Source organism: Dendrobates tinctorius, unplaced genomic scaffold (assembly GCF_039654945.1).
Source record: "Dendrobates tinctorius isolate UK_male_01 unplaced genomic scaffold, ASM3965494v1 ptg000151l, whole genome shotgun sequence".
In the NCBI taxonomy this organism is placed as follows: domain Eukaryota; kingdom Metazoa; phylum Chordata; class Amphibia; order Anura; family Dendrobatidae; genus Dendrobates; species Dendrobates tinctorius.
Window position 1 is genome coordinate 24,263,089 of NW_027361818.1, and position 144,179 is coordinate 24,407,267.

Below are 144,179 nucleotides of genomic sequence, written 5' to 3' on the forward strand. Positions count from 1 at the left end.
CTGTGTGTGGTTCCACCATTACTCCCCAGCAACATGCCTGCTGTCTTGGGGTCATACTTGATCCCGAACTTTCATTCACCCCCACATTCGATCACTGGCTCGCTCTTGTTGTCTGCACCTCAAAAACATTTCTAGAATTCAACCTTATCTTACTTTTGACTCTGCAAAAACTCTTATTGTTTCTCTTATTCATTCTCATCTGGACTATTGTACTAATCGGTCTCCCTCTTACCAAACTCTCCCCTCTCCAATCTGTCCTGAATGCTGCAACTAGGATCATATTCCTCACCAATCGTTATACCAATGCCTCTACCTTGTGCCAGTCCTTACACTGGTTACCCATCCACTCCAGAATCCAGTACAAACTTATTACCCTCACCCACAAAGCCCTCCATGTCTCAGCACCACCCTGCATCTCCTCCCTCATCTCAGCCTACCACCCAACCCCTGCCCTCCATTCTGCTAATGATCTGAGGATAACATCTTCATTAATCAGAACCTCCCACTCCCGTCTCCAAGAGTTTTCACGTGCTGCACCATTTCTTTGGAAAGCACTACCAAGGTTATTACGATTACTCCCCAATCCCCACAGATTTAAGCGTGCCCTAAAAATGCATTTGCTTAGACTAGCCCATCGCCTCAACGCATTAACCTAAATATCCCTGTGTGGCTCATTCAAATTATTTTTACCATCACCAGGTTCCTCGCATCATGTTCTCACATGCTTTATGCATTTAATAGTCCTATGTGTCTGTACTGTTGCATAATTAGACTGGTAACTGGTTCATGCAGCAACAGGAACACCCGACTCCTACACTATGGCTGGTCCGTACAATGAAAGCAATTGTTACCATCCACCTTTCGTGTCTCACTTTTTCCTTATAGATTGCAAGCAAGGCCCTCATTCCTCTTGGTATCTGTTTTGATCTATGTGTTTATAGCTATGCTGTAATGTCTATTGTCTGTAAAAGTCCCCTCTAATGTAAAGTGCTGTGGAATATGTCGGCGCTATAGAAATAAAATTATTATAATACTCTCAATGGATTTCATTTGCATTATTTGCCACATCTTGCATAACTGGAAAATTTTTAATTGCTTGAAAAAAGAATGAAAGTAAGTGTTAGCATCGAGTTTCCCCCACTGCACAGGGGAAATCTCAAGCCATGTCCTCTGAGGTTTCCCATTCCTCTGCGGCCACAGAGATTCCTGCTCAGCAGAGACGTTGTTCCTGGCGTCTTGCCCAGGGTAATGCTAGGCATCTGCTTGCTCCTTCAGGCTCTGCTATTTCACCATGCTTTTGTCAGCAGCGAGCAGATGCTCCAGGGACTAAGTCCTGTATTTTGCCTATTGAGCATGCCCGTGGGATGACCTCTCATTGGAGGTCAGAGGTCATATGTGCAGGTCCCGTTCCTGCTCTGATTGGTCCACTGGGAAGGTCCCGGAAGTACGCCGCTATAAAAGAGTCACATGGCTGCTCGGCCATGCGCTAGTATAGACTCTTATGGGTAGTTGTGGGTGAAGATGGATGCATGAGACTGGTGACTGACTCATTATGATCCCCTCCCTTTGGTTGTTTATGGCACAGAGGTTACAGAGTTAAAGTCAGAGCCAGTAGTGGCATAGTCTATGTGCCACAGAGCATCCCGCTCTCCACACGAGTGTTAGCGCCATATAGTGCCATCCATCACAAGGCACCTCTGCACAGCACGAGCAGCAGCGTTCCTTACAGCGGCGCGGTGCGCTAGTTAAGCTCTTTCCTCCCTACTCTAGGTGGTCATTGGCATCCGCCGGAGCGGTGCAGTGCACACTTGGTGCAATTAATTTTTATCTGTTCTCTTGCTGGCACCGCAGCTGCGGCGCTGAGCGCTAGTGTTCTAGAGAGACTCTAGCCCTGAGTCTCTGGGGCAGAGTTCTATGACCATTAGCTAGTGCTCACTCAGTCGAGTCCTGTGAGTATTGACAGGCTCCAGTTGTTTCAGAGGCTCTGTGAGGTAACACAGTTCGCTCCTGTGCACGCCGGGACAGCGGATATCCCGCCCGTGTGCACTTAGTTCTCTGCCATTACCGAGCAGCAGTTTACCATCCCTGCACAGTGGCCCCCGGGCTGCGAACGCACCTTATTCCATCTTTATTATTTGGTGCATTCCGCAAGCCCATGAAAGAAAGAAAGAAAGTAAGAAAGAAAGAAAGAAATGGAATCCAAATCTGCTGAACAAACTGTGAAACCTACGATCGGCTTGGCTCTACTGGGACTTTTTGATCTCTGATAACTAAAGCAATAGTCACCAACATACAGTACATGATATGATAATCGGCTCAACGAACTGGGACAGACCATGCAATGTCTTGATGATGTACTGATGGCTGCACAAAGCATGAGTAGCCAACTCTGGTGCTTCATTAGTGTGGGAAATAGGAAAAACAACAAAAGGATATGGTGCACTACATAGTCAATAGCAATATTATAAATCAGGGTGCTACATAATGCATTGTGGAGTGTATAACAAGTAAGTCAGGGAGTATAATAAAGCCCTATAGGGCTGACTGAGTAAAAGTAACAAAAAGGGAGATGGTATTGAAGCACAATAATGCCACTCGAGGGCGACAAGGAAGAGAACACTGTGTACTGTGGTATAAAAATAAATGTGCACAGCAAATTAATAATATATAATGCTGACTAATAGGTCCAAGTAACAAGCTGAAAGTGTTCTGTCCCCACTTAATGGCGATTAAAGGTATGCAGACATGTAAGTGAGAGAAGTTCCTACCTTTGTGTATCCAATAAGCGAGGCAGACATGACCCTTAGCAGCTTCTCAGATAAGCATACACCCGTTGTGATGAAGAACAATGTTGGTTTATTCCGTAGATAACGATTCAAACATTACACTGAGTCTCTTGCATGGAGCTTGTCTCTGGAGTCGCTACTTGCGGGTCAAAAGACTTTGCTTCCTCAGCTCATGAGGGAGAACAGTTCTCTCAGGTAAGATGTCTGCCGATGACTGAGCAAACAGGAAGAGAAGAGGCTGAAGAGAAGCCCCTCCCCATAGGCTGAACAAGGAAAGACCGAGGAACTAAATGGTCTGGCCAGTAGATGGCAGCAGAGACAAGCGAAAAAACATAAATACATTTCTTTAACTAGAAACATGCATGGAACAGCACACTCCCCGTCTGGAATTCACTATGGGGATTCCACTATTGTCCATAATAATAATAAACCTAAAAGAAAGGGCATGTTAAATGCAACAATTAAAGTTCAAAAAATCAGAAAAATGGCCAAACTTCGGGTGCAGAACGCTCATCCCGTAGTGGCGCTCTCGATAGGCAGTAAGAGGACGAGTTCATGGATTGGCCTCGCAAAGATCTTCGTCTCACCCTTCCTAAAGACCCTCAGCTCCACCTTCCGCACGTTGCCGTCCTGGCTAGGCAGTGTCCTGGTAACAAGTCCCAGAGGCCAGTCAGTCCTTTCAGTGGTCTGGTCTTTCATGAGGACCAGATCTCCTTCCTTGATATTCGGCTTGGGATGTCGCCACTTCCTTCTCCCTTGAAGAATGGTAAGGTATTCCTTCCTCCATCGGTTCCAGAAGTAGTCGGCCAAATATTGGACTCGTTTCCAGTGTCTTTGGTAGGTGTTGGCATGAGTGAAATCTCCGCTGGGAATTACCGCGTTGTCGATCTTCTGAGTAAGAAGGATGTTGGGAGTCAACATGGTTGGTACCTCTGGATCCATTGACACCGGCACAAGGGGTCTCGAGTTGATGATGGCTGAGACTTCGGCTAAAAGAGTCACTAGAGTCTCGTGCGTGAGTCTCGAGGAGTTGACGTCCTTTAGCATGGAGTTCAGGATGTTGCGTGAGATTCCGATCATCCTCTCCCAGGAGCCTCCCATGTGAGAACTGTGAGGAGAATTGAAGATCCAGGTGCAACCCTTGTCTGCCAGCTGGTCTTGGATTGGCTTGGTGTCGATGTTCAGCTCTCTACATGCACCGACGAAGTTGCTGCCGCGGTCGGACCTCAGCTGCTTTACTGGTCCTCTGATGGCGAGGAATCTTCTCAAGGCGTTAATCAGGCAGGAGGTATCCATGGACTCTAACACCTCGATGTGAACGGCTCGGATGCTCAAGCAGGTGAATAGCACAGCCCACCGCTTACTGTCCGCACGGCTGCTACGAGTTCTGCGTGTGGATACCATCCATGGTCCGAAAACGTCTAGGCCCACATAGGTGAAAGGTGGTTCCATGGAAAGTCTATCTGTAGGTAGGTCGGCCATTTGTTGGCACAGTTGCTTTCCTCTCACTTTGCGACAGTGCACACAATCGTGAAGTATTTGTGCTACACGTCTCTTCATCCCGACAATCCAGAGGCCTGCAGACCGTAGAGTGCCCTCTGTAATTTGCCTGCCTTGGTGTTCAGCCCTTTCATGATGATGACGGATCAGTAAGACTGTAACGTGGTGTTTGTTGGGAATGATGAGAGGATTTTGCTCTGCGACACCGAAACGAGCCTGGCTTAAACGACCGCCAACCCTCAGTAAGCCGAAGCTGTCCATTACTGGGTTTAAATTGGCGAGGGGGCTTCTTAATGGAATCTGCTGTTTGTTATTTAAGCACTTCCATTCGGTGGCGAATTCGCTCTGTTGGAGGTGGCGTATAATGAGGGACTCACTACGGGAGATGTCCTCAGCAGAAAGAGGTCTGTGGCATACATGCCAGCGACGACAGTCCTTGTCTTTAAAGTCTGCACGATAACATCTGGCGATGTGCACTAACCTGGCAACAGTCCTGACGAGTCTTAACCAGCTGGAGAAACGTTCAAAACGTTGGCAGCCGAGGTAGGATGTTTTCTCAGCACTGGTGGTCAGGGTATGGACCTCAGTTCGGACATCTGGATCGTTGTCTGGATCTAGGATGCTGAAGTCTTCCTGGACACCTTCTTCTGACCGTCTCAGCAGGAACTCTGGACCTGTAAGCCAAGAAGAGTTAACGAAAGAAGATATAGACATGGGTCTGGTTGCAAGATCTGCTGGATTCAGCTCCGATGGTACGTAACGCCATTGTTCCGGTTTGGAGGATCTCCTGATCCTTTCGATGCGGTTACTGACATACACGTAGAATCGTCTCGATGTATTGTAGATGTAACCCAAAACGACCTTGCTGTCGGTGTAGAATTGGACCTCATCTATTTCGATACACAGTTCTTGTAGTATGAAGTCAGCAATTTCCACTGCCAAGACGGCTCCACAGAGTTCGAGTCTGGGGATGGTGTGGTCGGGCTTCGGGGCTAGCTTCGCCTTGCCGAACACCAATCCGACGTAGCTTTGCCCGCTGGCGTCCATCACCTTCAGGTATGCAACCGCTGCTATGACTTCTGTGGAGGCGTCTGAAAAGACGTGGAGTTCTTTCCTTCCGCTAGAGGCAAGGGAGATTTTGGTGTAGCATCTCGGGATGTGAATATTGTTCAATCCGCACAACGACTGTTTCCAAGTTTCCCATTTTTTCTCTTTGTTGGTGTCGTTGTCCTTGAACCACAGGAATCTGAGGAAGTTCCGGTGGTCCTCCCTGACTAGGAAACAGTGGAACATCTGTTCGATATCGGCAGTGATGGCGCGAGTTCTTTCCTGAACCTCAGCAACACTCCTACTAAGTTGTTCGTCAGGTTGGGACCTGTGAGGAGGACATCGTTGAGTGATACGCCTCCATGTTTGGCGCTGGAGTCAAAGACAACCCTGATTTGGTTCGGTTTCCGTGGGTGGTAGACACCAAATGAAGGCAGATACCAGCACTCTTCGTTCTTCTTCACGGGAGGAGCGGGTTCCGCGTGGTTGTTGCGAAATATTCTGTCCATAAAGGCGACAATGTGCTCCCTCATTTCAGGTTTGTGGTTCATTGAACGTTGAAGAGAGTTGAATCTGTTCTGAGCTTGGTCTCGGTTGTTTGGCAGTCTTACCCTGGTGGATCGGAAGGGTAATGGAGAGACCCAGTGGTCGGTTTTGTCCTTAGAGAACTCACGGTCCATTATGTCGATGAATTCTCTGTCCTCCACTGACAAGGCTACTTTATCGTCGTCCTTGGTGATGTGAAAGACTGATCTTCCCAAGTTGTCGGTACGCAGAGAAGAAGCGATGTCAGGCAGCTGTATTGAGTCTGGGGGCTTCTCTTTCACTTCATAGTGATGAGGACATGGCCTTAGGCAGGTTGTGCGTCCGTCTCCATGGACGTAGGTCCTGAAGGAGTCGATTTCTGATCGATCAACGCACACGTTTCCTATGACTACCCATCCGAGGTCCAGTCTCTGGGCGTATGGTGCGTAGTCAGGTCCGTTGCACTGTTGTCGCACCTTGTGTACCCTCAGGTTGTCTCTGCCGAGCAGGAGTAGAATCTCCGCGTTGTTGTCCATAGGTGGGATGATGCTTGCGAGGTGCTTCAGGTGCGGCTGATGAAGTACAGCTTCTGGGGTAGGAATTTCACTCCTATGGCTGGGTATTTGGTTACATTCAACTAGCGTTGGCAGAGGTATTTCAGTCTTCCCGTTGATAGGAGAAGCGATGAATCCCTGGGCTCTTCTGCCGCTAGTCTCTATGCGGCCTGAGCAGGTGTTCAAGGTGTAGGGCTCTGATGGTCCACTAATTCCGAAGGCTTCAAAGAATTTGGCTCCTGCCAGGGACCGGTTGCTTTGGTCGTCTATGATGGCATACACCTTCATTGCCTTTTCTGGATGTCCTTCGGGGTAAACCTTGATGAGGCATATTCGGGCGCAACATTTCTCCATGCGGCCCTCTCCACATACTTCTGAGCATGAGCAGGAGACAGTTGTGGCGGTGTCGGTCTGATTCTGTGGCTCCCCGCCATGACTTGGAGCGGGAGCAGTGGTGACTGCAGCCGGTGTGTCTCTAGCTATTCGGGTTGAGTGCATGGCTGAAACATGCTTTTCGCTGTGGCACTCCCCACACTTGACTGTTGATTTGCAGTCCTTGGCCATGTGCTCAAGTGATGCGCAGCATTTGAAGCAAACCCCGAGCTCTGTGAGGATCTCCTTGCGCTCCTGTAGGGTTTTGGATCTAAACCCTTTGCACTTGGTCAACGAGTGTGGCTTCTTGTGGATGGGACATTCACGATTAAAGGATTTATCTCGTGTTGAGACGATGTTCTGTTCGTCTGTGGGCGTTGCAGGTGACGGTAGCTCGGTCTTCCTAACGCTCACAGCTCTCTTAGTGTCTCTGCGTTTGTATGTGGTGTTTTCATACCTTGGCGCAGGAGTTGGTGCGGCTGTCGAAGCGTTGGACTCTAGGAAGTCGAGGCTGGGGTCATTCCTCATCTGGGCCTGTTCATCGATGAACCTGCAGAAGTGGATGAATGGAGGGAAGGTAACGTCGTTCACTCCTTTGTATCTTGATACTGACATTGCCCACTTTTCCTGCAGGCTGTATGGCAGCTTCACCACGATCGGGTTTACTCCATGGGCTGAATCCAGATAGCACAGCCCAGACAGACGAGGGTCTCTTTTGGCGAGCTCCAGCTCCATTAGCAGGTCACTTAGGTCTTGCAGCTTGTGGACGTCTTTAAGGTTGATCTTTTGGAAATCCTGCAGTCTCTTGAATAGGGCTTTCTCTATTGCCTCTGCGCTGCCAAAGGTGCGTTCCAGCCTTTGCCATGCGGCAGCGAGACCTGCTTCTGCTTGTCCCACGTGGACCGCTCTGAGGCTCCTGACGCGGGTTGAAGAGCTTGGACCTAACCACTTTATCAGGAGGTCAAGTTCCTGTTCTTCAGTTAGGTTGAGATTGGCGATGGCTGCCTTAAAGGTTGCTTTCCAGGCCCTGTAGCTCTCTGCACGATCATCAAACTTCGTAAGACTGGTGTTGATTAGCTCTCTGCTCACCATGAACCTGGCGAACTCGGACATATCCGACTTCTCACCACTCGTTGCCACGACGACTCGTGATGCCCCTGGGGCGTATGGGCCGCCTGGTGTGAATGGATGAGCTGTTCCCGGATAGAATGATGTTGCTGCAGGGTTGAGCTGTGGTTTAGCCCTTGAAGAATCTGACGAATACCGCTTGAGCTGTAAAGGTGGGTCAGGAAACACTTGGTTGCCATCTTGTGGTGACTGTGTTTGAGAAGGTATCTCTGGGAGTACGTTGGAGGTTTTGGTGTCGTCGACTTGGACGGTACTGTAGACCGGGGTTGCTACAGGTAGCTGGTTTAGTACATAGTCTTTCGTGCGATTGACTGGATCGTCTGATTCCAGTGGTGGCAAGTTAGCTGCATCAGGACCTTGGATCAACGCCTGCTCAAGTAGTCTCACTTTAGCTAGTGCGACCTCCTCTTCCATCTGTGACCGAAGAATCTTCAGCTGAGCCTCCGCTTCTGCTTCTGCTCTCTTGGCTTCCACTTCTGCCCTTTTTGCTTCCACTTCTGCCCTTTTTGCTTCCACTTCTGCCCTTTTTGCTTCCATGTCTGCTTCTGCCCTTTTTGCCTCTGCCTTAGCTTCTCTCTCAGTGAAAGAACGTCTCACTCTGGATTCCTCTGCCTTTATGCGGGCCTCTAGTATCCTGTCGCTCATGGTTGAACTTCTTGAGGACGATGCCCTGGATGACCGAGAGGAACGTTTAGATGAGGTCGATCGGTGTGACCTGGTTTCTTGCAGGTGAGAGATACGGTGTTCAGCCTTGTTTATGGCATGTTGGACCTTGGCGTCTCTCTCCTTGTCCATCTCTAGCGCCTCACTGAGGTCTGGAAGAGCTTCATCAGAATTAAAATCTTTTAGAAGAGCGATGTACTTTGCTGATAGTCTCTTGTACCTTTCACGGGCGGTGTTCAGCCGCTCCATGACGGATTGCAAGCTTGCGGCGTTGCCTGATGAGGATTCGAGTCTTGACATATAAGAGGTGACGCATTCCCACTGTTCTTCCAGGTGATCACATAGCTCATCTTTCATATTGTGATAGTTTTCAAGCACCTTTCTAGTTGGTTTGGCAGAACGTTTTGGTCGGGTGACTTGGTCTGCTTGAGATGTGGGGTCTGCCTCCTGGGCTTCATCGTGGACGGTATCAGGTTGTATTTGCACTGTTTCATCAGTAGGGACCTGTCCGAGGTCTTTTTCGGCCATTTTGAATAAAGGTGTACTGTCTCTTTAAAAAATTCAACTTTTGAATCGGGGTCCGAAAATCGCTGTGCGGCTCTGCGGGAGGTCCCGGATGAGATTCCCAGAGTGGCTTTGGCGAAACTTGGGGGTTCGCGGATCGATGATGCGCGGTAATGAGGTATGGAGTACTGCAGGCCTTTAGGAGCGATGTGGCCAGAAGGAAACAGCAGGTGCATAGACAGTCCTCATTAACAGTACGAGCAGAGTTATTGCAAGATGTGGCAGGTGGTGGAGCTACTTCTAGGCTTGTCCAGACGTGCACTGCTGCAGGCAGACTGGTGTGCGAGGCTTGTTGCTGGGCAGATTACACATAGGGAGACGGGGCAGATGGAGATCTGTAGCTGGGGTGCTGGGCTATAAGGAGGTTTTCTAGCTGCTTATGAGCTTTAAAAGTAGTCTTCTGACTTGTATGGGCCGAAAAGCTAGTCTTTTGACTGTTCTGTCCCCACTTAATGGCGATTAAAGGTATGCAGACATGTAAGTGAGAGAAGTTCCTACCTTTGTGTATCCAATAAGCGAGGCAGACATGACCCTTAGCAGCTTCTCAGATAAGCATACACGCGTTGTGATGAAGAACAATGTTGGTTTATTCCGTAGATAACGATTCAAACATTACACTGAGTCTCTTGCATGGAGCTTGTCTCTGGAGTCGCTACTTGCGGGTCAAAAGACTTTGCTTCCTCAGCTCATGAGGGAGAACAGTTCTCTCAGGTAAGATGTCTGCCGATGACTGAGCAAACAGGAAGAGAAGAGGCTGAAGAGAAGCCCCTCCCCATAGGCTGAACAAGGAAAGACCGAGGAACTAAATGGTCTGGCCAGTAGATGGCAGCAGAGACAAGCGAAAAAACATAAATACATTTCTTTAACTAGAAACATGCATGGAACAGCACAGAAAGCACATGGTATATCAACGTATGGAGCAGTCAGGCCGTGAGGCCAAATGACTTGACCTACTTTTGTGTCTAATGACCTTGCTTACCAACCTTGGGGACGTCCAATCTTGGTTATTTACATGCTGCTATATTCATGTTTAGCATATGCTTATTGGATGGAGCTCTGCCTTCTCTGTGTATTGCTTATGATAACTTATAGCTGTGCAAATTTCATATTTAAAAACACATGAGACATGCACAAAAGTGATCAGGTCGGTAGGACAGTGTTCACACCACCCAAAGACTGAAACACAAAGAAAACACAGTATAACAAACGTGCAAAAATACGCTGTTGTAAAAAATCTATGTAACAGTAAACAGGAAGTGATAGTAAAAAGATGATAACAAAAACAGGGTATTTAGTTGATACATTTTTTGTATGTCTCATGTGTTTTTAATCTATTAGTTTCTTGCTTATGCAAGTTTTGGAGAACGCCGCCCCTCTCTTGTGAGCCATGCACATAAAAAGCCATCTTGCACAGCATGTCCACATCGGGCAGCGCCTTTCTGAATCCTGCTCATATAGGTATTGTTCACATGATCAGGTTTTAAATACATTAGACAGGACTGCGCTGAGATGGGTATACCGTCACGTTGGTGGAGTGGCTTAGTATACATTTTTTGCAAAAAACATATCAACTAAATGCCCTGTTTTTGTTATCATCTTCTTACTAGCATTGGCTGTTTACTGTTATATATATTTTTTACAACAGAGTACTCTTGCACGTTTGTTATACTGTGTTTTTTCTGTGTTTCATATTTCATGTTTATAATTGTACAACCAATTTGAGTTTGGTTTGCACTACCAGAAATGTGGACTGTTATGGTACCTTGGTGTTGTATCATTGTCTTTTGATTTTATTGGTGTTTTATTCTTGTGTGTACTTTTTGGTTATTTAAGAAAATCATTTATATGCTTTTATGATATCCAGGTATGCGCATTGTGTATGCCATTGTCTTTGCTCCCTTTCTAGAGTGGGAAATAGTACAGGGCATTACTAACAGAAAAATAGGAAAATACATACTATACAATACATTGATCATATTACATGTGTGAGCAGAAATACAGAAAATAATACTTTAGATAGTTAAAAAAACTAAATAAAGACTAAGGCTGATATTGTCACCATACTTTGACCATATAGTGATATATATCAGTCCTGCAGAACTTATCAATACATTACAGTGCAGTTAGAAATAGGGATTTACAGCTGAATATTCAATTTCCACCTTTGAACCTGCCACAAATGAAGTTGCCCAGCTTTAAGCTTATTCTCACTCTCCAACCTACATCATTGACCCTATTTCTTCATATCTCCTTAAATTCCTCTCCCTATCTGTCACTTCATATCTAACTAAAATATTTTACCTTTCCCTTTGTTCTGGAATCTTTCGCTCTTTAATCAAACATCATACAACCATTATAAAAAATCATTGCTGGACCAGAACTGTCCTGTTAACTACAGACCAATTTCAAATCTACCCTTAATGCCTAAACGCGCCCTCCGTTCTGCTGATGATCTGAGGTTAGCATCCTCAATAGTCAGAACCTCCCACTCCCGTCTCCAAGACTATACACGTGCTGCGCCAATTCTTTGGAATGCACTTCCCAGGCCAATACGATTAGTCCCCAATCCCCACAATTTTAAGCGTGCCCTGAAAACTCATTTATTCAGACTGGCCTATCGCCTCAACACATTAACCTAATCTATCCCTGTGTGGCACAGCCAAAAGTTTTACCATAACCAGGTTCCCCGTATCATGTTCCCACATGCTTTATGCATCCACTAGCCCTCTGTGTCTGTACTGTTACACACTTAACATTATGGCTGATCCATACAATCAGGGTAACTGTTACCACCCACCTTTCGTGTCTCCCTCTTTCCTTATAGACTGTAAGCTTGTGAGCAGGGCCCTCATTCCTCTTGGTATCTGTTATGACCTATGTGATTATTGTTATGCTGTAATGTCTATTGTTTGTACAAATCCCCTCTGAAATGTAAAGTGCTGCGGAATATGTCGGCGCTATAGAAATAAAATTTATTATTATTAAACTCTCAGAATGTTTGTTTGATGCTCGTCTTATCTCCTAGCTTTCAGATAACACTCTTCTTGATACTTTATGATCTGATTTCTGCTTGGTTCACTTTACTGATTTTGACTGTAATAAAATTTCTAATGATTTACAGTGGATACAGAAAGTATTCAGACCCCTTTAAATTTTTCACTCTTTGTTTCATTGCAGCCATTTGGTAAATGCAAAAAAGTTCATTTTTTTGTCATTAATGTACACTCTGCACCCCATCTTGACTGAAAAAAACAGAAATGTAGAAATATTTGCAAATTTATTAAAAAAGAAATACTGAAATCTCACATGGTCGTAAGTATTCAGACCCTTTGCTCAGACACTCATATTTAAGTCACATGCTGTCCATTTCCTTGTGATCCTCCTTGAGATGGTTCTACTCCTTCTTTGGGGTCCAGCTGTGTTTAATTAAATGGATAGGACTTGATTTGGAAAGGCGCACACCTGTCTATATAAGACCTCACAGCTCACAGTGCATGTCAGACTAAATGAGGATCATGAGGTCAACGAACTGGCCAAGAAGCTCAGAGACAGAATTGTGGAAAGACACAGATCTGGTCAAGGTTATAAAAGAATTTCTGCAGTATTCAAGGTTCCTAAGAGCACATTGGCCTCCATAATTCTTAAATGGAAGAAGTTTGGGACCACCAGAAGTCTTCCTATACATGGCCATCTATCCAAACTGAGCAATCTTAGGAGAAGAGCCTTGGTGAGAAGTATTGAAGAACCCGAAGATCACTGTGGCGGAGCTCCACAGATGCAGTAGAGAGATGAGAGAAAGTTCCACAAAATCAACTATCACTGCAGCCCTCCACCAGTCTGGCCTTTATGGCATAGTGGCCTGATGGAAGCCTCTCCTCAGTGCCAGACATATGAAAGCTCGCATTGAGTTTGCTAAAACAAACCTCTTGATTGACTCCCAGACTATGAGAAATAAGATTCTGTGGTCTGATGAGATGAAGATAGATCTTTTTGATGATAATTCTAAGTAGTATGTGTGGAGAAAATCCAGGCACTGCTCATTACCTGCCCAATACAATACAAACAGTGAAACATGGTGGTGGTAGCATCATGCTATGGGGGTGTTTCTCTTCTCAGCTGCAGGGACAGGACTACTGGTTACAATTGAAGGAAACATGAATGCGGCCAAGTACAGAGATAGCCTGGATGAAAACTTCATCCAGAGTGCTCTGGAGTGGACTTCTGACTTGGCCGAAGTTTCACCTTCCAACAAGACATTGATCCTAAGCAAACAGCTAAAATAACAAAAGAGTGGCTTCAGAACAACTCTGTGACCGTTCTTGACTGGCCCAGCCAGAGCCCTGACCTAGACCCAACTGAGCATCTCTGGAGAGACCAGAAAATGGCTGTCCACCAGCATTCACCATTAACCCCTTCACCCCCAAGGGTGGTTTGCACGTTCATGACGGGCCAATTTTTACAATTCTGACCACTGTCCCTTTATGAGGTCATAACTCTGGAACGCTTCTATGGATCCCGGTGATTCTGACATTGTTTTCTCGTGACATATTGTACTTCATGTTAGTGGTAAAATTTCATTCAAATAACTTGCGTTTATTTGTGAAAAAAATGGAAATTTGGCAAAAATTTTGAAAATTTCGCAATTTTCCAACTTTGAATTTTTATGCCCTTAAATCACAGAGATACGGCACACAAAAAACTTGATAACTAACATTTCCCACATGTTTACTTTACATCAGCACAATTTTGGAACCAAAATTTTTTTTTGTTAGGAAGTTATAAGGGTTAAAAGTTGACCAGCGATTTCTCATTTTTACAACACCATTTTATTTTTAGGACCACATCACATTTGAAGCCACTTTGAGGGGTCTATATGATAGAAAATACCCAAAAGTGACACCATTCTAAAAACTGCACCCCTTAAGGTGCTCAAAACCACATTCAAGAAGTTTATTAACCCATTAGGTGCGTCACAGGAATTTTTTTGAATATTTTAAAAAAAATGAACATCTAACTTTTTTTCACAAAAAAAATACTTCAGGTTCAATTTTTTTTATTTTACCAAGGGTAACAGGAGAAATTGGACTGCAAAAGTTATTGTGCAATTTGTCCTGAGTACGCTGATACCTGATTTGTGGGGGGAACGACTGTTTCGGCGCATGGCAAACCTCAGAATGGAAGGAGCGCCGTTTGACTTTTTCAATGCAAAATTGGCTGGAATTCAGATCGGACGCCATGTCACGTTTGGAGAGTCCCTGATGTACCTAAACAGTGGAACTTATCTAGATATGTGGTGAGAACTTTGAACCCACAAGGGCTTTACAGAAGTTTATAACATAAAGCCGTACAATTAAAAAATCATATTTTTTCCACAAAAATGATCTTTTCACCCCAATTTTTATTTTCCCAAGGGTAACAGGACCCTAAAAGTTATTGTGCAATTTGTCCTGAGTATGCTGATACCCCACATGTGGGGTTAAACCACTATTTGGGCGCATGGCAGAGCTCGGAAGGGAAGCAGCGCCATTTGACGTTTTTGGCTGGAATTGAGATCGGACACCATGTCGCGATTGGAAAACCCCTGATGTACCTAAACAGTGGAAACCCCCCACAAATGACACCATTTTGTAAACTAGGCCCCCCAAGGAACTTATCTAGATGTGTGGTGAGAACTTTGAACCCCCAAGGACTTCACAGAAGTTTATAACATAAAGCCGTACAATTAAAAAATCATATTTTTTCCACAAAAATGATCTTTTCACCCTCAATTCTTATTTTTCCAAGGGTAACAGCACCCTAAAAGTTATTGTGCAATTTGTCCTGAGTACGCAGATACCACACATGTGGGGGTAAACCACTATTTGGGCGCATGGCAGAGCTCGGAAGGGAAGCAGCGCCATTTGACGTTTTTGGCTGGAATTGAGATCGGACACCCCCCAGTGCTTCACAGAAGTTTATATCGCCCGGGCGTGAAAATAAAAAATTCGGATTTTTTCCACAAACATGATCTTTTAGTCACCATTTTTTTATTTTCCCAAGGGTAACAGGAGAAATTGGACCCCAAAAGTTGTTGTCCAATTTGTCCTGAGTATGCTGATACCCCATATGTGGGAGAAAACTACTGTATGGGCACACGTCGGGGATCGGAAGGGAAGTAGTGACGTTTTGGAATGCAGACATTGATGGAATGGTCTGCAGGTGTCATGTTGCCTTTGGAGAGCCCCTAATGTACCTAAACAGTGGAAACACCCACAAATGACCCCATTTTGAAAACTAGACCCCCTAAGGAACTTATCTAGATGTGAGGTGAGCACTTTGAACCCCCAAGGGCTTCACAGAAGTTTATAATGCCAGGGCATGAAAATAAAAAAATCGTATTTTTTCCACAAACATGATCAATTATTCCCCAATTTTTTTATTTTCCCAAGGGTAACAGGAGAAATTGAACCCCAAAAGTTGTTGTCCAATTTGTCCTGAGTAAGCTGACACCCCATATGTGGGAGAAAACTACTGTATGGACACACGTCAGGGCTCGGAAGGGAAGTAGTGACGTTTTGGAATGCAGACATTAATGGAATGGTCTGCGGGTGTCATGTTGCCTTTGGAGAGCCCCTAATGTACCTAAACAGTGGAAACACCCACAAATGACCCCATTTTGGAAACGAGAACCCCTAAGAAACTTATCTAGATGTGTGGTGAGCACTTTGAACCCCCAAGGGCTTCACAGAAGTTTATAATGCCCGGGAACGAAAATAAAAAAAATCGTATTTTTTCCACAAACATGATCAATTAGTCCCCAATTTTTTCATTTTCCCAAGGGTAACAGGAGAAATTGGACCCCAAAAGTTGTTGTCCAATTTGTTATGAGTACGCTGACACCCCATATGTGGGAGAAAACTACTGTATGGACACACGTCGGGGCTCAGAAGGGAAGCAGTGCCATTTTGGAATGCAGACTTTGATGGAATGGTCTGTGGGTGTCATGTGCATTTGGAGAGCCCCTGATGTACCTAAACTATTGAAACTCCCAACAAGTGACCCCATTTTGGACACTAGACCCCCCACGGAACTTATCTAGATGTGTGGTGAGCACTTTGAACCCCCAAGTGCTTCACAGAAGTTTATAACGCTTGGACGTGAAAATAAAAAAATCATTTTTTTCCACAAAAATGATATTTTTGCCCCCAATTTTTTATTTTCCTAAGGGTAACAGGAGAAATTGGACCCCAAAAATTGTTTTGCAATTTGTCCTGAGTAGGCTGATACCCTACATGTGGGGGTAAAACACTGTTTGGGCGCATGGCAGAGCTTGGAAGGGAAGGAGCACCATATGACTTTTTCAACTCAGAATTGGCTGGAATTGAGATCAGACGCAATGTTGCATTTGGAGAGCCCCTGATGTGCGAAACAGTGGAAACCCCCAATTCTAACTCCAACCCGAACCCCAACACACCCCTAACCCTAATCTCAGCCATAACCCTAGCCCTAACCCAAGCCCTAACCCTAGCCCTAACCTTAACCCTAGCCCTAACCCTAGCCCTAACCCTAACCCTAACCCTTGCCCTAACCCTAGCCCTAATGGAAAAATGGAAATAAATACATTTGTTTTATTTTATTATTTTTCGCTAACTAAGGGGGTGATAACGGGGGGTTTGATTTACTATTTATGACGGTTTTTATTTTTGGCAGCTGTCGCATGCTAAAAGACGCTTTTTATTGTAAAAATAGTTTTTGCATCACCACATATTGAGAGCTATAATTTTTCCGTATTTTGACCCACCGAGTCATATGAGGTCTTATTTTTTGCGGGACGAGTTGACGTTTTTATTGGTAGCATTTTCGGGCACGTGACATTTTTTGATCGCTTTTTATTCCGATTTTTGGGACGCAGAATGAACAAAAACCAGCGTTTCATGAATTTCTTTTGGGGGAGTGCGTTTACACCGTTCCGCGTGCGGTAAAATTGATAAAGCGGTTTTATTCTTCGGGTCAGTATGGTTACAGCGATACCTCATTTAGGTGGTTTTTTTTTGTTTTGTCGGTTTTATGCAATGAAAACTATTTTATATAAAAAATAATTATTTTTGCATCGCTTTATTCTGCGAGCTATAACTTTTTTATTTTTTTGCTGATGATGCTGTGTGGTGGCTCGTTTTTTGCGGAACAAGATGACGTTTTCAGCGGTACCATGGATATTTATATGCGTCTTTTTGATCGCGCGTTATTACACTTTTTGTTTGGCGGTATGATAATAAATCATTATTTTTTGCTTCGTTTTTTATTTTTATTTTTTAAGGGGTTTGCTAAAGGGGTTAACTAATGGGACAATTTTATAGGGCGGGTCGTTACGGACGTGGCGATACCTAATATGTGTACTTTAATTGTTTTGTTTTTTTTTATTTTCAAAAAATGAATTTATTGGGGAATATTTTTTTTTTTTTTTACTAATTTATTTGGCAATTTTTTTTAAATTATTTTTACACTTTTTTTTTATTTTTTTTTTACTTTATTACATTGTCCCAGGTGGGACATCACTGTCCTGTGACAGATCGCTGATCTGTCACATCACAGATCACTGTGACAGATCAGCAATCTGTCACAGGCATTGAAGAAGACTTCCTCTTGCCTGCGCTTTGCAGGCACTGAGGAAGCCAGCTTCCTCCAGGCCCCCGAAGGCCCCCGTCGCCATCTTGGATTCGGGGGCCTGGAGGAAAGGATCCCCCCGCAGCAGCGCTGCACATTGCGCTGCCGTGGGGGGCTCAGGGAAGCACGGAGGGAGCCCCCTCTCTGCCGATGCTTCCCTTTAACTCCCGGTACACCGCGATCATGTTTGATCGCGGTGTGCAAGGGGTTAACGTGTCGGGGGCGGTCCGTGACCGCCCCTGACACATAGTGCCGGGTGTCAGCTGTGATAATCAGCTGACACCCGGCCGCGATCAGCGGCGCTCACCACGTGGGTGCCGCTGATCGCGGTAGACGTACTATCCCGTCCATGGGCATAGGGGCCCGGGTCCCATGGACGGGATAGTACGTCGGATGTCAGGAAGGGGTTAAACCAGACGGAACTGGAGAGGATCTGTAAGGAAGAATGGCAGAGGATCCCCAAATCCAGGTATGAAAAACTTGTTGCACCATTCTCAAGAAGACTCATGGCTGTACTAACTCAAAAGGTGCTTCTCCTCAATACTGAGCAAAGGGTCTGAATACTTATGACCATGTGATATTTCAGTTTTTCTTTTTTAATAAATTTGCAAAAATGTCTACATTTCTGTTTTTTTCAGTCAAGATGGGGTGCAGAGTGCACATTAATGAGATATAAATGAACATTTGTGAATTTACTAAATGGCTGCAATGAAACAAAGAGTGAGAAATTTAAAAAGGTCTGAATACTTTCCGTACCCACTGTACTAACAGCTAAATCTTTTGGTAACTGCTCCCTGCTGATTTCCTGGATCTTTCCGCAGCATTCAACATTGTGGGTCACCAGCTGCTCCTCACTATGCTCCACTCTATAAGTCTTAAAGAAACTTCTCTCTTGAATCTTCTCCTACATTTTTGACCAATTCTTCACTGTATCATTTGCAAGTTGTTCTTCCTCTTACTACTGAGGTTCCACAAGAATCAGTACTGGGCTCCCTCCATTTCTCTCTGTTCACTGTCATTATTGTAGAAACCACCAAAAGATTTGGGTTCCATCATGATTCATATAGTGATGACAACCAAATTTGCACATCTTTTACTGACATCACCCCCACCATAATACAAATTACCAGCGATTGCCTTTCCCACCCTATAACCAATCACTCACTCGCTCATATCACCTGCACTTTAAAAAAGATTCCAGAATCCAACCTTTTCTCACCTTTAAAAATGCTAAATCTCTTGGTGTAGCTCTTATTCATTCTTGCCTGGACTCTTGAAACTATCTACTAATTGGTCATTCTCTTTCTCCTCTCCATTCCATCCTGAATACAGCCGCCATGGCCATATTTTATCTAACAACACCATTGCCTCCACCTTGTGCCAGTCATTATACTGGTAACCCATACAATACAGAGTACACTTTAAAATTATGTCTGTCTCCTACAAAGCTTTCCACAGTGCAGCACCGCCATACATCTCCACCCTCATCTCTATCTATGACCCTACACATGCTGTCTGCTCCACAACTAATCTAAGGGCTCATACTCACTTGCGAGATACTCGTACGATTCTCTTGCGAATCTCTCACATGAAAACCTGGGACTGCCGCCCGCACTCAGACTTGAGCATGCGGCTACATGTATTTCTATGCCGCTGCATGCTCCAGTCCTGGTGACGGTGGCAGTGCCGGATTTTCATGCGATAGACTTGCATGAAAATCGTGCGAGTCTCCCGCAAGTGAGTATGAGCCCAAAGACTAACATCCTCCATAATCCGAACCTTCCATCTCCAAGACTTTTCTTGTGCTGTGCCAGATTTTTGGAATGCTATACCTAAGATAATAAATTCAATATCTAGCCTCTACATTTTTAAGGGTACTTTAAAAGCACATCTGGTTAGACAGGACTATAACATAACTTATTTATCGCTTCCCTGTTGCACCTTTCTAAATTTTCTCCAGATTCTTGCCTACTCATCTGCTTCCACCTCATCCACACACCCAATAGCACAAATACTGGCTGATGATAAGTTCATGCAGATATATTTATATAAATTGTAAGCTTGCATGCAGGGCCCTAACTGTTTCCATAACTGTTGCACTGTGTGTTACTTAGTAATGTCTTTATTGAGTGTACGTATCCCATCTTAATGATAAAGCACTGCGGAATATTTTGATGCTTTCTAAATATATTATTATTATTCATTTTTCACATCTTTCCCACTTGGCCCAAACTTGTCTTGACTTCTCATTTTCCACCACAATCTCAGTCTATTCCCAACTTGCCCATATTACATACCATACTGAGTCCCCAATGTTGAGCTGTTTTCTGCCATAATTTTTTCTATTGCACCATCTGTAGTATGGCTTAGTAACAGTATTCCTCTTACTGCGCCACATAGTAATAATGCCCATCACTGTGCCTCTTACATAGTAAAATGCCCCCACTCAAAGTAGGATGTTTCCACAGTCACTTACACACAGAATGATAGACCACATAGTGCTCCATTCCGTAGAATTGACCACTCACCCACACAGAGTATAATGTTCCCATAGCACCCACACACAGTATGATGTCCCCGTAGCCCTCAAACAATATTATGTTGTCACATAACCAACAAAAAGTATGATTTTCCCTACAGAATGATGGCCCCATGGTAGCCTCTATGACACAGAATGATGTTATTACATCCCCTTACAAGTACTGACTCAAAATAAGAAACAAATATTTTTATAGTCACCTAACCCAGATCCTGGAGAGTCTGTTGGCACAGTTACAACATCAGAACAGGAGGAGTAGCAAGCACTGTAAATGTCATCAGGGCCTGTATAATCAGTATGTGTCACGGCAATGTTGTAGGATATGCCGGGGCTAGAGTCTCCTTCCTTATCACTAAAGCTGGGGTCGCCCTAGCTATTCCTGCTCCCTGACTTACTTCTGATGATGAACACGCTCAGGCCATGTGCCTTGCTAAGCTCCTAAATAAGCCCTTACCTGTCCCCTCTGCCACCCATAGAAGTGGGGAGTTGTAGTGTATAAGAATACACAAAGCAGATTAACAAGGGAAGACATACAGGGATAAATGAATATACCAATCATACACATATGCACTCACAATTAACATAGTGAAACACTGGGAAGTAAAGAATTCAAAATCCAAATAGGAGAGGATGAGCATAAGCATACAGACAAATCAACAAGCAATAGTATTTAGAACAACACTTCAAACGCCTCCTCAAACAACCAACACCACCAACTCCAGAACCAGGAAGTGTGAAACTAACACTGACAATCCATGAATTCCAGAAGGTAGTATATATAGAAGAGGGGAGTGGCCAACACTGAACAGCTGAAACCATCAAAGTAGGAAAGATCCAGAAACTCTCAACTGAACAAAGAACTGAATAACCCCAGCACAGCTTTCTTCCGGCCTCTCACTGTCATGGTAAACCTGTGACAGTATGAGTGTGAATTGTTTGGCTATGCTACACTTCAGTAACAGCACTTTAATTGTATTGGTTGTATTCTTCACATAATTCAAACAGGAATGGCAGTTTATAACCACTTTGTCCAAATTTTAGTTCTAAAGCAAATTCCCGAAACCAATATTTGCGTGTCAGATAATGTGTGCTTTACTTGGTCTTGAGTATACGGCATGATGGAAGGAACTGTTTTTTTCCAATAAGAATTGATCCGCAACTCTGTTTATAAATGCATTGATACAAACACGCATCATAAGAATACCTTAAAGACCCTAACCCTTTATGCTTCTTCTTATCACCCTTCTCGCAACACTAAAATCATACTGATATTACATCTAGAAATGAGATGATGATCATTTGAATCCAAATTCACCAAATTTTCAAAAAAGTATTATTTGCAGCAAATACATTTGCACAAATCTCATTGTTAAATTGTCTCAAAATGCCTCGGAAAGAATGTGTAGGACATTGTAAGTATAACTTAGGGCCAATTGAAGCGTTATTAAGCTTTGTTATGTTAACACAGTCGTTTTATTGTTAAAGCAACTTCTACTGTCTGGCTAGGGGAAAACAGATGGTAACTAGGGATCCACAGAATCGTGGAAGTTCGGGTTCGTCAGGTTCGACCGAGCTTTAGTTCAAAGTTTGGTTTGGGTAGCCGATCATGAACCTGAACCCGAACCACAAAGAAATCAATGGGGACCCGAACTTTGGAGCTGAAAAATCTCTCTTCCTCCTCCCCGAATTCAGGAAATTTAAAACACACTTTACAGTCCAGGTTCACTCATCTCTAATGGTAACCAGAACCAACAATGTATTTAACAACAAACTGCAGTGTCAAACTGTCTAAGGCTACTTTCTGATTTCTGGATTTTAAATCCGGCGGGCTGCGGCGAAGAGTTGTCAAACGTGATCCGGTAGAAGCCGCAGCCTGCCGGATCATCTGTTTTTGCTGGATACGGTGCAGGAGAGGGAGAGAGAGAAAGAGTCTTCGCGCATGCACTCTGCAAAAAAGCGGTCCGGCGCTGTCCAAAAACGTTGGATGGAACGTTTTTTTGCAGACGCCGGACAGGCATTTTTTGCCATTTCCGGCAAAAGCCGGACACACCGCATAGCCATCAGGCGCAATGCGGCGATAATGTAAGTCTATGGGAAAAAAGCCGGATCCGGTGGCAACAGGCGCCGATCTGGTTTTTACATTTTTCGCCGCACCGCGCCTGATGCTTCAAAACGGAAATCTGAAAGTAGCCTAAGGCTGCCTAAATTGTATTCACAACCTTAAGGCTATCCCTCTTGGCGGGGCAGATGCATTTCTGCTGTTTTAGTTGGGCAATGAATACAGAAGACGCCAAGGCTTTTTTTCACATGGTTGAGTGAAACAATTTTCCCTGTTTAGGGAATATAAAAAGCTTGCACTTTGCTAAATAAAGACGCCATAGCTTTTCATAAGCCATTTAAATATTATTCCTGCAATTAGGAAGAAAAAACATTTTTTTTTTATTTGTGGTAGAAAACAAGGTCATTTGGAAAAAAATAAATTTGTTTTTTGCCAATATTTTTCAAGACTCATAATGTTTTCAATTTTCAGGATACTGGTGTCATGAATCATTAATGGATTTGTGGCAGCTCTGTGTCTACTGGAAATTAAATGTAGTTTTTTTTTTCCTTTGGAAAAACAGGAGTTAATGCCAGTCTCTTGTTCGAAGCTGGGGGAGCTCAGGGAAAGGCACAGGTTGGTGTCTGGAGGTGTCCCATCCATCATTATAAAGTTTCTTCTATGCATACCAGCTAGCTCTTGTGTGACTGTGGTGTTCTCACTGCTGGAGTCCTGGGCACCTGGTCCTGTTTACGCTGCTGTTGAGCTTAGCAGCACATTCTGAGCTCTGTCAGGTGTTATATTACTTGCAGTAGAAATGCTAGCATCCTTACTGGCCAGTGTATTAGCCAGAGGAGAGAGCCAGGGACTAGGCACGTGACGGTGGCTGGGGGATCTTAGGGACAGGCACAGGTTGGTGTCAGGAGGCGTCCCATCCCCCTCTCCATTCCGTTAGGACCTTCCTCTCCATTTATCATCCTGTCTTACCTATATTTTGTGCCATACGCTGGACCTATTCGTGGGACATTATAACTGATCCATACCATTTTCCTGAGCCTCTATGGCTCAAGCTGAAGCTTTTGCTCTCCTGATTCAGGCCCTCACTGATGAGCTTACTGAGTTGCGGTCACAGGGGGTGCAGCAGTTTCAATATATATCTAGCATTTTAGTCTCGGCTCATGCCCAGACTCAACAGCAACCCAAAATATCTCAGATTCTCTGGAGGGAGCAATAAATTTATGATTTTCAGGGTAACCTGTAAATTATTTTTCAGGCATCATCCTTGTTCCTCCGAGCGTGAGGCACAAGTATGGATTGTAGTGTCCCTTCTTTATTTTATTTTAGTCACTTATAAAGCGCCATTAATTCCACAGCGCTTTACAGACATTATCAGAACTGTCCTCATTGTTGCTCACAATCTAGATTCCCTATCAATATGTCTTTTAGAGCATGGGAGGAAACCAGAGAACCCGGAGGACACCCATGCAAACACGGGAGAACATACAAACTCCTTGCAGATTTTGTCCTTGGTGGGATTTAGACCCAGGATCCCAGCACTGCAAAGCTGCAGTGTTAACCACTGAGCCACCATGCTGCCCTTATCTTAATGGTGATCCCTAGCCCTGGGCCTTTTTCCCTCCCACACCAACACTCCATTGTTGTGAACTTGTGATCAGTGGACAATTTTTTTGGGACTTTGGCCCTGGTGAATGGTAATCCTGATGGCATCTCCCTGGCTGATTCTAAACTCCATAAGATGAAGCTGGGGGCCTGGCCAGCTGAGGAGCACTGCTCAGAGTTCCAGCAATAGGCCACAGACACTCAGTGGAATGACCCTGTCCTTAGGATTTTCTTGTCATAGTCTGTCAGCTAAGTTTCATGATTCACTGGTTCAGTAAGTTACTCTAAGGTTGTTGGAAGCCACCATTGCATTTGCCAGGGAGAGACCTACACTGACTCTGCCCCCTGTTGTTCATCCTAGGGATGAGGTCACACAGGTGCTGTCTGATGAAGCCATGCTGTTGGGGGTATCTTCTTTCATATTAGGTTGCCTCTAATTCACCGTGGGATGGGGAAAGTTTTTACTGTGGTCTTACGGATCATTACATTAAAATCTGTCTATCTCATGCCAAACATGCTATTCCATCTCATTAGCCGCATTCCCCTGGTCATGTGGAGTGAGAAGACCAGGGTGTATACATTTATTCCATTTTTCATCTCCATTTACTATTTCTTCTGAAACATTGGTTGGTGGGAAAACTGAGACTATTACGGTTCTTGTGGATAGTGAAGCTGCAGTCATTTTGGTGGATTTTCGCTTTGCTCAGACCCATGGTATATAGTCTGAAGGCCATTCTGATTCTTGCTATTATTTCTGCTCCTTTCAGCCAGAAGAGTTTGGCCCAAGTCGTACATGATGTGAACTTGCACATAGGAACTCTTTATAAAGAGTTTGTGTCATGCTACATCTTGGAGAATCTGCCTTCTTCCATCATCTTAGGCCTTCCCTAGCTGAAGAAAAACAATTCAGTCATTGATTGATGGTCCAGAGAAGTAGTGATTTGGGGAAACTTTTGCAAAGACAGTTGCTTGGGTGCAATTATCTCTGCTGCTTTTGTTAAATTTACCCCTTTTTCTCTGGTGGAGGTAGCTAAGGTGCTACCAGAGAATAGGGGCAAGACTCTTTCCACACCCCAGATTAACCCTAGATCTTGAAGTCCTCCCAGAAAGACTGATCAGAGGAGGATAGTGGTTCCCACTGAGTATCCTGAGGGTAAGAATTTTTTGACACAGGGGGACGCCTCTGTTGTCTGTCCTTCCCAAGGAGTACCTTCCTATTCCAAATGTACGTGTGGTACTAAACATTCAGGTATAGACTTAGGTTTGAATGAGTATGTGAGGGTGTCCACTAAAAACATCAGGTGGAAGTACGCTTATGAGACACTGATTTCTAAGGTGATCAGTCCGTATCGGGGGCAGACGTCCTCAACCCTTTGATCTTCCAGTTGGAGCTGTCCCCAATGATGCATATCCATAAAGTGTTCCACAGGTCATCGCTCAGGAGAGTTGTCGCGCCTCCTGAGCTTTTGTTAATACCATCACCATCAGTCTACATTTGCTATGATGTTGAGGACCAGGTGACTACAGAGGTGAATGGAAGTGTTTTGATGCATCCCTGCCATACTTATTTTCTGGACAAGTCCGGTCTTAAGAGTTTTGAGGCCCCCGGTAGAAATGAGGTGTACTGTCACAAATCACTAAGGGACTTACGGCAGCTCTGACTCTCTGGAATTATAAATGTATTTTTCTTTTCTTTGGACCAGCAAGAGTCAATGTCAGTCTCTTGCTGGCCGCTTCTCTTTGGCTGGTCAGCTGATGTTGGTGGATTACTACTCCCATCTCCTTTTAAATAGTCACCTGACCCATCATCTGATCGTTGGTTATAATTTTTGTTCTACGTAGATCAGCTAGGTGTGTGAAGCCATTGTATGACTGTGGTATTCTCACTGTTGAAGTCCTGTGTACCTGATTCTGCTTACTCTGCTGCTGTAGAGCTTAGCAGCAGATTCTGAGCTGAGTTGTATCCTTTCTATCAGTATGTTGTTTGTCTCTTTTCCTGACTTATATCACCTGAAGTGGAAAGGCTAGCATCCTTACCGGCCAATGTACAAGCCAGGGTTAGCAGAAGGGCCAGCCAGGGACTAGGCAAGTGATGACGATGGGTGGAAGGACCCACATAGGGCGTTGAGGGGAGCTTATGTTAAGGCGTAGGTTGATATCAGGAGGTGTACCGTCCATCACTCCCTACCATTCGGGCCTTCCTGTTTCTTTATAATTCCTTTGTACGTATATGAGTGCCATCCGTCGGTCTTATCTATGTGCGGACATAACAATGTGACTGAGTAATGGCTTTTTTTTGTGCCTTAAGCTGACGTTTTTACTGATACAATGTTGGGATCAATGCCATGTTTTGATGTTTCATACCGCACTTTATTGAAAGTGTTTTTTTCTCATTACACTATTTAATGATTGATTAATTTACTTATATTTCGGTAGATTAGACTTTTACGAATTTAGTGATAACAACTCTGTGTATTTATTTATTGATTTATTTTTAATTTGGGCAAAATGGTGGTGATTTTAACTTTTTCATATTTTGTAAACTTTAATAGTTGCTTGCAATAGTATGGCTGTATATAGCAAAAATAATGGTCTCCTATGAAGCTCGGTCACAGGCTGGTTTTCAAAGGGGCACTGTAATGACAAGAATAGAGGTCTTAAGCAGACCCCCTGCTGTCATAGAAAACCATTGGCAAAAATTTAAATAAAAAACTTTTTACTGCATTTAATTGTCTCCTTGGGGGACTTGAAGCTTTGATCGTCTAATAGCTTGTGCGATATATAGCAGTGCATCAGCCCCGCTATGTACAGCAGAAATCACAGTATCCTATGAACGACAACTACAGGCCGGTGTTCACAGAAATATCATATTGACAGGCATGGGGTCATCAGCAGAACCACATATAACTAACAAATAAAGTTGCACTCTGTAGCACTCTAGCATGCAAACATGAAATATATGAAATTGGAATTGCATTTCTGCTCTAGAAATTAGGAAAATATTAAGACATTCAAGGAGGAAATTGGCCAATTCCTGTGTACCCAGCAGCTGCGATGTGGGGATTTTCATTGCTGGGAACCTGCCCAATGTGAATTCTCTCTTAGGCTAAAGCCTACATTTGAGTGGCTAGATAGGATCCTACTGTATTCAAAACCACATGAGGTTGATGGGTGAGTGCACAGTCAGAGCGCCTGCGTATACAAATGTCAAACACTGACCGTCACTTCCAAACAGAAAACTGGTGTGTACAGGTGCCTATTAAGAGTAGTCATGTCCATATATAACCAACAAATAAAATGGTGCTATTGCATGCAAACATGAAATATATAAAATTGGAATTACTGAGGCTGCTGTTAGGCTGGCGGAACGCACCAAATAATAAAGATGATAATGAGGTGCGTTGGCAGCCTGGGGTCCACAGTACAGAAATGTAGAACTGCTGCTCTGTAATGGTGGAGGTTATATGGCAAATAATAAATGAACACACATGGGTTAGCATCACCCGGTGTGTACAGGAGCGAGTTCTGTTGATTCACAGAACTGCGGTGCCGCACAATGTAAATGCTGAAGCCTGTTAAGGTCACAGGGCTCAGTCGGATGAGTGCTAGTATACATACACAGGACTCTGCCCCAAGGACATAGGTTAGAGTTCCTCTAGTCTACTAGTGCTCGGCACCACTGCAGTGGAGCCAGCAAGAGACAAACAGTAATAATGCACTAGTGTGCACTGCACCGCTCTGGCGGAAGTCACTAACCACCCAGACTAAGGAGGAAAGAGATAGACCTGCGCATGGCGCCACGCTGGTGGATGCAGCCACTTGGTGCCTTGTGTTGGATGGAAAAATATGGTGCTGAGAGAGGTGCTGTGACTTGGAAGCACTGTGGCGCTAGGCTTAGCCACTACAAGACGCTGACTCAAACTAAGATAACCCTACAACATGCGTATCAAAGGGAGGGTTTTCATAATGAGCCATTCACCAGCTTCATGCATCCATTATCACACACACAGGTTGTAATAACTGTCTATTCTATCGCACGGCCGCCCGGCCATGCAACTCTTTTATAGAGGCATCCTACCAGGACCTTCCCAGTGGACCAATCCGAGCAGGAACGGGACCTGTGATCTCTGACCTCCAATGAGAGGTCATCCCACGGGCATGCTCAGTAGGGGAAAAGCAGGACTTAGTCCCAGGAGCATCTGCTTGCTGCTGACCCACGCATGATGCAATAGCAGAGCCAGGAGGAGCAACCAGATGCCTAACATTAGCCTGGGCAAAGTTCTGGGACCGATGTCTCTGCTGAGCAGCCTCCTCCCTGGCTGGAGAGGTATGGGAGACTGCAGAAGGCAAGGCTCGAGTTCCCTCCTGCGCAGAGGCAGGAACCCGATGTCTAACATTACCCCCCAGGACCCCTCCCTCCTGAGCCTCGCTAGGCTCAAAGGCCTCAATGAGTAGTGGAGTGTGGATGTTCTCCACTGGCTCCCAGGTCCGATCCTCTGGGCCTTGACCCCTCCAATCCACCAGATAATACTCTTCTCCACATATCACCTTGCAGCCCACAATGGCGTTCACCTCAAACTTCTCCGAGGACAAACTTGATGTCCCAGCAGATGACTCGGAGAACTGGGACATGTGAATGGGCTTAAGGAGGGAAATGTGGAAGGTATTAGTGATACCCTGGTGTGGGGGAAGGGCCAGCCATTAGACTACAGGGTTGACCTGTTCGAGGACCTTGAAAGGACCAATGTAGCAAGGTGCGAACTTAGTGGACTCGACCAGCAGCCTGATGTTACAGGCGGAGAGCCACACTAAATCAACAGGGGAGAAGGTCAGAGGTGGGCTCCGTTGTGCATTGGCGGAGAACCTTATTCTCTCCTTGGAGACCCGGATGGCATCCTGAGTGTGGTCCCATATGTCATGTGCCTCCATCGCCCTGTCTGCCACCCTAGAATTAGTGGAAGACACGGCCATGGGAACAGGGATGCGAGGATGCTGGCCGTAATTGAGGAGGAATGGGGTCTGACCGGTGGAATCAGTCACAGCGTTGTTCAACGCAAACTCTGCCCATGATAGCAGGGATGCCCATTCATCCTGCCTTGCCGAGACAAAGTGTCATAGGTATGTGACCAGGGTCTGGTTGGCTCTCTCTACCAACCCATTCGTCTTGGGATGATAGGCCGAGAAGAGATTGCACTCAATGCTGAGTAGACTACAGAGTTCTCTCCAGAACCGAGATGCAAACTGGGGACCCCGGTCACTGACTACCTTGTCCGGCATACCATGTAGGTGAAAGATATGCTTAATAAATAGCGCTGCCAGGCCCTGTGCAGAAGGTAACCTTGAGAGAGGCACCAGATGCACCCTTTTGGGGAAATGGTCGGTGACAACCCAGATAACCGTGCTTCCCCTAGACTTGGGCAGACCCACCATGAAGTCCATGCCGACCATATCCCAGGGCCTGTCCACCCCCGGCAGGGGGTAAAGTAGCCCAGTGTGTAGTTGCCGGGGAAACCTGTTCTGGGCGCAGGAGACACATGCCCGAATGTAGTCTCCGACGTCTCAGGCCATATGCAGCCACCAGTACATTCTCGCCAGGAGCTCAGTTGTCCACTTCATCCCAAAGTGTCCAACTACCCTGGATGCATGAGCCCAAGAGAGGACCACCAAAGTCTTGCCTGGATGCACCAACTCTAGAGCGACCGGAGCCACGGTCCACAGGCTCTCGGATGGGGCGATCAGGAGAAGCTCTGTCTCCTCCTCCTCCGATGACACTACGGAGTGAGAGAGCGCATTGGCCCAGACGTTCTTCTCACTGGACAGAAAATGAAGGGTGAAGTGGAGCAGGGAGAAGAAAAGTGACCATCTAGCCTGGCGAGAATTTAGCCGCTGGGCCATCTGTAGGTACATCAGGTTTTTGTGGTCGGTATATACCAGGAAGGGAAATCGGGCCCCTTCCAGGAGATGTCTCCACTCTAAGAAGGTCAACTTCATTGCAAGCAACTCCCTGTCACCGATGGAATAGTTTCTCTCCGCCGGCGAAAAGGTCTTGGAGAAAAAGAAGCAGGGTTGCTTCCCACCTTGAGCGTCCTTCTGGAAGATGACCGCTCCAGCACCGACGGAAGAGGCATCCACTTCCAAGATAAAGGGTTTGTCCACATCGGGATGATGTAGAATGGGAGCACTGGCAAAATGAGTTTTGATGAAGGAGAAGGCCTTGGAGACCTGTTCCGACCACACCTTGGATTGGCTCCCTTTTTGATGAGGGCGACCAAGGGAGCCATCAAGGTGGAGAAGTACCCACTGTACTATTCTGTGAGCTCCGACCCCTTCATAAAGTCCATAAAATTTAGTACTGAATAAAAAAGACCATATGTCTGGAATAAAATGGAAGACTCAGTGGAGCAGAGGCAGTAAAATAAGTTAAAAAACTGTTTACTTTGTGACAGATCTTCTTTAAGCACCTAAAACAAATTAAAGGAATTTCAGTATAGTTTCCTGTGCAGCTTTCTTAATATCTTTGTTTCTAAAACTGTATATAATAGGATTTGCCAAGGGTGTAAAAACAGTATACAGCATTGATAGGATTTTATTCACATCTGATGTTTGTTCACTTTTTGGAAGAATATAAACGCCAAAAATTGTTAAGTAAAATATGGAGACCACAGTGAGGTGGGAGCTACAAGTGGAGAAGGCTTTTTGTCTGCTGATATTAGATGATATTAATAAGACTGCACGGACAATTTTAGCATAAGAAATAAGAATTATTAGGTTAGGAATAAATAGAAATGGAATACTTAGTAAATACATTTGAAATTTCATAGCAAAAGTATCAGAACAGGCAATGTACTGCAAGGGAACCAGATCACAGAACAGATGATCAATAATGTTTGGTCTACAGAACTTTAGTCGAGATATTATCATAATGTAAATTAATGAAGTGGAAAAGCTAAGGAACCAGATGATGACTACCAATATTAGGCAAAATGCACTTGTCATGACAGAGGGGTAATGCAGAGGGTTACAGATGGCCACATATCTGTCATAGGACATCACTGTGAGAAGGAGACATTCGGATCCTTCTGCTAAGCAAAAGAAATAAGTCTGAGTCATGCAGCCAAAAAAAGAAACTTTCCCTCCATTACTTAGCTGAATATAAAGTAAGTTAGGGACAATGTCTGTGGGTAACAAGATGTCACTGATGGACAGTTGTGAGATGAAGAAGTACATTGGAGTTTGGAGGTTCCTGCTGGTGGACACCAGGGTGATGATCAGGAGATTCCCACATATTGTCCCACAAAAAACCATGAAAAGCAAAGAGAAAAGGAAAATTCTCAAGTTCTGGCTGACTTGAAATCCCAACAGGAAAAAATCATTGACGAGAGTGACATTGTTCTCCTGTATTCAAAGCAAAACAAAATAAAAAATGAACATCTCTATTAACAGTTGTTTTTTTTCTTATTTACTTCTATTACAATGGCTAATTTAGCATCTCAGAGATTTTTTTTAGGTTGGGAGGAAAAGTAAAATAAAACAATAATTCCTTCTAAAATTGTAATACTGTGTCATAATCTCTTGGTGAATCATAAAATGCTGTTGTGGTTTCTTTTCAAATAATTTTATTGGTTTTCAGTAATTAAACAGGGTAAGGGAAGGAAGATGGGAATGGGAAGTAAAGAACCTTGTACAGGTACGGAAAAAAAATAAAACTAGAGAACCCACAAATAGGCATAGAATAACATATAGCAAATAACAACATAAAAGGAAAAGAAAATCGCCAATCCTTATTATGGGGTAACATTCTTGGAAGGAGATACAACATCCCGTTACTACAACGGCCATGTTTAGGCCTCAAAATATAATACCTCTTAATAGGTCTATTTGATATGGAATTTGTTGTTCCAAGTCTTCCATTTTTTTGTATATTTGTGGATGTGATTGTTGTTAATCGCAAATCTGAGTTCTAAATCACTATGTTGGCCTATTTTATCAAGTACATCCGAAAACTTAGGAACCTCGACTTTCTTCCACCATTGTGCTAACATGGTCTTAGTCACTAGGAGGATGTGGATGATAATATGTCTTACCGAATCATCAAATTGTTCCATGTCTAATGAAAGAAGTGCTCTTTCAGGCGTAATTGTGAAGTCCTTAGCAATGAGGTTAATGTGCTGTGTGACATGGAACCAGAGGTTTTTGATCTTTGAAGAACCCCAAAATATATGGTAGAGGTTCCCTTGATGTCAACAGCCTCTCTAGCACAAGGAAGATAATTCTGTGTTAAAATGTGATAACCTTGTCGGGGTATAGTACCACCTATTTAACAGTTTAAAATAACCCTCGTGAAGACCCATTGATATGTTGGAATTGTAAGTGAATTTGATGGCATCGTTCCAATTCTCGAGATGGATATCAGCTCCTAAATCGGACTCCCATCTCTTCATGTATATGTTTTTGTGGCTCGTTAGGTCCTTGACGACAGATCTATACAAATTACGCAGACTCCAGAGGTTTTTATTTTTAAGGTTGCACAACATTGAAGTTAGCATTTCATAATTTAAAGTCTTCCCTTTTATGATTTTCAAAATTCTGTCTTTCAACATGGTGTAAAAGACCAGCTCAGATGATGGTAGATTATATTTAGCCTTGATCTCACTGAATTTCAAGAACTCCACTCCACTAAAAACATCCCCCCCTTTTTGATTCCAGATTTCCCCCATACCTCCGGCATCGGGAGATCATCCATCAGTGCAAATGAAGGTAGGGGTAGTTTTAAGATTTGCTCTGCTTTTTTGATATTTTTAGTCGGCTTAATGAGATCCCTCCAGGCTGAGATTATCGACCGAAATATAGGATGCGATGAGTTCGCACTGGGCTTTTGCAGAAGGAAGTAAAAGAAAAGCTTTCACGTGGAACCTCTATCACTAGCATCTCTCTCCAAGCCATACCAAGCCTGATGCGTCATGTTTTCCGTAAACCAGTGCCAGCTCTGTTTAATAAGTGAGGCCTGATAATAAGCGTATATGTTGGGCAGTCCTGCGCCCCCATGTTTTTTATTTTTATAAAGTAAGTCTGCAGATATTCTTGCTTTCTTACCTTTCCAAATAAATAGTCGGATGAGCTCTTGAATTTTATCAATGGATTGGCGTGGAAAGCTAACTGGCAAAGTCCTAAATATGTATAACATTTTGGGAAGGATAAAGGCTTTGACTGCCAGTATCTTCCCAAAAATGGAAGTCTCTAACTGAGCCAAAAAGGATAGATTGCCTGTAATAGTCTTTATAATGCTGTCTACATTGGCCCTAACTGTGGCTTGGATTGATCCAGCTATTCTAATCCCTAGATAGACAATCTCTTTCTCCTCCCAAATGAACTGAGTTTGAGTCTTTAGTTCGTTAATTTCGGATTGTTTCATGTTTAGAGTTATAAATTTGGATTTGTGTGGGTTTATCTTAAAATAAGATGCTCTAGAGAATTTTTCTAGTTCATCTGAAAGGGCTTTAATGGAATTTGCGGGATCAAGAAGTGTGAGGAAGAGATCATCTGCGAATAACCAGATTTTAAAATTTTGTGATGGCATTTCAAAGCCTTTAATATCATTGTTTAATCTAATTTTTTCAGCTAGGGGCTCTATGGCAGGCACAAATAGGAGGGGAGACAGGGGGCACCCCTGTCTTGTGCCATTAGTAATGTCGAACGAGTCAGAAAGGAAGTTGTTTGCATAGATCCTGGCACTAGGACCCGAGTATAGGGCAAAGACTGTTGATAGAAACTTCTCATCAAAGCCAAATCTAGCGAGAGTTGTTTTTAAATATAGCCAGTTTAGTCTATCGAACGCATTCTCGGCGTCCAGTGCCAGAAAAGCTGTTTTGGTTCTCGATTTGTTAGCTAAATTTATCAGGTTCAACACCCTTCTAGTCCCATCTGAGGCCTGGCGGCCCTCTGTGAACCCTATTTGATCATCCACCAGCAGACGTGGAGGATGTTTTTTAGTCGGTTTGCAATCATCTTTGAGTAGATATTAATATTGCTGTTTATGAGCGAGATTGGCCTATAGTTCTGTATCCTCTCGGGGTCTCCCCTCTCCTTTGGAATCATGACAATTGTTGCCTCTAACATCTCCTTTGGGAAGGAACCCCGAGAGGATGCCAGACCAAAGACGGAAGCCAACTGTGGAGCCAGAATTTTTGAAAAGGATTTATAGTATTCCCCAGAGAAGCCATCCGGCCCTGGTGATTTTTGGGACTGCAGTTTCTTGATAACGTCAACTATTTCACTCTCTGTAAAAGGGCTATTGGCATAATTCAAGTCCAGCTCATCAACTCTTGGTAAATCGATACTGTGTAGAAAAGAATCCTCAAAATTCGAGTTAACCACCAGTGTTTGGGGGTCATCTTTCAGGTTATAAAGATTTTTAAAGAAATCTGCAAACAAGTTGACAATGTCCCTAGGGTGAATTTTGGGATCACCCGAGGGAGATACAATCTTAATTATCCTTTTTATGATTCTTTCTCTTTTTAATTTCCTCATCATAAACCTGGTAGGCTTGTTGAGAGATGTATACGATTTATAACTAGATGCTTTGATGGCTGCATCGTATTCCTGGTAGATTTCAGATCTCAGACTCTGTCTGAGTCTCAAAATCTCAGCCTGGATGGTATGGGAAGGAACTTTCAAGTTGGTTTGTTTTTTTTCTAGATCATTAATTTGGGCCTGTAGGTTTGTAATATTTTCCCTATTTCTCTTCTTATGTTTAGAGAGGATCTGCATAAGGCATCCCCTCAGGACCGCCTTATGGGCATTCCTGACCGTGAACTGATCTACTTCACCAGATACATTTTCCTTGAAGTAGTTTAAGAGAACATTTTCTATCTCTTGCTTGTACTCTGGTATATAATACAACGCTGGTTTAAGTCTCCGGGGGAATGGCTTGTCAGAGGGAGGACCCACGAGGAACTCAGCGAGAATCGGGGTATGATCCGAGATGGTCTTTTGCATGAACCGTATATCTTTAATTTTGGTTAAAGCAAATATATTAGTAAGTAGTAGATCGATTCTGGATGCTGTCTTATGTACATCTGAAAAGTGAGAATACTCACGAGACGAAGTGTTCAAGCAATGAAAAGCATCATAAAGCTTATTTTGAATTAACCAGTTTTTCAAAGCTGTAACCTTGTGGCGAACTAAAGAGGATGAATCAATGCTGCTATCTGGGACAATATTAAAATCGCCTAGTAAGATCAGATCACCTGTTTTGACTTTGTCTATTTTTTTGATTAGCTTGTTCAAGAAACAAATGTGTCCCTTGTTAGGTGCGTATACATTCATTATTGTGCATGGCCTTTCATGGAGTAAGCATATGAGTATATGAAACCTGCCCAACGAGTCTGGTATCTCTTTGATGAGCTGAAAAGGAACGGTGCCACCTACCAGTGTAATGACCCCAGCCTTTTTCTTTGTGGACAGTGACTTGTACATGTGTGGAAAGTTCTAGAGCTGGAAGATTGGGTGTTGATCGGAGGCCAGTTTAACCTCCTGGAGACATACCAATTCGGCCCAAGTTCGGTTGATCTCCTTCCATACCGCATACCTCTTGTTCAGACTGTTGAGCCCCCTAACATTGCATGATAAGATTTTCATCGTTAGAGTGCAATATCAAAACAGAAAAATGGAAACAAGCAAAACAGTGAAATACAGGAAAAAAAATTAGGAACTTGAGCGTTCTCCTGGAGGACTCCAAACCGGTTGGTGTCTCACCTTAGTATGGGGGAAAAGTGAGAAAAAATTAAGTGGCAAGTTCCCACAGTGACATCAATAAACCGTAAATACGGGTCATAAGTAGTGTTGAGCTTTCCGATACGGCAAGTATCGGGTATCGGCCGATATTAGCTGTATCGGAATTCCGATACTGACTTCCGATACTTTTTTCATATCGGATACCAGAATCGGAAGTTCCCATAATGCTATCAGCCTGCTCGCTTTGATTCAGCCAATGGGAATGCTCAGAAGTGTGGGCACATCCTGTTAGGCATGTAGGCATGTTAACTATTGGCATGGCTGTGATTGGCTGCTGAAATGATGTCATGATGCACTATAAAAGCCACTGCCGCCGCCATTTCTGGTCACTCTGCTGTGAATTCAGTTAGGGACAGGCTGCTGTTGAAGACTGTGAGGGACAGTTAGAAATAGCAATTCTCAAAACAATATTGTGCTTTACCCAGGCTACATAAACCACCACTGTAGCTTGCTTTTCCCTAGCAGCAGTGTTCACAGCTGTCTGCAAGGGCTGTGTGAGTGCAGCTCACGCTGTGGAGTGTGTCCTGCAGCCACGTCTGGTTGTAGGCCGCCCAGCGTGCCTCACTGCTGCCTCAAACATATTTTTCTTTTTGAGCTGCTTATTTTTAAAAAATTCTATCTAGTGTGCTTCCATCCGTATCCATATACGTTGGTTGCAAACACAAGTAGGAGACAGCGGAGCCTTTCTGCAGCCTTTCAGTGCTAGTGCCCACTTAGCTGCACTGTTCACGGCTGTCTGAGAGGTCTCTGACTGTGTGTGAGTGCAGCTCACGCTGAGTAGTGTGTCCTGCAGCTACGTCTGGTTGTAGGCTGCTCAGCGTGCGTCACTGCCTCACACATATTTTTCTTTAATTGCAGCTCATTTTTTCTTCTCCTAGTAGTGTGCATCCATCCATATCCATCTACATTGTTTGGTTGAAAACACTATATAGGAGTAGATAGAGGAGCCTATTTTCTGGCTTGTGCCCTTCAGCTGCAGGCAGATTAGTATTACCCAATTTTTTTGGAGCCTCATCTTTTGCATTGTAGGTTACCTGCCTGCATTATAATAGCTCCAGAAAGTTGGTGATACTCTGACTTTCAAATCTTTGGTCACATACTTTTAGTTTTTTTCCCCCCCAAAAAAACAACAAAGTTCACCAAACACTACATTTGAAAGTTGTGTAGGCCACATTAGCTTCCATTAAAGTGTAGTCGACACACACTTCATAAAATTAGTGTTTCTTATACCTGTAACCAGCTGTTCAGGAATAAGCACACTAAGGCCCCCCTTTGTACTTTTCTGCCTATCTTTCTCAGTCTAGCAAGATGAAGAAGGCAGGGAGTAAGGCACGTGGCCGTGGCCGTGGAGTTCCAGCAGGGAGAGGATGTGGGGATTCTGCAGGGAGAGGACGTGGGGATTCTGCAGGGAGAGGACGTGGGGATTCTGTGCCTGCTGTTGGCACCAGTGAGTCAGCATCCCCCAGTTTTAGCAGGCAACAGTCCTTTATGCGCAGCTTTGTAGGACCTCACCATACCCCACTGCTGCGGGAGGAACAAATTGAAGCCGTTGTCGGATGGATGGCAGCTAATGCATCGACTTCAATTACTTCCACATCCTCTCAGGGCCAGAGCACCGAAGAGCAACCATCTGTCTCTTCACCACCTGCCAAAGTGCCCAGGCAATCAGAGAGCCCTGGACAGGAGCCATCACAGTCTCTACTTCTGTTCTCGGAATCTGTTGGTTTGGAAAGAGGGGGCCAGCCAAGCAGCATTCCAGAATGTGAAGAAGAGGGAGTATGCAGTGATGCGCAACTTCTTTGCCCCTCTGAATCTGAAGAGGCGGGTGGGCCAGTGCCTATGGTCAGCACACCTCAGTATGCATCAGATGATGGCGAGACTCAGTTACCACTTTCTGGTGCATATGGTGCTGGCGAGACAACCCTGGAGAAGCAGGTATTTGAAGAGGGGAGTGTAGATGATGAGGTCCTTGACCCATCATGGCGTGAGGAACAGGAAGGTGGTGGGAGCAGCTCTGAGGAAGAGATTCCCCGAACGGCCAAAACCGGAGGGAGAGGGAGGGGGCAGACTTGGTTGCCTGTAGCCTCCACTTCGGCACCCGTTAGGAGCATTCCACTTTCAAAAGGCAAAAAGGCCGCTCCCAAGAGTTGCAGTGCGTGGTCCTTTTTTGACACAGTTGCAGATTACATTTGCTTTGTCAAATGCAAGCTGTGTCATCAGAGAGTCAAAAGAGGGAAAAATGTCAGCAACCTCAATACCACTAATATGTGGAAACATGTGCGGACCAAGCACGAGCTGGAGTTACACAGACACACTGAAGACGTAGGCCAATGTACAGCACCACCTACCACCTCTTCAGCCCGTGTTGGGGCCTCTTCCTCCAGCTCACACACAGCTGGTTCGGCTTCCTCACAGGATCACCAGGCACTGTTGTCCGGAGACCCTGTGACATTCCACCCACAGCACCACGTTCCAAGTCATCCTCACACTCCCAGGCCACTCGGCAGCCATCAGTAGCACAGGCATGGGAGAAAAGGCGGCCATACTCGGCAAACCATCCTCGAGCACAGGCTCTGAATGCTGGCATTGCCAAATTACTGGCCCTTGAAATGCTGTCATTCAGGCTGGTGGAGACTGACACCTTCCGGGACTTCATGGCATTGGCAGTCCCACAATACACTGTGCCCAGCCGCTTTTATTTCAGCAGGCGAGCCATCCCTGCCCTGCAGAAACATGTGGAGGCAAACATAAAACATGCGCTGCATCAGGCACGAACATGTCGCAATGTGCGCCGGTCACACTTCAGCACCACTGAGTGGGCCTCTATGAAGGACATCTGCTTCGTTTTGCGTGCCTTCGATGATTCCACGCGGATGGCGAGTGCAGATACACTAGTCAGCATGACTGTCCCCCTTATCTGCATGCTTCAAAAAACACTGCAAGCACTAAGGGATGAGGTTTTGGAAGAGGTGGAGGATGAGGAGTCCCAAATGCCATCTGGACAGTCTGCGCTACGTGCTTCCTCACAAAGGCCTAGGCAGGGGACACTTTGTGAGGAGGATGAGGAGGAGTCAATGGAGGAGGAAGACATCTCTCCACAGGAGGGAGGTACACAAAGCTCTAGTCAGTATGTACAGCGAGGGTGGGGTGATGCAGAGCAGGCAGAGATCACACCTCAAGCAGGGGACAGCGGTTCTTTGGCAGTTGGGAGTCTGCAGCACATGGTTGACTTCATGCTGCAGTGCCTGAGAAACGACCGCCGCATCGCCCACATTCTCTACACGGCTGAATATTGGGTGTACACCCTCCTAGATCCTCGCTGCCGGGACAACTTGCAAACCCTCATACCAACGTTGAACCGGGAGCGTAAACTGCGGGAGTACCAAGACACACTGGTGCAGGCCGTCATGTTTTCCATTCCACCCGACAGCAGTGGTGCTAGTGCTTTACAAAGCACCTCTGTGCGTCGACCCAGTGGAGGAAACTCGTCACAAAGAGGGAGCAGAGGCAATGCCTCAGCACAGGGCAAGACCACTATTGCCCAAATGTGGCAAAGTTTTGTGTGTCCGCCACAATTGTCTACACCATCACTGACGGCTCCAGCTGGTTTTATAGAGGTTGTAGACTACTACTGATTGTCACCGTGCTCCACTATGGCCTCCGGCTACACTGTCTCTAGTATTTCCCCTGGCCAACAACCACGCCAGTTACAGCTGTGAAGTGGCGCCTGCACAATCCACACTTGTTCCTGAGTTACTGTGGCTCATTCCCGTCAGTTGATCCCCTGATGTGTGTCCGGCAAGATCTCCTGCTCTGTCCACATTCACATTACTAGTAGTGTGAATGAGGACTGAGCAGGAGAGCTTGCCAGACACACATCAGGGGATCAACAGACGGGACTGAGCCACAGTTACACAGGAACAAGTGTGGATTGTGCAGACGCCACTTCACAGCTGTAACTGGCGGGGTTGTTGGCCAGGGGAAATACTAGAGACAGTGGAGCCGGAGGCCATAGTGGAGCACGGTGACAATCAGTAGTAGTCTACAACCTCTATAAAACCAGCTGCAAGTTGTCCTCCGCCTGCTGCATGCTTCATCCTGGGCTACAACACAGCCAGTTGTAGCTTGGAAGTGCCGTCCGCACAGATATAAACACTCGCTCCTGTGTTAGTGGGGTTCAGTAACGCCAGCTGTTCCCCTGCTGTGTGGACGGCAAAGTCTCCAGCTGCCTCAAAACTCACACTACCACGCTTTTTCTCCTTGCTCCAAGTAGGCCTCAGCCTGCTCGGAGCATTGATCCTGGGCTACAACACAGCCAGTTGTAGCCTGGAAGTGCCGTCCGCACAGATAGAAACACTCGCTCCTGTGTTAGTGGGGTTCAGTAACGCCAGTTGTTCCCCTGCTGTGTGGATGGCAAAGTCTCCAGCTGCCTCAAAACTCACACTACAACGCTTTTTCTCCTTGCTCCAAGTAGGCCTCAGCCTGCTCGGAGCATTGATCCTGGGCTACAACACAGCCAGTTGTAGCCTGGAAGTGCCGTCCGCACAGATAGAAACACTCGCTCCTGTGTTAGTGGGGTTCAGTAATGCCAGCTGTTCCCCTGCTGTGTGGATGGCAAAGTCTCCAGCTGCCTCAAAACTCACACTACAACGCTTTTTCTCCTTGCTCCAAGTAGGCCTCAGCCTGCTCGGAGCATTGATCCTGGACTACAACACAGCCAGTTGTAGCGTGGAAGTGCCGTCCGCACAGATAGAAACACTTGCTCCTGTGTTAGTGGGGTTCAGTAACGCCAGCTGTTCCCCTGCTGTGTGGACGGCAAAGTCTCCAGCTGCCTCCAAACTCACACTACAACGCTTTTTCTCCTTGCTCCAAGTAGGCCTCAGCCTGCTTGGAGCATTGATCCTGGGCTACAACACAGCCAGTTGTAGCCTGGAAGTGCCGTCCGCACAGATAGAAACACTCGCTCCTGTGTTAGTGGGGTTCATTAACGCCAGCTGTTCCCCTGCTGTTCCCCTGCTGTGTGGACGGCAAAGTCTCAAGCTGCCTCCAAACTCACACTACGCTTTTTCTCCTCGCTCCAAGTAGGCCTCAGTCTGCTCGGAGCATTGATCCTGGGCTTCAACACAGCCAGTTGTAGCTTGGAAGTGCCGTCCGCACAGATAGAAACACTCGCTCCTGTGTCTGTGGGGTTCAGTAACGCCAGCTGTTCCTCTGCTGTGCTGATGGCAAAGTCTCCTGCTGCCTCCAACATCACACTACTACTGACTCTTAACCGTGGTCCACTTAGGCCTCTGGCTGTACTGTCTCTAGTATTACCCCTGGCCTCCAACCCCGCCAGTCGCTGCTCTGATGTGCCGTCTGCACAATCCACACTTGTTCCTGTGTTACTGGGGCTCAGTCACGTCAGTTGATCCCCTGTGGTGTGTCCGGCAATGTCTCCTGCTCTGTCCCCATTCCCATTAATATTTGTGGGAATGTGGACAGAGCAGGACACCTTTCCGGACACACATCAGGGGATCAACTGACGTGACTGAGCCCCAGTAACTCAGGAACAAGTGTGGATTGTGCAGACAACTCTGCAGAGCAGCAACTGCCGTGGTTGGAGACCAGGGGAAATACTAGAGACAGTAGAGCCAGAGGCCAAAGTGGATCACGGTTACAATCAGTAGTTGTGTACAACCAATATAAAACTCACTCCAAGTTGGCCTCAGCCTGCTGCCTGATTGACCCCTGGGCTTCAACATCGCATGTTGCTGCTCAGAAGTGTGTTTGCCACGGGTACTCCCTCCTGCCCAGCCGGGTTCCAGCAACGTCAGCTGTTTCTCGCAGAGCCTTTGGCCTAGGTGCCTCCTTCATGGTATCCGTGTTCCAGCACCGTCAGCTGGTCCACAGTTGTGCCATTGGCTCTTGTTCCTTTTGCTGCCTCTCCGGGTTCCAGCACCTTCAGCTGGTTCTCGGCAGTATCTTTGGCATGGGTACTCCCTCCTGCCCAGCCTGGTTACAGCACGCCTGCTGTTTCCGGGTAGTGTCGACGTCACTTTGCCACTGATACGTTGTCCTGTCGTGTTGCGGTCGGGTTAGCCGAGTCTATGGTGCCTGCAGTTTCAGTGCTTCCTATGTGGGCTGCGGGTTCTGGTAACAAAGGCTGGTTCTATAGTGCCAATAGGACAAGCACTCACTGTAGGACTGTAGGTTTCGGTAACTGCGGCCGGCTCGCGGCCTTGCAACTTTGTTTTTCATGGGTACCTTCTGCTACCCATCCGGGTTCCAGCACCATCAGCTGGTTCTCGGCAGTGCCTTTGGCCTAGGTGCCTCCTTCTTGGTATCCAAGTTCCAGCAATGTCTGCTGGTCCTTGGTAGTGCTTTGTAGCACAGGTACCTCCTGCTTAGTAACCGTGTTCCAGCAACATCAGCTGGTCCACGGTTGTGCCATTGGCTCTTGTTCCTTTTGCTGCCCCTCCGGGTTCCAGCACCATCAGCTGGTTCTCGGCAGTGTCTTTGGCACGGGTACTCCCTCCTGCCCAGCCTGGTTACAGCAAGCCTGCTGTTTCCGGGTAGTGTCGACGTCACTTTGCCACTGATACGTTGTCCTGTCATGTTGCGGTCGGGTTAGCCGAATCTATGGTGCCTGCAGTTTCAGTGCTTCCTATGTGGGCTGCGGGTTCTGGTAACAAAGGCTGGTTCCATAGTGCCAATAGGACAAGCACTCCCTGTAGGACTGTGGGTTTCGGTAACTGCGGCCGGCTCGCGGCCTTGCAACTTTGTTTTTCATGGGTACCTTCTGCTACCCATCCGAGTTCCAGCACCGTCAGCTGGTTCTCGGCAGTGCCTTTGGCCTAGGTGCCTCCTTCTTGGTATCCGAGTTCCAGCAACGTCTGCTGGTCCTTGGTAGTGCTTTGTAGCACAGGTACCTCCTGCTTAGTAACCGTGTTCCAGTAACATCAGCTGCTCCACGGTTGTGCCATTGGCTCTTGTTCCTTTTGCTGCCCCTCCGGGTTCCAGCACCGTCAGCTGGTTCTCGGCAGTGTCTTTGGCACGGGTACTCCCTCCTTCCCAGCCGGGTTCCAGCAACGTCAGCTTTTTCTCGGCAGAGCCTTTGGCCTAGGTGCCTCCTTCATGGTATCCGAGTTCCAGTAACGTCTGCTGGTCCTTGGTAGTGCTTTGTAGCACAGGTACCTCCTGCTTAGTAACCGTGTTCCAGTAACGTCAGCTGCTCCACGGTTGTGCCATTGGCTCTTGTTCCTTTTGCTGCCCCTCCGGGTTCCAGCACCGTCAGCTGGTTCTCGGCAGTGTCTTTGGCACGGGTACTCCCTCCTTCCCAGCCGGGTTCCAGCAACGTCAGCTTTTTCTCGGCAGAGCCTTTGGCCTAGGTGCCTCCTTCATGGTATCCGAGTTCCAGCAACGTCTGCTGGTCCTTGGTAGTGCTTTGTAGCACAGGTACCTCCTGCTTAGTAACCGTGTTCCAGCAACGTCAGCTGGTCCACGGTTGTGCCATTGGCTCTTGTTCCTTTTGCTGCCCCTCCGGGTTCCAGCACCGTCAGCTGGCTCTCGGCAGTGTCTTTGGCATGAGTACTCCCTCCTGCCCAGCCTGGTAACAGCATGCCTGCTGTTTCCTGGTAGTGTCGACGTCACTTTGCCACTGATACGTTGTCCTGTCGTGTTGCGGTCGGGTTAGCTGAGTCTATGGTGCCTGCAGTTTCGGTGCTTCCTATGTGGGCTGCGGGTTCTGGTAATAAAGGCTGGTTCCGTAGTGCCAATAGGACAAGCACCCCCTGCAGGACTGTGGGTTTCGGTAACTGCGGCCGGCTCACGGCCTTGCAACTTTGTTTTTTTCCTGGGTACCTTCTGCTACTCATCCGGGTTCCAGCACCATCAGGTTTTTCTCGGCAGAGCCTTTGGCCTAGGTGCCTCCTTCTTTGTATTCGAGTTCCAGCAACGTCAGCTGGTCCTTGGTAGTGCTTTTTAGCTCAGGTACCTCCTGCTTAGAAACCGTGTTCTAGCACCGTCAGCTGGTCCACGGTTGTCCCATTGGCTCTTGTTCCTTCTGCTGCCCCATCGGGTTCCAGCACCGTCAGCTGGTCCTCGCTAGTGTCATTTGCTCTTGCAGCTTCTGCTACCCATACGGGTTCCAGCACCGTCAGCTGGTTCTCGGCAGTGCCTTTGGCCTAGGTGCCTCCTTCTTGGTATCCGAGTTCCAGCAACGTCTGCTAGTCCTTGGTAGTGCTTTGGAGCACTGGTACCTCCTGCTTAGTAACCATGTTCCAGCAACGTCAGCTGGTCCACGGTTGTGCCATTGGCTCTTGTTCATTCTGCTGCCCCTCCGGGTTCCAGTACCGTCAGCTGGTTCTCGGCAGTTCCTCAGCCTTCTAGTACCTTCTGCTACTTTTCCAAGTTCAAGCTTGTGGAAATGGTTTTTGATTCTCACTCTGGATCTCCCTGACAATGACCCTGAAGACGACGACCCTGAAGACCACACAGAAGAATACCTAAAAGAAGACCCTGAAGAAGATGATGAAGAGGACAAAGAACAGGAAGACAACCACCAAGATGCAGAACAACAAGAGACAGAAGACCAAGAAGCATAAAAACCAAAAGCAGAAGAACATGAAGCATAAGACTAACAATCAGAGCAAATTATATTATCTAATTTATAAGCAGAAGAAGACTAAGCAGTGTATGGGGGTGAGTCCGTTCCTCCTCGTGGTGCCCCTGGAAAAGGCCTGCTGCTGCAGGCCAAACTGTAGATTCAAAACACATGACACATGCACAAAAACTGAACGGGTCAATAAGACCCTGTTCACACCACCCAAGAACTAAGACAGAAACAGAACACAGTATGACAAACGTGCATAAATACTCTGTTGTAAAATATACGTAACTGTAAGTAGCAAGTGCTAGTAAAAGATGTTAACAAAACCAGGGTATTTTGTTGATACGTTTTCAACGTATCAACAATCCTGTTGTAAATCTTTTGTGACAGGCTGAACGGAAGGTGTAATCTTCAAACTTTTATAGATAACAACTACAGGAATGCCTGACACAAATAAGAATATGATGAAGAAGAATAGGAAGAAGAAGAATAGGAAGAAGAAGAAGAATAGGAAGAAGAAGAATAGGAAGAAGAAGAAGAATAGAAAGAAGAAGAATAGGAAGAAGAAGAATAGGAAGAAGAAGAAGAATAGGAAGAAGAAGAAGAAGAAGAAGATACTGCTGCTGCTGAAGATGATGAAGGAGAAAGTGAGGGAGAAGTAAAAAAGAAGGTGAAGAGCATGGAAATAGTGAAACATACATATCTGACAAAAAATTAAAGACTTTAACATAGTCAATATCTTTGTAACTACGAACGTCTGCTATTACATTTGATTGGGCTAAAGCTCTATGGCTTTAATGTCTCCTACACCTCCCACAATACATTCTACATTATTATTAGTTGTTTTTCTCCATGTAGAATTAACCAACAGGGAAAGAAAGGTTTTTTTTTTAATTCCGATATTTCTGTTCCATTGACTTGAATGGGACTTCCGGGATCGGAATCGGCAATACCCGATACTTTTTTAGATTGGCCGATCCATTCCGATACGATATTTTTCAGTATCGGGTGGTATCGCTCATCACTAGTCATAAGATATTCATATTCATGAAAAGGAAATTAATAGTATACACCATGTAAATTCGAACTTAAGATAAAAATCAGTCCTAATCCCTATTGCTAAATGTTGGGTCATCCATCAGAAATTTAAGGAACTTCTGACCCTCATGTGGAGTGTAGATGGGGTAGTTTTTGTCATTATACCAGACTAATAGCTTGGTAGGGAAACCCCATCTATGTGACACTCTGAGCTCTCTAAGTTTAGAGGTCAAATCTCTGAAGGAGCTTCTTGCGTCCATTGTCTCTTTGGAGAAGTCTTGGAAAATCTTTAAATCTTTATATGGCTCTGGAGGTGAACCTCTCTCTCTCAGAGATTTTAGAACCTTCTCCTTTGTTTCAAAAAAATGGACTCTGAGGATAGTGTCCCTGGGCTTTTCCTGTGGGACCCCTTTTGGACGTGGGAGGTGGTGTATACGATCAATATTTACTTCTAATTCTGTCAATTTTGGCGATAATTTTTTGAATAAATTTTTAGTGTAATCTGAAAGATTTGCCTCAGTGACTGACTCAGGAATACCTCGTATTTTTAAATTATTTCTCCTGCTTCGGTCCTCCAAATCCGTTAATTTGTTTTTAAGGGAAATAACCTCAGTTTTGAGGAGAGAATTTTCCTTTGAGAGGTAGACTATGTCCATCTCTGCCTGTACCATCTTTACCTCATATTTCCCAACCTTTTGGCTAAGATTCCTGCAAGTTTCCTGTAGGGCCATAGCCTGAGTCTCAAATCCTATTTTAAGGGCATCACTGAAGGACTGGAAGAGATCCGCCATGAATCCTTCGGTGGCTTGTTTATTGGACTCCTTGTATTCCCCCAGGTTGATGGATGGAGGGGGAACCTCAAATGAAGGAAATGGACCTCCAGTGTCCCTTCTAGGCCTCTGCCTTTCAGGGCTTGTGTTTGGGGTATAGACACTGTCTGAGTTCTCTCGGTGTTTTCCTGATCGTCTGGGCCCTTCCTTTTGTTTGATTTGGAAGTGTCCATTTCCTCCGTGAGGAGCTGATTTGGAGGAGGAGTTTTAATGTGTCCCCCAAAATTTTTCTTTTTTTGAAGTGTTTCAGGTTGTGTTTTAGGCAGTGCTTTGGTCATTGGGTTATTGATACCTGATCCCCCTTTTGCAGCTTTGATAGGTGCAGGGTTATGGGATTGTTTTATATAAGGCGTTTTGGGCTCACCTCTTTTCAAAGGTGACCTAGATTTTGTGGGGCTTAACACATTAGGGATATCCTCATAGGATTTTGAATATGCCCCAAATTGTGCCTCGTCACCCTGTGTGAGATATTATTAATTCTGCCCCTGCCTGACTGCATCTTAATTTGCCACATAGCCTTCCCTGGCCTCAGATCTATGACCCTTTTAGCTTGATCAATCAGACAAGTTAAGTAAAATGGTCTAAAAACAAGTTTCAGAAAAGGAGTCAACTGAGAAACCCTCAGTAAGAGTGCCAAAATTCATACAATTCCTCAATAATAATGCAAGCAGTCCACTGTAGCTCTGATCCTGCTTGAAGAGTGGATAATCCTCCATTATGGTGCACTGCACAGATGAGTATAGGGCACTGGGGCCACCAGCCAGAAACTGCAGTCACTATTGTGTTATAAGTCTGCTCTGCTGGTAAGTGCAGAATAGTCAGTATTCCTTTATTGTGTGGGGAGAGTGAGGGCGCTCCCCGCAATCTATATCCTTCTCCTCAGTACTCTTGGGGATGACTACCTGCTGCGCCACACAGTTCTGGGGTATATCTGAGTCTGTAGTATCGGGGGCCACTTGCTGCGTGCTGCAGGGCCTGTGATGTCAGGTTTCTGCAACGCTGACAGGCTGGACACAGCCGGAACTACTTCCCATTGATTCTATTGCGGCTGTGATCAGTGTGCATCGTCCAGTTCTAGTGACCAGATTTCAGTTGTGCCTCACCTCAGCAGTTTTTAGTGGCTCCCCCGGTGCTAGTCGCCTCTGATCCGGTCCTTTATGAGTCTATATAGTGCTGTTCTTGGCCGATTCCGGGGTCTGGTCCTAGAAGTTCGGTGGTATCCCTCCACCCTTCAGCTCCTTGGCAAAGAAAGAGTCCCCGCCGATGTCTTTGCTTTCCTCTTCAGCGTGCCACACTAGAATATGTCAAGGGAAGCTCCTCTGTCCCCGATAACCTCACCCTGATGTTACAGCAGTCAGAATTCAGCAGCACTCAGGTGTAATCTCAGGGATGAACATGGAGGAGTCTGTATCCCTCCACCCTTCAGCTCCTTGGCAAAGAAAGAGTCCCCGCTGGTGTCTTTGCTTTCCTCTTCAGCATGCCACGCTAGAATATGTCAAGGGAAGCTCCTCTGTCCCCGCTAACCTTTCCATGATGTTACAGCAGTCAGAATTCAGCAGCACTCAGGTGTAATCTCAGGGATGAACATGCAGGAGTCTGTATCCCTCCGCCACAGCCACACAGTTATCCTCCGCACACCACAGACAGAAAGCCGTGCAGACAGCTGGATCCACGTTGTGCCTTACTGGGGGGTCCATATAAAGTCCTCAGTACCCATAATGATCCTCCAGATCAATCCTGGCCTCAGTGAAGCCTGCGCTGGCCCTCCGGTCTCTTCACAGGAGGGCAGATGATGTGGGGTGATGTCCCTCAGCTTCTGCTGCACCGCAGCCATCCAGACTTGTAAAAGCTTATTTCTTCGGTCCTCTTTGGACCAGAGTCCTGCTTTTTGTCTCAAAATGGGCCCCCAAACTTCATAAATAAAATAGGGTCCAGCAAGGTTATTTTGGTTAACCCTATGCACGCTTATTTTGTAGCTTTAGAATGTGACCGTGGGAGCTTAGAGCTCTTCCTGCCTACATGCTCAGAGCCCAGGCCACGCCCCCCGCTGTTGTGGTTTCCAGCTTGGTGTACTAACTTCATTGATGCACAGTATGCAGTTTTGAGATGGGATAGAAAATCAAGGTTAGGTGTCTTTACGCTTGGTAATATTACCTGTACATCTTCCAGTGGAATGGCGCCATGATTAATGGAGCTTTCTACAGTTTGTAGGAACTGAATTTATCTGGATTTTACTTTAATAAAAAAAAAAATATTTTAGGCTTCATTAAAATTACTGATTAACTTTTATCATTTATTTTGGGAGAATGGAAAAAAAATAAATCTTTGTGACAAAAGACAAACTAGTACATTCTATCTCAGATGCTGGTATAGGGATCGGGCTCAGGAGCTGAACTCCCCTTGTACAAGGCAGATGACAGCTGGGTTATGGAGCTTTTTCCTGTTGCTTCTTTTGAACCATTTAAATGTATCTGTCAATTTCTGACAGTGCCAAGTTGATGAGTTTCCATTTCAGCGCCCATCACCTCCTCCACGTTGCTATGACAAGATGTCTATGGTTTTCCGACGGTTCACCGCCAGTTATGTACACCCATAAAGCCATTTTCGTGGCTGGGCTTCAAAGGAGTTTGACAATTTTTCAATATATTGCAATAACATAAGAAATAATACCTGGAGTTATTTGCAGATTCAAAGTGGACTAAAAAACAAGCGAAAAGATACAGAGAAAAGAGTTTACAAATACTGAAAAAAAAGTTTGACTGACTTCCTTTACTCAATCCAAAAATAGAGAAACAAAGCAGAATATTAGGTATTGGTTGCTCCATAGCAGTGTGACAAAAAGGTATTTAATGTCAAATTAATATGGTTAATGACAAAGAAAAAATATGAAATACCAAAATAGAGTTTCTTTTGTCAATGCACCTCCAGATAAAGACGCAATAAAAAGATATCAGGATATTCAGGATCCCAAACTAATAGCTGTAAAAGATGTGGGTTGGCAAAAAAATCTAAAAAATTACTTTAAAAAACACAGGAATTGGCACAAATGTTTTAATGTTCTACTGTAAGTGGTTTCAGGTTTTTTAATCACTCATGTTAAAAAGGAAATCCTACTGTAAACGATTTATTTACTTTAACTCCGCAACTTTTTACAGTTTACAAATGATCAAATATTGATTGTTAACAAATGTTTAAAAATATACTCTTGGCGTTCTTACAATTTCACATAACTTCTGATACATATTCTATCATGTAATTCATTCCCAGCTTTTGATGGAAATTAAAAAATTGTTTGAATACGCAAAGCTCAAAGAAGTTTCCTGTTAGCTACTAATATTGACTAGGAGTATCCTTTATAATATATAGATGGAAAATAAAGGTCCAAAGTTAAGAATGGCTTCCAGAATATTTGTTAAATATACACTGCTCAAAAAAATAAAGGGAACACTAAAATACCACATCCTAGATATCACTGAATGAAATATCGCAGCTGCAAATCTTAGAATAATAGAATCGTAGAGTTGGAAGGGACCTCCTGGGCCATCTGGTCCAACCCCCTGCTCAAAGCAGGATTCACTAAATCATCCCAGTCAGATGTCTGTCCAGCCTCTGTTTGAAGACTTCCATTGAAGGAGAACTCACCACTTCTCGTGGCAGCCTGTTCCACTCATTGATCACCCTAACTGTCAAAAAGTTTTTTCTAATATTTAATCTGTGTCTCCTCCTATTCAGTTTCATCCCATTGCTTCTAGTCTTTCCTTGTGCAAATGAGAATAAAGTTGATCCTTCTACAATGTGACAGCCCTTTAGATATTTGTAGACAGCTATTAAGTCTCCTCTCAGTCTTCTCTTTTGCAAACTAAACATTCCCAAATCCTGCAGCCTTTCCTCATAAGACAGGGTTTGCAGACCGGTCACCATTCTGGTCGCTCTTTTCTGAACTTGCTCCAGTTTGTTGATGTCTTTTTTAAAATGTGGTGCCCAAAACTGGACACAATATTCCAGCACCTGCACGGTGTTGGGCTATGAGCACAATCCCCATCTGTGAATGCCGGGTGCTCAGGCCATCCTCACGGAGTCTGTTTCTAACCATTTGTGCAGACACATGCACATTTGTGGCCTGCTGGAGGTCATTTTGCAGGGCTCTGGCAGTGTTCCTCCTGCTCCTCCTTGCACAAAGGCGGAGGTGGCTGTCCTGCTGCTGGGTTGTTGCCTTCCTATGGCCCCCTCCATGTCTCCTGGTGTACTGGGCTGTCTCCTGGTAGCGCCTCTGTACACTATGCTGACAGACACAGCAAACCTTCTTGCCACAGCTTGCATTGATGTGCCATCCTGGATGAGCTTCACTACCAGAGCCACTTGAGTGGGTTGTAAAGTCCATCTCATGCTACCACGAGTGTGAAAGCACAACCAACATTCAAAAGTGACCAAAACATCAGCCAGAAAGCATTGGTACTGAGATGTGGTCTGTGGTCCCCACCTGCAGAACCACTCCTTTATTGAGGGTGTCTGGATAATTGCCAATAATTTCCATCTGTTGTCTATTCCATTTGAACAGCAGCATGTGACATTGATTGTCAATCAGTGTTGCTTCCTGAGAGGACAGTTTGATTTCACAGAAGTTTGATTTACTTGGTGTTATATTCTGTTGCTTAAGTGTTCCCTTTATTTTTGAGCAGTGCATTTAAAAAATGTATTATAAATTGATGTACAGATTAAAATGGACTTGTCATCAGATACGAAGGCTTTAATATCATAGACAATGTATGTTGTCCAAAACATCAAAAATTAACCCCATCCACCAGTTTCCCTTCTCAGTTCCTCCCCTATCAGTTCTTGCATATTTAAAGCAATATGTACCTGGATGGCTAATAGTTTCTACAAATCTAATAAGTGCAGTCAAAAATAACTTTGTTCTTTGTGATATTTTGAATTCTTGTGTTATATAGTGCACACATATTTGACAACATGGGAGCTTGGGAGCTATTAAAGTTTGAATTGACTTTGAGGGTCCTATATATTGGCAACCCTTAAAAGTGATACCATTTTAAAAATGACACCCCTCAATGTGTTCAAAATTGCTAAATGTTTCTACCTTCTGAACAGGCCGCTACAGGCGGCAGACTCTGGCCATTATTTGTCCGTGTATTGCCATGGTGAACATCAGGACAACACAATCATGATCTCAGGGTGCCAATGGGTTAAAGAGGTAACCCCCACACTCTGTTAACCACCTAGATGCTGCAGTCATTATTGATAGAAGCATTTAAGGGGTTAAACTATTATAGTCGGTTCCAACACTGTTTGTGGCTGATGCATCAAGTTGTCAGCTTTAGCGTACAGCCGACAACTGTTGGATTGTCACCCGTCGGTGGATGCTTGACGCCAATGTCGCAGATCAGTAAAAAGACGTATCAGTGGTCACTACGGGGTTCATTTCAATATTCAACAACTAGCACGTGTATTTTTCAGCTTTGCCAGATGTGGCAGGGACCTTTTATATTGGTGGGGTTGCATACAACGTCTGTCAATTTGGGATGCCCTTACTTAGCACTGGATGGCTCCTCCTATCTAATAATACGGTCTGGTACAATGTGCTGTAAGCCGACATATTGCGCTATATTGTACCTATCTGTGTCTTTGGCTTCTTATCGAAGCTTTATCTGTGTGCACCAATAATCCTAAGCTAATCTCCAACCATGGAGCATCGGAATGTAAGTGTTTGTATTTTGTACGTGTACTACATGCCTCTTATCATGAAGTCTTTTGGAATTCAGCAATATCTGGCTTCGTTACACGATATTGGTGAGAGTATGGCCGCTTTTGATCCTTCGAGAATAAATATCTTAATAATAAAAATAAACAAATTATAGAAACCTATAGCTGTCCCTGTTTCTTCTCATTGTGATTACGTTAGAAGGCACCAGGATCATATCGAGATGTCTAGTGTGTCCTGATAAAAAGAGGCTCTCTTTCAGATATTCCTACTATTACAAGATGAGAAAATGTGAGTTACACTTAAGAAGTCAAAATAATCATTGGTTTCCAGTAAATACCTCAGTGAGTTTCATAGTCCTGAAATAAAATTTCTAAATTTTTCATTTCAGTCTCTTAGAAAAAATCTTCGGCGCGGGTTCAGGCTCTTCAACGTAACTGTATGTAGGGTGCGTCAGAAACGGCCAATACACATAGGATATATTGAGGACAGCACATGTATATATGCTCAATCAGTGTGATAGAATCTGAATCAAATCTCTGGGGATTCATTATTTTTTTGCTGTGTCTCATTTGCTCTTGGCCATTATAATTAGAAATATAAACAGTTGGCAATAATTGTTTCATGCTAAAATAGCAGACTCAATCACTCATATTAAATTAACCATTTCTAGAAGTCCCACTCCTATACCCCTTTACCACCTTTTGAGTTTCCAAGCATGTTTTTTTTTCAAGACCGCCAAAAATGACACAAATCATGTTATCTGCCAACTTTGTTAAAATTGACAGAGTATAGTTAAAAAAATGCAACAATTTGACTACTGCATGCATGAACTGGCACAAGTGAGATCAACATGCAATAATCTGGGAATCTCACTGTGCTAAAATTCAGACTAGTGGGCCTTGCCAACCACGGATTGTGTGCAGGAGGCATCAGCGCCTGCTTCCTGGACAGCAGATTGGGAATGACGTACCACATTAGAAGGGCCAGTGGTTTCGCTCTCAGAAACAGGTTTTGTACTATAGCAGAGTAATTTTTTTATCACCTTCATGACACACGCCAGCAGCAGATTCAGGGATATTACTGGTAAATAGTGACGTTTGTATATCTCAGCAGGCTTTGCGCCAGTCGCATGTTAGGGGCTTGCGAAACGCCTCAAACAATAAAGATGGCATAAGGTGCGTTCACAGCCCGGGGTCCATCATGCAGAGATGTTGCCTGCTGCTCGGTAATGGCAGATACAAGATGGCGGTAAAGCTAACACACATGGGTTAACCTCACCCGGTATGTAAATGGCGAATCCTGTTAATTCACAGGGCCACAATACCACAGGGAGAGCGTTAGTGTCTTGGTCACAGGACCCTGCCCCAGGGACACAGGGTTAGAGTCCCTCTAGACCCACTAATATTTGGCACCGCAGCTGCAGTGCCAGGAAAAGCAACAAAAAGGTTAATCGCTTGAAGTGCATACAGCGCTGCTCTCGCAGACGCCACTAACCAGCCAAAGCTTAAATCTGGAAAGAGCACTAATTACGTATGGCGCCGCGCTGACGGACACTGCTGTGAATGCGGTATGGTAGTGCCTTGTGCTGAATGACACAATCTGGTGCTAGCACTCGTGACGAGAACTGGGTGCACTGTGGTGCAAAGGCAATGCCACTACTAGGTGCTGACTCTAACTCTGATATCGTAATACATGCACAGCCAAGGGAGGGGATGTATCATGAGCCAGTTACCAGAAACATGCATCCATCATCGCACACACAACTACATAATTCTATACTAGCTCATGGCTGGGCGGCCATGCAAGGCTTTTATAGTTGCAGCCTTCCAGGACCTTCCTAGTGGTCCAATCGGAGCAGCAACAGGACCTGAGCACGTGAGATGTTGTCCCACGGGCATGCTCAGTGGACTGAAAGAAGAACTTAGTCCCAGGAGCTGCTCGCTGCTGGCTAGCATGGATTGCTATAGCTGGACCAGAGGTGGCAGCAGCAACCAAGCCAACAGTGCTAGCCTGAGCAAGATGCTCGGATCGACGACTCTGCTGAGCAGCCTCCTCTGCAGTCAGGGAAGAATGGGAAACCACAGAAGGCAAGGCTCGATATTCCTCCTGTGCAGGGGAAGAAACCCGATGCCTAACATTGCAAACTGCTATATATATATATATATATATACGCCACTTATTTAACCCCTTAAGCCCCAAGGGTGGTTTGCACGTTCATGACCGGGCCAATTTTTACAATTCTGACCACTGTCCCTTTATGAGATTATAACTCTGAAACGCTTCCATGGATCCCGATGATTCTGACCCTGTTTTCTCGTGACATATTGTACTTCATGTTAGTGGTAATATTTCATTCATATAACTTGCATTTATTTGTGAAAAAAACGGAAATTTGGAGAAAATTTTGAAAATTTTGCAATTTTCCAAATTTGAATTTTTATGCCCTTAAATCACAGAGATACGGCACACAAAAAACTTAATAAATAACATTTCCCACATATTTACTTTACATCAGCACAATTTTGGAACCAAAATTTTTTTTTGTTAGGAAGCTATAAGGGTTAAAATTGACCAGCGATTTCTCATTTTTGCAACACCATTTTATTTTTACGGACCACATCACATTTGAAGCCACTTTGAGGGGTCTATATGATAGAAAATACCCAAAAGTGACACCATTCTAAAAACTGCACCCCTTAAGGTGCTCAAAACCACATTCAAGAAGTTTATTAACCCTTTAGGTGCGTCACAGGAATTTTTTGAATATTTAAAAAAAAATGAACATTTAAATTTTTTTCGCAAAAAAATACTTCAGGTTCAATTTTTTTATTTTACCAAGGGTAACAGGAGAAATTGGACTGCAAAAGTTATTATGCAATTTATCCTGAGTACGCTGATACCTGATATGTGGGGGGGAACCACTGTTTCGGCGCATGGCAGACCTCAGAAGGGAAGGAGCGCCGTTTGACTTTTTCAATGCAAAATTGGCTGGAATTCAGACCGGACGCCATGTCGCGTTTGGAGAGCCCCTGATGTACCTAAACAGTGGAAACCCCCCACAAGTGACCCCATTTTGGAAACTAGACCCCCCAAGGAACTTATCTACATATGTGGTGAGAACTTTAAACCCACAAGGGCTTCACAGATGTTTATAACGTACAGCGGTACAATTAAAAAATCATATTTTTTCCACAAAAATGATCTTTTCACCCCCAATTTTTATTTTTCCAAGGGTAACAGGACCCTAAAAGTTATTGTGCAATTTGTCCTGAGTACGCTGATACCCCACATGTGGGGGTAAACCAATATTTGGGCACATGGCAGAGCTCGGAAGGGAAGAAGCGCCATTTGACGTTTTTGGTTGGAATTGTGATCTGACACCATGTCGCGTTTAGAAAGCCCCTGATGTACCAAAACAGTAGAAACCCCCACAAATGACACCATTTTGGAAACTAGACCCCCCAAGGAACTTATCTAGATGTGTGGTGAGCACAAAGAACCTCCCAGTGCTTCACAGAAGTTTATAACGCCGGGCGTGAAAATAAAAAAATCTTATTTTTTCCACATACATGATCAATTAGTCACCAATTTTTTTATTTTCCCAAGGGTACAAGGAGAAATTGGACCCCAAAAGCTGTTGTCCAATTTGTCATGAGTATGCTGATACCTCATATGTGGGAGAAAACTACTGTATGGGCATACGTCGGGGCTCGGAAGGGAAGTAGTGACATTTTGGAATGCAGACTTTGATGGAATGGTCTGCAGGTGTCATGTTGCTTTTGGAGAGCCCCTGATGTACCTAAACAGTGGAAACACCCCACAAGTGACCCCATTTTTGGAAACTAGCCCCCCTAAGGAACTTATCTAGATGTGTGGTGAGCACTTTGAACCCCCAAGGGCTTCACAGAAGTTTATAATGCCCTGGCATGAAAATAAAAAAATCGTATTTTTTCCACGAACATGATCAATTAGTCACCATTTTTTATATTTTTCCAAGGGTAACAGGAGAAATTGGACCCCAAAATTTGTTGTCCAATTTGTCCTGAGTACCCTGATACCTCACATGTGGGAGAAAACTACTGTATGGGCACACGTCGGTGCTCAGAAGGGAAGTAGTGACGCTTTGGAATGCAGACTTTGATGGAATGGTCTGCGGGTGTCATGTGCGTTTGGAGAGCCCCTGATGTACCTAAACTATTGAAACCCCCCACAAATGACACCATTTTGGAAACTAGACCCCCATGGAACTTATCTAGATGTGTGGTGAGCACTTTGAACCCCCAAGTGCTTCACAGAAGTTTATAACGCCCGGGCGTGAAAATAATGATATTTTTGCCCCCATTTTTTATTTTCCTAAGGGTAACAGGAGAAATTGGACCCCAAAAGTTGTTTTGCAATTTGTCCTGAGTATGCTGATACCCCATATGTGTGGGTAAAACACTGTTTGGGCGCATGGCAGAGCTTGGAAGAGAAGGAGCACCATTTGGCTTTTTCAACGCAGAATTGGCTGGAATTGAGATCAGACGCCATGTTGCATTTGGAGAGCCCCTGATGCGCCCAAACAGTGGAAACCCCCCAATTATAACTCCAACCCTAACCCTAATCTCAGCCCTAACCCTAGCCCTAGCCCTAACCCTACCCCAACACACCCCTAACCCTAGCCCTAACCCTAATGGGAAAATGGAAATAAATACTTTTTTTATTTTATTATTTTTCACTAACTAAGGGGGTGATAACGGGGGGGTTTGATTTACTATTTATGGCGGTTTTTATGTTTGGCAGCTGTCGCACGCTAAAAGACGCTTTTTATTGTAAAAGTAGTTTTTGCGTCACCACATATTGAGAGCTATAATTTTTCCGTATTTTTACCCACCGAGTCATGTGATGTCTTATTCTTTGCAGGGCGAGTTGACGTTTTTATTGGTACCATTTTCGGGCACGTGACATTTTTTGATCGCTTTTTATTCCGATTTTTGGGACACAGAATGAACAAAAACCAGCGTTTCATGAATTTCTTTTGGGGGGTGCGTTTACACCGTTCAGCGTGCGGTAAAATTGATAAAGCAGTTTTATTCTTCGGGTCAGTACGGTTACAGCGATACCTCATTTAGGTCTTTTTTTATGTTTTGGCGCTTTTATGCAATGAAAACTATTTTATATAAAAAATAATTATTTTTGCATCGCTTTATTCTGCGAGCTATAACTTTATTATTTTTTTGCGAATGATGATGTATCATGGCTCATTTTTTGTGGGACAAGATGACATTTTCAGCGGTACCATGCATATTTATATGCGTCTTTTTGATCGCGCGTTATTGCACTTTTTGTTCGGTGGTGTGATAATAAATCATTATTTTTTGCTTCATTTTTATTTTTTAAGGGGTTCGCTAAATGGGTTAACTAATGGGACAGCTTTATAGGGTGGGTCGTTACGGACGCGGCGATACCAAATATGTGTACTTTTATTGTTTTTTTTTTATTATCTAAAAATGAATTTATTGGGGAATATATATATTTTTTTTACTAATTTATTTAGCGATTTTTTTAAAATTATTTTTACACTTTTTTTTTTTAACTTTATTACATTGTCCCAGGTGGGACATCACTGTCCTGTGACAGTGATGTTGAGGAAGTCAGCTCCCTACAGGCCCCCGAAGGTTCCCGTCGCCATCTTGGATCCGGGGGCCTGTAGGGAAAGAGCCTCCCACAGCAGCGCTGCACATTTCGCTGCTGTGGGGGGCTCAGGGAAGCACGGAAGGAGCCCTCTCCCTGCCGATGCTTCCCTTTAACCCCTCGGTACACCGCGATCGTGTTTGATCGCGGTGTACAAGGGGTTAACGTGTCGGGGGTGGTCCGTGACCGCCCCTGGCACATTGTGCCGGGTGTCAGCTGTGATAATCAGCTGACACCCGGCCGCGACCAGCAGCACTCACCACGTGTGCACCGCTGATCGCTATGATGTACTATCCTGTCCCTGGGAATTAAGTACCAGGGCACATGGACGGGATAGTACGTCTCATGGCAGAAAGGGGTTAATCAATAGAAGAGAATTATTTTTTATAAATCACCTTTATGAGACAAGACAACAGCAGACTTAGGAAAATTACTTTTAAATAGTGACATTTTCATATCTCAGCAGGCTTTGCACCAGTTGCACAACTGCTAGATAAATATACGCTATTTATTTAGACAATAGCAGAGGAATTTTGTTTGTTATATCGCCTTTATGACACAAGGCAACAGTAGACTCAGGGAAATTACTGGCAAATAGTGAAATTTGCGTATCTCAGCAGACTTTGCGCCAGTCGCACAACTGCTAGATAAATACATGCTTTTTATTTAACCAATAGCAGAGCAATTTTTATATAGCCTTTATTAGACATGACAACAGCAGATTCAGGGAAATTACTGGTAAATAGTGACGTTTGCGTTTGTTAGCCGGTTTTGCTGCAGTCGCACAACTGCTAGATAAATATACGTTATTTCAAAAAAAGGCGAGGAATATTATTTTTCTCTTAAAAAAGATTTTTAATATATCCTGGTACTGAGTAATATTATTTAGCTTTAAAAAAGCGGTTCAGTATATGCTGGTACTGAGAAATAATATTTTGCTCTAAAGAGAGCTGTTTTGTGTGTTATGGCACTGGATATGAAACTCTGCCTCTCTCTTTACTCCTACAATCTGTTCCTACACTATACACAATGCAAACTAGCAGAGATGTACTTGCAATTCTAACTTCATGCCTGTCTTTCTCTTTCCCTCATATTAAATCTTTCCCGACGCTATCTCAACCTAACAGAGAACTAATCTTCACTCTCAGTAGCTCTTAAAATAGCTTTTTGGATTTGTGGGGAGGAGGACCCCCACATTGTCATTGGGCCGAAACCAAGGGGACCGCCATCAGAGTTATTGAAGGAATCACATCAGGAGGATTACAAAGGGAGACATGCAACTGAAGTTGTCAGGGCGACAGGGGGCGGGGCTAGGGTAAAAGGAGCAGGAGACGTGGCAGTTGGGGAAGAGAGAGAGTGAAGGCAGGACGCAGGGTGACTTGCAGGGGCACCGAGAGGAGCCTACGAGGAGAAAGCTGGACATTTACCGACAAGACAGATGTGAGAGACTGTTCCCAGAGACTGCTCCCCGCTCCCGTTTTGAGAGAATCATCCCCGCCACCCCCCCGCCTTGGTGAGAGAGGAACTTTACCTCAGGTTGTGGCCGTGAGTACCCGTAACCGGGCCACAGAGGCCTGGGCACTTCCCCCCAGCCTTCCCCCATCACGCCGACCCGGCCGTCACCGGCCTGAAGATACGCCACCTTGTCACAGGTAAGATAAAAGGCTCGCTACCCTGGCTTTGGGAGAGACTCCTTGATAAAGGACGGGTACAGGTCACCTGGGGAATTGCGTCATCACCGCGCACCACCTCCATCATTTTCTTCAGAGCCTGTTGCGCCCCAACGGCATCGCTTTCTTCAGGGCCTGTTGTGCCCCAACGGCATCGCTTTCTTCAGGGCCTGTTGCGCCCCAATGGCATCGCTTTCTTCAGGGCCTGTTGCTCCCCAGCGGCAGCGTTTTCTTCAGGGCCTGTTGCGCCCCAGCGGCAGCGCTTTCTTCATGGCCTGTTGTGCCCCAACGGCATCGCTTTCTTCAGGGCCTGTTGCGTCCCAGCGGCATTGTTTTCTTCAGGGCCTGTTGCGCCCCAACGGCCTCGCTTTCTTCAGGGCTTGTTGCGCCCCAACGGCATCGCTTTCTTCTGGGCCTGTTGCGCCCCAACGGTATTGCTTTCTTCAGGGCCTGTTGCGCCCCACCGTCATCACTTTCTTCAGGACCTGTTGAGCCACATTCCTTCCCGGGGAAGTGAGACTTCAGGACAGCCACCTCAGCAACCTCAATGCGGCCACGCTACAGAAACCAGCAGTCCCTGGAAGGCTAAGTGGCATTATATGTGGCTAAGATTGTTGAGTCCCTGCGTGGACTGTTTGTGTTGTTCTTAATTCTTGTTTTGTTCAGCCAAGCCCAGTGGCTAAAGTTATATAAAAGTAGTTTCGTAAACCACCATTCGTCTAGTGTCTCGTCACTGCATCCTGCGAACCTGCTCAACCCTACACTTGGTGTAGTCAGCAGGATGCAGTCTCCGAGCGTAGACAGTGGTGGCCCAGGTCAGGGGGAAGCTGTAAACTCCGTAGATAATGAGGGCCCCCGTACTAGCATTTCATTGGGGGCCATGCTGAACAACCTGCCTAGATTCTCCGGCTCCAATACTATGCTATGGAGCTGGACAGAGCGAATGCGGGGGCTCTTTCGGATGCACCTAATGACCCCTGACCTGGAAGCTGAAGTGGCACTCATGGCCCTAGACGGGGAGGTGCAGAGGTCAGTGATGTTGAAAACTCCGGGGCACCGCAACACTTTTGAAAAGGTGTTGCAGATAGTGGAACAGACCTACGGGGATCCCACTAATGTGGGAGAGTTAAGGACCCGTCTGTTTAGCCAGATGCAGGCAGAGGGGGAGACGATTACTCAGTATATGAATGTACTCCAAGAATTGCATACGGCTATTGAAAGAAAAGACAGGGTAGGGGTAGGACCTGTTGACATTACCCTACGTGACCTACTGGTGACTGGACTGCGAGATCCACTGATAAAGCAGGCATTACAGGAACAGATCAGAATGAATCCCCAAATAGACTTTTCAGAAGTGGGAAGTCAGGCACGGGTGCGGGAGCAAGAGCAGGGGATGGCGGTCCCCGTGGGGAAAGTCCGAGGTGTGGAGGCCTCCTCGAACACAGTTGAGGAACCTCAGTGGGTGGAGGAGATGAAGCGAAAATTGAAAAATATTAAGAGCGAGTTGGCTGAAGTAAAGAGAAGAACCGAACCGGAGACTGGACGACCCAGTGTTAATCCCGGTCCCTGGGGGTCACGCTCTCCACGGGGTGGTCAATCTATACCGGCCCGGTGTTATGAGTGTGGAGAACCAGGCCACTTCGCCCGAGAGTGTCCGCGGCGTGGGAGATACCCACCCCGGCGGCCATTAAACTAAAGGGCTCTGGGCTGGGGGGACGCCGCTTGGAGCCGAAAACCACAACTAGGGGTGGTGGAAGTCCTGAAGATTTGGTAGCAAAGTGTCCGGTAGTTTGGGCAGAAGTAGAGGGCCGGGCCGTCTGGTGTCTGGTGGACACGGGGTCACAAGTAACCACTATGCCCGCAGCGTACTTTCAACAAAACTTTCCGGAGGCAGCAAGGCCTCAGTGGGGGCCCATGATTAGACTAGTAGCCGCCAACCAACTGCCGGTCCCGGTTGCCGGGGTAGTGTGGGTGCAGGTGACGTTGTGCGGTAAACCCCTCGGCCGCAGAGGGGTGGTGCTGACTCAAGGAGAAGCTGATCAACGACACCCCGTCACCCTAGGCATGAATATTTTAAAAGAGTTTGGTAACCTGTTGCTTAATGATCCCACACAAAGGACACTGAAGCAGTGGGGTTCTCGCACAGCTCAGGGACAGGTATTCCAGCAGCTGGTGCAAGGTGCGTGGGTGCATCGGGACTGCCAGGAGGGTGAGGCCCTGGGCAAGGTCATCGCGACAGCGGCACCCCTGCTTCTCCTGGACAGACAGTGGTGGCCCTGCCAATTCGGGCCCCGATACCTTTGGAGGGCGTAGAGGTGCAGGTGGAGCCGTGTCACTCAGAGCACTTACCTCCTGGCATACTCGTGGCCCGTTCCCTCGCTACGGTGTGAAAAGGAACCGTCCTGGTCCGCTGCGTTAACCTTGAAGACCGAGATACCATTCTGAAAGCACGGACTGTACTGGCCAAACTAGTAAAGCCTTTAGAAGAAGTACTGCCCGCTCCTGCGGTTCAATTACAAGTACATCCCGAGGATCCTTGGGAGGTAACAATACGAACCTTACAGACCCACGAAGTCTCGACACAAGAGAAGGGCCCAAATATTTTGGAACAGATGCGGGCCGAGCTTTCTGGAGTAACTGCGGCCCAACTTTCACAAATAAAGGCATTGCTGGGACAGTACCATGAAGTATTTGCTAGCCTTGAGGACGACTTTGGGTGTACCACCGCCATCACTCATGAGATCCCCACAGCAGGAGCGGCCCCTATCTGAGAACGATATCGACAGATCCTGCCACAACTCTATCAAGAGGTGAAAACTTTGCTGGCTCAGATGCTGCAAAAAGGGGTGATACGGGAAAGTCAAAGCCCTTGGGCGGCCCCCATCGTGTTGGTCCAGAAGAAAAATGGTACACTACGATTCTGTGTGGATTATCGTAAATTGAATGCTTGCACTATTAAAAACTCATACCCACTGCCCCGCATAGAAGAATCTCTGTCTGCACTGGGCAAAGCAACATATTTTTCGACCCTGGACTTGGCCAGTGGGTACTGGCAGGTGCCCATGTCAGAAGAGGACAGAGCTAAGATGGCGTTCATAATGCCCATGGGACTGTTTGAGTTTAATCGAATGCCATTCGGGCTGGCCAACGCCCCCGGGACCTTTCAGCGATTGATGGAGCGATGTCTAGGGGATCTCAATTTTGAGGCCACGTTGATCTACCTGGACGACATCATTGTCTATGCCGCCTCCTTCGAGGACCACCTGAAGCGGTTGGGACAGGTACTCAGCCGGCTGCAAAAGTACGGGTTGAAGGTGAAGCCTCAGAAATGCCACCTATTTCGCTCTCAGATTGAGTATCTGGGTCATGTCGTTTCGGCAGAGGGTGTGAGGCCATCCCGGGAGAAGATTGCTGCTATCCAGGAATGGCCTACCCCCGAGACGGTGAAAGACGTGCGGGCTTTTCTGGGGTTAGCTGGATATTACCGTCGTTTCGTAAAGAATTTTGCATGTCGAGCTCGAGCCCTGCATGACCTGCTGAGGGGGGCTCCCGCTGGGGCCAATGGGTGAAAAATCCAGTGGCAACACCCTCAGGAAGAGGCCTTCCGAGATCTCAAGGCTGCACTCTCGGATGCCCCAGTGTTGGCTTATGCGGATTTCTCTCAGCCGTTCATCCTGCACACTGATGGGAGTCTTCACGGGCTAGGGGCTGTGTTGTCACAGGTTCAGGATGGCCGGGAGAGGGTGATCACATATGGAAGCCATTCACTCCATGACTCCGAGCGTAACCCTGACAATTACAGCTCTTTTAAGCTCGAGCTCCTCGCAATGGTGTGGGCTATGACGGAGAGATTCGCAGAGTACCTAGCAGGCTCCGAGGTGGTAGTGCGAACTGACAACAACCCACTGGCTCATTTGGAAAACGCCAAGTTGGGGGCTTTGGAGCAGCGATGGGTGGCCCGAATGGCGAAGTACAATTACAAGATTATTTACAAAAGAGGGGCCGAGAATGTTCATGCAGATGCTCTCTCCAGGATTCGACATACAACTCCTGGACAGAATCGAGACGAAGAATTAGAAGGAGAGGAAATACCGTTCGCTCTTACCGCTGCTGTGATCACCAATGTTGATGCAAAAGTATCTTCCCCAGAGGCCCACAGGGGCATCCTGGAACAATCTCGGGATAAGTGGGTACAACAGCAACAAGAAGATGAAGAAGTTGGACTTCTCCGGACATGGGTCGCCGCTGGTCAATTACCCACTGATACTCAACGACAAACTTTGACCCAAGACCTGTCGCTGATGCTGCGACAATGGGAGAGACTGATTATACGAAAGGGACTACTGTACCGTAAAATCACTTCGCAAACAACCTCAACGACTGTTTGGCAGGTGGTTACGCCTGGAGCTCAACTATACGAACTGGCTCGAGAGGCTCACGAAAAAGGGGCCCACTTTGGAGTCAAAAAAACTTTGCAATGGTTACAACAGAAAGTTTATCACCCACGCTTCTCGGCTGTTGTGGACGAAGTTTGCCGTACCTGCCGCTTATGTGAATTGGCCAAACCGCCTGCTCAGAGGGCCGCAACACAGACGATTGTGACTTCAGCACCCTTTGAGCTCCTGACGGTGGATTATCTGCACATTGGTCCTGCATTCCAGGGATACGAACACTGCATCGTCATGGTGGATCATTTCACCAAGTTCGCTGTGGTCACCCCTACTCGAGACCAGACCGCGGAGTCAGCCGCCTCCGCAATTTGCAGAAACTTTATACAAGTGTACGGCTGTCCTCAACGTATACATTCCGACCAGGGAGCATGTTTTTTGGGGAAAGTTATGGAGGAACTACATAATCTTTATGGGATTGATAAATCCCGGACCACACCATATCACCCGCAAGGGAATGGGGCTTGTGAGCGATTTAATCGGACATTGATTCAAATGCTACGCACTCTGGAGAGTGACAAGAAAGCTCGTTGGCCTGAATATGTTTCTGAATTAGTATGGGTTTATAATAATCGGGTATATCGAGTTATGAGCTATACTCCTTATGTCCTGCTGTTCGGACGAGAGGGTAAAGGGATCACGGAGGTAGAGTTGGACCCCGAAGAGCCTCGGCCCTGGACCGGAGCGTTGTCTTGGGTCCGAAATGATCACCACAGGCTGCAAACTCTTCACCGAATTGTACATACCAAACTTCAAGACTGGGAACACCCAGGGAAGTATCCAACCTCCCCTCCCCATCTCCAAAGCGGGGACCATGTGCTTGTACTAGATCAACGCCCCCAGAATAAACTGGAGTCACGTTGGGAAGAGAGTCCTTATCGGGTACTACGCCGTATCCATCCAGAAGGACCTGTGTACGAAATACGGCCCGAGCAGGATGAAACACTGCCCACCCGCATTGTGCATCGTAATATGTTACACCCGTGTATTTCCACTGACCCGAAGCAACTGGAACCCGTCCCGAAGACATCCGAACCGGAGTCCATATGCTGGGACTCGGACGACGAGGATTTCCCTCCAGTTCCCAAGGGCCCTCCACCCAATAATGAGCCAGTTGACACAATTAACCCACCGGCATCATGCAGCCCACCGATGTCGACCACCCCAGAAGATTCCACCCCAGTCGAACTTAGACGCTCCGAGCGGTCAACAGCCGGCAAACCCCCCGAACGGTATGAACAAGACCAGTTCGTATGGCAACGAATATTGACACCTTTACAGGCCAATCTCAATAGACTAACTCCCTCGCCCGAGAACTGGCAAGCTTACAGGGTGGAGGAATGTGGGGAGGAGGACCCGCACATAGTAATTGGGCCGGAACCAAGGGGACCGCCATCAGAGTTATTGAAGGAATCACATCAGGAGGGTTACAAAGGGAGACATGCAACTGAAGTTGTCAGGGCGACAGGGGGCGGGGCTAGGGTAAAAGGAGCAGGGGACGCGCTGAAGTGGCAGTTGGGGAAGAGAGAGAGTGAAGGCAGGATGCAGGGTGACTTGCAGGGGCACCGAGAGGAGCCTGCGAGGAGAAAGCTGGACATTTACCGACAAGAGAGACGTGAGAGACTGTTCCCAGAGACTGCTCCCCTCTCCCGTTCTGAGAGAATCATCCCCGCTACCCCCTGCCTTGGTGAGAGAGGAACTTTACCTCAGGTTGTGGCCGTGAGTACCCGTAACTGGGCCACAGAGGCCTGGGCACTTCCCCCCAGCCTTCCCCCATCACGCCGACCCGGCCATCACCGGCTTGAAGATACGCCACCTTGTCACAGGCAAGATAAAAGGCTCGCTACCCTGGCTTTGGGAGAGACTCCTTGATAAAGGACGGCTACAGGTCATCTGGGGAACTGCATCATCACCGCGCGCCACCTCCATCATTTTCTTCAGGGCCTGTTGCGCCCCAACGGCATCGCTTTCTTCAGGGCCTGTTGCGCCCCAACGGCATTGCTTTCTTCAGGGCCTGTTGCACCCCAACGGCATCGCTTTCTTCAGGGCCTGTTGCGCCCCAACGGCATCGCTTTCTTCAGGGCCTGTTGCGCCTCAGCGACATCATTTTCTTCAGGGCCTGTTGCGCCCCAACGGCCTCGCTTTCTTCAGGGCTTGTTGCGCCCCAACGGCATCGCTTTCTTCAGGGCCTGTTGCACCCCAACGGTATTGCTTTCTTCAGGGCCTGTTGCGCCCCACCGTCATCACTTTCTTCAGGACCTGTTGAGCCACATTCCTTCCCGGGGAAGCGAGACTTCAGGACAGCCACCTCAGCAACCTCAATGCGGCCACGCTACAGAAATCAGCAGTCCCTGGAAGGCTAAGTGGCATTATATGTGGCTAAGATTGTTGAGTCCCTGCGTGGACTGTTTGTGTTGTTCTTAATACTTGTTTTGTTCAGCCAAGCCCAGTGGCTAAAGTTATATAAAAGTAATTTCGTAAACCACCATTCGTCTAGTGTCTCGTCACTGCATCCTGCGAACCTGCTCAACCCTACAGATTCAGAAACTCTCCCTATACACTGCTTTCACCATACGCTGCATACACTCTCACTACACTCTCACTGTGCTGTCTACACATGTAATTTGAGCAAGATGGTGCCGGAAGGGCATAAATATCCCCTATGGCGCACAGTAGTGATACACCAAAGATGGTGACGGAATTACTGTGATTGACAAGCAAGCCCAGCATGTTCATTATCTGCTGCAAATAAAAAAAACAAACATGCTGTGCTGGCATATATATAATTACAGAGTCTGGCTATAGATACAAGTTCAAGGGTTGAAGCACCATCAGCCACCTCCTCTACAAGCATGACATCAAGCTGTATGCGAAAAACGAGCGAGACATCAATTCACTGATCCACCTGACAACAATCTACAGTGAAGACATCGGGATGTCCTTCGGACTGGAGAAGTGCAGCCGGTTGGTAATAAAGAGAGGCAAGGTAATCAAGACCGATGTAGTGGAATTGCCAGTAGGGCATATAGCAGATGTACAGACATGATACAAGTACCTCGGCATCCCACAGCAATATGGTAACCATGATGAGGAGGCAAGGAAAGCAGCAACATCCAACTACCATCAAATGGTAATACAGGTCCTGAAGAGCCAGCTCAATGGGAAGTATAAAAACCGTGCCATCAATGCATATGCCCTGCCAGTTATCAGATACTCTGCTGGCATAGTGTGCTGGCCACGAGAAGAGATGGAAGCTGCAGATGTGAATACACGAAAGGTCCTCACAATGCATGGAGGTCTCCACCCTATGTCTAGCACTCAAAGATTGTATACCAACAGAAAGGAGGGTGGTCGAGTCTTGATAAGCATCCAAGCCACCATCATGGATGAAACAAGGAGTATCCAGGAATACATCATAAGAAAGGCACCAGAAGATGAGTTGCTGAGAGAAAGCCTAAGGCAGCAACAACAAAAGATCTGGAAAGAAGAACAGGAATATGAAGTGCCATGGCAAGTCATGCTGCTGCATGGGATGTACCATCGACAGATAATGGAAGTGGCTGACATGGAGAAATCCTACCTATAGCTGGAGTAAGCTGGACTCCGAGACAGCACAGAGGCACTAATCATAGCGGCACAAGAGCAAGCACTAAGTACCAGATCCGTAGAAGCAGGAATCTACCACACAAGACAAGACCCAAGTTGCAGACTATGCAAAGAAACCTCAAAAACAGTCCAACATATAGTGTCAGGATGCAAAAATCAAGCAGGAACAGCGTATACTGAATGCCACAACCAAGTAGCGGGAATTTTAAACAGGAACATCTGTGCAGCATATGGGGTAAGCCCCCCTAAGTCAAGGTGGGAGACCCCAGAAAAAGTAGTGGAGAATGAAATGGCTACAATCCTGTGGTACTTCAAGTTCCAGACAGATAAGGAGGTGTTGGCTAACCAACCAGGCATTGTCACAGTAGACAAGGATCAGAAGACAGCAATGATAATAGATGTGTCAGTGCCAAGTGACAGCAACATCAGGAAGAAGGAATATGAGAAGCTGGGGAAATGCCATGACCTCAAAGGAGAACTGGAGAAGATGTGGAAGGTGAAGGCAACAGTGATTCCAGTGGCGATAGGAGCACTTGGAACAGTGACCCCTAAGTTGGAAGAATGACAACAACAGATCCCAGGAGCAACATCTGAGCTCTCTGTCCAGAAAAGCGCAATACTGGGAACAACTAAGATCCTGTGCAGAACCCTCAAACTCCCAGGCCTCTGGTAGAAGACCCGGGAATGAGAAAGGACAATAAAGACCACCCTTATTGAGGGTTGATAAGGAAGTTATTATATATATATATATATATATATATATATATATATATATATATATATATATAGTGAGAATCATGTGGGAATAGTGGATGAGGGCAGGTATATCTCGCCCAGATTCCTTTCCTATGTGGCCTAGTCTGGTCAGTATCGCACCTGCTTGCGAATGAATAATGGGAGGTGGATATAAAAGGATGTCAGGTGGTTGTGTGAGTGTCTCAGCCTGGGAACACAGAGAGCCTGTCTGTGTGAGAGACACACGTGAGTGGAAGCAGTGCCCACTGCAACTGTGGTTTGGCTGGATGGGAGAAGCCCGCCAGTTAGTAGTTAGGTTGTCCATTGTTTAGTTAGTGCCGGACAGGCAAGGATTTGTTTTATGTTTTATTTCCTTTTGCATTGCTTTCACCGTTAATAAACCTGACCCAGGGTCAGTTACACCCGAATCCCAGCTCTGCGCCTGAGTTTCATGCTGAATGCACGTGACCTTTGACCCCAGCAAAGGCGATACCGGAGTGTTTTATCACATTGTGGTGGAGAACGCGGGCATCACGTTGCAAGCATGAGCATGGAGGACGTGGTGAAAGCGCTGGTACAGTCCACCGCCGTCCAGCAAGAAGCTAATCGGGTGATGATGGCCCAGCTGAAGGAGTTGGTGGACATGACAACTACCGATCGATCGCTTCTCCAGCAGGTGGCGCAGCGCCTGGCAAGCTTACCTGAGGTTAACCTGGAAGCAGAGTCGAGAGTGATTCACGTGAGTCGGTACTGGCAGAAGATGACGACAGAAGATGACGTCGAGGCATACCTGACTACGTTTGAACGGACGGCGTTGCGAGAAAAATGGCCGAAGGCAAGATGGGCCAGCCTGATTGCCCCGTTTCTTTCCGGTGAGGCCCAAAAGGCTTATTATGACTTAGAGCCTGAAGCTGCACAGGACTTTGACAAACTGAAAGCCGAGATCTTGGCCCGGCTGGGAGTGACGACCGCTGTCCGTGCACAGAGAGTGCATCAATGGACTTATCAGCCGGATAAACCACCGCGGTCACAGATGTTCGACCTGATCCACATGACGAAGAAGTGGCTACAACCCGAGGTGCTGACAGCGCCAGAGATAATCCAGAGAGTCGTCATAGACAAGAGAGAGCTCTACCGCCAGCCCTGAGGAAGTGGGTAAGCCATGGAAATCCTACGACGGCAGATCAACTGGTGGATCTGGTTGAACGTTACTCCGTGGCGGAAGGACTACGAGACGATGCTACCCCACCTCATTCTTCATCATCTCCACGTGGAACCGGTAAGACTGTTCCAGGGAGTAGGGGAGATGGAAAAATCCCTAAGACAGTGGGGGAGGAAAACGGGACTGCCCGCACTGCGAGGCCGAGAGTAACGAACTATGGTCTAAGCAAGGGGCCCGTTAGGTGTTTCCGCTGCCAAGAGATGGGACATATTGCTGCGAACTGTCCGGTCACTACTGAACCCATGCAGTGCAACGTCACAGACTTTAAAAACTGCATGTCTATGGTTGCACGGGTAGTGAGTGTGAATGCCGGTCAAAAGGATGTGGAAAAACACTTGTGTGATTTAACTGTTGATGGCAAAAATGTGGCGGCATTGTTAGACTCGGGAAGTGTGGTGACTCTGGTGAAGGCCAGTCTGGTGTCAGCCCCGACTGGACCAGCAGACAAATTTTCTGTAACATGTGTGCATGGAGACACCTGTTCGTACCTCACCACGGTCATATGCATTACAACTTCCTATGGGTCTGTGCAACATAAAGTGGGACTCGTCCCGGCGTTATTGCATGATGTTATCCTGGGCCGGGATTTTCCCCACTTCTGGCAATTGTGGGAGAATCAGTTGATGCCTTCGGGTAATAGTGTACATGATTCTTCTCCCAGGGCGTGTGTGGGTCCCGAACCCCGGGAAGAGGTCTCCCCGGAAGACTCGGGGGAAGAGTCTGCGGGAAATGACCTGCAGTTCCCGTTTTCAGTCATGGCGGGTGATACGGAGGAGACCGGGGAAGAGGAGGAGGCTGACAGCCGTCCACCTCCCCGTTTGCCGGATTTAGAAGTTCAGAAAGATGACTTCCAAAGCGAGCAAATAAAGGATCCTACCCTTTCTCAGGCTAGGACAAATGTAAAAGTGATAAATGGGGTACCCGTAGAACCTGGCTCTAGGCTGGCATATCCTTACATGGTTCTGGAGAATGATTTACTCTATCAGATAGAGAAAAAGGAGGAAGATACGGTGCAACTATTAGTCATGCCAAAACCCTACCGGCGGCAGGTGCTGGACCTGGCCCACGGACATGTGATGGGAGGTCACCTGGGAGTCCAGAAAACCACCGAAAGGATATTACACTGTTTTGTTTGGCCAGGCATGCATCACGATATCCGTGTATATTGTGAGTCTTGTCCTGACTGCCAGGCCTCTGCACCTAAGCCCCGGTTCTGTAGCCCTTTGGTACCCCTACCTATTATTGAAGTCCCGTTTGAGAGGATTGGGATGGATTTAGTTGGGCCCCTTCCACGGTCTGCACGTGGACACCAACATATCCTGGTCATCTTGGATTATGCCACTCGTTACCCGGAGGCCATCCCTTTGCGTAACACGGCCACCAAGACGATTGCCAAGGAACTGGTGCATGTGTTTAGTCGGGTCGGTATACCAAAACAGATACTCACCGACCAGGGGACCCCCTTTATGTCCAGGGTAATGAAGGAGCTCTGCCGATTGTTACAAATCGAACCGTTACGCACATCCGTGTATCACCCTCAAACAGACGGGTTGGTCGAACGGTTCAATAAAACTCTGAAGCAGATGCTGAGAAAGGTGATAGACAAGGATGGGAAGAACTGGGACTATTTACTTCCGTATTTGCTTTTTGCCATCAGGGAAGTACCCCAGTCTTCCACGGGATTCTCGCCTTTCGAGTTATTGTACGCCCGACGTCCTCGCGGACTGTTAGACGTTGCAAAAGAAACCTGGGAGGGTCAGGTCACTCCGTTTAAAACAGTGATAGATCACGTCACACAAATGCAGGACCGTATTGCAGCTGTTATGCCTATCGTCAAAGAACGCATGATACAGGCTCAAGGAGCCCAAAAACGAATCTATGATAGGGGCGCCAAGATCCGTCCGTTTACACCGGGAGATAGGGTGTTGATCCTGGTCCCCACGGTGGACAGTAAGTTCCTGGCAAAGTGGCAGGGCCCCTTTGAGATCAAGGAAAGAGTTGGTGAAGTAAACTACAAAGTATACCAGGCAGGTAAACGGAAACCTGAACAGATCTATCATGTAAATCTGATAAAGCCCTGGAAGGATCGGTCTGCCTTGTCAGCGGAGCTGGCCCGTCCTGTCTGCTCGCATACCGTACCGGAGGTACGGGTTGCAGAGACTCTCTCGGAGCAGCAAAAGACTGAGGTCAGGCAGTTTCTACTTCGCAACCCAAAGTTTTTCTCAGAAAAACCCGGGCAGACTACGCTAATAAAACATGACATCGTAACGGAACCTGGTGTCACAGTTCACGTCAAGCCCTACCGAATCCCGGAAGCGAGCCGTGAAGCCGTTTCCCGAGAAGTGAAGGCCATGTTAGAGTTAGGTGTCATTGAGGAATCGCACAGTGCTTGGTCCAGCCCGATTGTGCTAATTCCTAAACCGGACGGCACCATCCGGTTCTGCAATGACTTCAGGAAACTGAATGCGGTCTCAAAATTTGATGCCTACCCCATGCCCCGGGTCGACGAGTTAATAGATCGGTTAGGAAAAGCCCGGTATATTACGACCCTAGACCTAACAAAGGGGTATTGGCAGATCCCTCTGATGGAGGCTGCCAGAGAAAAGACAGCATTTGCTACCGCAGAAGGTCTATTTCAGTATGTGTATATGCCGTTTGGACTGCACGGAGCATCGGCGACCTTCCAGAGACTGATGGATCGAGTCCTGAGGCCACATAGGCAGTACGCTTCGGCCTATTTGGACGACATTGTCATTTACAGCTTGGACAGGGAGACTCATCTCCAGAAAGTACAAGCTGTGATTGACGACCTGTGGGAGGCAGGTCTAACCACGAACCCCAAGAAATGTCACATCGGGCTAGAAGAAGCCCGGTATTTGGGGTATGTAATTGGGAGGGGTGTTGTTAAACCCCAGGTTGATAAGATTCAGGCGGTTCAGGACTGGCCACAACCTGTCAACAAGAAGCAGGTGCAAGCCTTCCTGGGGATCGCCGGTTATTATCGCCGGTTCATACCCAATTTTGCAGCCATCGCTACCCCCCTGTCGGATCTTACAAAAGGGAAAGACTCCGTCATGATTAAATGGAGTTTAGCGGCTGAAGAAGCCTTCCATAGCCTAAAACGGGCACTTTGCTCTGAGCCCGTACTGGTGACTCAGGACTTCCACAGTGAGTTTGTGGCACAAACGGATGCCTCTGATACCGGTATCGGGGCCGTACTCTCACAAGTGAGGGACGGAGTGGAACACCCAGTCCTCTATCTCAGCAGGAAGCTGAATAAACACGAGCAAAGATATGCAGTCGTAGAAAAAGAGTGCCTCGCCATTAAGTGGGCTCTAGAGGCCCTCAAATATTACCTGGTGGGCCGAAAGTTCAGGCTGATCACTGACCATGCCCCTCTCAAGTGGATGCACTTGAACAAGGAACGGAATAGCCGGGTGACCTGGTGGTTCCTTGCCCTGCAGGCCTACACTTTTACGGTGGAGCACCGCCCAGAAGTACAGATGGGAAATGCAGATGCCCTGTCCCGAGTGCACTGTTTGGCGGGTGTCATTGCTCGACCGGAGTGGTCTGAGCAGAGGGGGGGATATGTGAGAATCATGTGGGAATAGTGGATGAGGGCAGGTATATCTCGCCCAGATTCCTTTCCTATGTGGCCTAGTCTGGTCAGTATCGCACCTGCTTGCTAATGAATAATGGGAGGTGGATATAAAAGGATGCCAGGTGGTTGTGTGAGTGTCTCAGCCTGGGAACACAGAGAGCCTGTCTGTGTGAGAGACACACGTGAGTGGAAGCAGTGCCCACTGCAACTGTGGTTTGGCTGGACGGGAGAAGCCCGCCAGTTGGTAGTTAGGTTGTCCATTGTTTAGTTAGTGCCGGACAGGCAAGGATTTGTTTTATGTTTTATTTCCTTTTGCATTGCTTTCACTGTTAATAAACCTGACCCAGGGTCAGTTACACCCGAATCCCAGCTCTGCGCCTGAGTTTCATGCTGAATGCACGTGAACTTTGACCCCAGCAAAGGCGATACCGGAGTGTATTATCACAATATATATATATATATACAGTATATATATATATATATATATATATATATATATATAGTGCAGTGAAAGGGGTAGTGCTAGATGGAAGATATTTCTCCCATCAGGATAAGATTTGGGCTGGATTTTCCCTAAGGTTGAGGACCTGCAGTGATGTCACGAACACGTGATCAGCTCTTGTGATAGGTACCTCACCCGTGGGTGTGGTTATGGTCTATGTAATGGAGACTGTGGTGTGGTCACGTGGTCTGTGTTGGAAGGTCCAGCGAGTGGACCAAATTCCTGAAGAGCACTTGGTGAGACCATGTATCTGCAGAACCTGTGACTGCTAACTGTGTCACTGAAATCCAGGACTGACATCACATTGTAGAAGGATCAACTTTATTCTCATTTGCACAAGGAAAGACTAGAAGCAATGGGATGAAACTGAATGAGAGGAGACACAGATTAGATATTAGAAAAAACTTTTTGACAGTTAGAGTGATCAATGAGTGGAACAGGCTGCCACGAGAAGTGGTGAGTTCTCCTTCAATGGAAGTCTTCAAACAGAGGCTGGACAGACATCTGACTGGGATGATTTAGCGAATCCTGCTTTGAGCAGGGGGTTGGACCAGATGGCCCAGGAGGTCCCTTCCAACTCTACGATTCTATGATTCTATGATTCTATGTGGAGCGAAGCTCTTGTAAGGTAACCTCAAAGAAGTGGGTTGTAAGAAACGGCAGAGAGGTTTATCTGCTACGTGAACAGACTGGTGGTCATGATATGTTCGTGGATGTAATGAAATGGACATTAAGTTATGAGGTTTATGCTGAGTAAATAAACCAAATAGACTGTTTTTTTGAAATACCGTTCCTGTGTGCCTTAATTCCGTTGCCAAGCGAGTGTCCCCATCACATTCATTGAGCGCTATCTCACAATATATACCGAGAAGAATAGCTAATTACTCGCCAATAATGAATAGCATGAATAGCGTACTATTCGTGTGAGTAACGAATAGTGCCAAATGTATTCGCTCGTCACTAAAAGTAATAGGCCGCCCTAAACAGATGTGTTTTTAGACAGCGCCTAAAAATGTGTAAGTTGTGGTTAGTCCTAATTTCATTGGTGAGAAAGGGTAAGAGGTGAGTTATCTAGGTAGGATATTGAACTGAGCTGGACAAAGACCAAATCAGGGGTGTTACCATCTTTCTGTGTCTCAGAGTTTGAAAGCTGTGAGAGACTGCGAGAATTGACTAGAGATAGAAGCTGGGATGCAGTTGGTTAGGTGGGACTCTTAAAGTCTACCAGTATAAGAGTTGGCAATTCTGATCACATGAAGTGTGGCAGAAAGGCAGAAAAGTGGTCAAGGAAGTGAGTGGGTGAGCCTGGGAGACGTTATATGACCTCTACTCTGAGTGAGGGAAAGAGGATGGAAGACCGTGATGGCATGAACCTCCAAAAAATAATGATGTCCAATTGGAAGGTATTTATTTATTTTTAAAAAACAGTATTGGCGGTGGCATCAAGGAGTGTGGGGTTATCGTGGAGTTAGCAAGCAATGATCATACAGCTGTATTTAGAAATATTCTTTGCGCTGTAATCCGGAGGTGTTCTATATATGCCATATGCTCACTATTAGTTTTCTGATAACTAATTATTGTGAACAGCCTGTGGCCTCCTCAGTTGATCGTAGGCCAATCGTGTAATTGTCTGGATGATACGGTACTGTTGAGAGCTCTTCACTCCAAAGATCACAGCGGGTGGCTCCGCGTTACTCCCAGGTTCAGATTTCTTTGGTAATTGGATGACCAATCCAATCTATTGGCCATGGAAATGCAGCCTTTCTGCCTTGTGAATAAATATGGTTTCCGAAAGCTGATGGCCGTTGCTGTCCCCCAGTACCAGTTGCCATTACTTTTCTAAGAAATATGTGCCTGCTCTACATCAGCATTTCGCAGACAACAACACCTGTTCCTTGAAGAAACATATGTGTGAGAGGGTGCATTTCAACACTGACAACTGGACGAGCAAGCATTTGACAGGGGCATTACATCTTGCTGACTGGGCACGGGGTGACTGGTGGCTGTGGGAGCAGGCTGCGAAGTGGGTGCTCCCAAAGTCTTCTAAACCCCCAAGGCTTGCAGAGCCCTTGAGGATGGAGAACTACACCATGCTGAGAAAGGAGAAGACACACAGTCTTGGGGGACTAACCTCTATATCTAATAACAATAATAATATTTATTTACATAGCTCCACCATATTCCACAGAGCTTTATTATTCAGTTCATATACAACAGTGTTAGCAAAGTTAACAATAACAGAAGTTATGAAAAGATATTGATGACCCTGCCTGTAAAAGATTACAATCTGCAATGAGGTGGAGTTGACAAAGAACACGTGCTTATTGATTAATGATAGTTCAGCCATGTTAAAGAAATGGGGGGTAGATAAAGGCTGCATGAGCTGCTCACCAGCCATTAAGTCATTATTTGTAGTGCTTTTGGGAGCAAAGGAATTTGATGGAGGGTTATGATAAGAGAAGTAGAAAATGGACAAAATATAAAAGGACTTTGATAAGGGATCGTGATCTTAACAGATGTGATTTTAGGGAGCACCTAAAACTGTTAAAGTTGTGGTTAGCCGTAATTTCTTGGGGTAGAGCATTCCAGAGGATTGGTGAAACTCGTAAGCAGTCTTGGAGCTGGGAGTGGGAGGTACAGATTAGTGTGGATGTGTGTCGAAAGTCACTTGTGAAGCGAAACGAGCGAGTAAACTGATAAACAGAAAATGAGGGAGGAGATGTATGGTGGTGCCGCACTGTGGAGAGCTTTGTGAGTGAGAATAAGCTGTTGAAATTGGTTCCTATAACATATGGGCAGTGAGTGCAATGACTGGGGAGGGGAAAATCGAGTGAGGGGGAGGCTCGCTAACATTTCCTCCAGTGATTCTGCCTCCTTCACCTTCTTTTCGGCCTCTACCTGCGCACTTCAACCCCTGACTTAACGAAACACACGTTTCAACAATGCAGAGAGAATCCCCCTACCTCCATACTGCACAGCCAGGGCTCACCGTGATCAAACAGTGTTTAAATTAATGTGACTTGGAGATCGCAGTCATATAGATCAAGTGTTGCAGACAGCTATCCATGCCCAGATTGAGCAATAGTGCCACCGCTGAGCCTGGAAGCAGAGAAGGCCATGTGCAATAATGATACAAACCTGGTGGTGTGCATTCATGTTACTTGCATGGCTCACATCGACTACCTGATGGTACAGCAATTGCTCCGCCACTGTCCCAGCCTGGATGCGCTGCTGCAGAAACCATTGTCGTTGTGTGCTCACTTCCACCATTCCACTTAAATTGGTATAGCGATCTTTTAGCCTATGCTATGTGATGACACAATGGAACTCAACTCTGCACATGTTGCAGTGACTGTGGCAGCAGCTCCAAGACATGGTGACGTATGACATTTGCAGAGCCTTGCCCAACACAGTATGGACATGGTGCAATTCACACTTGTGAAGTGGACACAGTGAAGTACCTCTGCACCCTTCTGCACATTTTCAAAATGGATACTAAAATGGTGAGCACTGACGATGACGTCATCACTGTTATGGTCATCTACATGCTGGAGCCCACTTTGAATAGTCTATGGGAGGAGGTGTTGATGGTCCTGTGAAAGAGTCGAATGAGGAAGAGTTAACAAAATCTCTATGTTCAGATTTGTCATCTCACAGGTGGTTGCCATGGGAGAAACAAATGGAGCAGGTTGAGGAGAAGGACGATGAGGAAGAGGTGATGGACACAGAAACGTTAGGAGATGAAGGCGATTACGATTCCCTTTCTGTTGTCCGTTGTTGCCAGAAGGGGATGGAGGAAGCATGCTTGAATGTTATCCCACCACCAGCACACTATGGACTTAGACCTCATGAAAGAAACCGACCCATGAGTGTCTTCTTGCAGCACTATCTGCAACATGACTGTGTCTGTATTGTAAGGATTCTAAATAATGCCTACTACTGGTTTGCCAGTCTGTTCAATTCATGGTACAAAAGTAAGGGTACCGTTACACCTAACGATGCACCAGCGATCCCGACTAGCGATATGACGCGGTCAGGATCGCTGGTGCATCGCTAGGTGGTCGCTAGTGAGCTGCCACACAGGCAGATCTCACCAGCGACATCGCTGGGGATGGGGATCGCTACTTACCTGTCAGACGCGGCGATCCTGCGTCCTCCCACCTGGCTCCACTCGTCTCTCGTCGTCACAGCAGGAAGCGCCGCAGGAAGTGACCGACAAGGAATGATCCAGGAGCTTCTCGCGCGATCAGCGATAACCAGCGGGGGAGCCGGTCGGAGGTAAATATCACATGTAGCGATATCGCTAGCAATATCGCTGCAACGTCACAAAATCGGTGACTTTACAGGGATATTGCTAGCGATATCGCAGTGTGTAACGGGGGCTTTAATCTTGCCAGTTGCTTATCTTTCTAGAATGGGACACACCCCTGCTGCACTATCAAAACATGCTTGAAGACAATCTTGACAGTGGTTTTACCAAAAACAGCAGTGAGGCAGGCTTCCAACACCTGGAATGTTGGGTCGTCGATGCAAAAAAATGAGCAGCCTTGCAGCGCTAGTGTTAGGGACGGCGGAACGCACTAAATAAAAATAATAATAAAGTGTGTTCGCCGCTCAGGGTCCACCGTGCAGTAGGTGTTACAACTGCTGCTGAGTAATGGCAGATGAGCAATATGGCGATATAATGCGCACTGGTTGAACTTCACCCGAAGTGCGCAGAGTGGGCTCTGTTCACACACAGAGGCGCCGCAACAAAAACATACAAAAGGATGAGCCTGTTAGATTCACAGGCCTCAGGAAAATGCACACATGGTATAATGTCACAGGAGCAGGAACTAAGCCAGAGGGGCTGCGTCCGTCTAGACTTACTGTGTGTGCGGCATCACTACTGCGAATGCCAAGAAGGGCTGCAGCGCGGCGCAGGACACTGCCGCTGGACGACACAGCTAGAAAGCAGGCGCTATGTCGGACGCTAGCGCAGAGGTGCGGTGTGCACAGTGGTCTAAGGCTTGCCACTGACTGGCGCTGACTGCTGAACTAATTCCCTAACCACATGCGTAATATCAGAGGGAAGGGGTTTCATAATAAGTCAGTCACCAGAATCATGCATCCATCACCTTTCACACATAGCAGTATAGTCTATACTAGCGCATGGCGGAATGGCCATGAGCGCTTTTTATAGCCATGCGGGACCTACCAGATCTCCGAGATGCGCCAACGAGATCTGGAGCAGGACCTGGGCACATGACTCCCGATCTCCAACGGGAGATCATCTCATGAGCATGCCCAGTAGGAGCACAGAGGAACTTAGTCTCTGGAGTGGTCTGCTGCAAAGTAATCTTCTCTGCAGTAGATAGACAGCAGGAGACCGCAGAATGTGAGGCTCTGGATTCCTGCAGAGCAGACACAGAAACCTGACGCCTAACAGCTAGAGTCCTGGTACCAACCCAACAAAGGACAGCATCTGCAAAGAGTTTGTATGTTCTCTCCATGTTTGTGACGATTTCTTCTGAGTACTCCTTTTTCTTCCCACACACCTAAGACATACTGCTAGGAAATATAGATTGTGAGACCCAATAGGAACAGTGCTACTAATGTCTGCCAATCGATGTGGAATTATTGCGGCTATATAGGTGAGCAACAAAAATAAATAAATAGAAATTGATGACACTTTCTTTAGTGGTACCTGCCCATAATTTTTGGAAATGTTTGGTCTCCAAGTTGGGTCTTCTTTTACGTTGCCTGAATTTAGCAGCGCTCTCAGAACACCAGAGCTACACCTCTCACTCATCCGCCAGTTACTGATCAAACTTTAACCCCTTTCTGACATCAGACGTACTATCCCGTCCATGGGACCCGGGCCCCTATGCTCATGGACGGGATAGTACGTCTAGCGCGATCAGCGGGGCCCACGTGGTGAGCGCCGCTGATCGTGGCCGGGTGTCAGCTAATTATCACAGCTGACTCCTGGCACAATGTGTCAGGGGCAGTTATGGACTGCCCCCGACACGTTAACCCCTTGCACACCGTAATCAAACATGATCGCGGTGTACCGGGGGTTAAAGGGAAGCATCGGCACGGATGGGGCTCCCTCCGTGCTTCCCTGAGCCCCCCACAGCAGCGCAATGTGCAGCGCTGCTGCGGGGGGCTCCTTCCCAGCATGCCCCCGAATCCAAGATAGCGATGGGGGCCTTCGGGGGCCTGCAGGGAGCGGACTTCCTCAGTGCCTGCAAAGAGCAGGCATGAGGAAGCCTTCTGTACTGCCTGTGACAGATCTTACTCCACTCCAGCATTGTACATTACAGAATTTAAAATTGTTTGATCATGTTGCACTTAAACGAGTGGATAAGGAAGGAAATGTTGTCTTCTTGTCAGAGGTGAAATGCACAAAGGAGGCCTGAGATATAAGGAAACATGTACCCTCATATCCTACAATGTATCAGGTGTAGCTGTGAGCTGACTACCGTTCATTTGTGGCCTATGCCAATAAGTAGATCGGGCATAGCATCTGCCTGTCTGCCTATTGTGTTCAATGTCCTGCTGCTGCCAGGGCCAATGACTCACACACAGCCAGGTGTATATTCTTTGTCCATGGTGTCATAATTACTGTAGCACTGCTGTTGCTGGGGCTATTATGGCTAGCCTTACACTGTCACACATCTCCTTCCCTACTCCGTCACATTTCTTAACTGTGTGACTTTTGTCGATACCTCTGCCACTAGACAACAACACATCTCCTTTCTAGCCACTATGTTTTTAAGTGATGGAAGTAAGAAAGATCAGCTCAGTTAACAGGGTCTAACAATAGGATTTCTTTATGTACACTTTATGCAAATTTTTCTTGCAGCAGCCAATTCAAGGTACTTACAGCATCTCCTCAGTCAAAAGTTTATCATTTTAAAAAAGTTGATCACGGGGATTTTTGAAGCAGGGCTCATTGTGATCACTGGGAAAATGTAAAAGTAAAAAGGGATTGAATTCATTAGAAATGTCTTTTAAACTTGCTTTATTACTTGGTTAAAAATGTTATATAGTATATACAGTGGGAACGGAAAGTATTCAGACCTCTTTAAATTTTTCACTCTTTGTTTCATTGCAGCCATTTGGTAAATTCAAAAAAGTTCCTTTTTTCTCATTAAATGTACACTCTGCACCCCATCTTGACTGAAAAAAACAGAAATGTAGAATTTTTTGCAAATGTATTCAGACCCTTTGCTCAGACACTCATATTTAAGTCCCATGCTGTCCATTTCCTTGTGATCCTCCTTGAGATGGTTCTACTCCTTCTTTGGAGTCCAGCTGTGTGTAATTACACTGATAGGGCTTGATTTGTAAAGGCGCACACCTGTCTATATAAGACCTCACAGCTCACAGTGAATGTCAGACCAAATGACAATCATGAGGTCAAAGATACTGGCCAAGGACCTCAGAGACAGAATTGTGACACAGCACAGATATGGCCAAGGTTGTGAAATAATTTCTGCAGTACTCAAGGTTCCTAAGAGCAAAGTGGCCTCCATAATCATTAAATGGTAGATTAGGACCACCTGAAGTTTTCCTAGACCTGGCTGTCCAACCAAACAGAGTAATTATGGGAGTGAGAGAGGCAAAGAAGAACCCCAAGATAACTGTGGATGAGCTCCACAGATGCAGTGGGGAGATGGGAGAAAGTGCCACAAAGTCAACTATCACTGCAGACCTCCACCAATCGGGCCTTTATGTCTGGCCCAAGTGAAGCCTCTCCTTAGTGCCAGACTTATGAAAGTCTGCATAGCGTTTGCTAAAAAACACATGAAGGGCTCCCAATCTATGATATATAAGATTCTCTTGTCCGATGAGACAAAGATAGAACATTTTGGTGATAATTCTAAGTGCTATGTGTGGAGAAAACCAGGCACTGCTCATCACCTGCCCAATACAATCCCCACAGTGAAACATGGTGGTGGCAGCATCATGCTATGGGGGCGTTTTTCAGCTGCAGGGACAGGACAGCCGGTTGCAATTGAAGGAATCATGAATGTGGCCAAGTACAGAGATATTCTGGATGAAAACCTCTTCCAGAGTGCTCTGGACCTCAGACTTGGCTGAAGGTTTACCTTCCAACAAGACAATGACCGTAAGCACACAGCTAAAATAACAAAGGAGTGGCTTCAGAACAACTCTGTGACCATTCTTGACTTGCCAAGCCAGAGCACTGACCTATACCCTATTGAGCATCTCTGGAGAGAAATGAAAATGGCTGTCCACCAACGTTCACCATCCAACCTGACGGAACTGGAAAGGATCTGCAAGGAAGAATGGCAGAGGATCCCCAAATCCAGGGGTGAAAAACTTGTTGCATCATTCCCAAGAAGACTCTAGGCTGTACTAGCTCAAAAGCTGCGTCTACTCAATACTGAGCAAAGGGTCTGAATACTTATGACCATATGATATTTCAGTTTTTCTACATTTCTGCTTTTTTTCAGTCAAGATGGGGTGCAGAGTGAGAAAAAAATAAACTTTTTTGAATTTACCAAATGGCTTCAATGAAACAAAGAGTGACAAACTTAAAGGGGTCTGAATACTTTCCATACCCACTGTATTTATTGCCTTAACTATATTAATAAACATTCTCATAAAGAAAAGGAATATCTCAAATGTTTTCAAAAATTTCTGGTGACTTAAACCTTTACAATTATATTTCTCTATTGGCCAAAACACTGGAGACTCATAAAACAAAATCAGATATCTCCCAGGAGTTAATGTACCAGGGACCATGTCTTTAATTTATATATAAAAAGACACAGGTTATTCTTCAGATTAAAAGGCTATGGAAGAAAGCCATGCTACATTCTGGCATTATCATCAATTATCCCAGAGTACTGAAGAGAAAAAAAAAGATTAATGTGAAAATGAATTTCAGAAACAAAGAAATATCTAATGTGAGTATCAATAGTACAACAATGCATAGACAAGACTTCTTTAAAAATGACCCAAAAATAGAGATAATCAGAGTGTTTGAAATTTGAGTTTGCCAACTTAGCCGAATTTCCCAAATAAATCTGGTTTGCGGAATATAAACTTGCTGTGAATCTCCATGCTAAAAAGGCTCTAACTGTCCCCAAACAAAATGTGCAACATTCTGACATCTCCTAGGTGAGTAGTAAACCCATTTTGAACTTCGTGATGCAAAACATACTGTTTAATGTCCAATTAACGTCAATTGATCTGGGTATGTGTAAATAGATGGAAAGCAATGGTAATCATAATCCTATCTAACCACACACTGCAGTTTCTTAATTTTTTAGGGAACTCAATTTCTTCAACATTTTATATAATTTATCATTTTTTTAGGTGTAGATGCCTGTCATGCTGGTGTTTAATCACTGGTGTTCCAAACAGAAGAAGCCATGGTATTTTTACATGGAAATTGAAACAATGTTCCCTGTTTGGAGTGTATCAAGCAAAATGTAGTTTTTCATAAACCATCCAAAAATTATCCCTTTATTAAGGGAGGTAAAACAGGAGTATTGTTTTGAACATTGAGAAGTAATGGCTACTCAACAAGGAGTGAAATAATTATCCCTTTTTGGGGTTCCTCCACAGGTATACTATTCATAAATAATTATGCATTTGCAAACGTTTTTTTTTTATTAAAATTGATCTTTTTTTATATAGCAGGAATGAGCTAAATAATTTCAAAGTGAAGAAGCAATGGCTTGCTACTAATCCTTTAAAAAATAGCCCTGCTATTTTAGCTATTTCAGGTTTGCATACACCAAGTGAGTATGTTTTTCAGCAGAGCACTGTCTGACACTATAAAACACAAAAGGCAGCTAGGAGTTACATGACTGGTATGATTTAGCTGTGGCAGTGGCAGAAGCTGCATGACAGAAAATAAAGAAGGAGCATGTAGTGAGATGTGTGGTAGTTTATGGTCACCGACAGGGACTCTGACAGAAGCAGTACAATTTAGCACAATAAAACGCAGTGTGAAGGCAGGAGATGCTTGGCTGGCATAGCTGTACTGTGGCAGAAGAGAAGTAGGATGGGGCTAATGTCACCCTCATATCAACCATATGAATATGACTGTGCTGTGAATTGTAAATCAAGGTCATTGAAAAGAAGAGCTGACGCTCTGTTCCTCTCATTTGCTATGCAAAACCCAATGTGATGTAGCTACCTCCTTTCAAGTGGTCAGTATGAATAGTAATCACTAGGCTGGTGTGATAATTAGTGAGTTTTCTTGTTGCTCGGGTTTTCCTGAGCATGCTCGGGTGGTCTCCGAGTATTTTGGCATGCTCGGAGATTTAGTGTTTGTCGTCTCAGCTGAACGATTTGCGACTTGAAGACAGCTTGAAAAAATATGTGGAATGCCTGTTTGTTAGGGAATTCCCACATGTGTTCAGCTTGTCTACAAGTTGCAAATCATGCAGCTGAGATGACGAAAACTAAATCTCCGAGCACGCCAAAATACTCGGAGACCACCGGAGCATGCTCGGGAAAACCCGAGCAATGAGTATACTCACTCATCACTAGTGGTGATACATTCCTGACTTCAAAGTCACATGGCAAATATGTGTGACACTTTGGAACCACATTGCAAGTAATGAATATTGGGTTTTCAGTGACAGGTGTAGGTTCCATTAATATGAGAGACATATTTTCGGCATCGTTGCACAGTGCTGAGAGCAATGCATTCCTTCGAATTGCTGTGCAGCCTTCCTATACGAACAGAATTCATATTGACCTGGTGGATAAAGCTAAGGTAAGCAGATGTATAGGATTAGCAACGGCATTCGAGGCACTACAAAGCATAGAGAGCAGCCGAGAGATGTGCGGCTTCCATGACTGTGCAGTGCAGTAGAAGCAGCAAAAGACACACAATAGAGAACTAGCACACTGGAGCGGGCAACAACATGTGTGGCAGATTACGGCCAGCATTGGCAGTCTTAGCAGCATCAATACTGCAGTATGGATGTCATGATAGATGGAGTGGATGCCTGGCTGAGCATCGGGCATTGGCACTGATAGCAGCAGAGCAGTGTAGAAGACCGAAAGGCAGGCAGATGCTATTGTTGATTTAATAAGTTGAATTAGCTACTAGTTTTATTTTGATGAATGTTAGGTCCACTTGGGTGTGCAAGGCCACCAGCCATACTGAACAGGCTCTCTGACGTTACCCTGGAATATATACAAGAAAGTGATCCCAAAGCAGACGTTCATGTGATCAGGACACAGGACACAGTAAAGCATGACGGAACCTGGTTGTTTAGCTGGTGTACACAATTGGAATCAAAATAGTTGGTCCATCTTGTCATTTTTTCAATTGTTGTACCCCTAATATTGGCATGGTAGACAGAGCGTTGAGCATGCAGGTCTGCAGGTTAGCTGTAATGTGTCTTCACAGAGTAGGTAGCACTGCTTACATCAGTAATCTTCTGAGTCAGAGGTTAGCACTGGCTCCTTGCTGGGGATCACGTGAGGCCTTGATTCTAAACCCTAAAATGTTTTTTTTAGGTTTAGTACTCCTATCCTAGATCCCTGGAAATCTGCCTTGTTACATACAGGCACTGTTGACTTACCTGTATCCGCCTACGGTGTGTTTATTCATGGCATCATGAGTCTTTAGGATAACTATAGGGCTATTGATGATCTTAGCCAGTTTGCCCTATTATATAGGGGTACTACTGATATAATTATATATCCTCTGTATCTTGACATCCTTATGTGGTCTTGCCAGCTCTATGCATATATGTTGGTTTCTGTTGTCACATTGCTATACCTGCTGTGTCTTTTCCTTGATTCGTTATTTATTAAAGACTTTTTTCATTTTTTCTGGACTATATGACTGCAATTAATGCGCGCTTCCAGCCATGAGGCCGGAAATACGCCCATCGGTGACCCTCATCACGTGATTGCGGGTCACCGATGGGTTTGCATGACAACCAGAGATCTCCTGAGATCTCTATGGTTGTCACTTCCAGCTTGCTGTGAGTGAGTCATTCTGCTACATACATGTGATCTGATCATCGCCTGTACGGAGCAGAGCCAATAACGTTATGGCAGCTTCTAGCCTCCCATGGAGTCTGTTGAAGCATGCCAAATGTTAAAAAAAAAATTGTGCTTAAAAATATTTTAAAAATATAAAAGTTTAACTCATCCCCTTTCACCCCATCCAAAATAAAACAATAAAAAAATCAAACATACATATAATTGATATTTCTAGAATAGAATCATAGAATCATAGAATCGTACAGTTGAAAGGGACCTCCTGGGCCATCTGGTCCAACCCCCTGCTCAAAGCAGGATTCGCTAAATCATCCCAGTCAGATGTCTGTCCAGCCTCTGTTTGAAGACTTCCATTGAAGGAGAACTCACCACTTCTCGTGGCAGCCTGTTCCACTCATTGATCACTCTAACTGTCAAAAAGTTTTTTCTAATATCTAATCTGTGTCTCCTGTAGTTTCATCCCATTGCTTCTAGTCTTTCCTTGTGCAAATGAGAATAAAGTTGATCCTTCTACAATGTGACAGCCCTTTAGATATTTGTAGACAGCTATTAAGTCTCCTCTCAGTCTTCTCTTTTGCAAACTAAACATTCCCAAATCCTGCAACCTTTCCTCATAAGACAGGGTTTGCAGACCGGTCACCATTCTCGTCGCTCTTTTCTGAACTTGCTCCAGTTTGTTGATGTCTTTTTTAAAATGTGGTGCCCAAAACTGGACACAATATTCCAGATGAGGTCTGACCAAAGAAGAGTAGAGGGCAATAATGACTTCACGTGATCTAGACTTTATGCTACTGTTAATACATCCTAGAATTGCATTTGCCTTTTTTGCTGCTGCATCACACTGTTGACTCATATTCAGTCTGTGATCTATTAGTATACCCAAGTCTTTTTCACATGTGCTGTCACTTAGCCCTATTCCTCCCATTCTGTATATGCTTTTTTCCTTTTTATTGCCCAGATGTAGTACTTTGCATTTTTCCCTGTTAAAAACCATTCTGTTAGTTGCTGCCCACTTCTCCAGTTTATTTATATCTTTTTGAATCCTCTCTCTTCTCTAGTGTTAGCTATCCCTCCTAGCTTTGTGTCATCAGCAAATTTAATCAGTTTACCCTCAATTCCTTCATCTAAATCATTGATAAAGATGTTGAACAATACAGGGCCCAGGACAGAGCCCTGTGGTACCCCACTTGAGACATTCTTCCAACTGGATGTGCAGCGATTTACGACAACTCTTTGGCTCCGATCACTAAGCCAGTTATGAATCCACCTAACAGTTGCCTTGTCCATTCCATGCTTAGTCATTTTTTCAATAAGGATTGTATGAGAGACTTTGTCAAATGCTTTGCTGAAGTCAAGATATACTATATCTACAGCATTTCCTTGATCCACCCAATCAGTGATTCCGTCATAGAAGGAAATTAAGTTAGTCTGACATGACTTATTAGTTACAAACCCATGCTGACTCTGTTTAATCACTTCATTCTTATCCAGGTACTGACATACATGTTGTTTAATAATTTGTTCAAAGATCTTTCATAGTATAGAAGTCAGACTCACCGGCCTATAGTTGCCTGGGTCCACCTTCTTCCCCTTTTTGAAGATAGGAAAACATTTGCTCTTCTCCAGTCTTCTGGGACTTCTCCTGTTCTCCAAGAATTTTCAAAGATTATGGAGAGGGGTTCAAAAAGTTCTTCTGCTATCTCCTTCAGTACTCTGGGGTGTAATTCATCTGGACCTGGAGACTTGAATTCATTTAGGTTAGCTAAGTGTTTCCTCACTATCTTTCTGTTTATAGATATCCTGTATTCTTCTATTCCCTTAATAGGACAGTGAAGAACAGTTGATGTCACTAGTCACCCTAAGCTTAGGGTCAGGAAAGCGCACAATTTGCGCACGGTGTCACTCTGACGGGCGGTGCAGTAGGCTCTGTAATATCGTGCCTTGTGCTGGATGGCACAATATGATTCTAATAGCTCAAACACCCAACTCATACAAGAACGCTAGGGAGGGGATCATAATGAGTCATTCACCAGACACAAACACACATCCACACATATACGAATATAATTTTATATTAGCGCATAGACGGACCTCCATGCAAACCTTTTATCGTTGCAGGCTTCTGGGACCTTCCTTGTGGTCCAATGAGAGCAGCAACAGGACCTGAGCATGTGACTTCAGACCTCCAATGAGAGGTCGTCCCAAGGGCATGCTCAGTGGACCGAAAGAGGGACTTAGTCCCAGGAGCTGCTCACTGCTTGCTAGTGCAGGTTGCTATAGCTGAACCAGGGATGGCAGCAGCAACCAACCCGACAGCAATAGCTTGAGCAAGATGCCGGGATCGACACCTCTGCTGAGCAGGACTCTGTGCGGTCGGGACTGAATGTTAGACCGCAGAAGGCAAGGCTCAGGATTCCTCCTGTGCAGAGGAGGAGACCCGATTCTTAACAAAAACATTGTGGAATTGCACTTTTTTTGCAATTTCACCCCACTTGGAATTTTATTCCTATTTTTGAGTACTCATTATGGTAAAACCAATGGTGTCATTTAAAAGTACTACTTGTTCCGCAAAAAACAAGCCCTCACATGGCCATATTAGCTGAAAAATAGAAAAGTTATGGCTCTGGGAAGAAAGGGAGTGAAAAGCAGAAATGCAAAAACAAAAAAGGGCTCCGTCTTGAAGGGGGTAACGGTTTCTCGTAGGACAATACTTTGCAGTCTGCTCACCATCCTGTAGCCCTTCTCTGAACTTGCTCCAGCAATTCAATATCTTTTTTAAAATATAGTGCCCAGAACAGAACACAGTATTCCAGATGAGGCCTGACCAAGGTGTAGAGGGGAATAATTACTTCACTGGATCTAGACTATATTTCTCTTAATACATGCTAGGACTGTGTTTGCCTTTTTTGCTGCTACATCACACTGATGACTCATGAGCAACTTGTGATCTGTTAGTATACTCAAGTCTTTTTCACACATGCTGTTGCTTAGTTTTATTCATCCCATTCTGTACATACACACGTGATCAAAATTTTTGGTACTCTTTGTTTAATGACAGAAAAACCCACAATAGTGACAGAAATAACTTGAATCTGGCAAAAGTAATAATAAATCAAAAATTTATGAAAATGAAAGTCAGACATTGCTTTTCATACATGCTTCCACAGAATTTTTTAAAAAATAAACTCCTGAAATAGGCCTGGACAGAAATGATGGTTCCTTAACTTAATATTTTCTTGCACAACCTTTTGAGGCAATCACTGCAATCAAACGATTCCTGTAACTGTCTATGAGACTTCTGCGCCTCTCGCAGGTATTTTGGCCACTCCTTAAGTGCAAACTGTTCCAGGTGTCTCGTGTTTGAAGGTTGCCTTTTCCAGATGGCATGTTTTATCTCTTTCCAAAGATGCTCAATAGGATTTAGGTCAGGGCTCATAGAAGGCCACTTCAGAATAGTCCAATGTGTTCCTCTTAGCCATTCTTGGGTGTTTTCAGCTGTGTTTTGGGTCATTATTAGTGATGAGCGATTATTTTTATTACTCGAGATTTTCCCAAGCATGCTCGAGTGATCTCTGAGTATTTGGATGTGCTCGGAGATTTTGTTTCTGTCACCATAGCTGCATGACTGGCGGCTGCTAGACATCCTGAATACACTGTATGTGTGATTGCCTGTTTGTTAGGAAATCCCCAGATGTATTCAGCCTGTCTAGCACCCGCAAATCATTCAGCTATGGCGACAGAAACAAACTCATGCAAATCCAAATACTAGGAGATCACCTGAGCATGCTTGGGAAATTTTGAGTAAAGAGAATACTCACTCATCACTAGTCATTATCCTGTTGCAAGACCCATGACCAGCAAATGAGACCAAGCTTTCTGACGCTGGGCAGCACATTTGTCTCTAGAATCCCTTGATAGTCTTGATATTTCATTGTACCCTGCACAGATTCTAGACACCATGTGCTATATGTAGCAAAGAAGCCCCAGAACATAACAGAGCCTCCTCCATGTTTCACAGTAGGGACAGTGTTCTTTTCTTGATAAGCTTCATTTTTCTGTCTGTAAACATAGAGCTGATGTATCTTGCCAAGAAGATCCATTTTTGTCTCATCTGTCCCCTAAAGGCTTTGTGGCTTGTCAACATGTAGTTTGGAAAATTTCTGCCAGGATTTTTTTTTTTCAACAATGGTGTCCCCCTTGGTCGTCTCCCATGAAGTCCACTTTTTTTGCATGATATATGCCTCTATGTGGGAAATAACCGCTTATTCCCCTGTCTGAATTTCCCCTCCAGATTTGCTCTAGCTTAGAAGGCTGCTACCACTGCCTGCTCTCAAATTACTGTAATAATTTTGTTGTAAAATTTATGTCAAAGCAAATTTATTCCCTTTTCCCAAAAAAGAATACATCAGAATATATACTAGAATCTAGAAACACTGCCAATAAATTCTGCACCAGACCTCAGTGTTGTTGGACAATATTCCATTGAAAAACTGGAATATTGAAACAGGTAAGCAAAAATTAAAACTTGTGTGACAGTGTAAAAAATTTTTTAATTACTAGTTTTTTAATAGATTTTTTTTATTCTCTGCTATTTTGCAAATATTGCTTAACTCTAAGCAACTAGGGAAATGATTTTAAGACAACAGCCAACAGTGTTGTTGTAGCTCCTAAAATCATTAAGTGTGACTGATAAATGAAACTTCTGGCTATTTTTTCAATTTTATTTTAATATTTTATTATATTTTTAAATACAATTCAATCTATTTCCTCCTTTAACAAAAATGGCTCATACATTTTGCAACCATAACATGCTATGTGGCAATGTATCTACAATTCATAATCACACTGAGTGACTATGCAGCTACTGCACTTCCCTATGTATCGCATGATTCTATTGGGTTATTATTCACAGACTGAACCCGTCACTCCCACCTTCAATGTGCTCAAACACTGCTAATTCATCACAATCAGATGAAGCCTTTTTTTCTGTCCCCATGTGAATGACCTGTGCTGTCGGACACCCTATCCCTACACTGTAAAGGCATAAAACGGCGCTTCTTGGTTGACCCCCAAGCTTAATGATGGTTAGATTAATCATCTCTAATTGGCTGTACTGGATGGGGTGTGATATCTACAGGGCCCTATGGTGAAACTTCTAACACATTAACTGCCCAATTGCTACTTTACTCCTTGAGAAAGCCAAGGATGAAACATGTCGGAGTCCTGGAGTCCTGATTCACATGTTCTTCTCCTGTCTTTATGGCATGTCTTCCAAGTGATACATGCAGTGCATTTAGTATTTATTTGTTATACTATTTATTCTTACTAATTCATTGAAATTACCTTACATTTGTGCTGTGTCTCACATATATGTATAGACTAACTTTAAAGAAAAACCAAAAATATGGTGGCTCAGTGGTTAGCACTGCAGCCTTGCATTGCTGGGGTCCTGTGTTCAAATCCCACAACATCCGCAATGAGTTTGTATGTTCTCCCCGTGTTTGCTTGGGTTCCTCTGGGTTCTCCAGTTTCCTCCCACATTCCAAAGACATACTAATAGGAAATCTAAATTGTGAGCCCCATCAGGAACAGTGCTGGTAATGTATGCAAAGCGCTGTGGAACTAATGGCGCTATCTATAAATGAGTAAATTAAATAAAACACTATTTTTTAGCCTTTTTGTGATGTGTTTGCCTTGAACTTCCTGTTGTGTAATGCCTCCCCCCACAATTACTAGCTTTATCTACTAGTATAACTATATTTTTATAATATATTTATTTTTGGGGTTATTCACGCCCTCCTTTTTTGTATAATATGTAGCACCGCTTGGCTGGGCAATGTTATTTACTTCACTGATTTCACTTTTACTCCATTTAACAAATCTTCTTCATATTCTTCTTCACGTAAAGGAAAGCAATCAGTGACGTGTAAACCATTCTTCCAAGGTTACAATCCTTTTGGGAAAATTAACAAATCTCAAATTAAAATTCTAGTTCAATTTGGGGAAACAAATGTTGTACAATTCTTGCACCACGTTTATCCTGCCTTTTGAACACTTTCTGTGGCATTTCTTCGAAACAATGGTCTTGTGGTAAAGGAGGCACGATGCTATTTTTTGTGTACACATTTCAAGTACGTGGTGAACAAGAAAACTAGACAATTGAAAGATGTCACAAATTTACAAAATGATATGAACCAATATGATAAAACTGACACACTTTAAGATGAGTTTAAGTTTGCACTGTCTAAAAATTATCCACTTTTAGTAAATCTACACCATTGTATGCATGAGCATTATAAACAGCACTTTCCTATGAGGGTGGAATTACAGTTAAATAGAATCTGTCACCTCTCCAGATTCTTCATTTTAATAAAGCTTTGCATTTTTAATCATACAACAATTGGAGATCATCTTTTCTTACAGTTCTGTCTTGTGCCATTCCTCCGTGATTTCTCTTAGAAGCAAATGGATAATTTAAAATGGTGAGATATCATTGCTGTTGTCACAGGGGTGTGTCCTGAAATAGACCTTCACCTGCAGCTTATATAGAGACACACGCTCAGGCTTTAACAGTCATTTGTCGAAATTTGTAAACCTTCATAACAAATCATATATTATACTGTATTTATGTATCTTCACAGTATACATAATATTACAAAACTTGTGTTTTAAGGTTTTCTACCTTGATACATTGAGAAAACTCTGCCATGTGACTTATAATGAGTACTTTCTCTGCCTATTTGCAGAACAACGTGACCATGGTTACAGAGTTTTACATCTTAGGATTTCAAGTGAGCAAAGATTTAAGACTTTTACTGTTCTGCTTGTTCCTTGTGGTTTATTGTCTGATATTATGTGGGAATCTCCTGATCATCACCCTGGTGTCCACCAACAAGAACCTCCACACTCCAATGTACTTCTTCATCTCACAACTGTCCATCACCGACATCTTGTTGACCTCAGATATTGTCCCTAACATGCTAAATGTTCTACTCTATAACAGGGGAAACATTACTTTTCTTGGCTGTATCGCTCAGTTTTATTTATTTTGCACCTCAGAAGCAGCAGAGTGTTTTCTTCTTGCAGTGATGTCTTATGACTAGTGTTGAGCATTCCGATACCGCAAGTATCGGGTATCGGCCGATATTAGCGGTATCGGAATTCCGATACTTAATTCCGATACTTTTGTCATATCGGATTCCGGAATCGGAATCGGAATAGGAAGTTCCCATCATGCTATGAGCCTGCTTGCTTTGATTAAGCCAATGGGAATCCTCCGAAGTGTGGGCACATCCTGTTAGGCATGTAGGCATGTTAACTATTGGCATGGCTGTGATTGGCTGCCGAAATGATGTCATGATGCACTATAAAAGCCACCGCAGCCGCCATTTCTGGTCACTCTGCTGTGAATTCAGTTAGGGACAGGCTGCTGTAGAAGACTGTGAGGGACAGTTAGAAATAGCGATTCCACCAAACATCTAGTGCTTTACCCAGGCTACATAAACCACCACTGTAGCCTTCTTTGCCCTAGCAGCAGTGTTCACAGCTGTCTGCAAGGGCTGTGTGAGTGCAGCTCACGCTGTGGAGTGGGTCCTGCAGCCACGTCAGGCTGTAGGCCACCCAGTGTGATCACTGCTGCCTCATACATCTTTTATTTTTTGAGCTGCATTTTTTACATAATTTCAATCTAGTGTGCTTCCATCCGTATCCATATACGTTGGTTGCAAACACTAGTAGTACACAGCGGAGCCTTTCTGCAGCCTTTCAGTGCTAGTGTCCACTTTGCTGCACTGTTCACGGCTGTCTGAGAGGTCTCTGACTGTGTGTGAGTGCAGCTCACGCTGAGTAGTGTGTCCTGTAGCTACGTCTGGCTGTAGGACGCTCAGCGTGCGTTAGTGCCTCACACATATTTTTATTTGAGTGCAGCTCATTTTTTCTTCTATTAGTGTGCATCCATCCGTCTCCATCTACGGTGGTTGCAAACACTATAAAGGAGTACACAGCGGAGCCTTTCTGCAGCCTGTCAGTGCCAGTGCCCACTTAGCTGCACTGTTGACGGCTGTCTGAGAGGCCTCTGACTGTGTGTGAGTGCAGCTCACGCTGAGTAGAGTGTCCTGCAGCTACGTCTGGTTGTAGGACGCTCAACGTGCGTCACTGCCTCACACATATTTGTCTTTGAGTGCAGCTCATTTTTTCTTCTCCTATTAGTGTGCATCCATCCGTATCCATCAACATTGGTTGGTTGCAAACACTATATAGGAGTAGATAGAGGAGCCTTTTTTTCTGGCTTGTGCCCTGCCGGCGCAGCCAGATTAGTATTACCCAATTTTTTTGGAGCCTCATCTTTTGCATTGTAGGTTACCTGCCTGCATTGTAATAGCTCCAAAAAGTTGGTGATACTATCAGTTTCAATTCTTTGTTCACATACTTTGAGTTTGTTTCCAACAAAGAAACCACAAAAAAAGTTCACCAAACACTACATTTTGAACTTGTGTAGGCCACATCAGCTCCTATTAAAGTCTAGTCCACACACACACACACTTCATAAAATTAGTGTTTCTTGTACCTGTAACCAGCTGTTCAGGAATAAGCACACTAAGGCCCCCCTTTGTACTTTTTTGCCTATCTTAAGCAGTCTTGCAAGATGAAGAAGGCAGGGAGTAAGGCGCGTGGGCGTGGGCGTGGAGTTTCAGCAGGGAGAGGACGTGGGGATTCTGCAGGGAGAGGACGTGGGGATTCTACAGGTAGAGGATGTGGGGATTCTGGGCCTGCTGCGGGCACCAGTGGATCAGCATCCCCCAGTTTTAGCAGGCAACAGTCCTTTATGCGCAGCTTTGTAGGACCTCAACGTACCCCACTGCTGCGGGAGGAACAAATTGAAGCCGTTGTCGGATGGATGGCAGCTAACGCATCGACTTCAATTACTTCCGCATCCTCTCAGGGTCAGAGCACCGAAGAGCAACCATCTGTCTCTTCACCACCTGCCAAAGTGCCCAGGCAGTCAGAGAGACATGGACAGGAGCCATCACAGTCTCTACTTCTGTTCTCGGAATCTGTTGGCTTGGAAAGAGGGGGCCAGCCAAGCAGCATTCCTGAATGTGAAGAAGAGGGAGTATGCAGTGATGCGCAACTTCTTTGTCCCTCTGAATCTGAAGAGGCGAGTGGGCCAGTGCCTATGGTCAGCACACCTCAGTACGCATCAGATGATGACGAGACTCAGTTGCCACTTTCTGGTGCGTACGGTGCTGGCGAGACAACCCCGGAGAAGCAGCTGTTTGAAGAGGGGAGGGAAGATGATGAGGTCCTTGACCCATCATGGCGTGAGCAACAGGAAGGTGGTGGGAGCAGCTCGGAGGAAGAGATTCCCCTACCGGCCAAAACAGGAGGCAGAGGGAGGGGGAAGACTTGGTTGCCTGTACCCTCCACTTCGGCACCCGTTAGGAGCATTCCTCCTTCCAAAGGCAAACCGGGCGCTCACAAGAGTTGCAGTGCGTGGTCCTTTTTTGACACAGTTGCAGATGACATTTGCTTTGTCAAATGCAAGCTGTGTCATCAGAGAGTCAAAAGAGGGAGAAATGTCAGCAACCTCAATACCACAAATATGTGGAAACATGTGCGCACCAAGCACGAGTTGGAGTTGCAGAGACACCCTGAAGACGTAGGCCAACGTACAGCACCACCTACCACCTCTTCAGTTCGTGTTGGGCCCTCTTCCTCCAGCTCACACACTGCTGGTTCGGCTTCCTCACAGGATCGCCAAGGAAGAACCTCTGCCACTGTTGTCCGGAGACCCTGTCAGATTACACCCATAGCAGCACGTTCCCATCCATCACAGCCATCGGTAGCACAGGCATGGGATAAAAGGCGCCCTTACTCGGCAAACCATCCCCGAGCACAGTCTCTGAATGCTGGCATTGCCAAACTTCTGGCAGCTGAAATGCTGTCATTCAGGCTGGTGGACACTGACACCTTCCGGGACTTAATGGCATTGGCAGTCCCCCAATACAACGTGCCCAGCCGTTTTTATTTCAGCAGGCGAGCCGTCCCTGCCCTGCAGAAACATGTTGAGGGCAAAATAAAACATGCGCTACTAAACGCCGTTAGTAGCAAGGTCCACCTGACCACCGATGCGTGGACCAGTAACCATGGACAGGGACGATACCTTTCCCTCACTGCCCACTGGGTCAATGTTGTGGAGACGGGTACGGATCTGGAGAGTGGCGCTGTACGTGTTCTTCCAACGCCACGGATTGCAGGACTCCAGTCTGTACACATAGACTCCTCCTCCTACTCAAGTTCCTCAGAAACAGCAGAGCAGGAGCCTGTTACGACCGATATGAGCACAGCCGTGGCCAAACGTCAACAGGCTGTACTCAAATTAATTTCTTTGGGGAATCGAAGCCACACAGCGCAGGAGCTCTGGAATGCTATCAAGCTGGAGAGCGATGTTTGGTTTGGGCCAGCGAATCTCCAGCCGGGCTTGGTAGTGTGTGACAATGGCCGAAATCTGGTGGCAGCTCTTGGCCTAGGCAACCTCACACACATCCCATGTCTGGCACATGTTCTTAACTTGGTCGTGCAGAGCTTTCTGAGGGACTATCCGGATCTTGCTGCACTGTTGCACAAGGTCCGCATAGAGTGCGCTCACTTGCGACGTTCCAGCACGGCAAGATCGCGCCTCGCTGCTCTGCAGCGACGATTTGGCCTTCAGGAACATCGCATCATATGTGACCTACCCACCCGGTGGAATTCAACGTTACATATGTTGGAGCGGTTGTGTGAGCAGCAGGCAGCAGTCATGGAGTACCAGCTGCATCAGGCGCAAACAAGTCGCACTGTGCGCCGTTCACACTTCAGCACCATTGAGTGGGCCTCTATGAAGGACATCTGCCTCGTTTTGCGTGCCTTCGATGAATCCACGCGGATGGCAAGTGCAGATGATGCACTAGTCAGCATGACTGTCCCCCTTATCTGCCTGCTTCAACAAACACTGCAAGCACTAAGGGATGAGGTTTCAGAAGAGGTGGAGGATGAGGAGTCCCAAATGCCATCTGCTTCTGGACAGTCTGCGCTACGTGTTTCCTCACAAAGGCCTAGGCAGGGGACACTTTGTGAGGAGGATGAGGAGGAGTCGATGGAGGAGGAAGACATCTCTCCAGAGGAGGGAGGTACACAAACCTCTACTCAGTATGTACAGCGAGGGTGGGGTGATGCAGAGCAGGCCGAGGTCACGCCTCAAACAGGGGACAGCGGTTCTTTGGCAGTTTGGAGTCTGCAGCACATGGTTGATTTCATGCTGCAGTGCCTGAGAAACGACCGCCGCATCGCCCACATTCTCGTCTCGGCTGATTATTGGGTGTACACCCTCCTAGATCCTCGCTACCGGGACAGCGTACAAAGGCTCATACCAACGTTGAACCGGGAGCGTAAAATGCGGGAGTACGAAGAGTCACTGGTGCAGTCCATAATGTTTTCCATTCCACCCGACAGCATTGTTGCTAGTGCTTTACAAAGCAGCTCTGTGCGTCGAGGCAGTGGAGGAAACTCTGCACAAAGAGGGAGCAGAGGCAGCGCCGCAGCACAAGGCAAGACCACTATGGCCCAAATGTGGCAAAGTTTTGTGTGTCCACCACAATTGTCTACACCATCAGCGACGCCTCGAGTCAGCAGGAGGCAACGCTTCCGTCAGATGGTGTCAGACTACATGTCTTGCCCTGTCGCTGTACTCCCAGATGGCTCTTCCCCCTTCAAGTTTTGGGTCTCTAAGCTGGATACATGGCCAGAGCTTAGCCAGTATGCATTGGAGGTGCTGGCTTGCCCTGCTGCCAGTGTATTATCGGAACGTGTCTTTAGTGCCGCAGGTGGTGTACTAACAGACCGTCGCACGCGACTATCTTCCGATAATGTTGACCGGCTGACTTTTCTGAAAATGAACAAGGCCTGGATCTCCAAAGACTTTGCCATTCCTCTTACAGACTAAACTAGTGGTTGGCAACTGTATCCAGGTCTGCTGGTGTGTTCATTTTTCTACCACCTGAACTATAATCCCTTTGCTTCAACACAGCCAGTTGTCGCTCAGATGTGTCGTCTGCACAGAGAAACACACTAGCTCCTGTGTTAGTGGGGTTCAGTAATGCCAGCTGATCCCCTGCTGTGTGGACGGCAAAGTCACCAGCTCCATCAACATTCAAACCACTACTGATTTTTAACCGTGCCCAACTTAGGTCTCTGGCTCCACTGTCTCTACTATTTCCCCTGACCTCCAACCCCGCCATCTACATCTCTGAAGTGGCGTCAGCACAATCTACACTTGTTCCTGTGTTCCTGTGGCTCAGTCCCATCAGTTTATCCCCTGATGTGTGTCCGGCAAGGTCTCCTGCTCTGTCCACATTCCCATAACCAGTAGTGGGAATGAGGACAGAGCTGGCGAACTTGCCGGACAAACATCAGGGGATCAACTGACGGGACTGAGCACCAGTAACACAGGAACAAGTGTAGATTGTGCTGACGCCACTTCAGAGATGTAGCTGGCGGGGTTGGAGGCCAGGGTAAATAGTAGAGACAGTGGAGCCAGAGGCCTAAGTGGAGCATGGTTAGAATCAGTAGTAGTCCACAACCTCCATAAAAACCGCTGCCCATTGGCCTCTGCACGCGGCATGCGTAATCCTGGGCTCCAACAGCTTCAGTTGGTGTTCAGAAGTGTCGTCTCCACAGAGCCAAACACCTTCGTTAGAGTGTTAGTGGGGTTCAGCACTGCCAGCTGTTCCCCTGCTGTGGAGATGGCAAGTCTCCTGCTGCCTTCACCTGCCAAAATCCAGTAGGCCCCAGCCTGCTCCTCGCCTAATCCTGGGCTCCAACAGCGTCAGTTGGTGTTCAGAAGTGTCGTCTCCACAGAGCCAAACACCTTCGTTAGAGTGTTAATGGGGTTCAGCACTGCCAGCTGTTCCCCTGCTGTGGAGATGGCAAGTCTCCTGCTGCCTTCACCTGCCAAAATCCAGTAGGCCACAGCCTGCTCCTCGCCTAATCCTGGGCTCCAACAGCGTCAGTTGGTGTTCAGAAGTGTCGTCTCCACAGAGCCAAACACATTCGTTAGAGTGTTAGTGGGGTTCAGCACTGCCAGCTGTTCCCCTGCTGTGGAGATGGCAAGTCTCCTGCTGCCTTCACCTGCCAAAATCCAGTAGGCCACAGCCTGCTCCTCGCCTAATCCTGGGCTCCAACAGCGTCAGTTGGTGTTCAGAAGTGTCGTCTCCACAGAGCCAAACACATTCGTTAGAGTGTTAGTGGGGTTCAGCACTGCCAGCTGTTCCCCTGCTGTGGAGATGGCAAGTCTCCTGCTGCCTTCACCTGCCAAAATCCAGTAGGCCCCAGCCTGCTCCTCGCCTAATCCTGGGCTCCAACAGCGTCAGTTGGTGTTCAGAAGTGTCGTCTCCACAGAGCCAAACACCTTCGTTAGAGTGTTAGTGGGGTTCAGCACTGCCAGCTGTTCCCCTGCTGTGGAGATGGCAAGTCTCCTGCTGCCTTCACCTGCCAAAATCCAGTAGGCCACAGCCTGCTCCTCGCCTAATCCTGGGCTCCAACAGCGTCAGTTGGTGTTCAGAAGTGTCGTCTCCACAGAGCCAAACACATTCGTTAGAGTGTTAGTGGGGTTCAGCACTGCCAGCTGTTCCCCTGCTGTGGAGATGGCAAGTCTCCTGCTGCCTTCACCTGCCAAAATCCAGTAGGCCCCAGCCTGCTCCTCGCCTAATCCTGGGCTCCAACAGCGTCAGTTGGTGTTCAGAAGTGTCGTCTCCACAGAGCCAAACACCTTCGTTAGAGTGTTAGTGGGGTTCAGCACTGCCAGCTGTTCCCCTGCTGTGGAGATGGCAAGTCTCCTGCTGCCTTCACGTGCCAAAATCCAGTAGGCCACAGCCTGCTCCTCGCCTAATCCTGGGCTCCAACAGCGTCAGTTGGTGTTCAGAAGTGTCGTCTCCACAGAGCCAAACACATTCGTTCAAGTGTTAGTGGGGTTCATCATTGCCAGCTGATCCCCTGCTGTGGAGATGGCAGTCTCTCCTGCTGTCTCCGCATTACAAAGACAGTAGGCCTCTGCCTACACCCTCCTATTTCCTGGGCTTCAACACAGCCAGTTGTAGTTCGGAAGTGCCGTCCACACGGAAAGAGATACTTGCTCCCGTGTCTCAGTGGGGTTCAGTAACGTCAGCTGATCCCCTGCTGTGTGGATGGCAGTCTCTCCTGCTGTCACCTCATTCAAAATACAGTAGGCCTCTGCCTACACCCTCCTATTTCCTGGGCTTCAACACAGCCAGTTGTAGTTCGGAAGTGCCGTCCACACGGAAAGAGATACTTGCTCCCGTGTCTCAGTGGGGTTCAGTAACGTCAGCTGATCCCCTGCTGTGTGGATGGCAGTCTCTCCTGCTGTCACCTCATTCAAAATACAGTAGGCCTCTGCCTACACCCTCCTATTTCCTGGGCTTCAACACAGCCAGTTGTAGTTCGGAAGTGCCGTCCACACGGAAAGAGATACTTGCTCCCGTGTCTCAGTGGGGTTCAGTAACGTCAGCTGATCCCCTGCTGTGTGGATGGCAGTCTCTCCTGCTGTCACCTCATTCAAAATACAGTAGGCCTCTGCCTACACCCTCCTATTTCCTGGGCTTCAACACAGCCAGTTGTAGTTCGGAAGTGCCGTCCACACGGAAAGAGATACTTGCTCCCGTGTCTCAGTGGGGTTCAGTAACGTCAGCTGATCCCCTGCTGTGTGGATGGCAGTCTCTCCTGCTGTCACCTCATTCAAAATACAGTAGGCCTCTGCCTACACCCTCCTATTTCCTGGGCTTCAACACAGCCAGTTGTAGTTCGGAAGTGCCGTCCACACGGAAAGAGATACTTGCTCCCGTGTCTCAGTGGGGTTCAGTAATGTCAGCTGATCCCCTGCTGTGTGGATGGCAGTCTCTCCTGCTGTCACCTCATTCAAAATACAGTAGGCCTCTGCCTACACCCTCCTATTTCCTGGGCTTCAACACAGCCAGTTGTAGTTCGGAAGTGCCGTCCACACGGAAAGAGATACTTGCTCCCGTGTCTCAGTGGGGTTCAGTAACGTCAGCTGATCCCCTGCTGTGTGGATGGCAGTCTCTCCTGCTGTCACCTCATTCAAAATACAGTAGGCCTCTGCCTACACCCTCCTATTTCCTGGGCTTCAACACAGCCAGTTGTAGTTCGGAAGTGCCGTCCACACGGAAAGAGATACTTGCTCCCGTGTCTCAGTGGGGTTCAGTAATGTCAGCTGATCCCCTGCTGTGTGGATGGCAGTCTCTCCTGCTGTCACCTCATTCAAAATACAGTAGGCCTCTGCCTACACCCTCCTATTTCCTGGGCTTCAACACAGCCAGTTGTAGTTCGGAAGTGCCGTCCACACGGAAAGAGATACTTGCTCCCGTGTCTCAGTGGGGTTCAGTAACGTCAGCTGATCCCCTGCTGTGTGGATGGCAGTCTCTCCTGCTGTAAACTCATTCAAAATACAGTAGGCCTCTGCCTACACCCTCCTATTTCCTGGGCTTCAACACAGCCAGTTGTAGTTCGGAAGTGCCGTCCACACGGAAAGAGATACTTGCTCCCGTGTCTCAGTGGGGTTCAGTAATGTCAGCTGATCCCCTGCTGTGTGGATGGCAGTCTCTCCTGCTGTCACCTCATTCAAAATACAGTAGGCCTCTGCCTACACCCTCCTATTTCCTGGGCTTCAACACAGCCAGTTGTAGTTCGGAAGTGCCGTCCACACGGAAAGAGATACTTGCTCCCGTGTCTCAGTGGGGTTCAGTAATGTCAGCTGATCCCCTGCTGTGTGGATGGCAGTCTCTCCTGCTGTCACCTCATTCAAAATACAGTAGGCCTCTGCCTACACCCTCCTATTTCCTGGGCTTCAACACAGCCAGTTGTAGTTCGGAAGTGCCGTCCACACGGAAAGAGATACTTGCTCCCGTGTCTCAGTGGGGTTCAGTAATGTCAGCTGATCCCCTGCTGTGTGGATGGCAAAGTCTCCTGCTGCCTACACAGTCGTACCACTACTGATTTTTAACCGTGCTCCAATTAGGCCTGTGGCTCCACTGTCTCTCGTATTTCCCCTGTCCTCCAACCCTGCCAGTTACAGCTCCGAAGTGGCGTCTGCACAATCCACACTTGTTCCTGTGTTACAGGTGTTCAGTCCAGTCAGTTAATCCCCTGATGTGTGTCCGGCAATGTCGCCTGCTCTGTCCACATTCCCATTATGGGAATGTGGACAGAGCAGGCGACATTGCCGGACACACATCAGGGGATTAACTGACCGGACTGAACACCTGTAACACAGGAACAAGTGTGGATTGTGCAGACGCCACTTCGGAGCTGTAACTGGCGGGGTTGGAGGACAGGGGAAATACGAAAATCAGTGAAGCCACAGGCCTACGTGGAGCTTGGTTCAAATTAGTAGTCTACAACCGATCTTAAAATTTCTTCAATGCAGCCTAAGCCTGCTCCGTGCTTGTCCCTGGGCTTCAACACAGCCAGTTGTTGCTCGGAAGTGCCGTCTTCACAGAGTAAAACACTAGCTCCTGTGTTTGTGGGGTTCAGTAACGTCAGCTGTTCCCCTGCTGTTTTGATGGCAATCTGTCCTGCTGCCTCCCAATTGACAGCACATCATGCCTCAGCCTGCTAAGTGCTTGTCCTGGGCTCCAACATCGCCAGTTGCTGCTCATAACTGACTTTGGCACGGGTACTCCCTCCTGCCCAGCTTGGTTCCAGCCCTGCCTGCTGTTTCCGGGAAGTGTCAATGTCAGTTTGCCACCCCAAGTTGCCATGTCGTGTTGCGGTTGGGTTAGCCGAGGCAAGGGTGCCAGCAGTTTAGGTGCTTCCTATGTGGACTGCGGGTTCTGGTAAGAAAGGTTTGTTCCATAGTGCCAGTAGGACAAGCACCCCCTGTAGGACTGTGTGATTCGGTAACTGCGGCCAGCTTGCGGCATGCCAACTTTGCTTTTCAGGGGTAACTTCTGATACCCCTCCGGGTTCCAGCACCGTCAGCTGGTTCTCGTCAGAGCCTTTGGCCTAGGTGCCTCCATCTCGGTATCCGAGTTCCGGCAACGTCTGCTGGTCCTTGGTAGTGCTTTGTAGCACAGGTACCTCCTGCTTAGTAACCGGGTTCCAGCACCGTCAGCTGGTCCTCGGTTGTGCCATTGGCTCTTATTCCTTCTGCTGCCCCTCCGGGTGCCAGCACTGTCAGCTGGTCCTCGCTATTTCCATTTGCTCTTGCAGCTTATGCTACCCCTCCGGGTTCCAGCACCGTCAGCTGGTTCTCGTCAGAGCCTTTGGCCTAGGTGCCTCCATCTCGGTATCCGAGTTCCGGCAACGTCTGCTGGTCCTTGGTAGTGCTTTGTAGCACAGGTACCTCCTGCTTAGTAACCGGGTTCCAGCACCGTCAGCTGGTCCTCGGTTGTGCCATTGACTCTTATTCCTTCTGCTGCCCCTCCGGGTGCCAGCACTGTCAGCTGGTCCTCGCTATTTCCATTTGCTCTTGCAGCTTATGCTACCCCTCCGGGTTCCAGCACCGTCAGCTGGTTCTCGTCAGAGCCTTTGGCTTAGGTGCCTCCATCTCGGTATCCGAGTTCCGGCAACGTCTGCTGGTCCTTGGTAGTGCTTTGTAGCACAGGTACCTCCTGCTTAGTAACCAGGTTCCAGCACCGTCAGCTGGTCCTCGGTAGTGCCATTGGCTCTTGTTCCTTCTGCTGCCCCTCCGGGTGCCAGTACCGTCAGCTGGTTCAAGAGGACAAAGAACAGGAAGACAACCACCAAGATGCAGAACAACAAGAGAGAGAAGACAAAGAAGCATAAAAAAAACAAAGCAGAAGAACATTAAGCATAAGACTAATACTCTGAGCAAATGATATTATCTTATTTATAAGCAGAAGAAGACTAAGCAGTGTATGGGGGTGAGTCCGTTCCTCCTCGTGGTGCCCCTGGAAAAGGCCTGCTGCTGCAGGCCAAACTGAACGCGGACAAATCCTGTTGTAAATCTTTTGTGACAGGCAGAACGGAAGGTGTAAACTTCTAACTTTTCTAGATAACAACTACAGGAATGCCTGACACAAACAAGAATATGATGAAGAAGAATAGGAAGAAGATGAAGAAGCTGAATATGTAGAATAATAATTGTTGAATAAGAAGAATATGAAGAATGTAAGAAAAGGAAGAAGAAGAAGAAGAAGAAGAAGAAGAAGAAGAAGAAGAAGAAGAAGAAGAAGAAGAAGAATGTAAAAAAAGGAAGTAGAAGAAGAAGAAGAAGAATGTAAAAAAAGGAAGTAGAAGAAGAATGTAAAAAAAGGAAGTAGAAGAAGAAGAAGAAGAATGTAAAAAAAGGAAGTAGAAGAAGAAGAAGAAGAATGTAAAAAAAGGAAGTAGAAGAAGAAGAAGAAGAATGTAAAAAAAGGAAGTAGAAGAAGAAGAAGAAGAATGTAAAAAAAGGAAGTAGAAGAAGAAGAAGAAGAATGTAAAAAAAGGAAGTAGAAGAAGAAGAAGAAGAATGTAAAAAAAGGAAGTAGAAGAAGAAGACATACATGTCTGGCAAAATATAAATGAGGCTAACATAGTCAATATCTTTGTAACTCCTAACATCTTTAAAAAAAAAGTTTAATTCCTGCTATTCCATTTGATTGGGCTAAACCTCTATGGCTTTAATGTCTCCTCCACCTCCCACAATACATTCTACATTATTCTTAGTTGTTTTTCTTCATGTAGAATTAACCTACAAGGAAAGAAAGGGTTTTTTTTAATTCCGATATTTTGGCCCCATTGACTTGCATTGGTTCCCGGTATCGGAATCGGCGATACCGATACTTTTTTTAAAGATCGGCCGATCCATTCCGATCCGATATTTTCAAGTATCGGCTGGTATCGCTCAACTCTACTTATGACCGATATGTGGCCATCTGTAATCCTCTTCACTATACCTCTATCATGACAAATGGTCAATGTGGGATGTTAATCACCAACTGTTGGGTGTTTGGATTTTCTATTATGTTGATTTACACCATAACAACAGCAAAACTAAACTTTTGTGGACCAAACGTCATTGACCATTTATTTTGTGACCTTGTCCCCTTATTGGAACTTGCTTGTTCTAACACCTTCATCATTGAATTAGAGGTACAGTGGGGAAAAAAAGTATTTAGTCAGTCAGCAATAGTGCAAGTTCCACCACTTAAAAAGATGAGAGGCGTCTGTAATTTACATCATAGGTAGACCTCAACTATGGGAGACAAACTGAGAAAAAAAAATCCAGAAAATCACATTGTCTGTTTTTTTTTCATTTTATTTGCATATTATGGTGGAAAATAAGTATTTGGTCAAAAACAAAATTTCATCTCAATACTTTGTGATATATCCTTTGTTGGCAATGACAGAGGTCAAACATTTTCTGTAAGTCTTCATAAGGTTGCCACACACTGTTGTTGGTATGTTGGCCCATTCCTCCATGCAGATCTCCTCTAGAGCAGTGATGTTTTTGGTTTTTCGCTTGGCAACACGGACTTTCAACTCCCTCCAAAGGTTTTCTATAGGGTTGAGATCTGGAGACTGGCTAGGCCACTCCAGGACCTTGAAATGCTTCTTACGAAGCCACTCCTTTGTTGCCCTGGCGATGTGCTTTGGATCATTGTCATGTTGAAAGACCCAGCCACGTTTCATCTTCAATGCCCTTGCTGATGGAAGGAGGTTTGCACTCAAAATCTCACGATACATGGCCCCATTCATTCTTTCATGTACCCAGATCAGTCGTCCTGGCCCCTTTGCAGAGAAACAGCCCCAAAGCATGATGTTTTCACCACCATGCTTTACAGTAGGTATGGTGTTTGATGGATGCAACTCAGTATTCTTTTTCCTCCAAACACGACAAGTTGTATTTCTACCAAACAGTTCCAGTTTGGTTTCATCAGACCATAGGACATTCTCCCAAAACTCCTCTGGATCATCCAAATGCTCTCTAGCAAACTTCAGATGGGCCCGGACATGTACAGGCTTAAGCAGTGGGACACGTCTGGCACTGCAGGATCTGAGTCCATGGTGGCGTAGTGTGTTACTTATGGTAGGCCTTGTTACATTGGTCCCAGCTCTCTGCAGTTCATTCACTAGGTCCCCCCGCGTGGTTCTGGGATTTTTGCTCACCGTTCTTGTGATCATTCTGACCCCACGGGGTGGGATTTTGCGTGGAGCACCAGATTGAGGGAGATTATCAGTGGTCTTGTATGTCTTCCATTTTCTAATTATTGCTCCCACAGTTGATTTCTTCACTCCAAGCTGGTTGGCTATTGCAGATTCAGTCTTCCCAGCCTGGTGCAGGGCTACAATTTTGTTTCTGGTGTCCTTTGACAGCTCTTTGGTCTTCACCATAGTGGAGTTTGGAGTCAGACTGTTTGAGGGTGTGCACAGGTGTCTTTTTATACTGATAACAAGTTTAAACAGGTGCCATTACTACAGGTAATGAGTGGAGGAAAGAGGAGACTCTTAAAGAAGAAGTTACAGGTCTGTGAGAGCCAGAAATCTTGATTGCTTGTTTCTGACCAAATACTTATTTTCCACCATAATATGCAAATAAAATGAAAAAAAAACAGACAATGTGATTTTCTGGATTTTTTTTTCTCAGTTTGTCTCCCATAGTTGAGGTCTACCTATGATGTAAATTACAGACGCCTCTCATCTTTTTAAGTGGTGGAACTTGCACTATTGCTGACTGACTAAATACTTTTTTTCCCCACTGTATATTTACTAAGTATTCCAACTATTATAACCCCAACCACAATTATTATAGTGTCTTATACGTATATAGCTCTAACAATTCTAAGGATCCCATCCAGTACTGGTAGACAGAAAGCCTTCTCCACCTGTAGCTCCCACCTCACGGTGGTCTCCATTTTCTTCTGGACCATGTTCAGCGTTTATGTCGTCCCATCCCAAGGCCGAACACTCACCATGAGTAAAATCCTATCCCTTCTATATACTGTATTTACTCCTTTGGTAAACCCCATTATATACAGTCTGAGAAATAAAGAAATTAAGAAAGCTGTACAGCAATCACATAAATGCTTGACCTGGTAAAAATCCATGCTAATATACCGCTTGATGATAAAGTTGATTTGACGCTTGTAGAGTAACATGGTTCTCTTATGGCCCAGACTCTAAGTCAACAATCGTCAAGAAAATTTCTATAGAAGACAGCACTGATTTTACTTTGAAGTTACTATTTCGTCACTAGTAGTTGGCCTTTCCCAGGACAGTGACTGTAATAGAAAATGCATTAACGTATGGGCAGATTTCTTGTCCCACAACTACAATTGTAATTCTCAGAAATTCACATACTAGGGACCAATTTTATAAAGCTAAATAACTCACCATCATGTGTTTGGATCCTAACAGTGCTGCCTATTAATTACATACACGCTTCTTTTTTCTTAAATACATAGCATTTATTTTGGCATTCTCTATTAAGCCAAGCTTAAGCAGGTAGAAGAGCAGCTATAGTGTTCTCTCCACACAAACACAGTTTAGGAATGGTATTATTTAATCTTAATAAATAGCAAATTTGCTGTTGCTACATGCAGAAATTAATAAAAAATCACAATATTTATCTTATTTGGTTAAAAAGTAGCAAAACATAAATAGAGATGAGTGAACTTGTTCTGAAAGCATTCGCCAATCTCAAATTCGACACAAACGTAGCTCATTCGGATTTGTATTCGGATTTCCGAGCACTTTGCCTCAAAGTCGGCTAAATTCTGGTGCAGTTTGGTAAATGATAACATTACCGCTAATGCTTTTGTTAGGACTTTGACTAGGATAGTGGTGCTTGCTGTATGACGAGTGGGGTTGGATGGATAGAGGTCAGAGGATCGGCTGACGGTTATATAATTAAATTTTTTTTTTTAATTTTTTATTAGCTTATTGTGTGTAGATTCCAGAAGTCAATCTCAGCACATATATAATCCACAATGTCCAGACACAAGGGCTTCTGTCATTGGCTGCCAAAGTCACTTGTCCATCTCCATATAGAAAGTGGACATGTTGTTTTGCTGACCCCATTTTGTCAGTGTAACAGCGCAGAGAGGTTACTTCTGCAAGTTGTCATACACTTCGATAGGATCCTGTGTGAAAATGACCTTCCAGTATCTAACTAGTTTGTGTTAATAGAGTGTTGGCAAGAGGCCACATTTCATAATCTAAGCTAATACTGTGCTGCAGTTAGGTGCTCACATTTCCTAATCAAAATTGTTTGCGTTAATATGGTTGTGCAGGCAGGAATCTACAATTGATAATCAAAATCGTTTGGGTAATACTGTCTTGCAATAAAATATCAATAAGGAACACACCGGCGCTTCTAAGCTAATTAAAGCTGTGGTAGCTGCAAGTGAAACACAGGTTCTGTGTAAAACCTGCTAGAAGCACATAAAGGGTAAAACAAATGGTTAAAAGTTCACTGTGCTTACTCATATGAACCTTAAAAAAACTAGAGAGGTAGAAGAACGACATATAAAACATTGTAGCGCAATGATATACTGAAGTGTGCTGGTTCATACCGGTTACTGATGAATGGCATTAAACATGGACACTTACTTCGATAATAAGCAGGCTTAGGAGAAGTGCTGGGTTCAAGTAGCTGGTAAGCGAAAAGACCGCAGCATAGGGAATGGGGAGCGTCCCCCCGTGGTGCTGACAGGTGTCGGGTGACTGAGAGTAGGATGTAAGAATGCATGCGGTCAGAAGTTAGCAGCGGGCTCTGTCCGAAAGCATAGCCATTGTGAAGCCAGAAGAAGCAGGAAGCTGGGTGGCGTGACGTCAAGTAGTTGGCAGCTAGTAAGGACGGGAGGGACAATATGCATCTGCAGAGGTGCATGCCCCTCCTACCAGCGTACCTTAAAGAAACTACACATAAATACCGAAAAACAAAAAGGGGAAAGAGGGGCGGGCAACTCTCCAAAGAGAAAATAGCCCCAACCAACACATCACAACAACAAAAAAATATTCAATCTAAGTTCATATTTATTATCGTCTAGTGAACAGTCACTTCTTTAAAAAGGACTTAAATTTGCCCCTACAGCAACTACCAATCCTTTTAATCTTTATATCAGTATAAAGAAATTTCTACGGAACTTAGCCCTAAAATGTACTTCCTAAAGAGGACACAGTCAATGCACATGTTCAACAGTATAAGGTCCATTCAAGGGAAACCAGTAGTTATACACATCTCCTTATCCAAACTCTCAATGTTTCATCCTACTAGTGAATATTCCAATGATTTTCATTCTTTTGAAACTCTGGTGACAGCCATTTTAAGAAAATCCTACAAGGGGAAACCAAAATTCCTCAAATCCAATATTAACAATGCTGAAAAGAAGACAATCATTGACCTCCAGGAAAACAACACTATAATTATCCGCCCAGCAGATAAGGGGGGCGGTACTGTCATCCTCAATCGAACTAGCTACCATCAAGAATCGCTTAGATTACTGGAAGACAGTACAACTTAGAAAAATTACCTACTGACCCCACTACTAATTTCAACAAGCAACCCAATGAACTAGCTCAATTTGACAAAATTTCTGGAATACTTACAAAAAAAAAAATATTCATTCATTACAAACAAAACCCTCACATTAACAGTCTTTTACCACATTCCAGAAATACATAAGAATATAACACACACCCCCCGGGCAGGCCAATCATATCCAGCATTAATTGCCTAATGGCAAATCTATCCAAATATGAGGACACGCATCTGCAGAGGTGCATGCCCCTACTACCAGCGTACCTTAAAGATACTATACATATGACTGGGATGATTTAGCGAATCCTGCTTTGAGCAGGGGGTTGGACCAGATGGCCCAGGAGGTCCCTTCCAACTCTATGATTCTATGATTCTATGTTTCTATGATTCTATATGCTCCAAATTTTAGAAATCATCAAGTGGAAACCAAACTATTTTTTGGACACACTTGATATTAAATCTCTTTACATGGTAATGAACCACCAAAAAGGATGTGAGGCAGCAAATTATTTTCTTCACAACCTTGGAATTTATGAAGCTAGCCAAATTGACTTTATTGGGAAAAGTATCAAATTCATTAATCACCCACAGCAATTTTATTTATGAAAAACAGTTTTATTTGCAGATATGTGGGACTGCAATGGGCACACGTCTTGCGAACAGTTATGCCAACACGTATGTTGGTGAATGGGAGGAATTTTATAACTATACAAACAGGGCCAAACTACGTAAAGGGCTAAATTTATGGGTTGCTTCATAAATGACAATTTTTTCTTCTGGGAGGGTTCAGAGCTGGAACTTGAAACTTTCCTCTCAGGCCTAAACAACAATTGTTTTGGCCTTGAATTCACGCCAACCATTAGCCAAAATAGTGAAAACTTTCTGGACTTCACAATTTTTAGTGAGGGAAATTATCTGTTAACCAAGTGCTATAGAAAAGGAGTCGATTCTAAAGGTACTGTCACACTTAGCGATGTACCAGCGATCCCGACCAGCAATATGACGCTGTCAGGATCGCTGGTACATCGCTAAGTGGTCGCTAGTGAGCTGCCACACAGGCAGATCTCACTAGCGACATCGCTGGGGACGGGGATCGCTACTTACCTGTCACACTAGGCGATCCTGTGTCCTCCCGCCCGCGTCCATGCTCGTCGCTTGTCTCTCCACAGGAAGCGCCGCAGGAAGCTGACGACGAGAAACAGTCCTGAACGTTCTCGTGCGATCAGCGATAACCAGCAGGGGAGCTGGTCACAGGTAAGTATCAGACACAGCGATATCGCTAGCAATATCGCTATAACGTCACTAGTTATAGCGATATTGCTAGCAATATCTCTTAGTGTGACAGGCCCTTAACAGCTATATTCATCTTAACAGCCGACATTTACCAATCTGGCTCACTAATGTTCCCAAAGGACAATATATCCGAATTAGATGGAATTGTGCAAAAAGTGATGATTACGACAATGAATCCAAACACCTTTCAAATCAACTAGTAGCAAAAGGCTACTCGCTAACATCATTAGAAAAAACAAGATTAACAATTAAAAATACCCCCAGAAATAGTCTTATCCACAGAACCAATCCCAGTAGACATCCGCCAAGTCTTCAGGAGCAAATCTATAAGTTACCTTTCTTTACCCAATATCAGTCAGGGCACTTAAAATTTAATAAAACTATCAAAAAACATTGGCCCCTACTTCAGAGAGACAAAGTCATTGGTGACCTTCTACTCTCTTGTCCAAAATTTACATATAGGAAATCCCCAAATCTAGGTCTTTTACTAGCTCCCACTATCAAACCCATATTACCTAAAAGACACTTCCTGCCAAACACTTTCTAACCGCAAAAAAGGCACACCAGGAGAGGAGAGGGAAGAAAAATGTCAGTAGGTTGTGGTCAGACAGGGGGAGGGGTGAGTTAGTGAGATCATTGAGTGAGGCCAAAGGAAACAGTCAGCGATAAAAGTTTAGAGGCAGCTGAGGTGGGAGTGTCAATAGGGATGTTGAAGTTACCCATGATGATAGTGGGGATGTCAGCAGAAAGGAAATGAAGTAGTCAGGTGGTGAAGTGGTCGAAAAAAGTGGAGATGGATAGTTCTGGGGGGCGGTATATGACAGCCAGCTGGAGGTTGGAGAAGGAGTAGATGCGGGCGGACTGCACCTCAAATGATGGAAGAGTAGCACACTGTGGTAGCAGAATTGGGGTAAAGGAGCAGGTATCAGACAGGAGCAAGACAACTCACATTTGTTGCTGGGGTGAGGGGTGTGAGAAAGATTAAGTCCGCCATAAGAAAGTGTAGCTAGAGAAGTTGAGTTAGAGGGGATGATCCAGGTTTCAGTGATGCCAAGGAAGGAGAGTTTGTTGTTGATAGAAAGGTCATGGATATATGACAGTTTGTTGCAGACAGAACGTGCGTTACAAAGCGCTCCGGGTGGTGTGGGGGCTGGATGAATGGGTATGATGTTATCATGGTTGCAAAAACATGTAGAGGATTGTGGCAGGGTATTAGAAATGAGTGTCGGGATGTGTTGAGGAGGGCCAGAATTTGGGGATATGTAACCAGCAATGAGGAGTAGCAGACATAGCATTAGAAAGTGGGAGCAGGAGAGGACATGATTCATCTGTATATGTCTGGAGAGAAGAATTGTATGTGGAGGAACAGTCCTGAGGAGGAGATGGCTGGGGTGGCTGGTGGGAGAAATGACTACTTCCTTACTAGGTGGAGGGATTTCAGGAGATGGGAAGAAAGTAATAAGGGGGTGAAAGTGAAAAGAAACTGAAACATTGTAGTGGTTTTCTATCTCATTACCTTACAGTCAATTCCAGTCCAATTAGAAATCTGTAATTTGAAACCTTTAATTTGAAAGATTCCTGTATCGGACTGACGTTTCAAAGACATGAATGAAAAACACAATTTGTGTACATTTAAAGCATACCAGAGAGATTAAATGCAATTAACATAGACCGTCAAGAACCAGGGAACGTTGCGCACATTCAAAACGTACCTGTGGGAAGAGGAAATGACTCAATTAGATGATACAGATTATGATTGTGATGATGATGATGATGTTATTATAGGAGTGATGATGGAGAGTGGCCAAATGCATGATAGAATTCTAGACTAATTCAAAGTAGTTTAATTAGAAATCTGTAATTTGAAAGATGGAATTTTAAAGATGCCAGGATCAGACTAATGTCAAGATCAGACGCATGGCTCTGAATATTTCTGCAACAAAAGGACAATCAGGTGTGAATGAGGGGTTGGGTGTGAATTGCCAGACCAGTTGCTCAGAGAGAAGCAAAGGTAATAAAAAAGGGAGGGTTTGGAGTGACCTTTCAAAGATATGCATGAAAAACACAAGAGAAATTAAACAGATTATGGAAACAAAATGATGGGTAAGCAAATCGTACCAGAGAGATTAAATGCAATTCACATAGACAGTCAGGAACCAGGGAAAGTTGTGTACATTCAAAGTGTACCAGAGAGATTAAATGGAATTCACATAGACAGTCAGGAGCCAGGGAAAGTTATGTACATTCAAAGCATACCAGAGAGATTAAATTAAATTCACATAGACAGTAAGGAGCCAGGGAAAGTTGTGTACATTCAAAGCGTACCTGCGTGAAGCGGAAACAACTCAATTAGCTGATACATATGATGATGGTGATGATGATGATAATGTTATAGGAGTTATGATGGTGATGGTGATGAGTGGCCAAATGGAATTCAAGTCTAATTCAACGTAGTGTAATTAGAAATCTGTAATTTGAAAGATGGAATTTGAAATATGCCAGGATCAGACTGACATCTGGATCAGACGCATGGCTCTGAATATATCTGCAACTAATAAGCATTTCCTTGATGATTCAGTGGGAATTTGGGTCCCTGCCCTGCAAGTTTGGCACTCTTTTGAGTGCCAATCAACATGCAGGGATTGTTTGCCACACACTGTAATTCCGCAGCCATCTTGGTTGTGGTATTACAGTGATTGGCTGGCCGCACAGCATCATCAGGACTATGAGACCTGCCACCACCCTGCTCGTTGCATTCAGATTTGGATTCAGACAGTGTAGGGAGAGTTGCTGCTGAGATAGAGTCGGATTTGGGGGTTTATAAGTAAGTGTAGGTATACCATCGTACAGTAAACAAATCCAGCTGAACCAACAGTCCTTCTAAGGACTAATTATTGGATATGTACAGTAGATTATAGTGCTAGGTAGACAGGGGAGTGTATGTGGCTATATACATATCAGTGCAAGGCATGCATGCACTGTGTGTGGGTATAAAAATATCAATGCATACTGTACATGAAAAGAGTCCTTTCCAGTCTGCTGTTGCTGCCTTTTACATATGTTGACCGTATATACCTAGCCACAGGTATCAGTGGCCAGGAATAATTTTTGTTGCATCTTAATCCTGATTATTTCATTCAGAAGCAATCAGAGCCCTCTTTTTTCTTTTTTTTTTTCTCCATTTGCTTGTTAACACTGCAGAATACAGCCAGATCCTTTTCATAGTACAGTGTGAAAATTCAGCTATTTTAAATGGGTTTTCCCATCCCAGCCATCACATCTGAGTACGCAGAAAATTCTGCCATTATTTGTGATACAATAAAGTTTTTTTAGTGTCTTATACTATTCCTTGACACCATTTTGCAGCCCAAAAAATATTTAGCTACCCAAAAAATATTTAGCTACAGGGTGTCATGTTCCAGACCGGGTTTAAAGTCTTGTTTTCCCTTTTTCCCGGATTGGTCATGTCAGGGGTTAACCTTCCTCCGCCTCAGTTTGGGTTCAGATTGGCAATTTATAGCCGCTGCTTCCTGTAGTCGATGTTAGTAATAGCTCTGCCTATGGCATGAGTAAGCTGACTCTGGTATATCCTGATTTGTCCTGCTCTGATTCCTGACTTGACCCATGTCTGTTTATTCCCCTTGTCCCATCTCTGTGTCTCCCCCTTGTGTTCGGACTTCTTGGTATTTGACTCGGCTTGGACCCTGACCTGCTTTTTGCCTCTTGTCTTTGGTATATCCGTTCCCGACTGGCTGTGACTTCTCTGCCTTGCTTCTTACCATATTGCTGTTTCCTCTGGTATTGCGTTCCTTGTCTGTTACTGACCCGGCTTGTCTGACTACTCTTCTGCCACCTAGTGGCTTCTGCACTGCTGCTGTGCTGTGTGTGCAACCTTCTCCCCTCACTAGCACCCCCTGGTGGAGGTTGTGTGCAATTCCATTGCAGCAGCACTACACATGGCAGATATTTTAAACTGGGTTTTGTCCGCCACACGGATCGCAGATCATTGCACTCAAAATTGTGCCATTTCAGGCTTCAATAGAATTTTATTTGTTGTGTCTTAGCCTACTTATTGACACAATTTAGCTGGGCCAAACAACAAAAAAAATACAGGCCAGATATTTGAAAGTGGGCTATCCCCGTCAGGCGCCTCATCTATCTGTGGGCTGCAAATTGTGGCATTTCAGGCCTCCAGTTAACTGTTTTTTTGCTGTGACCTACGCTATTTCTATACAATAATATGCGTTAAAAAACAAAAATACAGGCCACATATTGAACAGTGTGTTATCTCGGTCATACACCTCATCTATCTGAGGCTTACAAATTGTTGCATTTCAGGCCTCCTTTCATTTTTTGTGCTGTGTGTTACCCTATTTCTATACATTATTTTGCAGTAAAAGCAAAAAAAGTCACATATTGAATAGAGTGTTATCTCAGTTCAACGCCACATCTAGCTGTGGCCTACAAATTGTGGCATTTCAGGCCTCCATTCTTTTTTTGATGTGTCTTATGCTATTTCTATTCTCACTAATTTGCAGTAAAGCAACAAAAATACAGGCCACATATTGAGCAGTGTGATACCTTGGTTATATGTCTCATTTATCTGTGGTCTATAAATTGTGGCAGTTCAGGCCTCCATTCAATTTTTGTGCTGTGTCTTACCCTAGTTCTATACACTATAAAGCTGTAAAAAAACAAAAAATACAGGCCACATATTGGACAGTGTAGTATCTCCGTCAGACGCCTCATCTATGTGTGGCCTACAAATTGTGGCATTTCAGGCCTACATTCATTTTTTTGCTGTGTCTTACCCTAATTCTATACACTATTTTGTAGTGAAAAGCCAAAAATTCAGGCCACATATTGAACAGTGTGGTATCTCGGTCACACGCATCATCTATCTGTGGCCTACAAATTGCGGTATTTCAGGCCTCCAGTTAACTGTTTTTGCTGTGTCTTACCCTATTTCTATACACTATTTTAATGCTTGCGCCCAGACAGGATGGCGCGAGCGAGTATTGTGGCCCCACTATGTCACAAACCAGACTACCCTGGAGGGGCGTGACTAGGTAGTTACCTTGGTGTACACTGGAGCCTCTAATGGTGAGGTCAGGCTTGTGTGGCAGGTACCTGCTAGTTACCACTCCAGGGTTGTGTCTAGCAGTAGCAGCTGATCCCTCTGGGGGAAATAACACTAAAGACAGGTGCGAGCAAGTACAGATAGGCAAGACAGGCACAGCTGGCACTCTGGCAGGCAAGCGGGCATGGCTTGCACTCTGGCAGGCAGTCGGGCATGGCTGGCATTCTGGCAGGTGGGCGGGCATGGCTGGCACTCTGGCAGGCAGGTGGGCATGGCTGGCACTCTGGCAGGTGGGTAGGACTGGCATGCCTCAGACTGGAGGAACCGGAACCGTTACAAGTAGGGCAGGATCACAGGTATGAGTAGGAGAAGTGAGCAGGTAGGAACCCGTTCAGACTGGAGGGACAGGAACTGTTAGGAACCAGTTCAGACTGCAAGGACAAAGACTTTCAGAGTGCAGAACGAAAGCAGAGCAGAACTGCAAGGTGCAGAACGGGAGCAGAACAAAACTGCAAGGTGTGGTACGGGAGCAGAGCAGAACCGCAAGGCACACAGTGGAGAGCAGAGTCGCAGGGTGCAGAGTGGAGAGCAGAGCATAGCTGGAGGGTGTGGAGTGGAGAGCAAAGCACAGCCACAGGGAGCGGAGCAGAAAGCAGAACAGAGCCACAGGGTGCGGAGTAGAGCGTAAAGCAGAGCCGCAGTGTGCAAAGCAGAGAGCAGACCAAAGCCACAGGGTGCGGAGCAGAGCAGAGCTGCAGGGTGCGGATCAGAAAGCAGAAGGAGTAAACACAAGGCTACATACAGCTGAGATGGGAAAGAAACAGGCAAGGATACAAACAGATACAAGGAACAGAATAAGTACAGACAAGGACTGACATGGGAACCATATCAGGACGAGGGATACAGGCCTGGGTATGCAGCCACCAGGGAGGCAGAAAACAAGACAAAGAGCAGAGAAACAGGGTATGCAGCCCCCAGGGAGGTGGAAAACAGGACACAAAGAGCACAGAAACGGCCTGGGTTTGCAGCCCCCAGGGAGGCTGAAAACAGAACAGGACCTGGCAACTCAGTAGCAGAATACAGACTTTGAGAGTTTGTTGCTTAGGCATCTCCCCATGGGTGGAGATGCCTTAAGTACTCGGTAGCTCTTGGCAATAGACTGGGGACATATTAGGAGTGTGCACACTGTCTCTATAAGACTCAGGAAGAGCAGGCGCTGCCGCTCTAAGCATACAGCCAGGAAGTATGCCCACATCAAGCCAAGGACATGAGGTTCACAGCATGGATAAGACACAGGACAGAACTCACAGAATGGTCAGGAGTGGTGAGTAAGATGGTGTGTCAGCCTGATGGGAGATGGAAAGCCATGCAGTGATGGGACGTTACAACTATTTCGCAGTAAAAAAACAAAAATACACGTGACACATTGAATAGTGTGGTATCTCGGTCACACGCATTATCTATCTGTGGCCTTCAAATTGTGGCATTTCAGGCCTCCAGTTAACTGTTTTTGCTGTGTCTTACCCTATTTCGATAGAATATTTTGCGGTAAAAAAGCAAACATACATGCCAAATATTTTACAATGTAGTATCTTCGTTATATGCCTCACCTATGTGTGGTCTACAAATTGTGTCATTTCAGGCATCCATTATTTTTTTTTTTTGCTGTGTCTTACCCTTTTTCTATAAACTATTTTGCAGTAAAAAAACAAAAATACAGGCCACATATTGAAAAGTCACATGCCTCATCTATCTGTGGCCTCCAAATTGTGGCATTTCAGGCTTCCAGTTAACTGTTTTTGCTGTGTCTTACCCTATTTCTATACAATTTTGCGGTAAAAAACCAAAAAAGTATCTCCGTAAAAATACTTCTGTTTCAAATTCTTATTTCTGCTTCATGGCTGGGTCTCAAATGCACCAACTACCATCATCATCTTCTGCCTAAGGTAGTTACTGCACAGAAAGAAAGTATGAGGAGCAGAGAGTGAACACTTGGGCGATGCTGTACTCTGTCAGCGTATTGGGAAGGTGAAAGCTTCTTGATTAAATCATGACTGGAAGAGCCAGAGCAAGAGCACATGGAAGAGCAGGAGGCCAGGACTCGCAATTACCCAAGCCTGGTGTTCCTGGGCCAGATTCTGAAAATTCATCACCAACAAATACTGAAGTTGTTGGACAAGGACGTCATAAAGGAGCCCCTGCAGTTTCTAGAACAGAAGCTAGAGATTTTGACATTTCGGCTGGATTTCAAGATGTGTCAATTGGAGAGTGTAGTGGTCGTAGATGTGACTTCCATTATATGGGTGTTTCCACTAGACAATCCATCCAATATGTCATTGAATGAAAATCTGTTTTTTCTCTCAACTCTATTCAGCTGTGCACAAACTATCTCAAATTTATAATAGTGATGCAAAGAAAAGATAAGGTGGCACTCACCAGTCTAAAAGTCCATTCTTTATTAAACAAGGAGTTCATAGCATGTCCACATGGAGAATGGAAGATGGAGTATGTGAGTGACAACAGCCATTTCGTGCTATTGTGCATTCTACGGTAGAAGCACAATAGCGTGAAGTGGCCGTCGTCACTCGCATACTCCATCTCCCATTCTCCATGTGGACTTGTGAAATGCTTGTTTAATAAAGAATAGACTTTGGTGATTGCCACCTTATCCTTTCTTTGCATCACTATTACAAATACTTTTTTTTTCTTTTGGTGTGCACCCGAAGTATTGGGTTACATGTGCTCGTCATGGCTTATTAAGCAGGAACGCACCTCGCACATGAGGCGATTTTGATTTCCCTGCAGTGCAGTTCATTTCTTTGTATGTCAAATTTATAGCTAAACCCCAGTGTGTCTTATCACAGTACCATGTTGACTACAGTCTACAGATGTTATCTAGATCCATAAGGTCACCTCTACTTTACCAGCTTGATGAATTAATAGGAAAAGCACATGGTTTTGATGGAGCTATTCTTTTCTTGCCAAAGAAACTAAATAAGATCAATGAGGAGGTTAGCAGCACACGCAATGGATAAATAGTAAAGAATACAATTACTTTCACAAATGAGTTACCATCAACTTCACCAACTTGCATTCACTTCTACAACATTATATTCCGATGGCTGAAAAAGATGATGAAGATGAAGCAAATAGGTATGAATTATAATTAGTGACGAGCGAGTATACTCGTTGCCCGGGTGTCCCTGAGCATGCTCGGTGTGTCCTCCGAGTATTTTGGCGTGCTCGGAGATTTAGTTTTCGTCGTCTCATCTGTCTGATTTGCAACTACTAGACAGGTTGAATACATATGTGGAATGCTTGTTTGTTAGGGAATTCCCACATGTATTCAGCCTGTCTACAAGTTTCAAATCATGCAGATGAGACGAGGGAAACGAAATCTCCGAGCACGCCAAAATTCCCGAGCAACGAGTATACTCGCTCATCACTAATTATTATCAGTCAAATGTTGTTACAGAAGTCAGAACACACAACCTATCTGGATCAGCGATTCCACCACCTTGCACATTACATTCTCCATCTTCTGGGTTAGCTGTAGTGGAAGAGGTTTTGGACCACATTATATTAATTCTACTTTATTGCAATTGATGCCACTTTGTTGGTGTCTGCCACTATTTTTTTTAAATGTGTAGACTCTTGGTTGGGTCTCCTTCATGCATGTTTCCTGCAGCTGTAGGCCTCCAAGACTGTCAGGCCTCAACTTCTTCGGAGTCAGCTACCCGTGCTACCATCCTTAAATTTTTCTGACAGTAGTTTAGGAAATTTATATGATATTTGTGCCACCTGAGTGTGGCTGAGTATAAAAGCAGGTTGAACTGTTGCATGTGGTATCAGGGCTCCCAGCACAGGAGGCCTACATCAATCCCTCACCCACCTCATCTTACTGTGACGCTCAATTGAAACCTGTAAATGCTGTCCCAGACCCCGATAACTCATGCCTGGCTGATTGCAGCAGTGCCATGCTACAATTTGTACTGTGGATGAATTGAAGCCGCTTTCCTTGTGTCTGCCCCTCATTTAATGTGTTTTGGCCGCATTTCGGGCCGTTATAAGGTGTTGTGCACAAGTGTCTACACTACAGGCCTTTGATTCATTATACTGTACATACAGTCCTAGATAAGCTCTATCTTCCTTTAATATGAAATGTCATAGAGCTGTACAATGGCGTCACTGTGCTGATCCAGGTGGCTCCTGTCCTCTTATGTCCTCTTATAATCTCTGATGAATTCAGATGACCAGCCAATCGCAGTAGTGCCACCACCAAGATGTCTACGGTATTAGTGTCTCACAGTAAAAAATGTGGATCAGCGATTTGAGTTTGAACTCGCACACCGTCCATTGTTCATTGAGTAACGAGCACATCCGAGCACCATGCCATTCATATGACAGCTAACTCTCACTGAGCATTTCCCCTAGTTAAAATATAAAACTCCATCCTGAATATGAAAGGAAAACCAAAATGGGAAAATGAAAAACATCTGTAGATTGAAACCATCAGCATTTAGACTGAGAAGAAAAGGCAAGAGTTCAACAGAAAAAGGGAACTGGCCTCTTAGAAACAGGTCAATGGAACGAATCTCCACACCGAGGCATGACACAGTCATCTCCCAACATTTAAAGAAAGAGAGAGAAACATTTTTATCATCACTTACAAAGTAATTTTACACCTATTGAAGCGCCTTAGTGTCCTCACCCACTACGGTAAATATTTTTTAGCTCCCATAAAGTATGATGCCAAAAAAATTGCCCCCTAAACATAGTAGGGTACCTTCTCAGTGAGTGTCAACAAAGTTTCAACAAAGTACCCTCCATCTGCACAGTATGAATAAACTCTATCAACGTATGATGCCTTCATAGTGCATCAACACAGTGATGTCCCCACAGTTCACCCAAACATATTATGAGGCTCTTATTGATGCCAACACATTATGATGGCCCTCAAAGTCCCGCAATACAGTTTAATGGCCACACGCAGCACTTCACACAGTAAAATGACTCCCACATAGAGAACATGGCCCCGACAACTCTCAACTCGATTTCCTGGCCCCACAAGCATTGATACAATTAAATAAGAAGATGAAAATGATGTACCTCTCCCCATTTCTCTGCTGCTTCAGTTTCTGCAGCATGTGTTCTGAAGCTCCGCACTGCTGAATATGCTTTATGGCCAATGTGAACATGCGTTTATGTTCTGCATGTATACCAACTCAAACCAAGCTCAATTTTTGTGTTTTTTTCTTTGTATTTTTGCATTCTGTGCAAGCTGGGGTGTGGCCTCCCTCTCCTTAGCTGGAAATTTTATTTAAAGGCTTCCCCTGGCTGGTGTCCATTGGTTGGGACCCGGTCCTTTTGTCTGCCCTTAATCACACACTGACATCAACTTTAACACATGATAAAGATTTTAATATTAGACAGTGTAGGACCGCCCCGACCACAGAGTCATCTTGTCGATGGTGGGATGGCTTTTATGCTATACTAGCTGAAGAGCCCAGTGCTGCCCGGGCATAGTAACTAACTGTGGTTAGTTATAGCAAATTATAATTATCCTCCATCCCATAGTCCCGTGCCCATATACCCATCATGCATATCCTCCATCCCATAGTCCAGTGCCCATATACCCATCATACATATCCTCCATCCCATAGTCAAGTGCCCATATACCCATCATGCATATCCTCCATCCCATAGTCCAGTGCCCATATACCCATCATACATATCCTCCATCCCATAGTCAAGTGCCCATATACCCATCACACATCCTTCATCTCATAGTCGAGTGCCCATATACCCATCACACATCCTCCATTCCATAGTCCCGTGCCCATATTCCCATCATACATATCCACGATCCCATAGGCCCGTGCCCATATACCCATCATACATATCTGCCATCTCAGAGTCCCGTGCCCACATACTCATCATACATATCCTCCATCCCATAGTCCCGTGCCCATATACCCATCACACATCCTCCATCCCATAGTCCCATGCCCATATACCCATCATACATATCCTCCATCCCATAGTCCAGTGCCCATATACCCGTCATACATATCCTCCATCCCATAGTCCTGTGCCCATATACCCATCACACATCCTCCATCCCATAGTCAACCATTATGACATCATAATGAGTGGCGGCGGGGCTTGCAACCTATGATGACATCAGCGTTTCCATGGCAACCATTGTGACATCATAATGAGGGGCGGGGCTTGATACGCACACACTGCTTCCCCAGTATGCAAATAGGGGCATTATGACAATGAGGGGCGGGGCTTGATGCGTACACACTTTTTCCCCCAGTATGTAGATAGGGGCAAAATTGGTGAATTGGAACGCGCGGGTTTGAAATTTCACCTCACAACATAGCTTAGGACGCTCTCGGGGTCCAGACGTGTGACTGTGCCAAATTTTGTGGCTGTAGCTGCGACGGTGCGGATGCCAATCCCGGACATACACACATACACACATACCCAAACATACACACACACACATACACACACATACATACACACATACACACATACACACACACACATACACACACATACATACACACATACACACATACACACACACACATACACACATACACACATACACACATACACACTTTGAGCTTTACATATTAGATTTGATCAAATACAGTATTTGGCTAGGTTCAAATTAGCATTTGTGTGCACAGCATTTCGTCTGCATGCGCAAACGCATGTCAAAACGCATACAAACGCATGTTTACGCCACGTTTTTTATCCACATCAGCTTACGCATGAAAAAAAACCCACTACGTTTGCATGCGTTTGCGTTTCTTTCAACACATGCATTCAGAGAATTTCCTTGACAGAAGCCACTCCCAACGGGGGTGTCTCATTTCCCGGGCATAATTATGTGAAAAACGCATGCGTATGCATGTCCTTGTGTATGCATGCATTCCCTTAGACCGTAATTTGTTTATTTGACGCGCTCATCTACATGCACATGACGGCAAAAACTGGAAAAAAAAACACAACCAAAAATCAAATTATGCAAAATTATAACAAATTTTATTTAGAATATGCAGATACAGAGAAGGGAAAAGGGTTACCCCAGAAGAAGCACAAGCTGAAAAAGGACGCAAAATGGATCAGAGCATACATGCTGAATAAGTAAGGTATAGGTATAAAAGCAATATTGCAAAAATAGATGAATATAGAGAATAAATAGCCATCATTCAAGGATGGGTCCGGCTCCTGCCCCCTATGTTTATTTCAGGTATTAGCCATTTTATTATACTATTTGGGGTGTGGGTTGCTGTTTTGCATACTGAATTAGCCTGGTGTTTTGGTGCACTGATATTTGATGTGATATTATTTGCTTGCACGGTCGCTTGGCCTGACTTGTAATGATGGCTATTTATTCTCTATATTCATCTATTTTTGCAATATTGCTTTTATACCTATACCTTACTTATTCAGCATGTACTTTATGCTCTGATCCATTTTGCGTCCTTTTTCAGCTTGTGCTTCTTCTGGGGTAACCCTTTTTCCCCTCCCTTTATCTGAATATTCTAAATAAAATTTGTTATAATTTTGCATAATTGGATTTTTGGTGGTGGTTTTTTTCCCGTTTTTGTTGCTATTTGCGATTTTTTCCTATTACAGGTCCTGATTTATTTCTGATTCACACAATACCTGGTATATTTCTGTGATGTATTTCACAAGATATTTATATTATGCACATGACTACGCATATTTGATTAATTTTTGCTGCTTCCAAAAATCCAACATGATGCGTTCGCCGGACCCCGCCGCACACCGAAAAACAACGCATACGTACGCTGACGCATGCCCCTGCGTACACCATGTTAAAGATAGGGAAACATGACGCATACGGATTGCTGCGGATGAAACGCTGCGCAAAGAGATGCAAATGTGAAACCAGCCTTACTAAGAACTTTGTGCTACTTAAATGCACTTTTGCTTTTTATTTATTTAATTGCAGCAGAGTTTTTCTTATTTTGTCTTTTGTAGGTTTTGTATGCTTTATGGCCAATGTGAACATGCGTTTATATGCTGCATGTGTACCAACTCAAATCAAGCTCAACTTTTGTGTTTTTTATAGCTGACATAATGTAGTGAAGTTACTATGCTCTCTGAATTGAGCAATCAGCTGTTAACATTATTGATTTCAACTGCATAAAGGAGTGTGACAGCGAGGGGTCCTTGTGTTGACATTATTACAGGCCCCTTGACTTCTTGATCCCGTAACAACATTATGGTCTTCTTTAGAGATGGGCAAACCCAAACAATAAAGTTTGGAGACATTACCGAGCACCTACTGTTCAAGCAAAATGAAAAAAGCATATACAGAATGGGAGGAATAGCGCTAAGTGACAGCACATGTGAAAAAGACTTGGGTATACTAATAGATCACAGACTGAATATGAGTCAACAGTGTGATGCAGCAGCAAAAAAGGCGAATGCAATTCTAGGATGTATTAACAGAAGCATACAGTCTAGATCACGTGAAGTCATTATTTCCCTCTACTCCTCTTTGGTCAGACCTCATCTGGAATATTGTGTCCAGTTTTGGGCACCACATTTTAAAAAAGACATCAACAAACTGGAGCAAGTTCAGAAAAGAGCGACCAGAATGGTGACCGGTCTGCAAACCCTGTCTTATGAGGAAAGGTTGCAGGATTTGGGATTGTTTAGTTTGCAAAAGAGAAGACTGAGAGGAGACTTAATAGCGGTCTACAAATATCTAAAGGGCTGTCACATTGTAGAAGGATCAACTTTATTCTCATTTGCACAAGGAAAGACTAGAAGCAATGGGATGAAACTGAATGGGAGGAGACACAGATTAGATATTAGAAAAAACTTTTTGACAGTTAGAGTGATCAATGAGTGGAACAGGCTGCCACGAGAAGTGGTGAGTTCTCCTTCAATGGAAGTCTTCAAACAGAGGCTGGACAGACATCTGACTGGGATGATTTAGCGAATCCTGCTTTGAGCAGGGGGTTGGACCAGATGGCCCAGGAGGTCCCTTCCAATTCTATGATTCTATGATTCTATAAGCACAGACACTGAGCATGGACTTCACCAGGAAGTCGGTGTTACTGTTTGCGTTTGGCTGTCCGAATACTGGGTGTTTGTCACGCTGTCATGTGCATGACATCGCGGCAAACAACACTTCTGATCGGAGGTGAAATCATACGTGCTGGTCAGAGAGCCGTGGTTCCCATGCTGTCAGAAGACAGTGTGAATGCTCAGCTGTGATCAGAGGTATCTTGTTTACCTTTGGTCACTGGTGTCAGCTAATGGGACAACTGCTCCCATCATCCGACACCTGCTGCCGCTAATAACAGTGAAAGCAGGAGCAGCGGATGGGAGTATTCATCAGCCGCTCCTGTGCTGCAAATAAATGATTAAAAGAAAAACAGCATGGGTTCCCCTGTATTTTTGACAACAGGCCAGGAAAAATTCACAGGTGGGGGCTGCAATCCTCAGCTGTCATCTTCAATAAGGCTAGCTATCAAGAATAGAGGGGTCCCTATGCAATATTTTTTAAATTTTTAAATAAATAATTAAACAAACAGTGTGGGGTCCCCTCATTTTTGACAACCAACCTTGCTAAAGCAGACAGCTGGTGGCTGGTATTCTCAGGCTGGTAAAGGGCCATGGATATTGCCCCCCAGCCTAAAAATAGCAACCCGCAGCCACCCAGAAAAGGCACATCACAGCCAGCGGGGATATCACCGAGGTCACCACAGTTCAGCCCGAAGGGAACAAAGCCTCAGTGATGTCACCACTAGTAACTGACGCAGTTCTCGCAGCAGTTCAATCACAAGTGGTTTTCAGCCTGGACGGTCGCATCTTGGCACTGTCCAGGTTAAAAACTGTTTTTCCCCAGATGTGGATTACACCGTGGGACAGATCTACAGACAGGTATGGTATATTGTTGTTTTATTATTTTTTGTTTGTTGCAGAAGAACTAGGGCTTCGGAGTAATTAGGCAAGATAAGCATGTAAGTATGGTTTATTTGAGATTATTAAAGGAGTCTGCATCATTTTAAGGACTTTATTCTTGTCTGTGTTTTCATACAATGTGACTATGAGGTTAGTAATGGGGAAATCTTATAGATGCCTCTCTATTATTAACTTCAGGGCTTGATGTCACCTGACACTACAAAGGTGACAGCAACCCCTCAACTATCACCCCACTAGCCACCACTGCAGGACAAGTGGGAAGAGCCAGGCAAAATGCCAGAATTGGTGCATCTAATAGATGTGACTTTTCTGGGTGGTGGCAGGCTGCTGTTTTTAGGCTGGGGGTCTATATCCATGGCATCTTACTAGTGTGAGAATACCAGCCCCCAGCTGTCTGCTTTAGCAAGAGTGGTTGTCAAAAATAGGGGGGAACCCATGCTGTTTTTTTTAAATCATTTATTTAAATAAGTAAAAAATATAGCATGAGTACCCATCTATTCTTCATAACTAGCCTTGCTGAAGATGGCAGCTGAGAGTTGCAGCCCCCAGCTGTGAGTTTTGCCTTTCTGGTTAACAAAAACACAGGGGAAACCACGCTGTTTTTTATTATTTATTTTAAGCTCAGGAGCGGCTGATTAATTCTCCCATCTGCCACTCACATTCTCACTGTTATTAGCGGCCGCAGGTCTCAGATAATGGGAGAAGTTGTCCAATCTCCTGAAACCAGTGAAAGGAGGTAAGCTTTATATCTCCGATTACAGCTGAGCGCTCATTCTGTCTTCTGACAGCATGGGAGCCATGGCTCTGACCAGCCGGGATGATTTCACCGCTGATCAGAAGCGCTGTTTGCCACGTTGTCACGCACATTACAGCGCAGCCATCACTGGATGTTCGGGCCCCACATTCAAGTGAATGGGGTCCAGGTTCAGGTTTGGGTCCAGGTGGTGTCCTAGTAACCAAACCCAGACTTTTTGTAACTGTTCGGCCGAACTCGCCAGACCTGAACATGCAGGTGTCCGCCCATTTCTACTCTTCTCCTATTAGCAGTATGCCACTGTGATCACATGCCAACTAGCTACTCCTCCTAAGTCTTCAATGAAGCAGGGGCCTGTAGTTCTTCACTGAACATTGAGAGAATCAATAACAGAAGCTAGTGACCCGTGATTGTAAGTTTTCAAATTGCATATGAGCCATCACTTGATGACTATGCAAACAGCTAATCTTTATGTAGGAGAGGCCAACAAACAGAATTTTTGCCCTTGGTGCAGGAAAACCTAGATTCACCTCTGCTAAAACTTTTTGCCGGTACTGCTAGATGATGCTAGATGACTATTATTTAGGAGGGTATAAACAAAATACACTGCTCAAAAAAATAAAGGGAACAATAAAATAACACATCCTAGATATCTCTGAATGAAACACTGCAGTTGCAAATTTTTATTCATTGCATAGTGGAATGTGTTCAGAACAATAATACCTAACAATTATAAATGTAAATCAAAATGAATATCCCATGGAGGTCTGGATTTGGAAGGATACTCAAAATCAAAGTGGGAAATCAAATTACAGGCTGATCCAACTTCAGTGGAAGTGCCTCATTACAAGGAAAAGATGCTCAGCATTGTGTGTGGCCTCCACATGCCTGTATGACCTCCCTACTGTACAATGCCTGAGCATGCTCCCGATGAAGCAGCGGATGGTCTCCTAGGGGTATCTCTTCCCAGACCTGGACTAAAGCATCCAGCAACTCCTGGACAGTCTTTGGTGCAACATGACATTGATGGATGGAGTGAGACATGATGTCCAAGATGTGCTCAATTGGATTCAGGGCTAGGTAACAGGGAGGATAGTCCATAGCTACAAAGCCTTCATCTTGCAGGAACTGCTAACAAACTCCAGCCACATGAAGTCTGGCATTGTCCTGCATTAGGAGGAACCCAGGGCCAACCGCACCAGCATATGGTCTCGCAAAGGGTCTGAGGATCTCATCTTGGTACCTAATGGCAGTCAGGCTACCTCTGGCGAGCACATAGAGGGCTGTGTGGCCCACCAAAGAAATGCCATCCCACACCATTACTGACCCACTGCCAAACGGGTCATGCTGAAGGACGCTGCAAGAAGCGGATCGCTCTCCACGGCATCTCCGACTCTGTCACATCTGTCACATGTGCTCAATGTGAACCTGCTTCCATCTGTGAAGAGCACAGTGTGCCAGTGGTAAATTTGCCAATCCTGGTGTTCTGTGGCAAATGCCATGCATCTTGCACGTTGTTGGGCTGTGAGCACAACCCCCATCTGTGGACGTTGGGCACTCAGACCATCCTCATGGAGTCGGATTCTAACCATTTGCTCAGACACATGCACATTTGTGGCCTGCTGGAGGTCATTTTGCAGGGCTCTGGCAGTGCTCCTCCTGTTCCTCCTTCCACAAAGGCAGAGGTAGTGGTCCTGCTGCTGGGTTGTTGCCCTCCTACAGCCCCTTCCACGTCTCCTGTTGTTCTGACCTGTCTCCTGGTAGCACCTCCAGTCTCTTGACACTATGCTGACAGATACAGCATACCTTCTTGCCACAGCTAATAATAATAATTTTATTTATATAGCGCCGACATATTCCGCAGCACAGTACATTTTAGAGGGGACTTGTACAGACAATAGACATAACAGCATAACAGTAATCACATAGGTCATAACAGATACCAAGAGGAATGAGGGCCCTGCTCACAAGCTTACAATTTATGAGGAAAAAAGGGAAACACGAAAGGTGGGTGGTAAAAGTTGCCTTCATTGTTCAGACCTGCCATAGTGTTGAGTATGTAACAGTACGGACACAGAGGGATAATAAATGCATAAAGCATGTGGGAACATGATGCGGGGAACCTGGTTATGGTAAAACTTTTGACTGGGCCACCCAGGGATAGTTAGGTTAATGTGATGAGGCGTTAGGCCAGTCTGAATAAATGCGTTTTTAGGGCACGCTTAAAATTGTAGGGATTGGGGACTAATCGTATTGACCTGGGTAGTGCATTCCAAAGAATTGTCGCAGCATGTATATAGTCTTGGAGACGGGAGTGGGAGGTTCTGATTATTGAGGATGCTAACCTCAGGTCACCAGCAGAATGGAGGGCATGGGTAGGGTGGTAGACTGAGATGAGGGAGGAGATGTAGGGTGGTGCTAAGCCATGGAGTGCTTTGTGGGTGAGGGTAATAAGTTTGTACTGGATTCTGGAGTGGATTGGTATCCAGTGTAATGACTGGCACAAGGCAGAGGCATCAGTGTGACGATTGATGAGGAATATGATCCTGGTTGCAGCATTTAAGACAGATTGAAGGGGGGAGAGTTTGGTAAGAGGGAGACCGATTAGTAGAGAGTTACAATAGTCCTAACGAGAATGAATAAGAGAAACACTAAGAGTTTTTGCAGAATCAAAAGTAAGAAAAGGTTGAATTCTAGAAATGTTTTTGAGATGCAGATGACAAGAGCGAGCCAGTGATCTGATGTGGGGGGGTGAATGAAAGCTCTGAGTCAAGTATGACCCCAAGACAGCGGAGAAATAGTGGAACCACACACCGAAATGGCAATGTCGGGCATAGGTACACTAATAGAGGGAAGAAACACAAGGAGTTCAGTCTTTGACAGGTTCAGTAGAGGGAGGACATGATGTTAGAGGCAGTGTTTAGACAATCACTGGTGTTTTCTAAAAAGGCAGGTGTGATGTCAGGAGAAGAAGCATATAATTGGGTGTCATCAGCATAGAGATGGTACTGGAAACCAAATCTACTGATTGTTTGACCAATAGGGGCAGTATACAAAGAGAATAGAAGGGGGCCTAGTACCGATCCTTGAGGAACCCCAACAGTAAGTGGAAGATGAGAGGAGAAGGAGCCAGCAAGAGATACAGTGAATGAGCGGTCAGTGAGATAGGAGGAGAACCAGGAGAGAACGGTGTCCTTGAGGTCGATGGAGCGGAGCATAGTGAGGAGGAGCTGATGATCCATAGTGTTGAATGCTGTGGACAGATCCAGGAGAATTAGCATGGAGTAGTGACCATTAGATTTAGCTGTTAGTAGATCATTACAGACTTTAGTGAGGGCAGTTTCAGTAGAGTGTTAAGAGCGGAAACCAGATTGTAGAGGATCGAGAAGAGAGTCTATCAGAGAGATAGTGGGAGTGTACTAGGCATTCCAGGAATTTAGAGATGAAGGGAAGATTAGGGACAGGTCTATAGTTAGCGGCACAGTTTTGATCGATGGATGGTTTTTTAAGTAATGGATGTATGATGGCATGCTTAAATGAGGGGGGAAAGATACCAGAAGAGAGAGAGGTTAAATATTTTTGTTATGTGAGTGGTGACAGCAGGGGAAAGGGACTGGAGGAGATGTGACGGAAATGGGTCACTGGTGCAAGTGGTAGGGTGAGAAGATGCAAGGAGCCTCATTACTTCTTCTTCTGTGACTGGTTCAAAATCAGAGAGTGAGCTAGCTGCACTGGGGGAGGAAGGAAGATGCATGGTATGAGGTGATTGGGAGATAATTTCCTGTCAGATATGGTCAATTATTTTCTTTGAAGTAATTGGCCAGATCGTTGGCTCGAACATCCGTGGTTGGAGCCTGCACTATTGGGTTGAGTAGGGAATGAAAAGTGTCAAAGAGACGTTTAGGGTTCTTGGACAGTGAGGTAATGAGGTTGTTGAAATAGGTTTGTTTGGAGAGGTGAAGGGCAGTGTTGTATGTTCTAAGCATAAACTTATAATGGATGAAATCTTTGTGTAGGTTGAATTTTCTCCACAGACGTTCGGCTCACCTGGAAGCATCGCTACAGGAAACGTGTTTGAAGGGTGTGCCAGGATTGTCGCCGTCTGTGTCGTGTTGTTCTATGTATAGGAGGTGAAACTTTATCCAGAGCACTTTGAAGTGTTTCATTGTAATGCTTCAGTGAAGAGTCAGGACATGAGAGATGGGGCCAATGATGACTGCAAGTTCTTCATAAGTTTCTGGGTGTTAATGGCCTGTATGTTTCTATAAGTATGGAAAGTGGGGGTGACCAGAGCATGATCACAGTTCTTGATAGAGAATGAGAGAAGGTTGCGGTCAGAGAGCAGGAGAGGGGAGTTTGTGAAATTATCCACTGAGCAAAGCCGAAAGAAGACTAAGTCGAGGGAGTTTCCATCTTCATGCGTTGGAGAGATCGCAAGCTGCGAAAGGCCAAACGAGGAGGTTAGAGATAAAAGGTGAGTAGCAGATGGGGAGAGGGGAAGAGCGATGGGGATGTTGAAATCACCCATGATGAGGGTGGGGATGTCACAGGAGAGAAAATTTGGAAGCCAGGTGACAAAGTGGTCCAGGAACTGATGGGAGAGGCCGGGAGGATGATACACCACCTCCACTCGCATGGCGAAGGGGGAGTAGAGTCTGACGGCATTGACCTCCAAGGAAGGGAAGAAAAGTGAGGATACTTGAGGGATAACCTGAAAGGTATATTTTGGTGATAGGAGCAGACCAACGCCTCCACCTGTTGTATTGTCTGCTCTTGGGGTATGTGAAAAATGCTGTCCCCCATATGAAAGAGCAGCAGCAGTAGTGGTATCTGACTACTGGATCCAGGTTTCAGTAAGAGCCAGAAGGTTAAGAGAATCAGAAAGAAAGAAGTCATGGATGAAGGAGAGTTTATTGCATACTGAGCGAGAATTCCAAAGGGCACAATTAAATGAGACAAAAGGCACGCAGAGAATATTAATAAGATTAGAGGGGTTTCTGAGTGTAGCAGTAGGGGGGTTTGACTTGCTATAACATGGGTGACCAGGGTTGGGAGCGATGTCTCCTGCGACTAGGAGAAGAAGGATAGAAAGAATGAGCAGATGGTTCATTGATTTGTGAGAGTGTCTCTTATGTTCGATGGTGGGACTGAATGGATCTGTGCAATTTAGCAATATGAAAAGAGCGTGAGTGCTATACATAGGAGAGGAAAGGACTGAGGGGCCGATATGGATGGAGTGTAGCGAGTTAATGCAAGGGTGGTAGTTGTGAGTGATTTTTGCAGCCTTGAGATAAATTAGACAAATGCATATGGTAAATATTTGGTGCAATACAGATGAACAGGGAATAGATGTCTTTAAATGTCTCCAGCCCTGTCTAACTGCCATGTTGTAACTGCCTCATACTTTGATTAAATGTACTTCGATTAAATGTACATAAATGCCCCCTGCATAATTGCTTCTCCAAACTAGGTTTGAATATATAGCAGGCTAGTTCTCAGATCTTGGGTTTTCTGTTTTTTTTTTGCTTTTTTTTCTCCTTACCAATCAAACTAAACTGAGACAGCACGACCCAATAAATGTTGTGGTCAGATAAACAAATGTCCAGCACTACATGGATCATAAAGCACTTTAAAAAGTTACTTGACCTCACTACATAAGGGGACAAGCAGAGTAAGTTGAAATAACTATATACCAGATATATTCTTGCTAAGATGAAAACACATATGTAGCATTCAGGATTAACTGCTTGCTGACATTGAATGGAGTGGAGACACACAGGAGTTGATTCAGAGCAGAGATTGAAAAAGCTGGTTACCTGAATGAAGAGAATAGAGATGCGTGTCAAATTCATCCATGTCATAACTGCCTCATATTTAGATCAAATGTACTTTGATTAAATGTACATAAATGCCCCCTGCATTGATGTGCCATCCTGGATGAGGGATTGGAGAAGCAGGAAGCTCATCTGCATATTTCCGGTGCATTCTGGGAAGAGGAGAAGAGTCGCCTTAAGCAGATCGATCGCTGGAACTTGCCGGGTCTCGCTGTTTGAGGACATCGCAAAACCAGGGATTGGAGAAGCAGGAAGCTCATCTACATATTTCCGGTGCATTCTGGGAAGAGGAGAAGAGTCGCCTTAAGCTGATCGATCGCTGGGACTTGCCGGGTCTCGCTGTTTGAGGACATCGCAAAATCAGTTTCCACGCATTATAGACAGCAATAGCAATATGGAAGAGAAGAAAATCCACATGGTCACCTGCAACACATGCTACATGTTTACGGATCTTCAGGCCCAAAAACTCAACTTTACCTGTCAGAAGTGCAAACTTGTTGCCCTCTTAGAGGAAAAGGTGCAGGGACTGGAAGAAAGAATAGCAACATTGAAGATAATTAAAGAGCATGAGGACTTCTTGGATGAAGCAGAAGCAACCATTCAAGATACGGAAAGTGAGAAAAGCATCAGAGCATATACAGAGGCTGAAAAGTGGAGCCAAGTGACGAAAAGAAGCAAACGGATCAAGTGGTCATCACCACCCACACAGTTTAGCAACCAATATGAAGCCCTCATGCTGGAGAACGAAAATGGCACAGCTCAGGATGATACCGTATCTACAAAAGAAGACACACTATCAACAAAAGAAGTTACTCTGTCAACAAAAGCGGAAACAAATGACATTCAAAAACACTCACGAGCAACAAGCAGTGCGTCCAGAAAGAAAAGAAGAGTGGTAGTTATGGGCGACTCTGTCAGAGACACCGCACTACACTCGCTCCTAGAGCCAGTGCGTGTGTCCTGAGAACAGAAGCAGTGCTAAAAGATACCTGTGGAGTGTGCAGCAGAGGTGACAATGCGTGCTTCAGGATAATAGTGTCAGGGTCCAGTCAGCGCTGGAAGGTAAAGAGGCATAGGACCTGCGGACACTAAAACTGAATAATGTGCACGGGACCTATGGTCATGTGACTGCAAGGGGGCAGGGCTTAGCGTCCTGTATTCAGATAGGACAGGACACCATACAACAACTCAGAGTCCGGCAAAACAGAGGTCACACACAGTACGGGCGAACGAGGTACAGGAGGGACGAACAGACGGGTAGTCAGACAGAGCCAAAGGTCATACACAAGAGGGCGACGTGGTACCAAGGGGACAAGCAGAGAGAAGTCGGGTCACAAGCAGAGAGTCATACACGAGAGGTAGCGCAGTACAAGAGGGTCAGGCAGAACTCGTAACAGGGACAGAACCAGATCACAACCGAACAAACAAGCAAGATATCAGGCACAAGGCACACGTATACAAGAGGTCACTTAACTCAGCCGAGGGCAGGAGTATAACTGACACTGGACCCAGGTCCAGTGAGCACTAAATAGCCTCCTGCTGCCAGAGAGAGGCAGCACAATTAACCCCTAGTCTAACCAGGACGGGTCAAAGCGAAATCCCGTCCTGGATCTTGACAGTACCCTCCTCTCAATGGGGGACCACCGGACCCCCAGGTCTCTCAGGGTACTTGGCGTGAAAGGCTCGGATCAACTGATCCACATGAACTGATCGAGCAGGAACCCACGAGCGTTCCTCAGGACCGTAGCCCTTCCAATGTATCAAATACTGAAGGGCGCGACGGACCAACCTGGAGTCGACAATTCGTTCCACCTCGTACTCAGCCTGCCCATCTACCAGAACCGGTGTCGGGGAAGATGATGATCCCTCCCAACTGGACCTCACAGGTTTCAAAAGGGCCTTATGGAAAACATTTGGGATCCGCAGAGATGGCGGGAGCTGCAACCGAAAAGCCACCGGGTTAACTGCTTCGGTAATTACATAGGGACCTATAAACTTGGGTCCAAGCTTCGCAGAGGGGACCTTGAGCCTTATATTTTTGGTGGATAACCATACCTTATCCCCGACCTGAAACACTGGACCCACGGATCGTTTTTTGACCGCAAAAAATTTAAATTTGTCCTGGGCCTTCGTAATGTTATTCTGGACCTCCCGCCATACCTCCCCCAACCGCTGGATCGCCCCAGGACACCCAGAATTCAAGCGGGAAAATTCTCCAAAATGAGGATGAAACCCATAATTGCAAAAAAAAGGAGATGTACCCGTAGACTGGTTAGTGCGGTTGTTAAAAGCAAACTCAGCCAATGGTAACACAGAACACCAACCATCCTGTCGGGCTGAGGTCAAACAACGCAGAATTTGCTCCAGAGACTGATTGGTCCGCTCAGTCTGCCCATTAGTCTCTGGATGGTAGGCGGATGAAAAGGACAGACTAATACCCAACCTCCTACAAAAAGCTCTCCAAAATCTGGACACAAATTGCACTCCCCTATCAGACACCACATTCAGGGGTACCCCATGCAACCGCACCACATGCTCCACAAACAATCTGGACAATGTTTCCGCATTAGGTAGAGCTGCCAAAGGTACAAAATGTGCCTGCTCACTAAACCTGTCCACTACGACCCAGACCACGGTATTACCCTTGGAAGGGGGAAGGTTAGTTATGAAATCCATGGACAGATGAGTCCATGGTCTCTCAGGAATTGGCAGTGGTACCAATTCCCCGGCCGGCCGGTTATGGGGAGTTTTCGCACGGGCACAAACCTCACACGCAGACACATACTCCCCAACATCAGAGGCTAAAGAAGACCACCAGAACATTCTAGCAATGGCCTTCCGGGTCGCTGAGATCCCTGGATGTCCACCCAGAACTGAGTCATGGAACTCCTGGAGGACCTTGAGACGAAACTGAGCTGGCACATAAAGTTTATCCACCGGCTTAGCTGGAGGTGCAAGAGCCTGGGCTTCTCGAATCTCTCGTTCCAACACATTAGAAACCTCTGCCACCTCCACCCCAGGCTGAAGAATGGAGGATGGAGGTTCCGGGGGGGACACCGGATCTAGACTGCGTGACAATGCATCCGCTCTGATATTCTTGGATCCTGGTCGGAAAGTGATCGAGAAGTTGAATCGAGAAAAAAAAAGTGACCATCTAGCCTGTCTGGGAGTCAACCTTTTAGCAGACTCGATGTAAGCTAGGTTTTTGTGGTCCGTGATTACCGTTATAGGATGGACAGCCCCCTCCAAAAAATGCCTCCATTCTGCAAAAGCCAATTTTACGGCCAGAAGTTCCCGATTCCCCACATCATAGTTTCTCTCTGCCGGAGAGAACTTCTTTGAGAAAAAGGCGCAAGGTCTTAAATTGGTCAAAGTGGCGGGCCCTGGGACAATACCGCCCCCACCCCCACCTCTGAGGCGTCTACCTCAACAAGAAATGGTTCAGAGGGGTCCGGTTGGATAAGAACCGGGGCCGACATGAAACATTTTTTCAAAAACTGAAATGCCGCTACCGCTGCGGTTGACCAATTCTTGATATCGGCCCCCTTTTGAGCCATGTCTGTGAGGGGTTTAACCACCTGTGAGAACCCCCTTATAAATTTCCAATAATAATTAGCGAACCCTAGGAAACGTTGCAGACCCTTCAAATCACACGGTTGAACCCACTCGAGAATGGCCTGCACCTTATTAGGATCCATGCGATACCCTTCAGCAGACACAATGAACCCCAGAAAGGACAGTTCCTGAACAAAAAATAAACATTTTTCAAGTTTAGCAAACAGACAGTTCTCCCTGAGCCTTTGGAGAACTGCCCGAACATGACCAATGTGAGTCTGTTTATCAGGCGAGTAGATTAAAATGTCATCCAAATACACCACCATAAAACGTCCAATCAAATCGGAGAACACATGATTTATGAAATTTTGGAAGACCGCTGGAGCGTTGGTCAGGCCGAAGGGCATGACCAAATTTTCAAACAACCCTTCAGTAGTGAGAAAGGCGGTCTTCCATTCATCTCCATCCCGGACTCGGATAAGGTTATACGCTCCCCGTAGGTCTAATTTCGAAAACCACTTAGCTCCGGACAACTGATTGTATAAATCAGGAATAAGTGGAAGGGGATAAGTATTCCTCACAGTTATTTTATTTAACTCACGAAAATCGAGGCATGGGCGCAAACCACCGTCTTTTTTTTTTACAAAAAAGAACCCTGCCGCCACAGGAGAAACAGAAGGACGAATATGTCCCTTACGGAGGCTCTCAGAAATATATTCCTTCATCGCAGCCCGTTCCGGACCCGAGAGGTTATACAGGCGGGCTTTGGGCAATTTAGCACCTGGAACCAGGTCAATGGCACAATCAAATGGGCGGTGTGGTGGTAAAACCTCAGCCTCTTTTTCGGAGAAAACGTCAGTATAATCTATCAGGCACTCCGGAATGCCTTCTAGACCCACGGACGACACAGACACAGAAACAATACATTTCTCAGAGCAATAGGGACCCCATTTAACAATATCCAGAGATTCCCAATTAATCACAGGATTATGCAGCTGTAACCAGGGGAACCCCAACACCAGTCCCGCAGGCAGGTTGTTCATTACAAAACAAGAAATACATTCCTGATGTAAGGAACTCACTTTAAGGAGAAACTCTTTAGTACAAAACACAATGTCATTCTTACCCAGTGGTGTTTTGTCAATAGCAACAAGGTGAATCGGAGTCTCCAACCTAACTGTCCCTAACTTACACCTGGCCACCAAATCAGAGTCAATAAAGTTCAATGATGAACCGCAATCCACGAAGGCAGTTGTGGATGTGGAGACACCCCCACAACAAAGTTCCACTTGGAATGACATTTTAGAAAATGCAGAAAAGGGTACCTGAGAGCCTGGGTGACCTCCACGATAATCACCCGGGCTCAGTCGTTTGTTGGTTAGTGGCCGGGAGGGGCAATCCTTTTTCCCATGTGCAGACTCGCCACTGTGAACACAGCATTTTCTCACGTGCCGTTGCCTCCTTTCTTCCTCCTTACGGTTGATGGTTCCCATCGCCGTGATTTTCAGTGAAGAACTGGCTCCCCTTCCTTGGGAGAACAATGATGTCTCGGTTTGTATCACTCCCCTTGCCCGTAACCTGCGATCCATTCGGACGGCCTGTGTCATAGCTTCCTCCAGGGCATCAGGTGGGGGGTGGAGAGCCAAGGCGTCTTTCAGATGCTCAGACAGGCCTCTGCGGAACAACCCCCGGAGAGCAGCGTCGTTCCAGCAGACCTCAGCAGCCCAGCGTCTGAACTCTGAGCAAAACCACTCGGCTGAGTGTTTCCCCTGACAAACATTCATCAGCCTGTCCTCAGCCATACGCACCCGATCAGGCTCATCATAAATATGCCCCAGGGCCTCAAAAAATGCATCCACAGTCATACGCTCAGGGGCCGTGGTAGGAAGGGAGAAAGCCCATGCTTGGGGGGCTCCCCTTAACAGAGACATAATGACCCCCACTCTCTGACTTTCATCCCCAGAAGAGTGTGGTCTTAAGGAAAAAAAAAGCTTACAGCCCTCCTTGAACACTCTGAAGTCATTTTTATCTCCAGAGAAGGTATCTGGTAACTTCACTGGAGACTCAGGGGAAATTAATGTAACATCCCGATCCCCCAATGAAAGAACCCCCTGCACAGTGTCAGCGATCAGCTGCTGAGACTGAGCCAGGACTCTTTGTTCTCCAAAGAGTTTCTGAGACATCTGCGTCAGATGCTTAACCTGCTCAGAAAGAGCGTGCACAGGATCCATCACACACACAGGTGAATGGGAGCAGGAAAAAAAAAAATGGTATGGGTCAGTTATAATGTCAGAGACACCGCACTACACTCGCTCCTAGAGCCAGTGCGTGTGTCCTGAGAACAGAAGCAGTGCTAAAAGATACCTGTGGAGTGTGCAGCAGAGGTGGCCATGCGTGCTTCAGGATAATAGTGTCAGGGTCCAGTCAGCGCTGGAAGGTAAAGAGGCAAAGGACCTGCGGACACTAAAACTGAATAATGTGCACGGGACCTATGGTCATGTGACTGCAAGGGGGCGGGGCTTAGCGTCCTGTATTCAGATAGGACAGGACACCATACAACAACTCAGAGTCGGGCAAAACAGAGGTCACACACAGTACGGGCGAACGAGGTACAGGAGGGACGAACAGACGGGTAGTCAGACAGAGCCAAAGGTCATACACAAGAGGGCGACGTGATACCAAGGGGACAAGCAGAGAGAAGTCGGGTCACAAGCAGAGAGTCATACACGAGAGGTAGCGCAGTACAAGAGGGTCAGGCAGAACTCGTAACAGGGACAGAACCAGATCACAACCGAACAAACAAGCAAGATATCAGGCACAAGGCACACGTATACAAGAGGTCACTTAACTCAGCCGAGGGCAGGAGTATAACTGACACCGGACCCAGGTCCAGTGAGCACTAAATAGCCTCCTGCTGCCAGAGAGAGGCAGCACAATTAACCCCTAGTCTAACCAGGACGGGTCAAAGCGAAATCCCGTCCTGGATCATGACAGACTCACTACTAAGAGGCACGGAGGCAACTATCTGCAGGCTGGACATAACCACACAAGAAGTATGCTGCCTCCCAGGAGCAAAAATCAAGGATGTGGCCAACAGGATACCAACTATCCTTAAATCCAAGAACGACTACCCTTTCCTACTGATACATGTAGGCACAAACGACACGGCAAGAACTGACCTACCAACTATCTGCGAAGACTTTGAAATTCTGGGGAAGAAAATAAAGGAACGGAATGTACAGGTTGTTTTCTCATCAATCCTCCCAGTCGATGGTCATGGCATCAGAAGATGGAATAGGATACTAGAGGTGAACAACTGGCTACAACGGTGGTGCAGGCAGCAAGGATTTGGATTCTTGGACCATGGCATGAATTACCTCTACAATGGACTTCTCGCAAGAGATGGGATACACCTCACAAAACCTGGGAAAAACACATTCGCCAGAAGACTTGCCACACTCATCAGGAGGGCTTTAAACTAGAAGAAGAGGGGATGGGAGGAAAAACAGCAGACAAGAACATACAGCAGAAGGACAAACTAATCAAGGATACTAGATGTGGTAAAGAGGTCCAAAGACAGGGTACTCAGAAGGAAGCTAAGAAAAAGGAAGCAAAACTTCTTTCCTGCATGCTGACCAACGCAAGAAGCCTGACCAATAAGATTGAAGATCTGGAGTTGGTAATGTATGAGGAAAAATACGACATAGTAGGAATAACTGAGACACGGTTAGACGACAGCTATGACTGGGCGGCTAATTTGCAAGGATATGATTTGTTTAGGAAGGATCGCAAAAAAAGGAAAGGGGGTGGAGTCTGTCTATATATAAAGTCCACTTTAAAGCCCACACTAAGAGAAGATATACAAGAGGGAAATGAAGAGGTGAAGTCTCTATGGGTGGAGATAGAAGGAGGGAGAAGTAATAAAATCCTCATAGGGGTTTGTTATAAGCCAACAAATATAACAGAAACCACTGAGAATGTATTATTGAAACAAATAGACAAAGCAGCAAATCACAATGAGGTGATTATTATGGGGGACTTCAACTACCCCGACATAGACTGGGAAACTGAAACCTGCGGATCTCAGAAAGGAAACCAATTTCTGTCAGTGACCAAGGATAATTGTCTGTCACAACTTGTGCAGGGCCCAACTAGAGGGACAGCCCTTCTGGACTTAATTTTAAGCAACAGTCCAGATAGAATAACAGAAGTCCGAGTCGATGGCACCGAGGGAACAGTGACCACAATATAACACAATTCCACTTGTCCTTCAGTAAGGTGCCCTGGAAGGGAGTTACGAAAACGCTGAATTTCAGGAAGGCAAAGTTTGATCAGCTTAGAGAGGAGCTTCGCCGAATTGATTGGGACATTGTCCTCAAAAATAGGAGCACAGAAAATAAATGGGAAATATTTAACTCAGTTTTGCACCCCCACTGCGAGCTAGCCATACCGTACATAAATAAAAGGGCTAGGAACAGGAGAACACCAATGTGGCTAAATAAGGATGTAAAAAGGGCAATAAATAACAAGAACAAGGCATTTAAGAAGCTAAAACAAGAAGGCAATGAAGAAGCATTAAAAAGTTATAGAGAAAAAAATAAAATGTGTAAAAAACAAATACATTTAGCAAAAGTGGAAACTGAGAGACTCATTGCTAAGGAAAGTAAAACAAACCCCAAACTATTCTTTATTTTTATAAACAGTAAAAAGATTAAAATTGATGGTGTCGGCCCTTTAAAGAACAATGAGGGTGAAATCATAGAGAGCGATGTGGGAAAAGCAAAGGTTTAAATACTTTTTTCTCAACAGTGTTCACACAGGAAAAGGATTTGCCAGGGGAAATGCAGAGTGATCATGTAAACTCCCCATTAAGTATTACCTGCCTAACTCAGGAAGAAGTGCAGAACCACCTAAGTAAGATTAAAACTGACAAATCACCAGGTCCTGATGGCATTCACCCTCGGGTATTAAGGGAGTTAAGTAATGTGACAGATAGGCCTCTGTTCCTTATATTTAAAGACTCTATAGAAACAGGGTCTGTTCCTTTTGATTGGCGGCAAGCAAATGTGGTACCAATATTCAAAAAGGGGTGTAAAAGGGAACCTGGAAACTATAGGCCGGTAAGCTTAACATCTGTTGTGGGTACAATTTTTGAAGGGTTTCTAAGGGATACCATTATGGAATATCTCAATGTTAATAAATGTTTAACTCCATATCAACATGGATTTATGAAGGATCGCTCCTGTCAGACTAACCTGATCAGCTTCTATGAGGATGTAAGCTCTCAAATGGACCCAGGAGAATCATTGGATGTCATTTATCTCGACTTCTCTAAAGCATGTGACACTGTCCCACATAAAAGATTGGTAAGTAAGATGAGAAAGCTTGGGCTAGGGGAAAATGTGTGTAGATGGGTAGGGAGCTGGCTTAGTGATAGAAAACAAAGAGTGGTTATTAATGGGGCATCCTCAGATTGGGCCAGGGTTACTAGTGGGGGACCACAGGGGTCTGTATTGGGCCCCCTACTATGTAATATATTTATTAATGATCTAGTGGATGGCTTACACAGTAAAATATCAGTATTTGCAGATGATACAAAACTATGTAAGGTTGTTACCACAAAGGAGGACAGTTTGCAACTACAGACAGATTTGAGTAAATTGGAGAATTGGGCTGAAAAATGGCAAATGAGGTTTAACACAGATAAGTGTAAGGTTCTGCACATGGGAAGGAGAAACAGATGCTACAATTACTCACTAAATGGGAAACTGCTGGGGAAATCAGACATGGAAAAAGACTTAGGCATCTTAGTCAATAAGAAGCTCAATTGGAGTGCCCAGTGTCAGGCAGCTGCCACCAAAGCAAATAGGGTCATGGGATGCATTAGAAGAGGTCTGGGGACACGAGATGAAAACATAATTCTCCCTCTGTACAAATCACTCGTCAGACCACACTTGGAGTATTGTGTGCAATTTTGGACGCCGGTGCTCAAGAAAGACATTACTGACCTTGAAAGGGTTCAAAGGCGGGCTACTAAAATGATAAATGGAGTTGGTTCACTACAATACCCAGAAAGGTTATCAAAATTAGGTCTATTTACTCTAGAAAAGAGAAGACTTAGGGGAGACCTAATATATATGTACAAGTATATCAGAGGGCAATACAGAGATCTCTCCAATGAACTGTTTGTACCAAGGACGGTGACAAGAACAAGGGGGCATTCTCTTCGTTTGGAGGAAAGACAATTTCTGCACCAGCATAGAAGAGGGTTCTTCACGGTAAGAGCAGTGAGGATCTGGAATTCTCTTCCTGAGGAGGTGGTGATGGCCAACTCACTGAATGAATGTAAGAAAGGAATGGAGGCTTTTCTTGTGAGTAACAGTATAGAAGGTTACGAATAACAGAATATTATAGGTAGATGGGTGACCCAGCTTAGGGGAAGAATTTTTTTTCCCTATGGAGAAAATTGGCTTCTACTCTGTGGGGTTTTTTTTGCCTTCCCCAGGATCAACAATGCAGAACAGCTGCACTTAAAATAGGCTGAACTAGATGGACATAAGGTCTTCCTTCAGCCTTCAAAACTATGTAACTATGTCATGTTAGTTGCACTATCTGAACCACTTGTGTGTGTTGTAGAGTCCGTCTCATGCTACCACAGCTGTGAAAGCACAATCAACATTCAAAAGTGACAAAAACATCAGCCAGAAAGCATTGGTACTGAGATGTGGTCTGTGGTCCCCACCTGCAGAACCACTTCTTTATTGAGGGTGTATTAATATTGCCAATAATTTCCATCTGTTGTCTATTCCATTTGCACAACAGCATGTGACATTGATTGTCAATCAGTGTTGCTTCCTAAGTGGACAGTTTGATTTCACAGAAGTTTGATTTACTTGGCGTTATATTCTGTTGTTTAAGTGTTCCCTTTATTTTTTTGAGCAGTGTGTATATGAAGAAGTTCCATGAACATAAACTAATCTAAAGTTTTTCTCGCTTTCAATGAACTATATCTTTCTTGCTTTTCATACAAAACATTTTAAACAAAGTTTTAAGTTCACTTATTCCTAAAGTTAAATAATTAATCAAAGTTTTATTTTTATATTTTACCTAAGTAGACTCTAGAGAAAATGACAAACAAAGCTTCCAAGACTTATGATAGCTGGAACTTTGCTTTCCATTTTGTATATAACTATTTCCTCTCGCTCCTGTTCATCTGTCTGATGGCCACACGGCACGGCTATGACGCTGTGAAAGGTTTCCGCAGTTTCCCTCTGGGGCTTTACTGCACAGCAGGACTGAGATCTACGAAATACGCTGAAAGAGTAAGTGATATATCTGATGTAAGTATTATAAAGAAATATGTGTGATCCATTAGATTAGGCACCATGAAATGTAATGTAATAGTGATGTCAGAGAGAAAAGGAAAAAGTTTTGGATTTGTATCTGATACAAGCTTATCACCTTTTTATGTATTTATGATTTATTTTCTGTTTGTTCAATGTTGAGAAAACCGGTCCGGAACGTTCTATATTTAGAGATGAGTACATGTATTTTATTTGATTATTCTGCTATATATTTATTATTTTTTGTCTTTGTTTCTTAGGCTTGTTGGACCAGTTCTTCTATCATCACTTTCACTATAAATAAAAGGCAATGAATCCTAATCTCAGCAAATCTAAGGTACAACAATTTGTGTTAAATTAAAAGAAGAACTAACCTCAGATTTGGGTTATTTGGGATTTTCATGATCAGACACCTTTTCTCTATTTTGTTGCACAACTATTCAACTTTTTTTTAAGTCACATTTTTTGCTTATTTTTTCAGACTAATGCAGTTTGTGTGTTTCCTAATTACTATTTTCATGCATATAAATTAATTTAGTTTTGCAACATTGTTATAATTTAACGATAATTTTGAAAAAAAAATAGTTGTTTTTATTTTTAAGGCCTGTTTCACACTTCAGTTTTTGTCCATCAGTCAAGATCTGCCGTTTTGCAAAAAAAAACGGATCCGCCATTTTGTTTGGCGGATCCCTTTTTTTTCCCATTGAGTTGCATTACCGGCGGATCTTGACGGATGGCCATCCGTTGGATCCGTTTTTTTGCGGATCCGTCAAAATTTTGCCGTTCGCCGACATGCCCGAACGGAGCATGTAACGTTTTTTCTGCCGGCAGGATCCGCACTTCACACTGCGCATGGCCGAAAGTCTTCACTCAGCCGGAAATTTAACCCTAAAGTCTGTTCTGGCGGGTGGAAAAATTCTCTCTCTCTCTCTCTCCGGGTTGCGGTTCCTTTAAAATTCTTCATTCATCGGATCCGTCAAAAAAACGGTCCGGTGGCATCCGTTCACATCAGTTAGCAACGGATCCGCTTTCCACCATTTTGGCGGATTTTAACTGACACAAAAAAACTGAAGTGTGAAACAGGCCTTAGGGATTTGTGCAGTGTTCCTATTTTTTTTTCTTACACACCCAATTTCGGGTATTTGTGGTGGTGCGATACCCGGCTGTTCTCGTGCTGGCATATCAGTAAGGCGCAGATGTGCAGAACTCCGCTACAGTCACTGTAAAGTTGATAGAACTGTGCTGTGCAGCTCCACTTTCAGCTGCTACCGGCTTAGGGAACAAGTGATTAATGGGGTGCCGAGCGTCATACCCCCAACAATCAGAAATTGAAGACCTATCTCAAGGATAGGCCAGCAATGTTTGCGTTCTGTATTACCCCA

The 144,179-nt window shown here is 45.4% G+C and overlaps 2 protein-coding genes across 2 annotated transcripts; one reads left to right on the plus strand and one right to left on the minus strand.

Annotated features, from left to right (window-relative positions):
- Nucleotides 1-30,450: 30,450 nt before the first annotated feature.
- On the minus strand, nt 30,451-91,836 carry LOC141050085 (olfactory receptor 1496-like). Its single transcript, XM_073546914.1, has 2 exons — nt 91,819-91,836; nt 30,451-31,374 (listed from the first exon to the last, which is right to left on the minus strand). Exons 1-2 carry the CDS (start codon nt 91,834-91,836, stop codon nt 30,451-30,453), a joined length of 942 nt encoding a protein of 313 aa, XP_073403015.1.
- A 319-nt stretch (nt 91,837-92,155) lies between these two features.
- Nucleotides 92,156-106,508, plus strand: LOC141050086 (olfactory receptor 11L1-like). Its single transcript, XM_073546915.1, has 3 exons — nt 92,156-92,485; nt 104,319-104,561; nt 106,170-106,508. The coding sequence occupies exons 1-3, from the start codon at nt 92,156-92,158 to the stop codon at nt 106,506-106,508; spliced, it is 912 nt and encodes a 303-aa protein (XP_073403016.1).
- Nucleotides 106,509-144,179: the final 37,671 nt, after the last annotated feature.

What these genes read in the sequence shown, in the direction of transcription:
- LOC141050086 (XM_073546915.1), top strand. Translation starts at nt 92,156, where the DNA reads ATGGTTACAGAGTTTTACATCTTAGGATTTCAAGTGAGCAAAGATTTA. An exon ending in AGTGTTTTCTTCTTGCAGTG is followed by an intron (nt 92,486 to 104,318) that starts ATGTCTTATGAC and finishes GTATCGCTCAAC; the next exon opens with TCTACTTATGACCGATATGT. An exon ending in CCTTCATCATTGAATTAGAG is followed by an intron (nt 104,562 to 106,169) that starts GTACAGTGGGGA and finishes TTTTTCCCCACT; the next exon opens with GTATATTTACTAAGTATTCC.